The 144179-nt window shown below is 37.8% G+C and overlaps 2 protein-coding genes across 8 annotated transcripts; both read right to left on the bottom strand.

Moving 5' to 3' along the window:
- Nucleotides 1-10670: 10670 nt before the first annotated feature.
- fgf10a (fibroblast growth factor 10a) lies at nt 10671-44570 on the bottom strand. Its single transcript, XM_066712142.1, has 3 exons — nt 43691-44570; nt 16156-16259; nt 10671-14842 (listed from the first exon to the last, which is right to left on the bottom strand). The coding sequence occupies exons 1-3, from the start codon at nt 43977-43979 to the stop codon at nt 14651-14653; spliced, it is 585 nt and encodes a 194-aa protein (XP_066568239.1). The 5' UTR covers nt 43980-44570; the 3' UTR covers nt 10671-14650.
- A 46713-nt stretch (nt 44571-91283) lies between these two features.
- Nucleotides 91284-142542, bottom strand: rai14 (retinoic acid induced 14). Of its 7 annotated transcripts, none has more exons than XM_066712138.1 (18): nt 142341-142542; nt 141506-141576; nt 119689-119819; nt 114052-114140; nt 113655-113719; nt 112917-112977; nt 109276-109346; nt 104900-105006; nt 101034-101200; nt 99979-100010; nt 99356-99442; nt 98397-98495; nt 97792-97911; nt 97141-97242; nt 94527-96131; nt 94164-94313; nt 93798-93863; nt 91284-93582 (listed from the first exon to the last, which is right to left on the bottom strand). In XM_066712138.1, the coding sequence occupies exons 2-18, from the start codon at nt 141539-141541 to the stop codon at nt 93505-93507; spliced, it is 3066 nt and encodes a 1021-aa protein (XP_066568235.1). In that variant the 5' UTR covers nt 141542-141576; nt 142341-142542; the 3' UTR covers nt 91284-93504. The 7 variants fall into 7 exon arrangements, with proteins under 7 accessions (XP_066568235.1, XP_066568231.1, XP_066568234.1 ...); XM_066712134.1 differs by having other exon boundaries at nt 94527-96134; nt 142341-142541; XM_066712137.1 differs by having other exon boundaries at nt 94527-96134; nt 112917-112974; nt 142341-142541.
- Between the last annotated feature and the right edge of the window lie 1637 nt (nt 142543-144179).

Genomic DNA, 144179 nt, shown 5'->3' with positions numbered 1-144179 from the left:
TTTAAGCAACATCTTTGCAGGAGCCTTTGTTTTCAGATGATCTTTAATGTATCGGCTCCACGACTCGCGTAGGTGCTTTTCTGTGTCCCATTTCAATCCACTTTCTTCTAATGTAATGTATTATACTCCACTAGGTGAAACATATGCAGACGGTTTTCAAATACCTAGCTTCTTCACTCTCGCCGTTTCTGTCAATTCTGTACTTTGGACATGTTGTACTTGAAACAATCCCACATTATACTGCATCTTCGGCGTCCCGCTTTTTCTGGTAGCGAGCATATCCACAAGAACTGAACTATTATTTTTAAAACTGAAATGGCGGCCGGTTTATTACATGACTCAGCATTACGTTACGCATGACGTCACCAGAGCGTCCCGCTGGATACGGAAGTGCGTGCCCCTCTAGTGGATTTACAACGAAACGTAAGTTATACTGAGCAAACCAGACGTAATGACGAAATGTTTGTTTATTTATTTATTTATTTATTTATTCGTTTGTTTATTACTATTTCGTTATATATATATATATTTAAAAGTATTAAAGGTTACTATGAACAAATAAGAGTTTTGTTCGATATTTTAGTTATCGTTACAGTTAACAGAAAAACATGTTTACACGAGAGTGCAATTACCATATGTTCATATTTTGAGAGCTACAAACAGTAAAAGTTGTTAGTATATCTTTTGTGGTGGCAGTCTTGTTGGTTAAATGTACACAACTGAAAAGATTGAGTGCTACATCACTTCATCTTGGCAAGCGGAAACAATGCTGAAAAGAGCAATATTGTATGTTTTTTATAATGAGTAACATTTCAACAAAGCCTTCAGACCAATAACTATTGTCTGGAGATATTTGCTGTTAGTCTGAAAAGTTATGTTCTGTCATTTTGTCAGACCACTTGTCATTTAACAAAAACAACTTTTTAGTCAATCAACCAATACATATTACATGATAAATACATGTACAAGGTTAAAAGTGTATTAAAGGATAACATAGGAGTGTTTTTCCCCCCACTATGGAACTCTTAAACTTTGTGTGGGAATTTAATCTGAGAAATTATCTGGGAAATGGGAGATACGAACATGTGGGACTCCAGCAAAAAGCTGTTAGAAGTCCTTAACTGGAGATGAATAGCAATTAAGTGCCAACAATTAATTTCTATATGTAAATGTATAAATTCATTAGTAAATGTGAAAGTTTGTGTTAATAGTTTGGATTTTGCTTTCAAAGCATACAAGCATCATCTCAAATTATTTTGTTTTAAAATACAAGTGGTGGACAAAACAAAAACAGTAAATGACATGCAAAGCTGATTAACAATATTAGGACAGGCTGTTGATATACTCCAGTACAAATCAGTGCTTCCACAGAATTATTCCAGAAAAGCTATCAATTAGAAGCCGATATAGCAATGATTCAACGACAGTATTTTTCCAGTTCTCTGCAATTCTGACAGCACATGTTGTCTCCTGCTGTAGGCTGTTCTTTTTTATTGTCCTGTTTCTGCAATAAAGGCTGGACTGGCAGTTCAAGGATGTAATTTTGTACAGGAAACCACAATAAGGTCTGGGAGCAATTGTAACAAAGACGAAGATTAAAGATAGGATTTAGTGAAAACTCTTTTGACATTTTTATCAAAAGAAATTCACAGTGCAAACAAGTCCACTTTTTCTCTATAGGAAGCCGAAACATAAATCAGTCAAACTCTGCAGTGCTTTAATTGCAAAACACATAAAAGCATTGGCCTCCTGTTGTGCTGTGACCATGGGCTGAGAAACTCTTCGATTTCCGCAACCAAAGATCTTCAGGCACTCAGTAACAATTCCCAACACTCTCTGAAGAAGACAAATTACTAAAGCACTAAAGCTGACGATGTGTGTCCTGGATGCCTAAAGCCAAAATAACAAAATCGTCTTCCTATCAACAGGATTATGGAGCGCTAACCCCAATAAAAAAATTGGTCATATCTCCCAGTATCCAAGTTAAAATGAAATTGCTCTTCTGTAAACAGTGCCAACAAAGTTGCTATTGTCCATACAACATGTGATTTGCAGAAGCCAGAGAGAGGACATTTACTTACATCAGTCTCTGTATGTGTAAAGCAACTTATTCCCTCTGTTCAAAGAAAAGCACATGTCAACTGTCTTCGAAGATTTAAGGTCCAGTGTTGTTTTGTAAGTTTTCACACCCTGAAGCTCAGATTTGGATGATTTATAACTTTGACTAATTTGTGTGTTTGGTGCTGAGGTTTTAAAATATGCTTAGTTTGAGTATTTGAGGTGAGTTAACTGACACTGACCTCAGTCCTGGAGACAATGTGCACCGTCTCCCTCTCCTCTGTCAATGCAGTCTTATACATACACTCACCTAAAGGATTATTAGGAACACCTGTTCAATTTCTCATTAATGCAATTATCTAACCAACCAATCACATGGTAGTTGCTTCAATGCATTTAGGGGTGTGGTCCTGGTCAAGACAATCTCCTGAACTCCAAACTGAATGTCTGAATGGGAAAGAAAGGTGATTTAAGCAATTTTGAGCGTGGCATGGTTGTTGGTGCCAGACGGGCCGGTCTGAGTATTTCACAATCTGCTCAGTTACTGGGATTTTCACGCACAACCATTTCTAGGGTTTACAAAGAATGGTGTGAAAAGGGAAAAACATCCAGTATGTGGCAGTCCTGTGGGCGAAAATGCCTTGTTGATGCTAGAGGTCAGAGGAGAATGGGCCGACTGATTCAAGCTGATAGAAGAGCAACTTTGACTGAAATAACCACTCGTTACAACCGAGGTATGCAGCAAAGCATTTGTGAAGCCACAACACGTACAACAGCAGAAGACCCCACCGGGTACCACTCATCTCCACTACAAATAGGAAAAAGAGGCTACAATTTGCACAAGCTCACCAAAATTGGACAGTTGAAGACTGGAAAAATGTTGCCTGGTCTGATGAGTCTCGATTTCTGTTGAGACATTCAGATGGTAGAGTCAGAATTTGGCGTAAACAGAATGAGAACATGGATCCATCATGCCTTGTTACCACTGTGCAGGCTGGTGGTGGTGGTGTAATGGTGTGGGGGATGTTTTCTTGGCACACTTTAGGCCCCTTAGTGCCAATTGGGCATCGTTTAAATGGCACGGCCTACCTGAGCATTGTTTCTGACCATGTCCATCCCTTTATGACCACCATGTACCCATCCTCTGATGGCTACTTCCAGCAGGATAATGCACCATGTCACAAAGGTCGCATCATTTCAAATTGGTTTCTTGAACATGACAATGAGTTCACTGTACTAAACTGGCCCCCACAGTCACCAGATCTCAACCCAATAGAGCATCTTTGGGATGTGGTGGAACGGGAGCTTCGTGCCCTGGATGTGCATCCCACAAATCTCCATCAACTGCAAGATGCAATCCTATCAATATGGGCCAACATTTCTAAAGAATGCTTTCAGCACCTTGTTGAATCAATGCCACGTAGAATTAAGGCAGTTCTGAAGGCGAAAGGGGGTCAAACACAGTATTAGTATGGTGTTCCTAATAATCCTTTAGGTGAGTGTATATTCTACTATTACTACTGCTAGTAACAATATACATGACTCAGCAAATAATAGTCGCTATGCAGTTTTAATGTCAGAAAAGAGCACTATGATTGCATAACCATACCTGGATTTCAATCATCATGCCCGCGCCACGCTTCATAGGCAACAACACTACACAAAATGGGGAAATGTAAATAATGTGCGCTACATGCCAAATCATGTCAAACAAAAGCAGCGTGAAAAAGCTAATTTGACTTCAACCCTGGCTCCACTTAAGCACTTTCCCCTCAAATCATCCAACAACTTCTCTTGGTCAATGTCGCAATCCAGGAAGAGGAGCAAAGTGACATTGATACTGAACACAACATGACAGGAATGGGACAGACGGATCTAAAGGTGAGGAAAACGACCTTAATGACACAGGAAACTGAGATGGAAGAAATCAGTTTAAACAACGAAGAAGACCTTGCAAGTGCCATTGCAAGTGACCGAGATGATGTAATCACATCAATGGCCCAACGCTGACCACTGACCAATGGCAAAGAGGGTTTAGCACACACCACTGACCAATGGCAATGCATGTTTAGCATACACCACAGACCAATGGCGAATCGTGTTTAGTACACACCGCTAACCAATGGCAATGCGATTTTAGCACACACAGCTGACCAATGTTGAAGCGAGTTTAGCACACACCGTTGACCAATGGCAAGACGTGTTTAACATACACTGCAGACCAATGGTAAAGTGAGTTTAGTACACACTGCGGACCAATGGCAATGTGAGTTTAGCACACACCACTGACCTGACCAATGGCGATGCGATTTTAGCACACACTGCTGACTAATGGCGATGCGAGTTTAGCACACACTGCTGACCAATGTTGAAGCGAGTTCAGCACACACCACTGACCAATGGCGATGCGAGTTTAGCACACACCACTGACCTGACCAATGGTGATGCGAGTTTAGCACACACTGCTGACTAATGGCGATGCGAGTTTAGCACACACTGCTGACCAATGTTGAAGCGAGTTTAGCACACACCGTTGACCAATGGCAAAACGTGTTTAACATACACTGCAGACCAATGGTAAAGTGAGTTTAGTACACACTGCGGACCAATGGCAAAGCGAGTTTTGCACACACTGCTGACCAATGTTGAAGCGAGTTTAGCACACACCGTTGACAAATGGCAAGACGTGTTTAACATACACTGCAGACCAATGGCAATGCGAGTTTAGCACACACCGCTGAGCAATGGCAATGCGAGTTTAGCACACACCATTGACCGGACCAATGGCGATGCGAGTTTAGTACACACCGCTGACCAATGGCGATGCGAGTTTAGCACACACCACTGACCAATGGCAAGACGTGTTTAACATACACTGCAGACCAATGGCAATGCGAGTTTAGCACACACCACTGACCTGACCAATGGCGATGCGAGTTTAGCACACACCGCTGACCAATGTTGAAGCGAGTTTAGCACACACCGTTGACAAATGACAAGACGTGTTTAACATACACTGCAGACCAATGGCAATGCGGTTTAGCACACACCCTTGACCTGACCAATGGCGATGCGAGTTTAGCACACACCGCTGACCAATGGCAAGACGTGTTTAACATACACTGCAGACCAATGGTAAAGTGAGTTTAGTACACACTGCGGACCAATGGCGATGCGAGTTTAGCACACACCACTGACCTGACCAATGGCGATGCGAGTTTAGCACACACTGCTGACCAATGTTGAAGCGAGTTTAGCACACACCGCTGACCAATGTTGAAGCGAGTTTAGCACACACCGTTGACAAATGGCAAGACGTGTTTAACATACACTGCAGACCAATGGTAAAGTTAGTTTAGTACACACTGCGGACCAATGGCAATGCGAGTTTAGCACACACCATTGACCGGACCAATGGCGATGCGAGTTTAGCACACACCGCTGACCAATGGCGATGCGAGTTTAGCACTCACTGCTGACCAATGTTGAAGCGAGTTTAGCACACACCGTTGACAAATGGCAAGACGTGTTTAACATACACTGCAGACCAATGGCAATGCGAGTTTAGCACACACCGCTGAGCAATGGCAATGCGAGTTTAGCACACACCATTGACCGGACCAATGGCGATGCGAGTTTAGCACACACCGCTGACCAATGGCGATGCGAGTTTAGCACACACTGCTGACCAATGTTGAAGCGAGTTTAGCACACACCGTTGACAAATGGCAAGACGTGTTTAACATACACTGCAGACCAATGGTAAAGTGAGTTTAGTACACACTGCGGACCAATGGCGATGCGAGTTTAGCACACACCGCTGACCAATGGCAATGCGAGTTTAGCACACACCATTGACCGGACCAATGGCGATGCGAGTTTAGCACACACCGCTGACCAATGGCGATGCGAGTTTAGCACACACTGCTGACCAATGTTGAAGCGAGTTTAGCACACACCGTTGACAAATGGCAAGACGTGTTTAACATACACTGCAGACCAATGGCAATGCGAGTTTAGCACACACCGCTGAGCAATGGCAATGCGAGTTTAGCACACACCATTGACCGGACCAATGGCGATGCGAGTTTAGCACACACCGCTGACCAATGGCGATGCGAGTTTAGCACACACCACTGACCAATGGCAAGACGTGTTTAACATACACTGCAGACCAATGGCAATGCGAGTTTAGCACACACCACTGACCTGACCAATGGCGATGCGAGTTTAGCACACACCGCTGACCAATGTTGAAGCGAGTTTAGCACACACCGTTGACAAATGACAAGACGTGTTTAACATACACTGCAGACCAATGGCAATGCGGGTTTAGCACACACCACTGACCTGACCAATGGCGATGCGAGTTTAGCACACACCGCTGACCAATGGCAATGCGAGTTTAGCACACACCATTGACCGGACCAATGGCGATGCGAGTTTAGCACACACCGCTGACCAATGGCGATGCGAGTTTAGCACACACCGCTGACCAATGGCGATGCTAGCGTAATGTACTCGTTCGCACTAAACGGGAGGATGACGCTACGGATCCTTTTTCGTCCAAAAATCAGCCGCTCACCCCCGCTACCATGTTCGCTTAACAGACTGATTTTCTGATTTTCCCTACATTCACGACAAGACGCTTAGTCCATTGTTGTACAAGTGCAGAAACAACACAAATATACAACTCAATACTATGATATACAATTGGTTTGTATATAGTTGACATTTTATGAAGTTCCGTCGGACAACGACCTGTTTATTCACCCACTCGTGGGACCTTGAGACCACTTTTGGATATTATCTTCACTTTGCAACATGTTCATGAAGCTGCACTGCAGTCATCTATGGTGAGTAAGATGATGTTTTTATTATGTTGTAGACTAGGCCAATGTTTATTTACTTATGTTTTGGGAGTACATTGTGTGTGTGCGCGCAGGGGGTGCACTAACGAGGCTGGCATCTCCTGGCATTCAAGCCCAGCTCCCCACTGTCCCTGGATATCCCTGAATGAACCGCTTGATTAAAGGCATTCAGCCTGGCATTGTCCCCACCCCAGAACATGATACATATACATATCCATGTTTATAATGTGTATAAAATATATAAACATTTGTACATCTACTTCAATACTAATTTGCTTGACATTTGAAAGACATTTTCAGGTTTTTGCCTTGTCTAATTGAAGAGCGCTTCATGCCAACGAAGGAGTGGTCCAGCTAATTTATGATTCATATTTAAGACATAAATACGAAAATCTGGGAAAACCTAATGTGATTACGATGCCTCACTCTCATGTCATGATGCTCAAATGACACAAACAGTATTGGCAATAAACTGACATAGTTTGCCAGCCTACGGGAATAGGCTCTCTTGCTATACACGTTATTGAATCATAACCCCCTGCTCTTTTTCCATGTGACGCATCACTTGGGATCTGACCAGGAAATTAACGAAATGATGGCATTATTGACCATTGCATTCTAGTCACTGGGAAAGTACAGACGCCAGACTTTTATTGTTTATTTACAGATGGTGCTTAAATAAATCAACATTAGGCTACAATGAATGCAGAAGAAAGCAAACAAAGATGTAATTTGTTAGAAGCCTTGTGCATTTCAGTTATCAACTGCTCTTCTTCAATGAATTAACTTGTGCAAAGCAGTAGTGCCACACCTCCTCCTCCTCTTTCTCTTAGCAGTGATTGTTTCTGAAGACTATGAAAGCAGTGGAATAAAAGCACTCCCTGTAAGCGGTTTTGTTTCGCCCAACATGCAAGACATTCATCTAAAGGTAAAAACATGTTAAAAAAAAACATTTAGATGGCACAGGAAGTGGAAATGGGTTTTAATTGAAATAATCTGAATACTCTGCACAATAAGAAGCCTCTTTGAAATAAATGCTTAAGAAAAAATCTATTGAAGTTCAAACCAGATTCAGCTCTTTTCCCACTGCTATTGTAATGCATGAGTCAAATCAGGCCACATACTTACGTGGAAATTGTATTAACTGTACTGTGGATGCAAGCATGACATGTTTGTTTTGTTTTACAACTGTTTATAATCACTTGGCAGAAGCATAATTAACATTGGACTATGAGAATGGGAATTTCCTATTTTTTTCAGTTTCAGTTTACATTCTCTCTTAGGTTAAGGGCCGGATTAAATAAAAACTTTGACCCACCCGCTAATAGAAAACTACAGAACTGTACTCAGTTGCGGCTTCATTTTTAGTAAGATGAAACTTTCTTCTAATCAGAAATGTAACCGCTATGATGAACAGGTTTGTAGTTTTCTAATGGCGGGTGGGTCAAATTTTTGATTTAATCCAGCCCTAAGTAGAAATGACAGGGGAGATGTACAGATCCTGTGCAGATTAAATAGAATATTATTTACTCACTAATTCATTTAACTGTTTAAATCCATTTCAAAGGGGATGTAAATGGTTTAATTTGAATGTTTTTTCATTTATTTAGTGAACACTTCTGTGCTTTTTGGAATCAAGGCAACTTAAGTTAGCAAAAAAACAAACATTACTAACGAATATTAAATTATTTTTGGTATTTAATATATTACACTTCATTAGTTTACAATCCTGAGTGGTTAATTATATTGCTGTTTAACTGCACCAGCATGAATGAGGGAATGATGGTTTGGCAGCGTTTACTGGGGAGGATGTGGGATGTGAAGCGATGAATGCAAGGGGTGTGTGTCATGGATTGAGAGCATAGGCCTATTTTATTGGGTGGAAGTGAGTGACCTGAATCAGGGTTTTATATTCACTCATTTTTATTTTATATTTGAATTGTAGATAGGACACTCTTCTGAACGTAGGAGACAGTATCTTCAGGTTACAGGCTTGAACAATGGAATGATCCTTGGTTTTGGAGCAGAGAAATACAGGCTCATTTTTTCCCCAGACATGTTTGTCAAATCACGATGCATCTGTAATGTTCTCTAACTCGCACACAGTCTGATCAGTGTTGTCTCAAGATACCCCTAATCTGTTCACTACGTAAGCATGTTGATGTACTTATTGTAGGCAGTTTGAGTCTGGTTCTTTACATTTCCAGCATTCTGAAATTCACAGTCACAATCTATGAATGCATACGGATAACCAACTGTTCAGTGCTTGTTGGTAGTACTCAATACACAGCAGTTGCAAAGTGATTGGTCTCTCCAAGATCTTTATCTCTATTTTTGTCATGTCACAATATGAGTAATCAAAAGGTTTCCTTCCTGCACGCAAAAACAAGTTTCTAGATTTAAATATTTGCAGGTGGCTCTGTGGTTCACTCTCTAGGCAACTCAGAAGCCACAAACTCATGTAGCAAAGCCAAGATAGCCTTAGGAAATGTTCCCAGGAAATTAGCAGACATATAATCTTAGAATGTGAAGCTTTGAGAGTTTACTGAGTCTCCATCTCAATGTCTTTTCCACTAAATATGCCATGTTTGTACAGGTATGAATATAATATTTTGCCTTTTGAAAGGCAACTGAGTGGTCACAAAATAACGTCTTCATTCCTGCCTTCTCTCTTGGGCTAATTTGTGGATATCCCATTTGTGGACATCTCACAGTTTTTGTATTGAAACGGGAAGTTTATTCAGAAACATGAAAGCATAACACAGAAGCAGGAATTGAATACAAACTGGATTGAGCCTCATGCTTTGGCATGCTGGCTTTATATTGTTACCTTTTTCAAAGGACTGGGCCCCTTTAATGCTGGTAAGGTCTTAATCACTTCAAAATTTATATTGAATAAACACGCTTGTGAGACAATTTTCAGCAGTGGAATTCGATTCTGTTGTCTTGAGTCTGTTCTGCTCATTTCTGGGTATAATGAATGTATTGTGACCAGTCTTGTGTGTGTAAGTGTGGTTAACCCCATTTTAGTTTTCAGTGCGTTTCCATTTTATGTTAAGAGACAGAAATCATAGACCTAATATTTCTATCAGATGGTTTTGCTAAATGTAAAACATTTGCTTTAATCCCCATTGTCTCCAGTGTCTTTTTAAATTTTTTGTTTTGTTTAATAGCATAAGAATGGTCTCAAATGAGAACTATTGTTAGTGAGTGCTGGCCTTTCTGATTTTGATTGATGTATTTTAGGCCTCAGTACCCAACATTAGTGATAGTTTTCTTTGATGTGTGTAGTATATCATAATTACTTCAGTACACAAACAGGCTCATATCGCTCAAATGATTACTAGCTTGCCAATCCCTTTTTCTTATATTGTAATTGGCTTAATCATATATACTAAACTTTTTAGTTTAGTTCTTAACAGCAATCTCTTAAATACCACATGAGAGTTTAAATCCTTTACATATTGTACATTTTGAAAGTAGTCTATATAACTTTGAATATTTTTACATACTTGAATAAAATCTCCCTCCTCAATTCAAGTTTTAGTCTGTCTGTGTGGCACAGTCCTTTGGGACCTGTGTGTATGTGTTTTGTCAGGGGTCAACGTAATGCAGGGACACGTGCATCACCTGATGGTCTTGAGGCATCAGCCTGATGCAGCTTGTTGTGTTCTGTGCTGTATTGCTGAACATATGGAGAATAAATGCATTCCTTTAACAAAATAAACAGGAGTTCCTTGATTGTTTTGCAAACTTGAATTTTTATTTAACCAATTTATTTAACATGCAAAATCGGTTAGGCTATACCTTGGGAAGACACAGAGGTTGACTACCATTGAAATAACTGGACAACTCTAAACACATTAATAATTGCATATTATAAAGTATTATAAACCAGATTGTTTACAAACATCATCAGAAGTTAACAAATGAGGGAAATCCATTGAGTTGGAAAATTTTCCCAGTCATTTATGAATGATAATAATAGGGAAACTGCAACATAAAATGCTAGTTTGTTTTATGCCATCCACTTCATCAGTATGTTTTCACTCTTGGTAGTGTGTTAGATATTTGTTTTAGTTGTTTGTTTGCTGCTGAATGAAATTAGAAACTAAATGTGATCAATAAAGCATATTTCATATTTGTTATTCTGGTTTAATAGACAAACACAAGCATCTAAAATATGTCACATTCCCATCTTCAAAAAAGTGAATTACTGCTTCCAAAATATTATTTACATAACTACAAGGTCTCTGTATCTGTTAATTGTGGTCTGTGCTACATGAAGTCAAACCGACTTTTTGTACAATTTCCCTCAAATAATTCCCTGCCCTGTGCAGAGAAACTATAGGGATTTGCTAATATTCACAACCCCTTTTTTTTTACAACTTGCTACATATCTAAAATGGTCTTATTTAAAATATAAATTTCTAAGTGATTACGTACTTCTCTTTAAGGAAGCATTGTACATAGTCCCCTGATCTTCAACTAGTTTGCTTACATTGTTATCCTGTGGTAATGGTCCGAATGTTTAGATGGAGTTAATTCTTTCAATTCCCATCTAGATTTTGAATATCCTAATTTAATTGTTTTTGAATTGCTCCAGGGTACAGAGATTTTTTTTTTTTTTTTCCTGTCTAGATATGATAGCATTCCCTTTCAATTCTGTTCGTATTTGCAGAATACAGCATTACCCCTCTTGTATCAGGGGGACCTGACTTGGACATTATATTCAAATCCATTCCTTTCTGGATTGTATTAAAGCGGAGTTCTTAATTGAATGTAACCAAACTAAACTATTTATTCACTTATCACATTTCTGCCCAGTTTTGAATCTGGTTCAGATCATTCTGGATTTCCTTTGCTACTTCCAGGTTTCCACATTCTCCTCTTGTTTAGTAAAGAAGTGAGATCAGCACTCAATTACACAGATCTTCGATGTACTCCACTGGGTAGAGTATCTCACTGCAGTTTGAATTTACCTTCCTTTAAAATTAAAACGTCTATTTATCTCTGTGTTTTGTTACCAGTACTTTATTCAAAGTCATCGACTAACATGAATTCAGACTGACTTGAATGTAAAGGTCTTCCAGATTTAAATAGGTTCATACATGATGGGATTTCTAGAAATATACAGGTTAATACTGGAATGTTTCCAGGAGGTCACAGACTCTGACAAGCTCTAAAGCTTGGGATCAGTGTCAGTGATGTAATCCTTCTGAGAGGAAGTTTGAAACACTCCAGTTGAAGCAGGCATATTTACATCTTTCCAAACTAACTTGAGTCATTAATTTCTGTACACTGCAGTTCAACCTCCTCTTTAACACTGTATGTACATGATTATGGGACCACTGGCAAATGTGACTGAAAGCCTATCAAGAATGTGAAACAATGCTTAAATTACTTGAAGTCTAATGTTAATTGGAATATTATTATGTAAAAACATTTCATTATATCTTGGTTCCAGCCTTGAAAGTAGTATGCCTAAGAGGATTGTCAGAGGAGGAACCATGGATATGATGTAATCTTCCTGATTCATTGCTCCTGTTAATCTCAGATGTCAGATGGGATTGAATGTAGGTCTCTGAATAGTCCATGGCATTAAATTCTACCTGAACTTCTTTGTTACACTCCCATTATTAATACATATGTAGTGTGTTAACATGTAGTTGCAATGATTGGATTGTGTCTTACCAAAAAAAATAATGAATAAGTTCTATTCCAATGACAAACTATTACATACATTTTTCCAAGACACCATTTAGATCCTTTAGACTAACAAGATATCATTATTTATTTTCAGTTGGGAGGTGTACCAGGTTAAGGCAGAGAAAAAGTAGAAAGCAACAATGTTAAATGAAACAGATGACTTGTCTGGTTTTAATTAAACACAGGGCTACATTACATAATGCTGTATACAGATAAGGTCCCCTCCCCCAACACTCGAAAACAATGAAAACATAAGTATATTCTAGTAACAGGGAGGGCAGAAGGATCTTCAAAATTAAGATGTTGTATATAACTAATTTGCACCATGCTACAATAGTTTTTAGGTGAACATCAGTCTTTATTTCAGAAACCAAATGGATGTTGTATATGTCCTATATGAACTGAAAGAGTACACAGGGAAGTGCTGGCTAGACATAACATCACAATAACTTATAAGGCATCAACCAAAACCAGCAATCCAAGAAGTTCAATTTAAATATATTTGACTCTCCAAAAGAACTCTGTTCTGTACCAAAAACAAACAAACAAAAAAATAGTCTCCAAACAATACAAATAAAATAGACATTCAAAAGGACAATAATGAAGATAGATGACAGGATCAATATAATCTCATAGAATTATCATTTTATGTAATCATAATAAAATAATGTCATATCTACTACGTGAACATTTTGCTCTAATGACACACAGAGTTAAGAGAAGAAAGTCCTGAGTTTTCAAACTTGGTACATATTTCTTAAAGTCCACCAGTTCAATTCAATTTTCCAAATTGTCAAAATGTTTTACCTTTTTGTTTCAGCGTCAATGTGCAGTATGCCTTCGCATACTAATTTTAAAACTTTTTGGTAATTGTCTGCATAGAGAGTTACCAAGTTTTGAAAACCAGGTATTTGATGTGGTAGCTTAATGGAGTACAAAATTAGTATGTATCTCTTAGTTATTTTTTATGAATTCTCTATGATTGACTTGTGAAATGAAATGAACTTGTGATGGGCCTTGATATTCGAAGATCCTCTCTCTGGTTATATGCAGAGTAAGAGAAAAACTCAGTGATTTTGACAATGGAGATGCTGGAGAAATTACAAATAGGGGCCTGGACTCCATCATTTTCCAATAAAGAAGAAATTGTTTTAATGTCTCTTGTGCCTTTGTGCCCATACTGAGCGACATCTTCATATCTTTGTTTTATTTTCAACCACATTATATTATTTCTTTGAAATCAACTTGATTTAGATTTAATATCTGTAACAAATACAAAAAAGTCAGAAATGAAATGAAAATTAGAATTTTCTCAAACTGAAGGGAAGCATCTCCATAGAAGATTTTTTTGTTAATATCACATAAAAATAAATAATTGACAATAGAAAGAAAGGAATGAAAGAACGAAATACATAAGCTTAGCATAGCATTCATTTTGTGAGATTAGTTAACTATCTTGTTTGACTAAATCCTACCCATTCTTTCGTCCTGCCATTTCTCTAGCTTGTCACTCTTGAGTCTGACTCAAGTGCTTCCAGTAAATGTTTGCGTGTCTTGCTGTTCATTGGATCATTAAGCTTGAGTGCGCATTTAAAGTCTTTGATATGAGTTAGTAGGCCATAAATAACTGCTCCCAAAGATCACACAAAAATTACACAATTAGGCAGAAATCTGTCCATGTAGCTCCAATGAAATATGTTCAGAATCTGTGCTGCATGCATCTTCCTTCCCATTTCCCTACGTCCAGACATTGAATAAATGCTTTGGCACAGAAAAATTGAATGTCTCCTCCTGTGCCAGTGACAGTGATATAAGGATTACATGGAGTCTCGTTAACTTAAAAATATATATATATAGATATATATACGACAACAAGCAGAGGGATCGAACTCTTCCCATCTTAGAATAGTGCCTTCCTTGCCATCCTTTTGAAAGCAAATGTTTCAAAGCAAGCTTTTTAGATCCATCTTTTTTCTTCAGTGCAGTAATATCTTTTTGACCGGTCGGTGCCGCTACACCATGATGGGGAGAAAGTGTGTCGCAGTGTTTTTCCTTCGCGTTTTCTTTCCTCGGAGCGGCGTGCCATTAGCGCTCAAACCCACAAACATTTGCTTCTTCTTGTTCTTCCATTCTGACGATGCATAAGTGTTGTAGCCATTCTCCTCTATTCTCTCCTTCAGTTTGCAGTCAACACCAAACTCACTCTAAGGGAAAAAAAACAACAACAATATGTATTTACGCACAGTTTGCAATAAAGAAGTTCTCAAGAAGAGCTTGGTAAGGTTTAAGCCAGGTGTGATAGAAAATGTAAAATATAATTTAGCATTACTAGTTTGAAATATTGTTCAAACTTTTCTTACATCAGTGGTGTTTGATGACATGGTAGCCTATATATTTGAAATAAGCACTAGTGCACTCCCCTCTCTTTGTTAACAGATCAATCATGGTGTCAATGTGATTATTTCTACCTTGTGTTAAACATTACATTGAGGTTATGCTTTAAGATTTCCCGTAGAATGCCATCATCATTAAGAAGCTCATTTTATCCTTCTACTTAACCTTGTAAATGTCAGACAAGAAACACATTTCAGGTGTACCCTGCCTCTGTTCTGCATGTTCTTGAATGGGAAGTGCAGTAGGGTAGGGAAAAAAAAAAGTGTTCGGAATGTTTTATGTCCCAGGCTTTTGAAAGGCCTTCCAGACAAAAGAAAGCAAAAAACTCGCCAATAGACTGACAAACGTATAATGTTTCGTGACTCTAAAAAAATTAACAGTACCAGTACTCTTTAAAGAAGCACAAGAGATATGTATAGTGTTCCCTGATTCTAAAAAGGGAGTACCAGCATGACCTCAACATGGGAATGGCTCTTTTTGTTTCGTACTTATTGGAGACATTCTTTTTAGGGGCGCACTTCCTGAAGACATTGGCCCAGCATTTGAAGCTCATTTTCAGATGGTGGTTTATTCATGTGCGATGGAGTGGAACTGTTCTCTGTAACCTTGCAGTGTTGTTTTATAAGGGCGGACAAAAAACGCAGGAGAAAAAAGAAAAGAAAAGAGAAAAGACCTCTTTGCCAATGTGAAATTAGCCTACCGCTTCAGATCAGTGACTAAATAGATTGGAACTAGAACTGGCTTTTGTCAAAGACATGTATTCTGAAACATTACCACACTTAATTATAGGTGGGAAAATAATCTTCTTCTCACATTATTTATTATGTTGGCAGCATAGTAGTTGTAGGAGTAGTAGTAGCAGCAGTAGAAGTAGTAATAATAATAATTTGAATTTGATTCGAGAGATGGCCCAGTCCTGATATCAACATTGGAAGGTAATGTACTACTTGTGAAATTCATTGTTAGCTTATTCCAAAATAGATCTTGACCAATTCAAAAGCAAAAAGAAAAAGAAAACTGACAAGGCAGACTAACAGAGTGTTTGACAAAACAAAAAAGTGAGATGAGGTGTTATTTTGTGAAATAAAATTAAATCCTGGAATGCCGAAGAATGTATACTTACAGCTCCATATACCTTCCCCTTCTTGCTTATTGCTAAGTAATAGTTGCTGTGTAGTCCCCTGATTGCAACAATCCCAACCTCCACTGATTTGATCTCCAGTATACCTGAAATACATTAAAGAAAGGGAAGGTTAAATACTTTAAAAGCACAAAAAATGGTCTCAGGAATAAAGGTATCATTATCATGATTATTATTGTTACTATTATTAATATTATTGTTATTATTATGACTAGTAGTGGTAGTACCAGTGTCAAATGATAGCAAATGTATTTCTTTCCCTTATTTCTTATAGTCATGAAATAATGCATGTGAGGCATTAAGCATCTTTTGTGGAACTGCAGGCAAACAGATTGTTATGTAGCAAGACAGTGGTTTCTTGTTTCATGCAATCTTGTATAGCCTAAGAACACAGGATTATAGACCTGCATTGTGACAAAATGCAAAGTAACGTGATATCTGTGTTTTTTTTTTCTCTTCTTCTTCTTTTTCCTTTCACGTGTCTAAAATTTCCTTTCTTCGGCATGTCAAATTTGCTTTTGTCCGAGGCTTTAATTATTTAATCAAAGGACTTATGCACTACAATTGCATTATACTATGACATACTGAAAAATAAGCAAAATGCAGCAATACGCAAATGATCAGATGATGACAAGCCATACTGTTTGATATTTAAACCAGGAGCTCTGAGCTCTTTGTGACTCCTGACAAGGTGATCCCTGTACGCCTTGGGCAGGGAATTCTTAGATCTACAAAAAGACAGTGTCAGGGGACATGCATTGTGAGGAGTCATGGGAAACGAAACAAGCTTGTAATTGTGGCTTTGGTCACTTAATCTATAATTCACCGTGCTCCAGGGTCTGGGTAAAAACAATATGCAAGACATTGTTGATTTACAGGGGGGAAAAAAGGCAAAGCACATTATTTGTTGACAGCTGCAACTCTGCTATGAAAACATTACATTTAATCTCAATGGACTGACTGAAGTGCAAAGGCTTGTTTCTCAGTACACCCATTCCTTTCATACTTTTTGTAATGAAAAGCATCCAAACACAATCCTTCTCAATTTACCCACCAAGCACAAGACAAAAATCGAAACATGCTGTTCCTCTTTGGGAAAATGATCATATTCTTAACTGCTGTCAGCCCTTGTGAAAGTCAACCGACTGTCTCTTGATTCCAAGCAATCTTGGTTTTGAGCAAAGTACTAGAGCTGGCAACTGATGCTCCCAATCCACTGTTGGCTGACTTATCTCTTGAACCAATTACAGATTTAAATAGTGGCAACCATTTCCAGTTAATTACATTAACCCATATCAATGGTTAGTGTTCAGGGAAACAGGAGATGAACAAGGCCTTAACAGAAAAAGGAAGTGGTGTGGCTGATGACTAGCTCAGCGTGGTTGCTTTATCTAAGATCATTAAAGATATTGTTTTACAAGCAACATGGCGGCCCGTGACTGCCCTATAACTTTATGGGATGCCATGGCTTTTATTCACTTCAACACTGACGCATTTGGTCCCTTCGTTCTCACGCCTGGGGTATACAGTTGCCACATCCTGCCCGGTGTAATTTTACAGTGCTTGAAGAAAAGGGGGATCTGACACAATTCTTTGATCAGAACTTAATTGCCTGAGGTGTCTGCCTTTAACGTGGTCACAGCTTATTTTGTTGGTCATCTTTGTCTATAGGGCCAAAGGCTCCAGTCCTTTCCTGAACCCTTTTGACAGCGACGTGTTTTACTGGGTTGTATAAAGTGTCTAGGGGGGGAGGTTGAGGGGGGGTGGGATGTGGGGGCAAGGGGGGGTGGGGTGGAAGTGTGGGAGAGTGGCAGCTGCTTCCTGCATGAACATGTGGGTTACATTACCTTGCACACAAACCCTTGGCCTTCAACTTAGGCTTCTGATAAGGTCAAGGCCTTTGGGTCCTATTTTCTAATTAAGACTGACTTCAAAATCACTGGAGTTTGACTAATCCATTTGGGAAATCGAGATCTGTTAGCTGTTGTACCTTTCACCTTGCCACACATCTCGTAAATACTGCAGTCTCAGACACCAAACAAGCTTCCCTGGACAGCATGCACACCTAGCACAGACATGCATGTGTACATGACAAAAAGAACCTTCACAAACACATTTTTTTATCGGAAGTTGGGATTTTAAACAGGGAGACATTGTGAATGACATCACTAAATCACTAAATGATGTTGGCCAAGAAAATTGTGGGGACAGTGTCATAGCAAATGTGTTTTGCTCCAGTTCAAATCTGTGGCCTTTAAATATGTTTTGAAGTGCTTGCAAAAGAGTGACACACGTAAAAGAGGAGTAAGAAAAGTCCCAGCATGACAGCGGATTAGCAGAGGTCTTTTACCAGGAGCTAAGTGAGTTCCTTCTTAAGATATCAAGTTCCTCGAATCACTGGAGATGTAAGCCAATAACCTCCCCCTCCCTTGCCTGCGGTTCAAGAACAAGAGTAAATAAAAGGAGGAGAGTTGAAACGAGACGACTGAAAGATGGTGGGAGATTACAGAGTCCTTAATGATCAAAGATACCAGGACTTGGGCAACAAAAGGAATGCATGAAAAGCACCCACAGGACCACCTGATTGGGCTGAATGTGAGAACAGAACTCTTTCTCTTGCAGTACCAGAGATGAGTTGCCGTTGCTGAAGCCTGTGATTTGACAATAAGATGTGGCGCAGGTCGCAGAAAGCACCTGTTCTAGATGTTTGCTTTTGAAAGCTTTGATGTGGTATTCGAACCAAAACTGAGGGATTTTTTTTTCTTCTTGTTCTTCTTCTTCTACCCCTTTCGCTGTCTGCACTAAGAGAGTTGAAAGGCATTACAGTAACAAAGGTTTAAATTGCAACAAACTTCCATCCGCCTGTGAACTAGAACAAAGGCTATTCTGACACTTTGTCGGCTACGGACACACATCAGAGATGAGGATCTGTGGAGTAATGTCTGTTGGTTTTGTTTCAGCACACAAAAGGGAGATTTTGTCTTGGCATGGCACTTAGTGCTTTGATTTAGGTTTATAGGATTGACTACACTTAACACTTTTGCAGGAATTACCTTAAGCACTAGGAAAGAGCTTGTTCAATGAAAAGGGGGAAAAAACCCTACTTTGGTCAATTAATAAACTATTCTGTGAGACGTTAGACATTTGCATGTATGGGTAAAACAACATTCCCTTTATCCACCAATAATCTGTAAAATCCTGCTGTTCACTTGACTGTCCAACTTTGTACTACTCACCTTTTTAAAGGAACCTTTTAAAGGTACATGTTATAATCTCAAATTCAAACATCTTGTGCACGTTTCAGATTATTCGGATGCTAAGCCAATATTGCCAATGTCAATTAAATCACTCGGTTGTTCCTGTAATGCACCAAATTATATATATTTATAGCACAGTTAATGACTTTGGAAGCTGAGTAAAGTGTTGATGTGGCAATAGTAAGCCGGTCATATCCGTTGCTGTGTCGTTAAAAGTGGGACCCCAGGCTGAAGGTGATCAGACTTCTTTAATGAGTGATTTTATGATAGGTGTGCTGGTGGTCTCTGAACAGCTCATGCTGGACCAATCTGCAGTCTTCTATCAAAACTGACACTAACAGACAGCTTTGTTGGTGGCCTCTCCACAATGAACTTGTGGGTTTTCTTGGCAGGGTGACCGAGCTCACATTATCGCATCTTGTGATAATTAGAAGGCCAGGCTGACACGCATTTGTTGATTCACGCAGCCAGCATCGTGGCAAAACTTGACAGTAGCAAGCAGACAGCTGCAGGTTACTCCCCTATGTTTTTGTAAACTGCCTGCCTCACTCACTCACACAACGCAGTCTATTCTGAACTCATCAGTAAAACATTCCTAATAAAACAAATATGGGACACAGTTTGTGACTAACATGCTCTTTGGCAAGTGACTGCTTTGGGAGTTCCTGAAAAACAGATTTGATTTATTAATCTTTAGTTTTTACTTTATGTAAAGCTGGAAACAGTTTTTATTTCCTTCCAGTAAGCAATACCATTTGTCTTCAGTAGTACTTATTTATTTCCATTACACACTGGGAAGTTCAAGTGCCGTATGAAAAATTATAGATAGTAGCCAAGGCTATGGTCAGTTATGCTGGTATATGTTGTTAATTAGAGTTTAAGGAAACATGCTCTTTTCTTCCAAGGGTGTATTTTATCCGGAAATGCTGTTCACACATATTATGAGCAAAATAGGCACTCAGTGAAATCAAATAGTATTAGTAATGTTAAAATTCTCAATAGAACTGCTACTATTTCTACGACTACTGCTGCTTTATCACAAATGAATCATTGTACTTTCTCTTTCACATTACAGTTTACTCTCTTTGAAAGAGTTCATAAAGACTTGTCTTCAAAATTGTTTCTATCACAGCACAAAATCATATCAAGGATTGCTAAATTGCTTTCCAGTAACCTTGAGACAACAGAAGACTAGGATCCGGGAGCCACACTCTTGTCAGGTATCCACTCACAAAGCAGCTTCCCGCATTTATTTACATATATATCTGTGCTGTATACCATGTTTTGAATGAACTAAATTAGCTGGTGTAGTTTTAAATCAACAACACTCCACTTCCCTGCAATTGCACATAATTGGCCTGGGAACTGGCATTAGCTGTCCTGCTGGCCTGAAAGTCTACTCTTTTGATTGACATGCCTTTTCAATTACTTTACAGACTCCTCGCTAATAAACTGAACAGATTCCCTATTAAAAACTGTCATTTCTGATGACCTGGCCTTGGCTCTTTAATGATAGTGACTGGCACCTTTGATCTGATGTCTGCTGGTCTCTTGCTCGAAGGCTTTTGTTGTTAAGGGATCAGTAGAGGTTTGTCTCTGTTCTCCTCAGGAGCTATGCTCATTATATAACCCCTCTCCTATATTTGGTCAGGGTCACTCAATTAACTAAGAAAGTAAGTAAGGGTTTTTAAATCGTCTCTAAGCTCATGTTTCTTTAGAGAATCGATCACAGGAACCCAGGATTCGATGAAGAAATATAAAAAGTGTTTTTAAATATTTAATTGTCCAACTCAGTCCATGGTATCTGATGGTCAGAATAATGTCAATCTTGATGTTGTGAGCTGTCTCATATTTTTTTGTTTTTAAGACGTATGTTTTTTTTTTTTTTTTTTTTTTCTTGTCTGCAAATCCAAAATCATGTAGGGTTGGATAATGTGGAAACATTTCAACATTTGTCGCACGATTGCATGCCAGTGAAGTGCAACTGAGCACGTTTGTTAAGTGTCTGCGTCTAATTTATTAGCAAGATTTGTCGATTATTTTAAATTATAAATAACTAGCATTCTTTTAACTGTATCACCTCAGACTAATAAAAAGCAGCAGGCCTGTATCAATATATCACTTGGCATCACATAGTCCAAAGCCAATACCTGAGGGTTTCCCATTGGGTAGACACAAGAAGGCCTCAGAAAACAGAAAAGTCCCATCGAGTAAGATATTGACAGTTTTTCAATGGGTGAGTGATTTAATCTTGGGCTAAATATTAAAGACCTTGCCTGGCAAGGGAAGAAAGTGATATGATTTACACATATTTAATAGATGATGGTACAAAGAAAAATATAGTAATCTTGAAACAATTAATCCTTTCTTATACCTGTTTTTGTATTGTTTTGAGGAACTCAAATTAAGTGTTGTCAACACAGAGGATTTTGAACCATTAGAAGTTTAAAGATAAGATAAACTACATGCTATGGCAGTAACTACAATACTGTTCAAAACACACAGGTAACTTCCCAGTGTTATGCAATGAATTGTTAAAGAAAGACCTGATTGTGCATGTTGCAAACTTTGGTGGATCTCTGTAAGATCAGAACATATCTTCTAAGCTACCACTTTTTTAAAGGTAATTGGATTGCCAAAGACATGCATGGGCTCATAACAAATCAATTCAAACACTGTAAGAATAAAGCCCACCAGCTTTACAATAGTGTTGCAAAAGAACTCAGAACATCAAAACAAAAACACTTGAGAATGATTTTATGACGGTTTCTTCCTGAGTTATGAATACATAAGCGTGAGCTAGAGAATGGAATTTCTCAAAGCCACATTATTACTACCAAATGAAAGAACAACTGCTATACATCACTCTGTGTGTTGAAATGTATGTTAATATTCCCAGGTATAAAGCATTTGCAGTGTTTTTGTGTTTCATTTGGGGGTGAAACAGTGAACCAGCTACACAAAGCATGTGTCAAAGAACAAAAAATATATGTTGCATTCAAGGATCTGTGATGATGACAGACAACAGCCTGTGAAAGCAAAACAGCTTCATGAATCAAAGTGTTTCTGTTTTTCTTTTTTTTTCCCCTATGCACATGCATTCGATTTCAGAGGCCGTCAGACCAAATGGAAGTAATGCTTTTCATTTTATAATTGCAAATGATTACAGCCCCACCTCTTGCTTCAAAGAAACCCTGGTCATATTTCCCACTCAAAAAAAGTATCCCTATTCTAAATCCTGACGTACACCTCAATCAAATTATAACCTGGGAACTACTGGGTCAGGAGATTAATATTTGTATGCATTTTAATTTTCTTGACAAGGGCAAATAATCAAATTAACTATTGCACTTTGAGGTTTTCATGTAAATACACATTCCATGGACAAAATAGCAGGCCCTGTTTAAGGTTTCACTCAAGAGCCTGGTGTAATATAAAAGGCATGTGTTCTACTCAGGAGACATTTTGTTTCTGCTGAATAATCACACTTTAATAAGGTGTAACATGGTAAGTCAGTTTTTAAAGGGCTTCAGAGACTTGTTTCCTTATCTTAATTAATAGAATTTCCTCTTACAAAAGCTTTTATCATAGCCTGGTCAGGACTGTGCTAATACACCTTTTTTACACTGCTGGGAAGGAATGCGTAACTCATTTTCTTTTAACCTTATTGGCAACATAGTCATGTTTCAATTTTTCAAATTGCTTATTTCAGATTGTACCAATGTTATATATTGTTGACTCAAACATAGTAATTCATGAACAAACTTGAAAATTCCTTGTGATAATCATCTATATATGTAGACTGTACCTTCAGAAAAACAAGCACAAAATTTATATTTGCTTTACTTTTCATCTGACTGGTTCCTTTATCCTAGAAATTGGGAGCTCTGATTATGATAGATATCACAACGTCTCCCTGCTTCTATTTGGCATCTCCAATCTGGGGAACATCTGTGTCCAAATTTTCAATGGCTGTCAAGACGACTCTGCCCTTCTAGTGAGATTCTGCTTCTCCCCCATGTTTAAAGGCCCATCTGGAAGAGCCACAGGTTTGACCTGAGATAAGTCAACACTGTTTGACAGGCTTACTATCTTAAGTAAGATGGGATTTAACCTTCAAGAAAAAGTGTTTTGATACATATATTATCCAGTTACAGAGTAGTGTCACTAGTTTTGTATTCACGAGGCAGCCTAGATGTCAAAAACATTTGTATTAATGTGATTTAAAAATTGGGCTACCTGTAAACACACACACATATCTATCTATCTAACAATCTATTAGCAAGATCAGCCTGAATTGGTGATCTGTTTTTCAGTGTGTACTGAATAAGACCTGTTAAAGTCTTTGTCACTTACTAGGAGCTTTAATTAAATATTGATATTAACCTCTTCTATAATTCAGTGGCATATGGATATCTCCATAAGAGTAAGAGCCATACTGCATTTCACAATATAGCTGAAATGATAAATGTTAAAAGCCTTTGCTTGAAGTGTAGTTTAAGCCCTATAGTCCACGCTGGGTCTGAATATGACTAGGATTCGACATGGGGCAGTACGACTGGCCTTTCACTGTGGGGGTAATATGGAGCGACTCCAATGGCGTATGAGCATGCAGTGTTATCAGTGAGATGTACACTAGTTCTCACTATGACGCTTTAACTTTGCGCCATGGTTTCGCATTGTGAAAGCGGCTTACATCTCTTTCTTATTAGTGTCATAGTGGTGAGCATATAGTTTGAGTTTTACTAAATAAGAAACATGATAGCGATCTAAACAGGTTTGATGCCGCTTCATAACCCTAGAGTACATTATATATTACAGAAGTCTGAGGTTTGGATTTTTTTTTATTACAAATGAAACAATAGCACGGCTCTATGGAAATGTATTTCTCTGTTTCCATGATCGAAGTGTGTGAGTATTGTTTGGCTTCCCTAAGGGACCCATAAGGAACATAAATATTTCAAACAGTCTGTTTGGCATGATGCTTTAATTTAAATTAAAACTGACTCTTGCTTAAACTTGCTTTAATGTATATGGAAAACAGTTTCCTTTTGTTGGCTGTCACAGATATTTTCTGATTGATACATTGGTAGATTAAATAAGTCTAAACATATTTTGTGATCACATTTCTTGAAAACAGATGCTCAACTTTCCCTCTTTCTTTAAAATAATAAATAAAATAGAATTTTGTCAACTTTGTTGTCAATTTCTACTGTAATTGTAGGACAAACAGTGTGTTGCAGGTCAAAAGGAATCTGTAGAGGGAAAACAACATTCTCGATATGCCTTTAAATTGGCTTTAAACTGGCTAGATATATTTATCACTGTTAAATCAATGGCTTATCTAGGACTGTCCAACATTTTACCTGCACTTTCTAATGTGTAAATTTAGTGAAAGACATGGTTCTTTGTATATGCATACCCTTGGCAACACAGCTCCACAATGTAGCCTAACAACAAATTAACTAGATAAGCCTCTCAGTATCAAATACCTATGTGAATACATCTTAATAAGCACCAACAAATGTGACAAAATGGGGTTACCAATCTACATACAACACTGCCACTCTTATGAATATACAGTATATAATTAGTGATCTGATTCAGTGACTCCACTCAGTTCCATGGCAGCACTTAGGTGTGGAGCATCTTTTGCAAAGGTGATGGGAGTGTAAGTAATGCTTTTACTTTTTACTGTAATTTTTGACATTCACATAATTCTGAATATAACTAAATCGTTATATTGTTCCTGTAATACTATGCAGAGATAGCTGGTTTGGCCCTCTGAGCAGAACTTCAAAAGCAGTTTCTTCATCTGAAGATAAGACTTGCTGATATCAACTGTTTCCTATTGATAAGACAACTGGTTTGCAATGTACATTATCTTTTAGGTATACTAAATAATAGCTTAGTGGATATATAGTTGTCTGTAGATGTTACTCTCAATCCAGTGATTGATTAATCTGTTATTAAGGTTCTTAAAATCTTTCTTCCATCAGCATGTTAATAAGGTCAAACACCTTGCACCTCTATCTTTACTTTATCTGAGATACACTGTAACTCATACCAGTAGTAGAAGCCCCCCATTGATTTAGCATACAGAAGACATGTATGTCAGCGTATGTTGGCTTACAAAGTACTACAGTACTCTAGGCTCTTTAAACCCATAGAGTAAAATGTACTATGACATAAAAGGCAATTGAGTTTATAATACATTATGTATACTTTTTAATATCATCTAATCAAAACAGTAATCCATTTGGACTCTGGGCTGAAAGAAACACACTGAAATGAAAATTGATATGAAAAAGAGTACAGCAGTGGAGCAGTTATGCATTCCCGATTTAATTCAATAAAATACATTATACTAACAATCGGTATACAGTTTCAAAGTTGGCTACAAGTAAGAACTTAGTAAATCAGCTCCAGAGACAAAGGATCAAGCTGCAATAATAATTTCCCAGTACAACTTTAAGCTACACTTCAATTCAGTTGGCATTAAAACAGCCTACTCTCTTGGCAAACAATATCATTTAATTATGCTTAGCATAAATTATTCATTCTACAGAAACTGAGTCTCATTGTAATTTCTCTAGTTATTTTTCTTTTCTTACATGTTGCTAATGCAGCCTCTAATGTAATGGTTTACAGATAATAAGCATCTGTAAGAGTTTGCGAGTTTACTGAATCACTGTACTGGTAATAGTGTAATGATCTCAGTAATTTTTCACAAGAAGATACATTTGCACCCCCCAAAAATGAGAACTAATTAAAACCAACAAATACAAAGCACACTTAACCATGAAGAAAAATAACTGCAAAGACTATGCTTAAACGCATAATCATCATAATAGCCCTTTGCATGGGACATTATGAAGGATTAGTCTTGTGGCACATAAGCCTCACTAATGCCATAAAACCACTTTGTAATCTATGTTAATGCCTTATGGGCTAAATATTATTGCTTAAACATACAATTTCTATAAAAAGAAAAAGAGAAAAAAACTCCCCTTTGATGTAACTGAGCAAGTGCTGTGCAGTTTTTAATAGTAGATCTTGTTGTACGAAGGGCAACCTAATATTTGAAACAACTTCAAAGAAATGGTAATCAAATAACATCCTACCCCACCCACCCCCCAAAAAATGAAGCAACAGAAAACAAACATCTTAATTACTTATGTCTTTGTTTCCTCATCTGTTTTCATATACCATGTCACAAAGTATTGTGTTCTGGGGAGCAGTTTCGAATGGTCTACCAATAAGCAAATGTGGCGGTCTCTAAAATGTCTTATTGAGCTGGATTATAACAGACATGTTGGCAATACTTACAATTGCTTCTGCACCAGCACGCACACAATGTAGAGTCCCATATACTTCTTGAAAGTTTTTTTTTTTTGCAGGGGATATAAATGCATATGTTCATTTTAAATGTATGTATGTTTGTGTGGTCATGCATTTCCATGAGGAGCAAATACAGGCAAGTACACAGCATGAGAAAATACACCAATGTGTAACAGGGAGACAGGCACAGGTTCTATAACTAAAGAACTACGACCGTTTTTTTCTTTTCCTTTGACACCTCCACGCATGCTGACTACAAAAAGCAGCACTTCCAAATATAGACTCAAAACTCGTTCCATTGTGGGAAACAAGGGCATTTTCTCCTCTTAAATGTCAGTGCAGGCACCCAGCGACATCGACGGTCATCCAGGCCTGCAGGTTTTGCATGGGAATGTGTTGCATTAGAAAGCCATAAAGCAGTGGGAGGTAGAATATAGAATCTGTGATGGATGATATCCAGGGCTACTGGATAAGCCACTGCCTGCCTTAAGTCACACCATCTCCCCTTCTCAACACATGCAACATATTAACAGCACAATAATTAGTACACATTCCTGCCAGCTCCTTAAAGGTTTTAGTCCCAGATGCAGCTTTTGGTCTGATCTTGTTTTTATTACCTTTGATGATTCACTGCACTTTGTTTTTACCAGTCCCTTGTTTCTATTCATTAGACTTACCAGCAGTGCAGCTTGGGAATGGCCTAAAGTAAGATTTTTAGCAGAAATACCCCTGCCTCATCTGGTCCAGAGCTATAAATTTTCATAAGCTTTTATTAGACACACAATTTGACACATGCACACACACTCACACACACACACACACACACACACACACACACACACACACACACACTCATTGAGCTCAGGCAGGGGACAAGGTGAGTTCTCTAACAAAGACATCAACACAGTTTGTATGGATCCACCTTTAACTAAGACTACAGCTATCTTGACACCATTCTATTTGTATCTGCCTGGAAATTAAAACACTATTTTCAAATATATCTGAAACCTATTCAGAATATCCAAAGCTACATTTATTTTTGAGAACTGTTAGTATAACTGATGTAAGTATTGAAAGATAGATTACACTCTAAATTAGTACATTTACCTTTAATGCCAGATACTATTATTGGCTGTTTTAAAGGTAGCTTTCAGCGGGAGATTGTTTAACTAAATTCCTTGCTTATGTTATAATTCAGAAGGCGTTGACTTATTTATACCATCAACAGTTTAGAATATTCCCAGCAGAATGACTGTAATTATTCTTTCTGCCTGGCTTTGGAATCGGATGAGGAGGAGGAAATTGAATGTGCAACAACTCTGACTAAACCGAATAAATTATATAAAGTTCAAATCTCAATGTATCAGTAAGACACATTGGGTGCTTTATTGCATTGTGGTAAACAGAAACACGTTTACAAAGTCATGCTTGCACTTCTGTTCCTATTTCGATAAATATTTAGGGGATTGATCTTATACAAACATCTTGGCAAACTCCTGTCTCCAAATTTAGCCTCGTACAATGAGGAGTCTTGTGGAAAAAAAAACATTGCTAGTTTCCATAACAAATATTCTTATTCCTGCTCTTCTGGGACATAAATAATAACACACCCTGCAAGTTTCCAAAGAGTTATGAGTTATGTCAGATTGTCTTGTTAAAAAATATACAGCCTTTTTTATTGTGCAGGTGACAATGCTGCATAAAGCTACTCATTGAAGAACAATACCATCTCCTTTAGTTAATGTCTGTCTAAATCTTTTTCCAGAATGTAGATCAATAAAGGATCGTGCACTGCGCCAGTGTTGTTTCAGAAGTCTTGTGCGGATTAGCACAGGTGTGCAAACTTCTATACGCCTGTGAAGTGTAATTGTTGTTGATGTTTCTATATCTTAAATTTGACTCAAAAAAATGGGATCAAGAGGTTGTATCCAACACCTTTCCAGTCACATGCTCTGACTATCTGGATCAGGAGGAAGATGTGGATGAACATGCACTTGAATCGATGGAAAGTAAAGCGAGAGTCCATTGAGCATGCCAACATGCAAAAGATTCATTTTTACCTTTTTGTGGCTTTGAATCACAGTACCATATATAATGGCCATTTGGATTCCAGTTAACAATTCAGAAAAGACAAGAGTGCTCATCCCTTAGCAGTGATATGGTATATTGTGACTACATTTCAAGACAGCAGAGAACGGTTTGAAGATGGGTGGTAACCAATAGACATGGGACAATTCAGTACTGTGGAGGCAAATAGGCACATACTGCAGGACCTACATAACTCCAGGGCATGCACTCCAGACAGCCCATTTACTGTCTTAATTACAGTGTTGCTCTCTGGGTTGTGTGTAGAGTGTGTTGTCTCACTTGATGTGGACAGTACTGGTATCTTGTAATTGTAATTAAGTTCTGTACCCAGTTTTTCAATGATTCATTACAAAACCACATTTACATGTTTCTTTGGCAGCAAAGGACTAAAAACATTACATTAAACTGTCATTGATAAAAAACAGAAGAAGTTAAGCTGTTTTGACAACAAGCATTTAAATGCATTTACTTTAACATTTTCCTTTTTTATTACATCACAGTTCACAATACAGAACCATATGTAATTAGGAATATGATTTATTTTAGAAATGTGCAATTAAGACGAGATGGGGAAGGGAGGGCAGTTACATCGAATAGACTCTTGTAGAAGCTGGGTGGGGAGAATTATTTTTGACATGAGAATAATCATTATCATCATATCTGAATGTATTAACTGCTCATACAGTGGAAATTGTCAATTAAGCTGTTTTTACATCATAACCTGTTTATAATGCAAGACCCATAAGGAAAATATAAACAAAGTTTGGTACAGGACACACAAAAAGTGTCATATGTGACCAAACAATTTCACCGTACGGGACCCCAACATTTCATGTGCAAGCAACAAATACCATGGGGGACTAACAAGTGTTACATGCTACAAAACAAATGTCATTTGGGAATACATCTTTTATACTTAACTAGTTATTTAGTATTGTACATTGATTGAATATTGGAATCTCAGTATGAACCAGTTGATTACTTGATCCTGAATTTGAGTCTTGCATTTAAAAACTCCCTCTTTAAAAAAAAAATCCATACCATACAGAACCTACAGACTGAAATCTGTTTTTAACTGCTGCTGTTGAAAAGCATTTTTTTAATTTGATCTAATAACATTTCTTTAAATCATTCTTCAGATACAGTTGTCACAATGCAGCCTATATGTCAGGATACAGGAAATCTATAGATGTTGATCTGTTTATAATTAAAAGCTGTAAAGCAGCTGTACACTGTGAGGGAGAGGTAATGCGTGACAAACTGGTACAAGACAAACAGTTGTGGGATATGGAGTGTGATTACCGCACAGCCCCAAGATCAGCTTCCAAGAAACACATATCAAACAAGGTAATTGTATAGTTTCCTATATTCACAAAGAAGCAATGATATCACATTCAGAATTAGGCCTACTAATTGTAAAACAATAGGCTATCTTGCATACAACTCATGCAAACTGTGGTGGAATAGATCAGACATACACACAGACACATGCTAGTACTTACATTTAAAATTGGATCTTTTTGTTTTTGTTTTTAAACATTGATTATGTGTATTTGCTCCAGATTGCTGTATCACAACTATTGTTAATTGTGATTGTATGTGGCTAAAATCAGGTCTACTTTTAAGTGTTTTGCCTATTGGAGAAATAGCACATTTTAGTATTGCAAGCAGAATACTACAGGGGTATTGGGGTTCTTGAAAATGTCACTCATGTATCAAATATGTTTATTAAATGTTGTCAGTACTAAACCAGTAGCAATGGCACAGAAGACCTACATACCAAGTGAAGGATATAATTTATCATTTAAGGTATGAGCTCTGTCCCATTTTATGCATGTGATTAAAACTAGTCAAATAATATGAAATGAAAGGAGACAATATGAAACTTACTTTGCAGAAAATGTTCTTGTGGGAACAGTCTAATTGTAGACATACAATTTTTTATTTTTAGTTTTAATGGTGCTAAACAATTCCTTTTTCTTGTGCCACTTGCATTAAAGAAGTCCACATTTTAATAAAGTGATTTGAAAAGCACCTGCATTGGCCAGTAGAATATTTTCAAGCATATGTGTCTGTAATTAAACATGATACTATTTTTAGCAGTGTGTGACCAAAGACTCATTATGAATCATGAAAATAAATTCCAATGTATTTCATTCCATTCTAATGAAACTATATAATAATAATATAATAACATAGTTTCTTAATTTCATTTAATGATTAATTTTAAGTAGTAACAGTTACAGTACCAAACCTCAGTTGCTGGCACAAAACACTCTTTCTACTTGGTTTCCAACACAATTCTGTATATCCCAGACCTCTCACAGTACAGAATAGAGATTGGGGAAATGGTTAGTGAAACTGGAATGCTGGCATATGGTATGTTTTAGTGCAGCACATCACATTCCAAGAGAACCCAGATACACTAATGATTGACAGCCTAGTTAATTGATTTGTCAATATCACGGCAGACCTTCCTGTTTGCACGGTGCCAGTGCAATGCCAAAAAAAGCAGCGTGACACTTCGAAAGGCTGGTGCCCCTCTGGTGACTGGTTAAATCATCGTCACGGAACAAATTCAAGTAGACAGTTGTGCAACTGGACTCACACCAGAAAAAGAGGCTTTAATACATGAACTCGACTAAATGCAGTACTTTTTTGTTACTTTGCCACATGCCAAAATGAGAAGGCCTGTTGGAAATTGGTAAATGTGACAAAAGGGCAAATGCAAAATGGAGGGGACACAAGCGCATGTGTCTGTGGTAGCTTGGCCTTGTGTTTTATGGAGGGCCAGATGGCAGATGGTCATGCTGATATTTATAGCACAGGAGTGGGTGTGTTGAGGGAACCTCTCATCTGGGTGGCTCATTTTAATATAACTGAATTCTGCTCTGTCTTTTTAGCTGTCTCTGTCTTTTTAGGTGCCATCATCCAGGTCTCTAGTATTATGCTAAATAGACATATGGAGTCCCTATGTAAGGTAGGGAGGATGGTGACATGGAGGGTTTTGCCAAACCGATGTATTTCATATTTTATTTGTGATGGAGTTTTGGGTTTCTCTGTGATTAGAATTAAAATGTAATAGATGACAAGTATCGTTTAAAAAATCAAAATTCACATGCAAAAATATGAAAAACAAAACAAAAACAAAACTGCTTGACCATGTTCTTTCTTTTTCAGTGTACCAAACAGTCTCAAAAGGAAGCCAATTAAAATAATGAGGGCAAAAGGTTATGCACACATCTGGTCTCTCACACTTCTAACACTTGGGTTGAACTTTTAAACTTAGGCATGGAGGGCAGAACCATTAACCATAGCAATATAGTTATATATATATATATATATATGTATATATTTGCGTGTGTGTATGTGTGTGTGTGTGTGTTTGCTAATGGAATCATGAGAAAATAACTAATTTCCTCCTGTACTGTTGTTTAAAGGTGCTCACCAAAGCCAGCCTGTAGGTTCATTATAGCCTGCTGGCAGTGCAACGCAAGGAGGTGCAGAAATAAGGCAGGGCTGCCCTGCAAAGGTCAACCATCTCTCTTGGGCACTCCAGCTGAGATCATGCCTGGCTTTCATTACTTTTCAGTAGATTAGACTGTTTCCTTTATAGACAGGGGATAATAACAATTCAACTCCAGGCCTGCTGTGGGACTCTGACATTTTTAGTGCTGTGTGACATACGAGCTGTAGGTGCCAGCTCTTCTTCAAAAGGAGGGGATGGGGGGACTGGGGGTTGGAGAAAAACGCATACTCTGAGGTCAGTGAGAAGGCTGGCACAATCAGTACAGAGGGGTGCTTCGTTTGTTCACCTTCCCTGGCAGCGCACCAAGATCACTGACAAGAAAGATCTTTTCCCAGTGATGAGAAGAAAGTGCCAAAGGTGGCCTCTTCAGCAAAATGAAAGGGCCTCCACTTGGGATCTGACCTGCCATTGTGACACACCAAGCATTTAAGATATTTCAGTCAAAAAGCAACAATCCTCTCCTCAAACACACATACACACACACACACCCTATCCCGTATCTGATTAAAAGAGATGAATGAAGAGTTTAAATTCTCATGCATGCAAACAAGCAAGCAAAATCATTCTGTTCCCCCCCCCCCCACATAAAATGAGTGTGAAAAAGATACTGACTGATATATCTTTAGAGGTGATTGATCTTGTTTCTCTTGTAGAGCTGTCAGTATGTTTCCTGCCACGTTTGGGTGGTTAGTAGAATAAATCGATCAAATACATTTGTAAAACTGTACTTTTGATAGATGCCCAGTTTTAAAAATGTAAACATTGACTAAATGACTTATTTTTATTAATGTTAATATTGGCGCCATGTGTTTATGAATGGGTTTCCAAATACTTGTTGTCATGCCATGGACACAGTTGACTGAGCCTAGTCTCAGATTGACTGTAACTTTCATCTCACTGCAGTGCTTGAAATGACTTGTTGCATAATATTGGTCATTTTGCTGTGACCAACTAACCAGCGAAACAAAACAACACAAATGGAAAACAAACAAGCAAAAGCATTAGCTAGAGAATTGTGGAGATTCCTCAGAAGTCATAATTGCTAAACATGTGACTCTTATTTATGTTTCCAAATAAACAAGCAAAAAACAACCTGTCAGTTGTATACAATGAAGTGCACTCTCGCACTACCAGGCTTTCCAAGCATGACTCACAGATGTACTTTCTGTTGAGTGTGTTTAAGGTAGGGAAAGTGTATAAAGACATCAAGGTCAAACTCCAAAGGAGTTCTATTGATGGTAACCTTTCCTCTTCCTCACTGCTCTTCATAAGTCACTTTTACAATTTACAGAGTGGAACTGTAAACAAGGACAATGTAGAAGGTGGTTAAAGTGAGAAACATAATATATTCCCTCATAAATATACTTTCAACTTGAAAATGTAAAGTGGAATATCCTTGGGAAGCCACTGATTTATTAATATATTAACACATGAAAAAGCCTAGACTAATATTTTTGCGACACCATTAACCACAAACAATATACAATAAAATACACCAAATTTGTTTTTGAATCTACAGTGGGTGACAGAAGCCAGAGCTGCCATATATTTGATCAGTCTCCCTTCTAAAGCAGTAGGGAAGGGTGTTCTCAATGGAGGAAACCCCACACACACTCACACACTCACACACACACACCACAGACAAGGGCCAGCTGCCAGGTGCAGGCAGGGGTGGCAGGGTGAAATGAAAGCAAGAGCAAAGACAGATGAAATGTGTCTGGTGTGGTAAGACTTGCTGCAAAGAAGGTCGGTTTAGGTTCCTTCAATCAATAATAGTAAAAGAAATGTAGTTAGCGCTCTTTTTATACTGAGCTGTATCTTGACAGGCAGGGTGTGAAAGCAGCTTAATTTATAGAGCTGGCCTAACTTAATCAGTGAGCAGAGTGGCTTTAGGGAAAAGCATATCCTCTTCTCCCGTTCCCTTGAAATGTGTGACAGCCATGATCCGCGGGGAAGGCTAATTTGGATTAGTGTGGTTTCTTTACAGTTTCCTCCCCTGGTTAACTTACACTAATGGAGAAGGGAAACCCAGTGTCATGATATGAATTGTTGGGAGGTTGCCTCCTCTGAGTCAGGCCTTGCCATAAGTTGCTTGGCAGTCCTCCACCCAACTTGGGAAAGAATCCTCAGATGTGTGAAGGCCCTGTCAATTTCACTGGGTTTTACAGGATTAGTTTATAGGGTCAGCACATTTGTGATCAACTTATTTCTGACTTTGCTGTCTAGCCTATTATATCTGCTCTGAATTATTTTCTGAGGCTGACCCCTGCTAAGAATACCGTTTGTCAAGCATACTTTGACTCACCCAATAAAAATACCTGCCAAAAAGACTTCCTACGGCTAATGGCCAGACGGGGCACACAGGATGAGAAGAAAGCTAAGTAGTCCACATGCGAGGGTTCAGATCTCACCCAGTTTTACATGATTTGTGCCGTTTTGGGTAGTCTTTGTGGAAACTATTTTTTAAATGGTATTTCCTGATTAAAAGGGGAAATAATGTAAGATGAAACCACAACAGAAAAACCAAGAGGACACATATGCAGTAATGGCATGTGCAGTAGAGTAAAAACTGAAACTGAAGCATAAGATGTAAATACGATTAGCAAAATCTAATTCTGGATAATATAATTGTCTTTTCATTTAGTCTTTTTCTTAACAGTACTTTTATTTTTTAATTGTGTTTCTCAGACATAAAAAGGTAGGCTATGTGTTGAAGGTTTCAAAATTAGGATTGTGCAAGAAACTGAATAACTGTTAAAACATACTGCTATTGAAATAATTACATAAAAAGGCACCAAACCTAATAAAAGGCACTCATGTGTTCTAAATGTCAGGACTAATTAAATGTTTTTCAAAACAAGCCATTAAAATCTATGACCATGCAGGCTTTTAGCATTGCATACAATGCAGATTAAACTGAAGCCCCATGCTTGTAATTTATCAAATGCAAACAACATATAATTAAAAACTTTAAATACCACTGTAAAAGTAATCTTCTTTTATCTTTGATGTACAAAGAAAACATACTCTCTAATCCTGGATACAAATCAGTTTAAATTGTCATCTTATGGCTGATAAAAAAATATAGGCCTACATCTTGTTACAGGAATCTCTATATAGCGAAAAAGAAAGAAAATAACCGAACAAATGTTATCTTATTTTTACATACTACCTTTAAAAATATCAATATATTAATAATTAATTATGTATTGTATAATGTATCAATATGACATTATTGCAGAACCAGTGAGGTACCATTCACGTCCCTACCTTTAAAAAATCAAACTGGGAACAGTTGGTAGATTTTTCTGTTGACTTGCCAATGTCACAGGAGAACTATGTGCACCCTAAGCTTTTCTTGCCAGGTTGCTGAATTTAATTCAGAATTTGATGCAGAACAGATACAACAGAACTGGAGGATAAATCAGAAAGCAGTCAAACCTGCAGTGGCTAAGGATCACCTATCTACCTCAGCACCACCCTTTGGAATTGTTCAACAAATTCAAAGTGTTGCCCGGACTGGATCTGTAGAGGCAGTCTCATTGTGGTCCTACAGGTTGCTTTCAAAGGTAACTATATTTCGGTAACATGGATGAAGCACCTGGATCAAACGCATCTCTGGATGTTAAATTCATGTCTTTTACAGTCTGCTCTCCTTGTTTTTGCGACCTCTTCCTCCATAGATCAAAAAACAGTGGGGTAACAGGACTGGTAACAGCAATGCCCAGCTGCTGTTACTCGAGGTCCCGAGCTTTGTTTTCTCGCTGACATGCACTTGGTAGAAAACAAAACTAAACAAAACAAAGCTTAGGATTCCGGGATCAGCCACTGGGATAACAGAAGGAACATATGAAAGGGCTGATGATCTGTGAACATATATTCAGCTTCTCAGGCCACCCAACAGGCTCGAGCCGTGAATTCTGGGAATGACTGTGTTCTGAGTCATTCAATGGACCTTATTTTCAACTGTGGATGCAAAAGTCCTTTTAGGGCAGTGCTCACTGACTCTGGTCCTTGAGGGCCACAGATCAGTAGGTTATATAGGCCTCTTTGACTCATTAGCTGCTTTCAGGCTGGGAAAGAGCTAAAGTGGCCAGTCAAGGAAGTTATGGTTACCTTCTGAACAGTTGCAGTAGAGTGAATGCCAGATTACACTTGGGATTGTTAAGGTTTTGTACCACTGTAGTGTTATATAATATAATGTAGTGTAATGTACTGTAGTGTAGTACTGTAATGTTATGTTGCAGGGTTTCTGTCATACTGATGCTTCTGCCTCAATTATAGGAACATCTCTTGAAAAGGATTGTAATAGGAAAAGATAGCAACAAGCATTATTTTATGTGGAGCACATGAATTTGACTACAGTTGAATCTTGGAATTGGAAGTACTTTCAATTAAAAGTGTATGGTGCTTTTAGTGCATATCTCTGATACTTATTATACTTAAGATGTTACCACAAAGCATTTAGATGCTCTTAACTCTGAATAGCAGTACTGTATTCTCTAGTTGTTGTTTTATCCCCTTGATTCAAAATTATCAGCAAGTTAAGTGGGTCTAAAAGGGGCTCTTGTGATCTCCATGTGTTCACTAAATCATATTTGGAAACGCTTCTTCGCAGGGAAGAAATATAACTCATGACGGTAATAGAACAGAAATATTTGTTTTATTCCTGTCACCAGACACATTGGAGCTGTTTGAAGTTATTTTTTACAGCTGAAATGTCCAAATGCAGCCGTTTGGTTTTAGAGGGAAATAAAACTAATATTAAGATGGGCAAAACTTCAAAAGAAAACCTTCCAACTTTTTTTCTATTGCTATTATTATTATTATTATTATTATTATTATTATTATTATTATTATTATTATTATTATTATTATTATTATTGTTATTATTCATTTTTTATATATTCTTTTAAGTTGATAAATATATTCGCAGTCTGGGAAGTTCAACCATCTGCACACAAAAGTCAGAAGCCAAAGTGAAGTGGCATTTCAAGTGATAACCTCCCTTTTAGTTTCTTTTTTTTCTGTAGTATGGATCCAAATTCCATTGTAAACATTTTGCACATTGACGTCTGTGTGGAGCAGAACACGGTAAGCTTTTAAAAACAAAATGACAAAGCCTGCCGTGATTCTGAGCAGATGGATTCTCAAAAGGAATCGGACAATGTGAGCAGTATTAGGTTTCAAACGGAACATAGACAGCTCTTTCAGAAATTCAGACACTCCACATTGGAAGACTGAACTGTAAAAGTTGAACTGGAGAGAATCAAAGCAGACAATGAAGCATTTGGGTGTCCTTTGCTCTAACTTTCTACCTGATCTATTCAGAGATTTACAGAAGTGCTTTGTTTCACATTTACAGTTTCTGCAAAACTAGCAAACTGTCAAATGGGAGTAATTGTCTCAGTAAATGAAAAGACCATTTAAGGCAGAATTAAAAAGGAGAAAAAAATAATCTTCTTTGATGCCATTGTAATCATATATATAAAATTCATAAACCTTCTATGAAATGTATGTACTTAGTTCATTTATTGTTCAAACACAGCATCATGTTTGAGGGCCAGTAAATTCAGCTTTCTCTTTTCGAATACATGACAAGCTGAATGTATTTTTAAAAAGAAAAATCTTAATCCTATATGTTTGTTACATGTAGTGTGGAGTTCTAAAAGCATTCAGTAAAAGCAAGCAAGGGATATAGGCAGGCTTTAAAGATACCTGGCAAGTCTTGGGATAACCTATAACTTCAGGATGCAATAGAGCTATAGTTGCCAGTAGGGGATTAAGGGTTATACTTTGATTGAACATTTAAGCTTTCAGAGCTAATGTAGCATTGAGAGGCATTCAGCCCATCAGAATTAAAATCATCAATCAGCCAGAACATTTATATAGCAGGACTTTTTGAACCTGTGAAATGTTGAAACGTAATTGATATGAATCCAATAGTGAAATCATTGAAATGTGTTATTAATTTTGCAAGGACATTATGGGTGATTAAACAACAACACCACTACCACTATTTTTACTACAAATACTAATACCCATGCTGTATATAACAAAACAAACATAAAGGTTTAGGGTGTTCAATATAGAAAGTGTCCCTTAAGGCAGAAATCAAACAGTAACTAAATATCTGACAGATTATTCTTTCCTAATCTCTTCCATCCCAATATTACCACACCTCCCTTTCTTTGGTATGCATTAACCTTAGATAATCTCTTTCAAATCCACACTGAGGTATCCCTAGATTACTGGTAATTTACCAGTAGAGCCAACCTTCGATGCTATGATGGTACCAATGTCCACTGTTGGTTTTCAGAAACAAAAACATATATATAATGCCCTATTAAAATAAGAAAGATGACGTCAACCGTGACCAATAAAGAAAGATCAAAATTCTGTGACTTTAAACTATACGTCCAAAATCCAAATTGACTAGAGATTAAGAAATGGATGGGATGTCTGCAGTGTGTCCTCAGCTTCAAAACTGCGAATACGTTTTGAAAGTTCACCATGGCATAAGACCATGCAATTCAGGCTTGGAGTTTACAAAGCAATTGAAGAGTCTAAACAGTTTGTAAATGATATAAATCTTTGAATGCTGTTTATGTAGCTGGCCTCAGGATTTAGTAAGAAGCAAAAATCGCAAGCATCCAGAGTTGACCGAGTAGAAATAAACAACAATACTAAATTTGCTCACAAATGCCATGCATTTTCTCCACAAGACAACAGTAATTCACTGCCTAAGGTCTGGGAGTTTTCTTTTCTAGTAAATGCCCTTAAACAGATTGCAGGATGTACCCCATGAAATGGAAATCATTGCTGCAGTTATCTGTGGCACAGAAGGTTAGTTGATGTCACTCAATAGAGCATGCTGCTGTTACTGTGCCATACTACAGCTGAAGTGAAACTGAGCCAACACCAGAATGGAAATTTATACTTACTCAAAACCATGAATAACAAACTCAAATTAAAAGTTTTTTTTTTATTTTTTAAATGGTGTAAATATATTTTGGTGCATTGCAAATATTTGTAAATGTTTTCAAAATCTGTCCTACTCAGTAACCACTTTGGAAGTTGGACATGAGGCCCGAATTGTGAAGAGAGGCAGTAGCCGTATTTAACTACATTATGTCGTCATGAGCTACTGTTGGTCCACTCTAGATGAAGATTTTGATAGCCGGTAAATGAGAGGAAATTATTCTGCATGTCTGAGTGAAAAAAGACTGATAGTGTTTGTTGCTGAGCAAAAACATCAGGAAAAAAATAATTAATTATAAAACCAAAACCTATCCAAAATTACTAAGGAACAAATTTAACAGATTCTGCCTAGTCATCATTTATGGTCAATTGACTGAGCTTTTATTTTTGCTGAGCACTAATCAAGGTTATAATCAATATACATCCTGGTGTACTCATGAATTCCAGCAATGTTAGAAAATAAAAAATGTTATACACAAGGGCTGAAATATTGTAGAATTACATCCAAAAAAGAAAGAGACAGGATACTTCAGTAATGCTATTAAGAGACCAATTATCATGTCACAATTGGCAGTGGAAATACATCACAAATGTCTTTGCACTCTCTGTAAGATTAGTAATTTTCTTAAAATTATGTAATTTAAACCAAGAATTTAGTTCACTTATGTACCCTTTTTGGTTAGCAATTGGCTATCAGAATCCCTTCACCTACCCACGCACTCCCACCTCAGACATACTGCTCCCATACAGAGGTATTATGGAAGTTCAGAGGTTAAAGACCATAATAGTTAACAATTTGGTGGGCAGGCTACCCCGTGGCAATGTGAGTGGCTTGTTCCCATGTAATTGCCTAGCATTAAGACAATATCTTAATGACACCACATATGAGGACTAAGTTAACATAGTTTGCAATTATAGCTATTTTCTGATTGCTCACACACACACACACACCAGCCCCTACCCACACACATACGCTCAAAGGTTTGAACAAAGTCTATACTTTTCTCTTGCAATGTTTTAAAATGCAAAAATAAAAAAACAAAAACCTAACTGACTGGAAACATCAAAGATGATTTAGTCATTGTTCAAAGAAAATGTGTAACTTGTAACTGGAATATGTTACTAAAAATACACCACTGTAGTGGAAGATGTGTTTTAAATTTTGCCATAGAACGCAAAGATGCTGTTTTTATTTAACTTGCAAAAGCTTGGTCCATGCTATAATGAGTACAATTTATGTTTAAAAAATATCTAAAGGATTAGGATATGGATTTGATATTATCACCTTGTTTCAAAAACATGCTTTGAGTTAAAACATTTCTATCTACTTATTCTACATTATAGCAGAAGCAGCTGACAAAATCCATTTTATATCGTATGACTGTGTATTTCATTAAACTTGGATGGGCTGGATACCTACAGGATAAATAATACAATTGTAATGAATAATTATGCCATTGAAAATAAGGTAAATAACCAATACAGACAGGAAAACAAGATGTCTGTAAAATACAACTCACGGATGTATAAATATTTATTCTTGCATTCCGTTCTGATAAGTGGTATGAGTGTAAAAGCAGAAATGTATGATGGAAAAAGTAAGCAAACTGTGGATCATGAAATATCACATTCACTTCAAAATTGTTCCTCCTCTTCAGTTACAGCTAGTCTTATCTCAACTCCTCTCCTCTGTCATTCGTAATACTGGCGAGATAAACATCAGTAGACGTCCCAAGTTTAATATTACCCAATCTGAAATTATGTTTCCAAAGAGGAGACTGCTATCTTCCCTCATAGTTTCTGACCAGATATTCTGGTACTTTTTACCAGGAATTTTACACCTCATCTACTCTCACAGTCTTTACAACAAAATAACATTTGGTTACCTGGGAGGTAACTTTCCCATTGAAATATTTTGCAAAGTTTCAGAAAGGTTATAACTATCTCTCCTAGTATACAATGCCTTGTTAACAGTAAGAGGAAGCTGTTAGCGACTAGCAGTAGTCTTTCCCCTTTTTGTTACGCACCATTTGTAATCAGGAATATTGTGTCAAAACAGAACCCTGACCATTCCAGGCTTTCAATCTTGAATTGTCCATCTAGTTTCTCTAACATATCATGATATCAGCATTATTGAGCAATTGATATTAGTATCAGTTCTCCAGGAATAGTCGGTGAAGACGTGGAAAGGGGTTACAATGAGTAGTACTGTTAATTTGTTTTATATTTAATTTCTTTGCCTTGAGGTCATTGCGGGAGCTAATGATTCCTGTATGGTGCTGCTAAGCTGGTGTGGAGCACAATCAGTGGGAAGTGGTGATGGCATTTTTCGATTTCACACTATTATACCGTGAACAAGCTGCTCGTGCCTACAGAAATAACCATGCAAAATACTTTATAAACAGCTAGTATACGATCTTATATATAGAACGTATTTAAAAATATCAGATATAAGTTAAAGCTGCCTATGCTTTTTTCAAGAATAACATTATTGGATTATAAAGTAAAAAATGCACACCATCTAGCGGGCACTATCAGCTCTAAGCAGTTTTTATACCAACCTGTGCTGGGAGCTGCAGTTTCCCAGTCTTGCCCGCATGGACACATGCATACAAGAAGGATGATATGCAATGTATATAAAACCACAGTACAGGGCTATTATTTCAGGTGCACTTCAGTTTTTCTAAACCGCTATGTTATGAATCCCTGAGCTTTTTAAGTCTAATGAAACTGTTATATCATGTATGTTTATTACTTATTGCCGGGTTTATATAATTGAGTGATATTTTTTCTTCATAAAAACATAGATATTGTGGGGATTTTTCTCCAAAAATGCATTGCTTTGATTTAGTGCTATGCATCACCTGTTATTTGCCATTTTAATTTATGATTACTTATTTATTGTATGTTAATTGATAATAAATCCTAAACTTGACTGCTTTATTGTTTATTTGTGAATGTGATATTTCATGATCCACAGTTTGCTTACTTTTTCCATCATACATTTCTGCTTTTACACTCATACCACTTATCATATATGATACATTTGAACTGTATTTTTGCACTTTGTTTTGCACTTATGTTGTAAGTTGCCCTGGATAAGGGCATCTGCCAAGAAATAAAAATAATAATAATAATAATAATAATAATAATAATAATAATAATAATAATGTGTGTGTGTGTCTATATATATATAAATCACTATGAACAGCTAAGTAATGATAATATCACAGGGATAATTCTTAGCTTATATTACTCTTTGGGAATAAAAGTACAGTAGGTATATATTCTGTAAACATATATCAGTACATATTCTGGAGAACAATATAAAGTTTTATGGGCTCATGCTTAAGAGTGCCAATCAATAAAGAAGAGAAAATAACCTGCTGTAAGTTCCTAAAGCTGTATCTGTTGGGTTTTCAGTGCTTCCTTCTCTCATTTTAAGGGAAGTCTCTCCCACATGTAGCCCACATGGGAAAGCCTTTTTTATTAGCTGAAATGTGTGTGCGATATGCTGCAGAAGAGAGACTAGATGCTATGAGTGCTAGCCAGGTGGGTTTCTGCATGGTAATGGATGTTTTCTAACCTTTAGGTTCAGTTACTTTGTAGTGCCAGGAAAGTGCAATATTTGTACATAATCAATAAGTCTATATTTCATCAGCAGATGATAAAAAAAAAAAACATTACAAAGCACTCCACACGTGTTACTGACAGCACCGACAGTAATGTAAAGTTACTACAGAGATAGGAAGCTAAAGACAAAAAGGGGTCATGCTGCATTCAAACATAACTTATTAAGCTCTCTGATCAGTCAAACCAACATGCGGTTTTAGAAAAGAACAAAAAAAATTTACCAGAAGAGACCTTCCGTTTTACAGAAATTAATCTTTTAAAGTTTGTTTGAAACCTCTTTAATGGCAGAGTGTAATTGTTTTCAGATTCCATCATTCTTCTGTGAACAGCCAGATTCAAAAATACAAATAGAATACCCGGAAAACAAAAATAAAAGGAGATTTGGTATTTTACAAGTCAAGTCTCTACAACTTCAGAGGCTGTTGCTGTTAAGAGAAGAAAGACAGGAGAAGAAACGATAAACCGTGAAAGAGAGCTTCTGAGATGATAAATGACTGGGCTGTCTTTTTTTCCTCCTCTATTGTAAACTCAGGATAGCAAGTATAAAAGGCAAAGGGGGATTAGCTGTATATACAAACAGTTGTTTTTTAGTGTTAAAATATTCTACTTAATCATTTTCTGGGACTTTTGGATGTAAATATTTAGTCCCCCAACATCTGGAAAAGATTTTTGAGGATCAGTTACTTACTGAAGGGATCATCCTTGCTCTTCGTGCCATTGACTTTGCCATTTTTATCAATCCTGAGAAAGAACTTCTGAAAGGAAAAGAGTTTCCTCGTCCTCACATCTCCTTGGAGGTGACTGTAGCTACGCACGTGTCTCCCGACAACCAAGGAAGAATTGGTGACCCCTGTTGAACGCATGTCTCTGCCAATGTCATTGCAGGTGACAGACAAAGAGCAGATCAAGACCAGCAGGGAGAAATAGGACAGGTGTGAAAAGGCTGAGGCACCCTTTGTCAGTATCCATTTCCACATTGTAGTGAAGCTCTCGGGACTGGAAAAAGTCTCATAGAAAGAAACATACTGGAACTGTGGGGAGAAGTGAAAGGAGGCAAGTGGAGGTCCCGTCTCTGGTTATCCCCTTGCTAGCTCCTCTTGCTACTGAAAGGAATGCACCAACATCCATAACTCAAACCACCTCCAGAGTGCTGCCCGAATGATTCCCCCCACTCCTCAAAAATAAGTTTTCACAATAAATATTATTTTTTCTTTTTAGAAGAAAAAAAAAAGAAGGAAAAAAGCAGCAAAAAGGGACAGAAAAATCCGTGAAGAGTAATCCCTCTGAAGTCTGTGAGTTTATATTGTCTGGAGTTCCCTCTGTGAATGAAGCGTCTTTTTCCCCTTCAACGTCTCTTTCTCAGCTGAAGCACTGAGTTAGGGCTTCTTGAAGGCAGCAGATCCCCTCCGAAGTGTCTGAGTTGTGTCACTCTTCTCACCTTATTTATTCAGCACAGGGGCCAGATGTAATCTCTTTAGCTAATTGGCAGTCTATGAAAAACAGTTGGCTTTGAAGATGTGTATGTGTGTGTGTGTGTGTGTGTGTGTGTGCGTGTGTGTGTGTGTGTGTGTGTGCATGTGTGCCTGTGTGCGTGTGTGTGTGTGTGTGTGTGTGTGTGTGTGTGTGTGTGCGTGTGTGTGTTGAGTGAGAGTGTGTTTTTTTTTCTCCTCTCTCGCCCCCCCCCCCTCCCCCCCAACCCCACTCCCTCCACCCTCCCCCCCCCCACCCCCACCCCCCCACCCAAACTTGCTGAGCAGTAAACAGGTCAGAGGCTGGTGAGTAAATGTCAGGGCTTACACTGGAGAAGTGGGATGTGCCTACAGTGTTAGTGTGAGGTGGTAGTCAGCCAGTCCCTTGGGTCAGCGCAACAGAAGACATCTGAAACCGGCCAGCCGAGATGCAGGATTCCTTTAGGGAGGGAGTTCAGAAGTTTCCCGTCTACTGCTGCCCCTTTCTGTGGCACTTCAGCCCCTGCTAATTGCTCTCAGTGTGCCTTTTTCTTCTCTAAAGACTGGCCCTCAGAATGGGCTGTATACTCATGCTTTACTAATCTCGCTGTCTTCCGCACCGTATCCAGCTCCCTCCGGGGAGTCTCTTTGTTGGAATGGCTTCCCAGTTGCCGCTTTTTTGGCATTGAACTGTTTTTAGAGCCACCTGGAGCCCATTGCTTGCTTCCTTATTTAGTGGCGTTTTTTTTTTTCTTCTCCCTTTTTTTTCCTCTCTTTATTGCTTTCTTCACTCCTTTCTTTTGGACTGAGAGGGCGTGCGCACTATCTACACCCCCTGCATGTAAAATGCAGAACCGTAGAAGAGGCAAACACAAAATAAATTAAACTCTGTAGAAAAATAGAAAGAAAGAAAAACAAAACATTAGTCTTTTTTTGTTTTACTTAGTTGTTTTTTTTCACCTTATCAGTCAGTTTCAAAGATGAACAAATAAGGGACTCCAGAAATACAACCAGTATATTGCACAGATTCGCTTTCTTTTCCCCCCAAAAAAGGATGTATCGCCACCCAGAAGCCTCCCACCCCACCCCCCCAGACCCCAACTCCACCAGGAAAACCCTCCCCAACCCCCACAGCTTTCTATAAAAAAACAGTGACCTCCACAAACAATTTGTAATTGCTAACATGAGTCATTTACTTACTGAATCCCTTTGACATGAAAGGAAAGAGACCTTTCGTGTTAAGAAGGACTTTGCCATAAAACGTGGGTACTGGGTCTGGTGTCTGAATGGTTTAATTTCCTTTTCACATTTCAGACTTCAGCCATATCTCCGCTCTTTTTCCTAGCTACCTGTTTCTAACCATCTTGTTGGGAAAATTAAGATTTTTGCGTTTTAACTGATGCTCTGCCAAAGTTGTGGATTGCATTTCATGGTATGAGCCTTCTGCCCTTCACCCCCTAACCTGACCATTTCTGTGGCTTAAAATGCATTGATCTGCAAGTTGGAACAGTATGAGTTTGTATTTATTTTTGGCTTATATAATGGTCATCCAACTAGACTTGCTTTGATTTTTCTGTTTGTTTAAGAATTGAAACGGAAACGATCCGGAAAATGGTACGAGCTGCCAAGGGCTATTACACTGTGTATGTATACAGCTGAAAGAAAACATCTCAGTATCTTAAAATGCAATTTCCTCTTCTAGGTACTTTTTGACTGAAAACAATCAGAATCAGTAGTTCAATAATCAAGGTAAAAAAATTAGATGTAATTCTTTGATGATCCCTCGGAGATCTGACATCTTACCACTGTTATCTTTACACACTACCAGATAAACAAGAGGTATTATTTGATTAATTTAATCTCACAAAGTGGAAAGAAAAACAATCGTCCATAGATTTCCGTCATGAAAATATACTTCTATGATGACAATGATGTGCGTAGAAAATCAGCTATCATGAACATGTTTACTAAATCTTTGCATTCTCTCTGTGACAGACATAAAATTTAAGTAATCTACTATTACTTTATAAAATACCATTTTAGCAGCATTGCATAACCAAAATTAAATAGAGCTACTACTGCATAAGTACGCCAGTGGAGAGAATATTAAATCAATGCAAATAAACCAGGCTCCTTCTAAATATCTCATATCTATTTGATAGTTACTTCTGTTTACCAATAAACCTTCCAAATTGCCATTTATCAAATGCACTTAATAGATTATGCTGTTGAAATCTAATAAATAATTTGTGTGACATTCTACACATACTTTTTCTGCCGTATTCTGCCAGAATACCTCTTAAGTATATATTAACTGTTTCAGAGAGTCCGAACTAGATTCCATATAATCAACAGATTATCAGTAACTGTGCCAAAAGTTAATCAGACATCGCTCCATAAGTTATTTGCTTTCTCTTTCTGCTCTGTTCTTCTTAGACTATGCTATATTCGAGCATTGTTGTCTAAAGTTTCAATCACTCTACTTTGATCTACTTCAGAGACACACATCTGGTGTTGATTCTGCAATATCCAACAACCAACAAGCATCTATTTGTATGATGATTGCTGGAATCTTTATGGCTGGCGACAGAGTCCTTTTTCTTCACGAGGCACATGTTACAGTGGGTAAATTTAAAAACAAAAAACAAAAAATTAGGGAAAGTAGAGGGGAAGAAGAAAGTGAACATCTAGTTTCCTCTGGAGCTCAAGTGACACTAAGAGACACAGAGAAACAGACCATGATATTTACTAATTTTGTAGCAAAGATAACTCTTATAGCTATATATGTTCTCACAATTAAATTAACAATATATATTATAAGAGAATTTTGTGGTGCAATTTCTTTTATATAATAATTTTATATTGATATAATAATAATAATAATAATAATAATAATAATAATAATAATAATAATAATAATAATGTATTTATCAGTACAATTTGTAACAGGCACAGACTTATTTTATTGAATTAATGTAATATTCCACAATTGAAAGAAATTTACATTTATAATGGTAAAGGAAAATAACTGATATCCAAAATGAATAAAATGCACAGTACCACACAGACATTTGGTGTTTGGTTAACTTCACTGGAAACATATAGGCACTATTTTACTTAATCATTTGATTGCATCTGTGAGCATTCATTATTTAAACAGTGTTCTTAAGTTCAAATGAGTTGGATGATTTTTGGAGCAATATTATATGCAATATTCTGTAGAAAATGTGTATTGTTCTTGCATGCAAAGTTCAACCTAATTTTGAGGTATTATAATTTGTCTGTATGCAACTATTTACAAAAGCCTAACTGGTTCTGTAACTGACAAATCAGAATTGGTTTCTACCTCAGGTAAGACAACACTACAGAAAGATGTATCACTTTCCTGAAAAATCATATTAAAAAAAAAACATCTAAAAAGAAAGAGTAAAACAAATTTCTATCATAAGGTCTGATTGAGCCCTTGATCAGTTTTTCAATGGTCTTGTTTTCCCCAAGAAAGAGATAAAAAAATTAACAGATAAGAAATCGAAGGACAGAAGCATTTCCTAAACTTCACTAGGTCCCTCTAGTGAGGCAAGTCTTTATAACAAGGACAAAAATATATATTTTTAATAGACAGAAAAATATGCTTTTGTTTAATATGCTTCCAGTTTTCTTTTGCATTTCAATGTCCTTTAATTTTCAATTAAAGTCCACTTACTGTCTTTGCGGTTGTCAGTGGCTGTCCTGCCTATCTGTCTCCTCTCTTCTCCACCCCCTGTCCTTGAGTCTAGCCTGTTCTGTTGGCTTAGTGTATAATCTTCAGCCTCACAAATGCAATGATCTTATCATTAGCTTCCTTTTGTTGCATTTCCCAGCACATTGCAGTCAAAGGGATTTGACTTGGACCAAAGCTGACAAAAGAAACAGCTGATTATGTTAGGTTTTGCATCTTTGCAGAGTGATCTCAGAACATTGTTTCAAGCTTTTTTTGTTCTTGATTTTTTTTTTTTTTTACTATTTTATCCTGCCTCTCCCCTCTCCCACATATTTAATAAGGAAACAACCTGCTATTTGGTCTTGTAGCTTTCACTAAGTATTTCAAACAGCTTTATTTATTTTAATGGAATTCAGATGTGTGGAAGAAACTAGTTTTCGTCACACAAGAACACAATTTGTTGGACATTTCGATGCCTTGGCTATCCTATTACTCTGCAAAACTACTCAGAGAACCAATATTTAGCTTCAACGGGTCATTGCAATATAATATCTGTCATCAAACCTAAACCTTTTCACATCTTCCCTTTCATCGGCTCAGGCTGAGACTTACTGCTGGGTAACCCCTGTTGAAGTGAATGTTTGAAAAGGAGTTAACACTGTATTTGCCAGTTCTTTACTTTGATTATGTATGTCTCACATCTCCATCCCTTAGGCCCACCAGGGCTCACCAAGGAGCTCGGAGAGAGAGAGCAAAGACACTACACACACTTCACTATAACCAAGGGTGTTTTGTGTTTTCAGTTTAAATTTACTAGTACATTACATCAGTTATGATTTATCATATAAGAAATTGCATAACAATAATTATTAAGCTAATAAAGGAAATGTGTATTCTGAGGGCCAGACAAGGATACTTTACCTGTAAATGACACCAGAGGTATCTGTTTTATCAAATACAGTTTGTGGCCTAAATGTATATACTGGTACACAGAGAGAATACACAGTGACTGGGTCTAAGAAACATACATTATAATTAAATCGGCCAGCACAAATAATAGGACTGAATACTCAAATTTGTAAAGATTTGTCAATGATTCTTACTACTTGGGAGAGTTACCCTTTATTTAAATTTGTCTACAGAGATAAGATTATATCTTAGAAAATAGATCAGTTCACAAATATAGTAACACTTGACAATATATGTCAATATAAAGGCCTACAGATAAGGGACTATTATTTATTTATAAAAGCCTAAGGAATAAGTTTTACTAAAGGCTTCTTATAATTTTGACTTCCTGAAACTTATACAGCTCCACATTTCTATTCATTTCTGATTCTTTCAGTGTATATTCACGTTGCTGAGAAATGTATTCCAAAGGCAGCAAGATATTACAATATTAACAAAAGCTCTTGCAGTTTGCGATCAAGTCTCCATCAAGGCTGATACCCTCACCCTAATTTATTCTAATGTTGTTTCTGCATTTATTTAATGTAAAATACTTTTTATTGAATTGCAGTGCTCAGTGCCGGTCTTTTCTTTAAAGAGCCAGTGCATTATTTTCCTGCTAAAGCTAGCTTGTGAATGTCCTCCAGTGTTTTCTATTGTTCACTTGCCTATTGGAATAGCCTGAGAAACGTCTCCCGGTAAGGAAGCACTATTTAACGGAATTCAATCTGTCCCAATAGATTTGAATCACTAACATACATGTATGAATGTAGATTATATCTCTGTAATGAGGGCTGAAACATTCTCAGTTACTTCAAAGGCAGTGAAACTCTACCTGGCTTTTTAGTAGCAATATTCAGACCTTAATAGACTCCTTTATTAGTTGTTCCCAGTTTCAGGCTAAAAACTCAGACTAGAATCTTCCTTTATTTTCTCTTTGACATTGACATTTTTCATGAGCTACAATTGTAATTTACAAGATTACTTGAAATCGGAAGTCATTAAAGTCATGAATGATTAATTATGCCAGAATTTCCTCCAGATCTCCAGTCATGGTTGTTGGGTTTAATCCTCTCAGACACTATTCTGACCGCACTTGTGTACAACTATGTCCTCTCCCTTGTGGGGTAGTAACCATCTGTAACTGTAGCTTTAAATGTCTTTATGATGGATCCTAAAGACAAACCAAGAACACACATCTATTTCATTTTTTAATAGCTGTCACCAAATTTTGCACCTTGGATAAAGCTTCTTGCCAACTTCAGAAAATTCTCTGACTTTCCAAAAAAATATTTTTACTGCAAGAGGTTTCCTGAGACTGCCAGAAGAATATGAACTCATGCTGTATAACTGGATTTGGTTTTGATATATTTGCTGAAGAATAATAAACAAAAACATTTGTATGTATTTATTTACTAAAATCAGCCTATCAAGGGCTCATCATGAGTTTTGATATCTATAAAAAGTTCATCTGTCATAGTTTGGACAAATGTCTTTTCGTAGATGAGCTGAACTGTTTAAATGTGGTCCAGCTTTACACAACCACTCTTTCTCTTCCCGGCAAAATGGGACTTCCAAGAATTCTCTTTCTTAGCTAAGGAGGGCTTGTTTAATGATGGGATGTTTTTTATCTGGTACAGAATAAATCCAACAGAGCACTTAAACTATGAACAGAAGTTTTACTTGAATGACCCTAGGGAATATCTGTGGATTCAAATGGGCTACATAATACACTAGTCATTTTGAACAGGCATTTTGAAACTGGAGCAAATCCAGTCAGAGCTGGCCACTCCATCATTGTTTTGAACTTCTTGCTCTATTAAATTATACAAATTGGTTATCTGTTACTTTGAGATTAATTCTGAGTCAGTAGGATGCTCTTCAAAAACATCTCATTGGCTCTCTGAAGACTTCCCTTTCCAATACTTTTGTTATACAGACATAGAGCTCTGAGGAATGAAGGCTTGGGTAAGCACTCGAAGAGTTTGTGGTGGAAATTGCTACATGCGGTTACTAACTAGCTCTCACAGGTTTTAAGGGAAAACCTACAATGTCACGGCCTGGGAATGTTTTATAAAACCACAAATTTGAAGTTATGTTACGTCTGGGATGCACATTCCTTGCAAAGCACTTCATGAAAAACTATTTTTGAGGACACTGAGAATTGTGTGGAATAGGGAGAAAGAAAGAGTGTGTAATGGGCTCTTCAGTTATACATAATGATGAATATTTGTTTTGCGTTTTGCATATTTGTGTATTTGGTAGTATCTCCCATCTATAGACACAACTGAGTCATTAACATAAAACTTTAGACAAATACACATTATAAGGCAAACATATTGGGCATTTGCCAAAGAAGCATGTCTGAGCATGTCTGTGTAACTATTTACAAGACTTTTCAAAGGAGTACTAAAAAACTGTAAAATGGTATTTATGTCTGGATTTTCAACCATGAAGAATCATTATCAATTGAAGCCAGAGTCTACATACTATTGGGGGAACAAAACAACAACACAAAAAACACACTTTGATACATTGCTTAGAAGTGTCTTCTTTGTAATGCCAGCAAACACTGGTAATTCTACATTGACAAATGTTGGCTTTTGTATAAGGAGGCTTTAATTGCAAACAACAGCCATTATTTATTTTCCTTACAGTAAATGTCTGTAAATGTGCTCTGTAAGTGACTAAAATGACAGGGGAGTGAATAATGGTTTAGCTTCTTAGGAGAATGTCACATGCATTTTGTCATCGACTGTTTAATGTGTCAGACTATTTCCGATTGTTTCCTGATGTGCTGATGATGATTTACATCATATGAACTGCTTGCTTAGAGAATTTACTCACCCATATTGCAAGTTTAATAATTATGGAAATGTTAAGTGATCTTATTCTTAAATATGACAATATATTATTTCACACAGAGAGTATATAAATATAAAATACAAAATACAATTGTCTAGCATATTATTGTTATTAATAATAGGAATCTTTTTTTTTCCACTGACTGCATAGCAAATGTTATTCAGCATCACCCTCATGGTAGGGGTTAGGAGGATTAATCTAAAGCATTTTGTTTCCATAAATTGGCAAGGAATGTATACACAAACCAGTCCTTGTATCTGTAGAATGTGAAAGGGTTTTACACAAATATTCAATTGTCATGTTAGGTTTCTCCAGAAAACTCCCATGCTTAAGCTACGCATATGGGTATGTTGGAATATGTATTGTAGGGTTCGGCTTAAGGTTAGGGTAGGAGTCTTTGAATATACTTAAATGAACCTGGTTACAGTGAGGGAAAAAATTATTTGATCCCCTGCTGATTTTGTACGTTTGCCCACTGACAAAGAAATGATCAGTCTATAATTTCAATGGTAGGTGTATTTTAACAGTGAGAGACAGAATAACAACAAACAAATCCAGAAAAACGCATTTCAAAAAAGTTATAAATTGATTTGCATGTTAATGAGGGAAATAAGTATTTGACCCCTTCGACTTAGTACTTGGTGGCAAAACCCTTGTTGGCAATCACAGAGGTCAGACGTTTCTTGTAGTTGGCCACCAGGTTTGCACACATCTCAGGAGGGATTTTGTCCCACTCCTCTTTGCAGATCCTCTCCAAGTCATTAAGGTTTCGAGGCTGACGTTTGGCAACTCGAACCTTCAGCTCCCTCCACAGATTTTCTATGGGATTAAGGTCTGGAGACTGGCTAGGCCACTCCAGGACCTTAATGTGCTTCTTCTTGAGCCACTCCTTTGTTGCCTTGGCTGTGTGTTTTGGGTTATTGTCATGCTGGAATACCCATCCACGACCCATTTTCAATGCCCTGGCTGAGGGAAGGAGGTTCTCACCCAAGATTTGAATGTACATGGCCCCGTCCATCGTCCCTTTGATGCGGTGCAGTTGTCCTGTCCCCTTAGCATAAAAACAGCCCCAAAGCATAATGTTTCCACCTCCATGTTTGACGGTGGGGATGGTGTTCTTGGGGTCATTCCTCCTCCTCCAAACACGGCGAGTTGAGTTGATGCCAAAGAGCTCGATTTTGGTCTCATCTGAGCACAACACTTTCACCCAGTTCTCCTCTGAATCATTCAGATGTTCATTGGCAAACTTCAGACGGGCCTGTACATGTGCTTTCTTGAGCAGGGGAACCTTGCGGGCGCTGCAGGATTTCAGTCCTTCACGGCGTAGTGTGTTACCAATTGTTTTCTTGGTGACTATGGTCCCAGCTGCCTTGAGATCATTAACAAGATCCTCCCGTGTAGTTCTGGGCTGATTCCTCACCGTTCTCATGATCATTGAAACTCCACGAGGTGAGATCTTGCATGGAGCCCCAGACCGAGGGAGACTGACAGTTATTTTGTGTTTCTTCCATTTGCGAATAATCGCACCAACTGTTGTCACCTTCTCACCAGCTGCTTGGCGATGGTCTTGTAGCCCATTCCAGCCTTGTGTAGGTCTACAATCTTGTCCCTGACATCCTTGGACAGCTCTTTGGTCTTGGCCATGGTGGAGAGTTTGGAATCTGATTGATTGATTGCTTCTGTGGACAGGTGTCTTTTATACAGGTAACGAGCTGAGATTAGGAGCTCTCCCTTTAAGAGAGTGCTCCTAATCTCAGCTCGTTACCTGTATAAACGACACCTGGGAGACAGAAATCTTGCTGATTGATAGGGGATCAAATACTTATTTCCCTCATTAACATGCAAATCAATTATAACTTTTTTGAAATGCGTATTTCTGGATTTTTTTGCTGTTATTCTGTCTCTCACTGTTAAAATACACCTACCATTAAAATTATAGACTGATCATTTCTTTGTCAGTGGGCAAACGTACAAAATCAGCAGGGGATCAAATACTTTTTTCCCTCACTGTCCATAGGAGCAGTCCCTGTGCTGACAACAACCCCACAGGGCCAGATTCACACAATATAAAAGAGTCTTGTTAGACTAACTGAGTTACTGGTTTGGAAGAGGTGAGGGGTGGGTTGTGGATGGAATTGGGTACAATGCCCAATACTCTGGCAATGAGGAAGTGGTGCACTCCTCTCCTTACAGTTGCATTCAATAACATTAATTGATCTAAACCTTTATAACAACAACACTGATCATCCGACTATGAATTATTGAATATGGAAGTGGGCAATATTGGTTAATAATGCATGTCTGGATTAGTTCATGTTTCAGAGAAAGCTGAGTGAATCAATTAATCATTGCTCCATCTATTTATTATTTATTCTTCTTAGTTTAGGAGGGCAACATGTAGGCTTCGTGACACACATTTAAATTGTTTGTAAATTTCATAATGAAATAATATGAGCACATTTAACACTGAAATAACTTAAATTCAATATGCAATGAATACTGTTTAAAATGATTATAACATTGTTAATAATAATAATCATCATAACAGTAGTAGTAGCATCCTATCTAGGTCATGCATTTACTTATTTACTTTGCTGATTTATATATACAGCATAATAAGTAAATAGTAACTTAATTGTATCTGTTTTCCAATAGATATCAAAGCAATACAGAGTGTGCATTTTAGTAAATGCCCAGTTGCGAACTTAATTAAGTAACTTAATTTAGACTGAGGAAAGCTTTAAGATAACTAATATGGATATATTTCTCAGATCACTATATGTAGCTGAATCATATAAGAAATCTTGAAATGAACTATAATAGGAAATACCTAATTATGTTGCAGTTTTATGTTCCTCCATTCCCTTTAACATAAGAAGCTGGTCTGATCGTATGTAGTGTCTTCTGCCTCCAGTCAGAAAATTGACATTAAAGGGAATACTTAAAATTATACTTATTAATTATGGCTAAGCATTAGCCATACATTAGTATTATAAAATGTAGGCCTAAGCATGGAATGCGCATGTGGTAAATGTATGTAATGTACAGTTAAGGCTCATGAGTTTGGTTATAAGAGATATGAGATTGAATTTTTGTATACATATGTATATGTAATTTAAGCACTCATTAATTGATTTTAGTTTTTTTTATATATATATATATATATATACAATTTGCTGGAGTTTAGTTAGAGAAGAAAAAGTGATGAAAACTTTAAACCAGAGCACGAAGCTTTGAAAGTTTGGTCCGTTCGCAGACCAGCAATATAAAAGTGTGGTCTAAACCAAATGAGGAGCCTGACCACTAAAAGTTAAATCTGTCTTTAGATTTGTGTGCCAAGCATTTTTGTTTTTTGAAAAGGCTCTAACTTAATTTTGAGCAATTTCATGTGACTCTTAAAATGACTTAAGCATCCTGCTACCAGACCAAAAGAAACGTGCGAAACTTATAAAGATATTTTGCCAGTTAATTTGGAAAACAATAAACAAGACTGCTTTCTAGCATCTAAAAATGTCAAATCTGTTTTCACAAAAAAATCCTTTAAGTTTTACCCCTTTGACAACATTACCTTTTCCTAATAATTTAATGTATATTATGGTAAGCAAATTAAAATAAATTACCTGTTTTATGGTAAATTGTATTATTATTATTACAATCCTTAGCAGATAATTATACAAATAATAATACATATTGCCTTCTTTGGAATTAAGTCATGTTTCTGATGGCTACCGATAAGGTTTTCATAATCCACCAGCTCTGTTGGAACCATTTTGCCTCGATGAAAGCCGTGAGTTAATAGTGTCTTGGGAGTTCACATGCAAAACTGCGGATGTCAGATTACATTTTATAACAGTTCTCTTCCTCGGCACGCCTTGCAGCTTATTAAGGCAGAGTGTGTCCTGAATTCAGCTAAAGTCATTATCCTCTTTTCTTTCTTTCTACCCAGTCACCTCATGTATACTTTCACCCCTTTTATCAGCAGTTAAAAGGGTATGTTTTATTGTTAAAGATATGAAGTGCGAGCAATGGAAGTGCATAAAGGGAATCCAGGTGGCACGGAGCGGGGAGAGATTGGAGGTGTTTGCGACAAGTGTCCCGGGCCCCATACAGATAGATTTTTGACATGTTAAATACAGCAGGGCTGCTTGAAAACGTATGGTCCCTTTATGTTTCCTGATGGAACCCTTTAATGTTAAGACATTTCTCTTCATTTTCACATCGGTGGAATGGAACGAGCATGTGTCATGAGGCCAAATGGTCTTTTAACCACCTTATAGCCTTTCTTGTGTTGTTATGTTCACCATGGTGCCATTGTAACCCTGCCGTATCAGGGAAGTAGCCGGCTCTGTCATCACCTTTCTACAATTACTGCTTACCTGCTGTTCAGAAGACTTACTCAAAACAGTTTTAGTGTGTCTGGAAGAGTGTGTCGTTACCCCTATTAGTTTATTAGCATTCAGGCTCGCTAAAACAAACAAAAGGATTCCGAGGTCATTCTCAGTAGTGTCACCTCTTAACCTCCTGGATCAGGTTTCCGAATGAATCCTTCAGTAGTTTATTTGGGGCTTTTTTTCCATGCGGCTAATGCAGCTTACATTGCTCTAGCAAAACACACAAACGTTAACCAATATTTATACAGGGAGATTCAGCAAAGACTTCAGTATAATTATATAAGAAGTGACCCATGATTTTTGTATTAGTTACACTTAGACTGCCTCTGAAGTAAACGTATATGTATGCTTCATTAAGTCATATTATAATCACCATCCATTAATCATAATCAAACACTTATTATAAGGTATTCAGTTTTTTTTACTGTGTGGTCCAGTGGTTAATAAAAACAAAACCGCACACTTAGCTTGCTGCATATAAACTGCAGGCACGCAGTATATTACCATAATGCTACTTTATTCTTCTCAGGCTTTGAGTTATTAAAGTTCTTTAAGATTAAAGAGATCCTAAGATCCTAAAATGGACAGGCATGCCCAATCTAGTGAGCTACTTATGTAATGAAGCTTTATAGCCTATATCTGAGGGTCTTGTAGTATCTGGACGGCAGTTTATTTTCTTGCCAAATCCTATAATGACATACAGCAATAAACCGAGAGATAGATGTACTGTGGGATATTTATTCATGGATGACAAATGATTTACAATCCTTGTATGTTAAAGCCGTCCTTCCCAATACACAGTTTAATTACACGTTGAAGCACTGTGTTTAATCGGAAGACATAGATGACTCAGTCGACTTTTTCAAAGGTTGCAGGGAATGTCCAAGGAGACGATATAAATTTGGTCAATTAAATCAATTTAACAGAAAATACATCAAACAGGGCTTAATGAGTCATTTAATGCTTGACTACCTTTCATGTGGAGAGAGCCAAGTGAGAATAAAGCTGCTCAGACAAACTCTTTACAGCAAAAACAGTTCGACAAAAGACACCACCAGCCCCCACACAAAGTCATGGAATTAGATAAACTGCTGCCATCGTCCAAAGACACAGCCCTGCTCATTAATGTCTACCATCTGAAACCACTAACCTATCTGTTCTCTTACATGGCTCCTACACAAAGGTACTAAATTACAGGGATCAAATTTAAGCAGGGGCAATTCAGACTCAGCTGCCTGAATGCTTACTGGAGGAATACTTGCACATCTACCATTGAGTAGCTTGTCAAGAGCAGAAAATAAGAGTACAAAGACAAATACTAGCGCTGTTGTCACCCAGTCACAGTTAACAATATGCTGTTTTAGAAGCAAAGGAAAAAAAAGAAAAAATTAAAGCACAGTGTAAATGTAAATGTAACTTTACAGCTGCATTTGCTCCTGTTTTTTTATGTTTTGTTGTTGTTGATGGTAAATTGGGTGTCCAAAGGTTGCGTTTGGGTTGGAGTATTTAAATACATTCAGATGCACCAGGGGAACCGTTGTACCAGGAACAACCTCCCAATCCTAAGGCATGAAATGATAAAACAGATCAGATAATATAAAGTGCACCTTTAAACTATACAACTAAGCGTATTGGGCGAATACAAAAGGCAGATGGTCAATTACTTAATGCATTGCAGGCCCACCCTTGGGCTTAAAGGCTGCTGCAAACCATTTTGATAGCTGGCTGTAGCATTACTGTCTCTCTCTATCTCTCTCTGTCTCAGGTCAAGACCCCCAGAAAAGGCCATGACATGTTTTCAACACTTTTCTCCTTTGACTGCTGTCTAATACTTGCTGACAAGGTTCATTTCCATGCTGGTAGATGTCATGTCCGGGCCCTCACCGTAAAATCCCATCTCTGGTCCTGTCCTTATTTGCCTTAATAGATACTGACAGCCATGGTTTCTTCCATAGTACCCAACCCCTACAGAGCATCTGACCTCTGGTACAAACCAGTGGTGGGAAGTTAATCTCATTACTTTTAGTAATATGATGAAGCTCCCTCCAGTTAACCCATTACAGTGTGGGCAGAGGTACTGGCAGACCATGATGGGATGCTCACAGCAGAACACAAACTATAAAAATACAAATAAATCACAAGCCATTCTCTTTCTGATTACTGTAAATTGTGATGTGCCAAAAAGATCACAATAAATTAGCTTTGTGGTAACCCTTTTACCTACCCAGTACATCAGATTTCCTAACAATAACAACATGGAAACCTGTCTGAGTGGAATTTGCATGTTCTCCCCATGTCTGCATGGGTTTTCTCCGGGCATGTCCAAAGACATGCGGGTTAGGTTAATTGGTCTCGCTAAATTGCTCTGTATGTGTGTTTGTGTGTGTTACCCAGCGATGGACTGGCATCCCGTCCTGGGTGTATTCCTGCCTTGCGCCCTATGCCTGCCAAGATCGGCTACGGCTTCCCCGCGACCCTCACCAGGATAAGCGGTTTCAAAAATGGATGGATGGAACAACAATAAAACTACATTGCAAATACTTACATTATACATGAATACATTACCCATGGAAAGGTTTTCAGACTCTAAGATAGTACTCAGTGTGACATCCTTTGGCTTGCTGCATGTCTTTGTAGCTTTGGATGAACTATTAGAAAGTTTAACCCACTCTTCTGCGCAATTTACTCAGAAAAAGGAAAGCTTCAAATGCATTCAGATTGGTGGATGTCCTGGACAGCTTTCTTTAGATCTACCCATAGGATTTCAATGGGTGGCAGGTTAGGTGATTGTGACTGCCTGTCCAGCTACTCTATCTGTCTCCACTTTACAGATTCTCTGCTTGCCATGGTGGTATGGTTTGGGTTGTTATTAGGCTGAAGTGCAAAGCTATATCCAATGAGTGGAACAACTCTAGGTGTCATTTTAGTCAGTGCTTTGGTGTGTTGCTATACATTTTCTTCAATCACATAGAGGTTTCTGGAGATAAGCAGAATCTGAATGTGAAGGAATCACCTTAAAAGAAGACACCATTAACTCTGTGGTTCTTGTGGTGCTCCACCTTCAATATGTTTTAATATTGTTCAAGACCTTTCCAGGTCAACAATATATTTACACAGTTTACAAGTTTTTGTATTTTCCTGAGTCCAACTAGCTCTGTTAATCCATGTTTTAATGGAGTTCTCTGATCAAGTCTTTGTCTCAAGCATTTGTATAATGTCCTGGTGGTGTTTGAATGTTTGCCAAACAAATAGTCCATCTGCGATCTTCGAATAACTGTGTGCTTGCTTGTGTACCTTTGTAACTTGCTTTTTAAGCTTCATATTGCTTTAAAGATTTTTCCCAATATTGCTTGATGTCTACAAAATGTTCTTGACTTGGAAATCAAACACAGAATAATGTGTGCACTGTAGGTCAATTAACTGATTTATTAATATGATTAATATGATGTATGCTATAAATGTGATTTATAGTTATATGCAATTTAAGACAATGTTCTGACAAAGATTGCATATTCTTTATTTTGAATATTTTCAGAAAGAGGACAGGTGTTTTTAACTTTGAATAAAACAACAGTGTGTTTGGACTACATCGCCTTTCAAAAGAAAAAATAATATTCCTTTTTCTTTCCCCGCTATTAATATAAAAATATATGCACACACAATGAAAACAGTCCTCATATTGTTTGTTAAATATTTTCTTTCTTTTATATGACTGATCTCTGAAGTTGTTACAAAGCAATTATTTTATAAATATTTACACCCTAATAAGGTCAGACCCAAACATCTATAAAGTGATGAAAACCATCTGTACTTCCTAGAACCAAAAGTTTATCCAATTTAACCTTTGAGACATGAAAAGAAAAAAAAAAACGAAAAAAAAAACATGCTATTCAAATTTACTATTTTATATACAGTACATCCAACGCCCTGATTCTCCACCCTAAATGGCTAGAGTTTTTACATCAACAGTTTCTTCGTGGAAATGAAGGTAAATCTAAAATGTTGGTAAACATTTCAATGCCTTTAATGCTCATGGAACAAGTTTCTTTCAGTCTACTTCTCATCATTAGCACAGTCCAAACAGCTAGAAAAAACATTTTATTATGACTTAAAAAATCCACTTTCCTTGATTTTGAAGATACATGAGTGGAATAACAATTTTATTTATATGAACTCCATACCCTGAACCAGTCACCTTACATTTTTCATGGTTGTTTGAAAAGACATTCACGCAGAGAAATGAGGACAGTGCCGGAGAATTATTACTCTTCTAATCTTATGTCAAGTTAAAAGATTTCTCTTTACAAATAAGGCATTTAAAATAATCCCTATGTCTTTTGCAGCATGCCAGTGTCAAAAACTGCATAAATTCAAAGCTACAAAAATTCTGGAAAATTCTACTTGTATTGTTACTGAAGCTTCATCAGTTAAGATGGAAACTATATTTGAATCTATTGTAAATTGTATCTTAAACAACCTGATAACTGTTCTGCTAAGCTGTACTTGAGTAACTAAAACATGCAAGACCAGAAGGCAATGTATTCAGAATTTAATTCTCAGAATCAATATAATAATTTTACTATCTCAGTACGGGCCTTATCGTTAAACATGTTGAAAGCAGCTATGGGACAATCACTCAGTTTTATTTGATTAATCGTTGCTTTGTGTTTAATGGAATTATGCTGATCTACAAAAAAAATATGAACAGGGCCATTGTTGAAAGACATCACTCAATGATGCAACAAAATGAAAGCAACAAACATGACTTCCATTGAAATGAAGATGCAGTTTCCATATAGAATAATCTATTGCCATTTTAGTTGTTTTTCTAATGTATGTTTTACATTAACTCCTACTTATGTATATAGTAAAGAATACAGCATAGGCTGAGATGCAGAATCGTCTCTGCTTTGTCTTGTGATGCTCGTTTCCCAGGCAATCAGCCTTTCTTCTCCAGGGCCAGAGTGGGATGCAGGAGGGAGTGGAATTGTAGCAGCCAATTAAAATGCATTCAATGCACAATGTTATTTACCAGAGGAAATGTATTTTAAACTACTTCTTCCCAATAATGTACACATAATTCTACCTATGGACATAAGAAACCCACTGAAGCAATGTGGCAACACTACAGAACTGCATTACCCACAAAGCTCAGAGCCAAAGACCGTGTTCGTCTCCTCGCTAAACAGAGGTTCATGCTGTAATACTATCCTGCAGTATTACAGTCTCCATCCCTTTAGAACCTTTCTTGCAATCCTGTTATATTTAGGCTCTTGTCCTCTGTAGTGTGTGTATCGAATGGGCAGCAAAAAGTCTTTCCTTTACTGTCCCAGCAATTGGAGAATCACCCCTTTAATTCATTGTATAATTAGAACCAGTTCAGTATTTACACAGTACCTTCGCTGGTTTGAAACTTCAATAACTTACACAACTGTCGAATATCCCATCCTGTTGCAACCCAAAAAAATTTACCTTTTTGTTTGGATTACAGACTTTATTTACAAACATCATTGTACATTTTGTGGAGTGAATACATTGCCTAATGTGTAATGTACAGTATATTATATTTAGATAATGGTTTGTGAGTCTTTTATTTTATTTGTAAATTTCCATCATCACTGATGAATGATCAAAATAACATCTAAGTTTTAATTCTTACAAGTGGAAGTCAAACCATTAATTAACTACTGCGCTAGCAAAATGCTACTCTGTGGTATTTTATACTTGTATTTGTACAGGCTCTAGACTTTTGTCAACTATTTTGTACCCATCCCCCAAAATAAATACTGGAACTAGACGGTGGCACTCATTTTGAATTAGGGTAGAGCTTACAAATTCTCTTGCAAAGTGCGAAATATTGAAATACACTGAGATGAACACTTCCTTATTTGTTTTTTTGGAAACCTTAAGTTTCACTAACATTTTGAAAGTGAACAAAAGCTTAGCGAATACGAGCCTGGGTTCAAGGCATGCTATTGAACCTAAATGTCCCAGAGGGTAAAGGGATTGCCACTCTAGTGATTGTAACTTATGCCCTATGCATGCCAGAATGGTCCGGGTGAAGTAGCTCCAGTTTCTATTCACTGAGATCAAAACGAATGAAATGAAACTTGCGAGCAAACAAAGCCTTTGTTATCAAGGAGATTTCAAGCCCTAATATTCAGTTTCAGCTCTGTATTTCCCTTAAACACATCATTCACAAAACACCTGTGTGTTCCTTTGATGCTCTTAAAATATTTAGCCACAATGATTATGGGGAGAGAAAAAAAGGAATTGGTAAAAAAAATAAAAAATTGAAAGTTCTTTTCAGCCAGTTCACCTGTTTAAGCAAATGTTTTATTCTTAGGGTTAAAACAAAATGGATCAAAGGTGCACTTCAATAATTATGTTCAGTAAGATTCAAAAAGGCCTTTGAACGCTCTGATGTGGTCAGCACATTAGTGGAACAGACAATACCGCTTAAGATAACGCATGCATCAAATGTGGTTCTTATAAAAAAAAAAACGAATAACCGGTTCAGAGAATGTGTCTCTGAGAGGCATCTTGAGTGCCTACTTTTATATATTAGACCCTCTTTGGCACTACAGTAAAGTTTGTGGAGAAATGCAATTATAAAAAAATGTGCTGTTGTGGATAAATCTGGAAAATATGTATTAAGTGCACAAATTACTCTGATGATGGGTGACCACAGCAATTAGGATTTTACATAAAGAAATGAAGCTTCACAGACAGAAAGTTACAAAAAAACAGGATTGCGACAAACCATTTTGTTGGCTTAAGTGGGGTTTGTTGGCAGCTTTTATTAGAAAAAAAAAAAAACTATTATTATTTTGCTATAGAAACCGAACCACATCAGAGACCAGATGCACCACCCCCCCTCCCCTACTCTTATGCCACAAGCCACAACAGACCTATAATTAGAGCACTCATTAAATACTCAATAAAGTTTTTTTGTTGTTGTTGTTTTGTTTTGTGTCAGCTACCCGAAACATGAAGCTCCAGCACCCAATAATTGATTTTCAGTCCAAATTTCACACCCGATAAAGACAACATGCCTGGATGGCTTGACTAATACGGATATTTTGCAGATGTCTGATCGGTGCCCTTGTGTTGCACCTTGCGAGCAGCACATCCCCTCCCAGGCTGCGCGTTTGCCCTTCATGTGATGAAACAATGTAAAATACTCACCCTGCGGCCCTGTGGATCAGGAGGATCAGAGCGCTCTCACCTCCAGATCTGGATCTCATTACTGTCAGAGGGCAGAGAATCCTCTTTGGCAGCAGGTTGGATTGTCTCCCTACCATTTGCAACCCTCAAAAGAAATAAATTGAGCCACCCCCCCAGCCTCCCCACCCCCCTGCGTCTCCTCCTTTCCCCACACCCTGAATTGTGAGCTCTCTTAATATAGTGTGCTGAAGAAACAAAAAAGCAATACAATACAAAACTACAGACACTTTTTTTTTTTTTTCTGAGCACAGGAGTGGATCAGGAGGGTAGTGTGAGCCACACGACCCCGAGGAATTGTTTGAAATACTATCTGGTGTTACAGTATTTCATTGGGAAAGTGTGTGTGAAGGGATGTGTGTTTGTGTGTGTGCGTGTGTGTGTGTGTGTGTGTGTGTCTGAGTTTATGAGTGTATGTTAGAGAGAGAGAGAGATTGTAAAGCAGAATGGGTGGGGGATTCAATGTAGACTTCTCCATGCCGTTACTGATTAATTAATTAACTTTGTTGTGTGGCCTGCTCGAATGCAGATAGGTCTTTCCTCCAGTCACATGGCCAAGCAGTAGCGAGTGTGTCTTAAAGTCCTGGTGACTGGGAGAGCCTCAATAAAGGCTGAGTTTGTGTTGCCGTGCAAATCTTGCCTCATTCTAGACTTGATCATTATCGTCTTTATGACGGAGAAATGCAATTACATACTTTTTAATTGATTTATCGGGTACTTTTGACCTGAATTACATAGGAAAGGAGCCTTTGTTATAACCAGATATGTTATAACCAGTATTAAACTGCAATAAGCAGCATTATTACAATTAACAATCAATGCACAGACTCAAAGTGCCTTAATGCTCTGTTTAAAGTGTTGATCTGGAATGTTCCAGTAAAGAATCAGCCCTCTCCAACGTTTATTGCAAGGACAGAATCAGCACCAGTGCCGACCACATGAATACATAATAATGGAGTTCAACTGACATATCTGATTTAATTGTATTGTTTTTTCTGCATCTTTGTTTGTTTGTTTTGGCCCATGCTCTGATCACTTCACAAGGCTCTCTCCGGCATCTTCAGCCTAGGGAATAAACACAGAGTAACCGCAGACAAGTTCTGCCAGAAACCCCCACCCAAAAAAAACACAAAGAAAGGAAGAAAGAACATCTTAAAAAGCGCTTAGCGTAGAAATACCAAATACTGTCCTGACTGCTGATTTTATTATAATGGCAATATGGAAGACAGGGGTAGGGGACCAGGAAAGATACCTTGCACACTTAGCATGTTTGTTTGTCAGACCTCACAACAGTAACTAGGGTCTCAGCAAGGGGGTGGAGGCCAAAAAGGTGCATTGTTTCCAGGTCGTTTCCTTGTTGATGATTTAGAAAGCTATTAAAAGCCACAGGATTGTGTCTCTTCAGGAGCAGAGTTTTCCATCTCGGCAATAAATGCATCTCACGGAGCTAAGGCAAAATGTGGACCAAGCTTCAACTGAAAAACATATCCATTCTATGAAGTCTAGGCATGGCCTTCAGCTCAATGAGCATGTACTCAATGAACTTAAACTTAAATACATGTTATCTGCATACTGTCTATTAATCTCTAATATCAGACCTTGAAACTGTGCAGGTGTTCTCAAAATAAACATACAAAAAACAGGTCAAGTCTGCACACGGAGTATAAGTAAGTGCTCATAACCCACGAAGCAAAAACTTCACGCTGACACTAAATGTGATGTAACAAAGACAAGGACACTTGGTGAAAGATTAAACGACAAACAAGTATCTCACCTCTCTGGAAACATCAGAGGTATCATCGCAGGAACTGAACACCACTGAACTACCAACGTGTGACGGCTACATTAAGTATTTAAACTAACTGGCTGCTGAGGACCAAAGCAGGGGAAAAAATGCTCAGTAGTATCACTTCCTTAATGCAAGGGCACGAGGTTCACTATGAAACAACTGACCAAAACAATGGGCTAATTTCAACATCTACTCCCTCCCTCAGGATCCCACTGGCATCTGATCAGGGAAAATGTTGAGCCAGAGACTCATAGCTGAATAGCAATCAATGCCATGTTTCATATATCACCATTGTCAGGTCAAGGGAGAATGCCTTTCCTTTCTTGTGCAGCGCTTAATTCATGTCTAGAGTGTGGCACAGTAGGAAACGCAGGTTGGAAGTCATTAGGGTGTTCACAGTCCATTCGCCACCAATACACTTCAACAGAGCCTTCTCCTGACAGGAAGCACCGATTTCCAACTCACATCTGGTCAACGAGAGCAGGTTTTCTTTTCAAACCGCAAAGGCCTAGACTAAATCAAAACCTTGATCTACCCGTGAATCACAGATTACAAACTTGCACCCAATTGTGGTGTAATAGAAGCCAGTTTTGGCTGTGTATAACTAAAAATGCAATAGGGCACGACCTTTAATTTGTCATCCACAGGTAGGTTAGCTTTGATTTGGTCCAGACTCCAGAGTCCACAGCTAGGGTTTACAATCGCAGAAAAGAAGAGCATGAAGCAATTAGAAAAGAATTAATAGAAGCCCTTAATGGGGTGTATAAAAGCCACTTTGACCAAGTGGAACATAATAAGCACTTGTAATTGTGAGCACCCGTCAATAATGGTATTACAGATGCTAAGGGAGACAGAAGAATATTGCTGTGAAGCCATTCCTTAACACTAAACATCCTTTTCCGGTCAAAGAAGCATTAAAATGTTCAAATGTACTAGTTGGAGAAAGCAAAAGGCAAATGTACCTACCATTACTAGGAGTGCTCAAAACAAACAGATTGCCAGGACTTGAAGGTATTAGTCCAAACTTACTCAAGTAAATGGAGGATGTTATTCATTAGCTATGAGTCTCTGTACACACTTCCTGGAAAATTGCTAATGTAATACTCATGCACACATAGGAGCCAAAGGACAAACAGAGCCAGATTGCTTGACTAATTATTCTTACCTCTATTACATTTACGATAGAGGATAATCTGGAAGGTACAAGTGTGTGTGCATTACTGAAAGGACACTGCTTCCACGAAGACAATTAGAAGAAGAGTGACTGTATTCAGACAGATGAAATTAACTGAATCACTGAAATCTTGAACAGAGCAGATTAACAGGGGATCTGATTTAGCCAACCCTAAGACTATTTCAAGCTTGGTAATGAAACCAGATCACAAGAGGAGATACAGATTAGGGTTTCCCATCCATGTAGTGGTAGCTGAATCTCCTGAATTCTTTCATAAAACAATCATATGATATCTTGTATAGGATATCATTGCCTCGTGGGCTGAATTCCCTGAAGTCTGCCCTTCTCATTTTAACTGAACCAGCGGGAAACTGTTTTAAAACCCTTCTGGAGGCACAATTCCACAGAGTTGTAGCCACTAAAAAGGGGGAACAATTACATTGGTTCTTATAGCACCCTCATATTCCTGCAAGGTCACCCATTTTATATCCCTAGGAGTGGTATAACCCAACTGATTCACTCCTAATATACCCAGAGCAATGCATGATGACAGTTAAGCCAGACTCCATTTCCATTTGTTTGTCATTAGCTTTTCCACCGATGATCACTCTTACAAAATAAAACTGAATGGCAGCGGCTGTGGCATCCATGTCATTCATTAAACCTGATTTTCAACACCTTGCCTTTAAAGCAAAGTAACACAATCAACACTGAAGATCAAAATGTCTCCCAGAGCTGCAAAGTGGGTTCCTGCTACGCTAAACCTGCTGAGTAGATAAACAAAGCCAAGATTCTTGGCTCTACAGAAGAAAACCTGACACTTTTTGAAAGGTAATAAAACTGCTCCCTTATGGGTCATCACCAGATAAGCCTGCCAGACGTGTGACTCAGAGGTCCAGGGGATACAGACCTGGGAAAGACTCAATGGACGCAAAATAGTTTTTGTTTTTTGTTTTCTAAGGAAATTAAAGATATTATATATGAATATATATGATAGGGCTAGTCTTAGGTAAGCATTTCCTATTAAATTGCTGGCTGCAGTCATATGCAAAACTCAATAAAGGAAGGAAATACAATTAAATGGGGGTGATTCTTGATGTATAGGCAATCTATTACTAGAATAAAGGAAGACACATTTTTTAGGTAATAAATGCATATATTTGATGCCACTTTTAAATGAAAGGTAGACCCTTTCTACTTTAATTTGGATAAGGAGCGTGCATAACAATTATCCTCTATTTTGTTATTTACAACCTCTCCTGGTTGTGCTCTCTGTGACTTGCACTTGATGTTTCTGAATGTATTTGCCATGCTAGTTAACTTAGCTCTTGGCAGACGAGTCAGAGGAAACTAAACGAGGTAGTGAATTTGTTCTGCAAAAGTGAGATGATCAAGGTTAACCTGACTGACAGTAAATCACTCTACAGCAGATAAATTAAAAATATGTCGTCATCCCCCCTGACACATTATTTGCCTGTAAACCTCAAATGTTTGTACAAGAACAATTCAATTAAAGTATGGTCTCAATCAAATATTAATTTCCTATAATTTATCTCTGGACAAGGACACAAGCATCACACCAACGTCAAAGGATGATGACGGTTTCAATTAGATGACATGATACACTGCTTCTGAAAATTACTGGAATGTCCCCACTCATTCCTATTTCATTTTATGCCTAGGTATTTGTACAACTGTTTATAAACTGTACTTTTTACAATTTGCAAGTTTTACTGTACTGTCATTTGAACCATTGCGTTCAAGCACATAAATCAACATGCAATGTATTCTTTACACAGACCACACACACATCTCTCTTTTAGCTCAGTTGCATCAGTTACAGTATAGGAAACATAAAACATCTTTCTAAAGAGGATGCTTACAGCGGAAATGTATTAAAAACCATGTACTGTACAGTGATCAACAGGAAGGTGTTGCATATTGCCCACTAAAATGATATAAAGCACAAAACTAAGGAAAACTCCCTGCTAGAAATACCTGAGAATTATTCATAGAGACATTATGACTTTGATTTGTTTCCTCACCAGTGGCATATTTGTTGAAACACATTGTACAGAGATCCAAAAGTAGGCCTCCTCCAGATTGCGCACAGCCATCACATATACTGAAAATCAAGCGGAAAAAGCATAGAAGCCATGCAGCCAGCGGACATCATTGTAAGCACATTTCAACACAAGATGAAAGTCCGCCTGCTACAGGCACGTTCCAAATTGGCAAGTAAATGAGTCTGGAATCAAATGCATTTGTAAGGCAGTCATGAAAATATTCAAGGTCAAATTGAGGCTGTGGACCCATCCAGCACAGTCCAGGCCTATGCTGTCCTTTCTAATATTTGTCTGTATAATCATATTTTTCTGTCAAAAAGCCTGGTTCAAATTTGTGGATTCTTAAAGGCTTACTTACTGCGTGACAGAAGTATGACAGTGAAGTACTTCAGGCAGAGCACAACAGACACAGGAGAATAACTGAAAGTTACTATAGAAACAATATTGTATATGTGATTTGTTGCCATAACTACATAAAAAATGGTTAACACTTTATAATAATGGGCACCAATTCTTAATTAACCAAAACACCAATTTTTCATATGACTCTCACAGGAAAAACATATGTATTCCATTCCATTCCATTCCATTACTGATGCATATGACCATTTTCTTTAACGGTTCTTAGCTCTCAAACACACAAAAAGATATTCACAGCTGATCCATTACCTAGATCTTTGTAAGAAATAATGTTTACTTTAATAAGCATGCTTACCACATGTCACTGTGTGCAGGGAACACATTATAAATGGTTTATATAAAATAGATTTAAAAAGCTCCTCTGACATCAGATGTAGACTTGACATTAAACAGATATTCTACAAAGCAACAAAATTGCTTTTAAAATGTATTTTACACTATGGGAATATAATTAACTGTAAAAGGCCCTTGAAGAGGCTCAATACATGGTGTTTAGCTTCTAGGATGACAACTGCAAAGTGCATTCAATCGTATGTGATCAGCTATAATACAGAAAGAGACTGAAAGAAGCTTGTAAAGGCCAACATTGCACAGTAAACCAGAATATATACAAGGTTTGGGTGTTTGTTGTGATTGCATATGTTTATACATAGCAGCTTCAGAGGTTTATAATTAGAGCAGTGATAAGAAACATTCGGTATAGATTAGGTTATTTTTCAACACTAACAGTCCTTTTTTAAGGGCAAAAGTGAAAATTTGCTATTTTAGTTATTTGATTTACCTTTTTTTATTAACCTAATACAAGGTGGGAAGTCCCATCTTAATGAAGTAAATTTGTTCAACAGAGTAAAATCCCAAGAATGGGTTAATAGGCCTTAAATCAAACCATATGGCAAAATGGTTGGCTACAAATTTGTGAATTCAATATTTTTTTAAATGACATCCTCCCAATTTGTAAGTTAAAATAGTAGTGATGAGTAAAGAGATCAGTTACATTTTCTTCCCAGAGGGTCACGTGGACATGGACTGTGCAGCTCAACAAAGATGCAGTAGTATCTACACTGTGTGCAGTTCTTTATCCAATCAGTGTTAATAATTAAGCCCAATTTCAGCACTTTGACTTAAAAACTTTAAAAGGTTACAGGAGTTTAGGGCCAACATCTTCATGGACCCTTACAAGTGACCTGCAGGAATCCTTCAGGCGGCCTACAGGCGACATTTTCCAGAACTTCAAGAGAAAGAACTCCATGGGTGTGTCTCTGTCTACCCGGCTAACCTAATAACATTGTGGCAACATTGCAAACACAAAACAATATGACACATGTGGCAACAGAAATGTAAAGACCCAGGGGATGTTATCAAAACATTTATATAACTACATTAAATTAGTAAAAAGTTGGAATAAAATGTAAAAATATACATCTTATATAGGCTTGCAATATAAAATAATTGCCTTTGATATGTAATGAAAGGAGGCCAGCTTGGTTCAAGACCCAGCTTTGCCACTCTGTTACCCCAAGCAAGTACCTGTCTTTCCTTCAACTGAGAACATGAAGCACTTTTCTGATGTACTGTAGGTTGCTTTCAATAAATATTTAAAAATATATGTTCTTACTCTTGGTGGCAGCTGTGATTTCACAGAATCCTTTAAAGAGATACATTTGTACATTGTCATACCCTATATAGACTCAAATTTGTGTTACATTCTTTGTAGGATATCTCTGTATCATATATATATATATATATATATATATATATATATCATATATGACCACCTGCCTAATATTGTGTAGGTCCCCCTTTTGCCGCCAAAAAACAGCTCTGACCCGTCGAGGCATGGACTCCACTAGACCTCTGAAGGTGTGCTGTGGTATCTGGCACCAAGACGTTAGCAGCAGATCCTTTAAGTCCTGTAAGTTGCGAGGTGGGGCCTCCACGGATCGGACTTGTTTGTCCAGCACATCCCACAGATGCTCGATTGGATTGAGATCTGGGGAATTTGGAGGCCAAGTCAACACCTTGAACTCGTGATTCATCAGACCAGGCCACCTTCTTCCATTGCTCTGTGGTCCAGTTCTGATGCTCACGTGCCCATTGTAGGCGCTTTCGGCAGTGGACAGGGGTCAGCATGGGCACCCTGAGTGGTCTGCGGCTACGCAGCCCCATACGCAACAAACTGCGATGCACTGTGTGTTCTGACACCTTTCTATCAGAACCAGCATTAACTTTTTCAGCAATTTGAGCTACAGTAGCTCGTCTGTTGGATCGGACCACACGGGCCAGCCTTCGCTCCCCACGTACATCAATGAGCCTTGGCCGTCCATGACCCTGTTGCCGGTTCACCGCTTTTCCTTCCTTGGACCACTTTTGATAGGTACTGACCACTGCAGACCGGGAACAGCCCACAAGAGTGCAGTTTTGGAGATGCTCTGACCCAGTCGTCTAGCCATCACAATTTGGCCCTTGTCAAAGTCGCTCAGATCCTTACGCTTGCCCATTTTTCCTGCTTCTAACACATCAACTTTGAGGACAAAATGTTCACTTGCTGCCTAATATATCCCACCCACTGACAGGTGCCATGATAACGAGATTATCAGTGTTATTCACTTCACCTGTCAGTGGTCATAATGTTATGGCGTATGTATATATATATACGGGAGTATTTCACAATCTGCTCAGTTACTGGGATTTTCACGCACAACCATTTCTAGGGTTTACAAAGAATGGTGTGAAAAGGGAAAAACATCCAGTATGCGGCAGTCCTGTGGGCGAAAATGCCTTGTTGATGCTAGAGGTCAGAGGAGAATGGGCCGACTGATTCAAGCTGATAGAAGAGCAACTTTGACTGAAATAACCACTCGTTACAACCGAGGTATGCAGCAAAGCATTTGTGAAGCCACAACACGTACAACCTTGAGGCGGATGGGCTACAACAGCAGAAGACCCCACCGGGTACCACTCATCTCCACTACAAATAGGAAAAAGAGGCTACAATTTGCACAAGCTCACCAAAATTGGACAGTTGAAGACTGGAAAAATGTTGCCTGGTCTGATGAGTCTCGATTTCTGTTGAGACATTCAGATGGTAGAGTCAGAATTTGGCGTAAACAGAATGAGAACATGGATCCATCATGCCTGGTGGTGGTGTAATGGTGTGGGGGATGTTTTCTTGGCACACTTTAGGCCCCTTAGTGCCAATTGGGCATCGTTTAAATGCCACGGCCTACCTGAGCATTGTTTCTGACCATGTCCATCCCTTTATGACCACCATGTACCCATCCTCTGATGGCTACTTCCAGCAGGATAATGCACCATGTCACAAAGGTCGAATCATTTCAAATTGGTTTCTTGAACATGACAATGAGTTCACTGTACTAAACTGGCCCCCACAGTCTCCAGATCTCAACCCAATAGAGCATCTTTGGGATGTGGTGGAACGGGAGCTTCGTGCCCTGGATGTGCATCCCACAAATCTCCATCAACTGCAAGATGCTATCCTATCAATATGGGCCAACATTTCTAAAGAATGCTTTCAGCACCTTGTTGAATCAATGCCACGTAGAATTAAGGCAGTTCTGAAGGCGAAAGGGGGTCAAACACAGTATTAGTATGGTGTTCCTAATAATCCTTTAGATGAGTGCATACCTCGGTTGTAACGAGTGGTTATTTCAGTCAAAGTTGCTCTTCTATCAGCTTGAATCAGTCGGCCCATTCTCCTCTGACCTCTAGCATCAACAAGGCATTTTCGCCCACAGGACTGCCGCATACTGGATGTTTTTCCCTTTTCACACCATTCTTTGTAAACCCTAGAAATGGTTGTGCGTGAAAATCCCAGTAACTGAGCAGATTGTGAAATACTCAGACCGGCCCGTCTGGCACCAACAACCATGCCACGCTCAAAATTGCTTAAATCACCTTTCTTTCCCATTCAGACATTCAGTTTGGAGTTCAGGAGATTGTCTTGACCAGGACCACACCCCTAAATGCATTGAAGCAACTGCCATGTGATTGGTTGGTTAGATAATTGCATTAATGAGAAATTGAACAGGTGTTCCTAATAATCCTTTAGGTGAGTGTATATATATATATATATATATATATATATATATATATATTAATATTTGTATAGGGTAAAAAGTAAACATATTAATTATATGAATATATTCATCATAATTAGGAATATATTCAGACTGTCTAACAGTGAATGCTGAACCGGTTTCTTTTATTTTTCTTGCTATGCATGAAAACTACATGTCTGCCAAACCATTTTAATGTTGCTGATCATTTCTCTTATATATTTCTACTACACTGAGGTCTGTTCAATAAACAAGACCCCAATTGGCAAGCAGAACAAGTCTGATTAATGATGGTGATGCACAAAAAGAAAACTAAAGCCAAAAATTATTAGCACCAATGTAACACAATACCATATAGAAATTACATCAAACATGAAGCATATGGATTTTGCAATTTGCAATGACATAGAGGCATGGACTATGTTAGATATATTTAAAAACAATGTCTACTTTTTAATTTCTCAAAATTATATATATAGTGGAAAACAAAGAGCCACTGAAAAAGTGTCCCAGATACAAAAATTAAATCCAGGGAGCAGTAATGAGACTGTTTAATCTTCTTTAATCCCTCGTAACGTGAAAGAATTACGCTCAGGGCAGTGTGTAACATGCTGAGGTACTAATCCGATGCACTGAAGGATTCGTTTAAAATAATGAATGTAGCAGCCGTGATGCAAGTGTAGCACCGTGGAAGCAGATATGAAACGTAAGAGTCCTTTTGTGGATTGTTTTCAGTTGTACTGCATGCAAAGATGCAGAGAATATAAAGCTGAGAACATGTACTGGAGCAGTAGTTACAATGGGGTCTGTCCATGTGATACAACATGCTCGATATTGGCAGTGGTATAGGCAGGTCAGCATAAACACGAGATGCAAATAGATATAATACAGCGACCAGGAAAGAAATAGACCCAGTCATTATTTTATCTCTGGTTTACTTTTTGGTTTTGTGTAAAAACAAACAAACAAAAAAAAATACAGTATATAACTCCAGAAATTGCACCCATTTTAAAAACAGGGTCCTGCAACTACATACAAACAAACTGTAACCAATCCTTTACTTAGACTGAATAATAACCTGCATCAGATGAGCACCTAATTTAATCTAATACATTCCTTGGCCATCTTGTCATTATATATAATTTTTTATTAATGTTACTTGAAATAATAAACACAAACAATATGTTTTATTATTACTCGTATTAGTATTACTACTACTACTATTAATAATAATAATAATAATAATAATATTAATCATAATAAATTATTATTATTATTATTATTATTATTATTATTATTATTATTATTATTATTATTATTTCTATGCAGACACCCTTACTTGGGGCGACTAGCGGTCACAGAAAACATTTTTCAAAGCAATGCAGTAAATACAATAAATGCTCAATTCAATAAGGAAAGCAAGCGTCCTATTATGCAAAAGTTTAAAACAACTACAAAATACAGTGGCATTCAATCTCTGAGGGGTAGAGCAGGCATCAGTGTCATTACAGTGACAGATACAGTGAGATGATTAAAAGTGTTAAAATGTACTCACCTTTCTCCAGAAGCAATTCCATTTCCAGCATGCAAGTCTCCGTGCTGAAATGCTTTATGTTGGGAAGAAAACTATTCCAAAACTGCACAGATTTCCTGCTTTTATTTAGTTTTGTGTGACTCAAGGAGTCCATTGTGGGAAGCCACAAGAAAAGGTTGCGCTAAACAGAAAAACATGTTTCTGACATACAAACAGTATACATTTAAGTATTTTAAGTGTAAAAGATTAAGATTTGTATTTTTATTTGTATTTACTATTGAGCTGTTTGATTTGTCTGAGCATCGCAAACCAAATGGAATAACTTGTCTGCGCTATTCATCCACACCAAGGAACCAACCACAGACATATATTTTCAGGCAACATTTTTTTGCCAAATGTTAGGCAACGCATCACAGAATAAAGTCATTTGGATGTTTCCAATTTCAGAGGCAATATTTTCATTTTTATATCCATTTCAGTCTCCTCGTACTGCATCTGTCTAATATTCCAAAATGCAAAGCTTTGTAACGTATTCGGTTTTACCATCCTAAAGCTACATACTACATCAAATAATAGAGCTGGATGATTTTTTCCAGGGATTTCAAATTAAATTCCTTTTGCCTGGTCTTTAAGCAACAACAAATGGGTATTAATGGAATGCTTCAAACAGTCCAGTCAGCCCTGAACACTGTCAATGGAGGAACTATAGTGCTGAAGAGCATTTCACAGAGCAAAGTATAATTTTGGAAAGACTTCAACCCAACACAAAGAGATGCGCCAAAACCCCCAAACCACAATGGGATGAGGGTAGAAATTTATTTATGATGCAACTAAAACTAAACATTATGTTGCAACAGACAGAATGTCCCAGCACTTTGTTTATATGTAGCTTTCACTTAGGTTTATATCAATTTATCACTGCCTTCGCTGCTCTGCTTTGGTATCTTTACTTTAGAATAGAAGTAAATAAGAGAGAAAAAGGTGAGCAACAAAAATAAGCTGGATGGAGCAGGCTCAAACAGTTAAAGCCAAAGCAGGTTGAACGCTATATTCCAGACACTGGATGTATAACCTAGGATGTGACTAGGGTAACATATTAGGTAGTACACAGAACCTTGGTGGCCAGGACTTCCTCCACATGATGCACAACAGCGACCCCTGTGGCTGTGTTATTAATGAGCGATGTATTAGAACATAAGAAAGTTTGCAAACAGGAGGAGGCCATTCGATCCATCGTGCCCATTTGGTGTCCATTAATAACTAAGTGATCCAAGGATCCTATCCAGTCTATTTTTGAATGTTCCCAAATTTTCAGCTTCGACCACATTGCTGGGGAGTTTGTTCCAGACGACTCTGTGTGAAGACGTGTCTCTTGTTTTCTGTCTTGAATGTATTTAAGTCCACTTTCCAATTGTGTCCCCGGGTCCGTGTGTCCCTGCAGATCTGGAAAAGCTCCTCTGGTTTGACGTGGTCATTAGTCCTCCATATGTTGCTATAGCTCTACTGTTTTGCAGGGGACTGACAGTGTGAAAAGAAGTAGGCCGCTTGACTGCTCACAATTCGGACAAGACGTGTACATCTCTCTTCATCTCTCCCGTGTTAGAAGGAGGGTCTTAACAATGTGGCGAGTTCATTGACAAATGCGAAAAACATAATTGCAGATTCACAAAGTGCATGAAGGACTATGATCCTTATTTTGAGTGATGACATAACAGAAGGCATCAAATGAAATTTTGTTTCTAATGAAATTATAAGGATTTGCTCTTTAGCAGTTATGGACTGTTCTCCAAGAAACCACAAGGGAACAGACCATCCTGACACATGCCAGGAAGTCGTTAGGAAACTTCACAGACAATGGATTTAAGAAGAATTACTCACTCTTAATGCTCTAATGTCATTAGAAACGGGATTAAGGAATTATGTAATTACACTAGTCCTGGAGTCCAGAACAAATTAATCCAGGTACAGATTGTAAAACAAGATTATACATGTTTGAGGAAGCATAATTGTATTTTATTTAATTTTTTAATAGGGACAATGTAATTTGTAAGAATTGTCAGTCAGTGTCAGCACAACATGGCAGAACAAATGTAATCCTAAACCTGTATGTGGTATGTAGTAATTTAAAGTAAATTCTTTTAAAAATATACACTGATATGAGGTTCTTAAAAAATCTTCTTTCTTTCTCAACTTCTTTTAAAAAGCTTTAAGAAGATTTGTGCTGTTGTAAATGCTATACATTCATAGCATTTTGTCAAGTCCTGTAAATACAAGTTATTACCTTGGGAATTATGCATCGAAAGCATTGTTACTTTTTTAATGTTTGTTCTGGTGGCTTTGCGTTTGAAATTCAACTTGTCAAGAGCTTTGAGATGGTGCTCAGTGTTAAATGCTGCTCTGTAAAATTGTACTTGGTTGATTTGATTTCGTGGGTACAGAAGATGCTCCTATTTTGAGATCTGAATAATGGTCTGAATACAGTGAGATTTCAATTTATGTTATCGGGTCCTGGATTTGGTGTCAACTTTTTTTACTTGTTTATACTGACTTTGTCGATCTGCTCCAGCAGGAATTCTGTGTACCGAGCTGAAGAGTCAAAGTGAAAAATGTATCGGGATAATGCTATGATACACCTCCAGCATTTACAATGTGGCGTAGAACAACAGTGTACATGGGTTTACATTCACTGCAATCATTGTAAAGTATCGCTTCCTATTATCTGAAAGTGGCTCTAAAATATCAATATATCAACTGAAGGGACTATTTCAGGCCACTTTAGGATTCTGAAGACCACAGTGCATTACAGCCTATTCTTTTATCACAGTACTCAACTTAATCCTGCAATAAAGTGGGAAAAACAACTGTTTATCTTAATGGTTCTTTCTCCCAGCAAGTCTTATCCAGTATTATCCCAAAGCAGCCTTTCCTGTAATTTTCCTTTTGACCACCCTGTCAAAGGCTATTATGGAGTTGATATGATACAATGGGCAGAGCCTTACAAAGACAATATATATGATTTCATCCTTCGATTTGTTATCTTTATTTTTGGTGTTATCTGTCCTGTTTGCCTGTTTTCTGCAGTTACTTTGTGTGGTGGCATGTTGCAGAGGTGAGTTTCATTTAGCTTTGATCTGTTTTATACACCACTTTCCCACAGCTTTTTCTATAACTCAAATAATGACTCTTTAATGTCCCATCCCTGAGACTTCTATGTGTCAGATGTTACAAGAGAACAAGAGGTAAATTCATCTCTAGAACTTGTTGACTGTCAAATACAATTGGCAAATAAAACATTTCCAGTAATAATAATAATATAATTGGGGGTCTTCCCTGGCCTATTCTCTTTTTTGACCAACCTGAGTGAATAAAATCTGGTCAGAATGATGGGAACCTTGTATATCTGGTTACCTTCCAATAAGATAAGAGGGTCTGCAATGGGTTAATATGGCAAACAGACAAGACAGCATTCCAGTGGTTTTGCAGATGTCAACAAGAGGGGAGGAACTGGAGTCTCCTGATTCTCAGGGGAACGATCATTAGGGTCTTCAGTAAACAAATGGGGTGAGATGATGAGGTTGAGTACTTCCTTCTCTCAATGATTGCTGTGGAATCAAGGAAATGCAGGAGGTCCTGGGCAACTTCTCTTTGATTACCCCACCAAAAAAAAAAAAAAAGCCTGGGAACCACACAATAAATAATTAAATAAATAAGGTTCTTTCAGTAAAACAGAGCTGGTGCAAATTCAATATTGTACTGTTCTGATTCTCCCGATTCACACTGAAATCAAGTCACTGTGAATATAGCTGGAGCTGATTGACTATGGAAAGCAATCACAGAATCAGACTTGCGTTGAAGGCCATGTGTGTGGTTTGAACTGGGACCGTGGTGCATCATGCTGTGTAGGTAACAGAGCCAAGGCTCCAGCAGTCAGGCTACACACATACTAATTTATTGCTCAGCTGCCGTGGGAGTCTGTTACACTGTGGGTCCTAATGACAGTCCCTCCGGCCAAGTTGCTTCAAAGGGCTGAGATTTACTGTTATGATCCTTTATAAGACTGACTTTACCGTTTGGAGCTCTGTCATACGTTAGTGCAACGGTTAAAGGTTGGCTAAATGCCATTAAACCGAACCCTTGGAGACACCTTGACATGGTAATTGACATGGACACCTTGACATGGTCAATTCCAATCACATTCAACATCTAACAAGGTGAAGAGAAAAATAAATGTAATTTTGCTTCACAAACTTCCAGAAAATGTAAAAATGTAAGCGAGAAAGTAAGTAAATAAAAACACATAGCATTTCCAAGTGGTATTTGATGAAGCAGAACAGGGATGGGGCCGAGGTGGTCCACCTTGGTCCCGAAGATTCACAATCCAGCAGTGTACCTCAAAATGAAGGTCAAAGCTAAGTGTCATCACAACAAATATAAGACAGAAAGAAAGAAAAAGAATGAAGCTCCAGTAACTTTGTTAAATAGGTTTTCAATTATCTAAATGTTTTATGGGTTAGCCACTATCACCCGTCATTAAAATTGCTCTGGCGCCAATGTACTTCTATTGTCTATGAACACATTGGACCCAAAACACCAATCACTGCTCAGAGTCAATATACTCAGTATAACAACAGCTGGGTTTGTGGGTTTTTTCCTTCTTCTTTTATGCATATTTTCAAGCTCACAATATATTTGTTGTACTTTTATATTAGAGGGAAAAACATATACTATATATCAGATCACACTTGTGTGGTGCTGCTTTTTTATTTATCTGTTTATGTATTTTATTTTTAAATGTAACATTTCCATTGCTTATCCACAGTTTAGCATTAGTACACTCCTGCTGTGCTGAAAACAAGTGATCCTTGTCAATATGACTTGACACGAGTCCTCATCTGGAAGCCAATACAAACATAGCTTTCTGGTGCACTTAGAGACGCTCCACATTTGGTTTGTAAAATATAGCTGTGACAAAACTTATAATGTGAACACATTTACATTAAAAAACTATTACCAACTGCTTGTATAGTTAAGACTACACCAGTGTTTGCAGTCACAGAGAAACAGCTTGTAGAAAACCATGGAAGACCATAGTATAGCACAGTCTGGGCCAGCATTAAGGACATTATTATTATTATTATTATTATTATTATTATTATTATTATTATTATTATTATTATTATTATTATTTTTATTTCTTGGCAGACGCCCTTATCCAGGGCGACTTACAACATAAGTGCAAACAAACTGCAAAAATACAGTTAAGTACATGGCATCAATCATTACAAATTCAATTTAGCTAAAACATAGCAATTCAAAATACATTTTACAAATTCCAGTTGAATGGTGCATTCTTTAAAACATGTGAATGGCAAATGAAGTGTGAAAATCTGTAAAAGCCATAACACATGTATGAGTGTTTAAGTTACCATAATGAACCAGGAAGTAAAATAAATCAGACATTAATGGGCTGTAACTATTTCTGAAGTGCAATTCAATATATATAATTAGTAAAAGTAAAAACGATTGTACTTTGAGGACTATAAAATGGATGCACTCTCAAATGTGGCAATGGTAGGTGCCCCATATGCAGGAGATGGAAGGGCACTGGAGTTTCTCAAAGTGGAAAGAAAATAGGCCCTGACAGATTAAGGGGTGTTTGCTCGAACAAGGCCTTCCTTAAACAGCCTCTTATCTGATGGATGAATGTAGTCTTACCATTTGCCTCAACAAGCTGCTGCCAACAAGGCTCACACAATTTGCATGCTGCATCTGGTTTGGAAGCAAGGATTAAAAAAATAAATAAATGTATATCTACCCTCTCTTCATGCATTCTTTTTCTGCCTACATGCCAATAGGAGGAAGAAAACGAAAACGCAACAGAGACTGGTTTGCGGCATTGTTGCTTATCTTTAATGACCTTCATTAGTTTAACCAGCAACTACAAAAGGAGTGTCTGGGAAAACATTAGACCTTTGATGCCAATTCAAAGGGTATGACTTTAAAAGCTGAAGTTCAGCAATTAAGAGGTTCATACTGTCTGCCTTGCTCTGCTATTCCGAACTTCCCTTACTTACAAGCTATTAGACACGTATGGCATGAGTCTCAGTGGGTTTTGAGACAATTGCAATTTGGCCTGCTAAGTATCTACTCTGACAAACACATATGAATCTGAAGGGACTATTTAGAATTTAATACAAGGCAAATATGAAGAGAAATGTACAACGGCTGACGCAAACAATATTTCACAACAAGGGTTTCAGAGTTCTGTGCGGTGTGAATACATGGAACGAAAACATTTATTTAACATTAAATGTATTGTATTGTATTTCTGAAATGTGACTATTTTTAATAACAGGTCTTTATAGCATAAAGTCAGATGATTGGATAGAAGAATAGTGAGAGTTGCAAGTTAAGAAATGCAATAGGATTAAAAATGTGACAAATATAAGGAACAATTTGCCCACCTGTGGTTTTCTTGTGTGCTGATCTCTCCTTAAATAACTTACATTTGGGGGGTGGGGGGGGCGGGAAATGGTTGGTTGTAGCCTTTTACCTCACAACACTGTAAATATTACTGAAATGATAAAAACAAATTGTCATCTTACTTTCATACATAACTTTTTGAAAGTATAAAAGGCATTTTTTTAAGCACAAGCCTTTGGAGTAAAACTTACTTTTATGAAATCTGTATTTGGAACCAGGACCATAGCCCTCTGATTTTTGGATAACATGCTATAGTCCAGAGGTATCAGAATAGCAGGGCTATTTAGAAGAAAATTAAAAATGCAATGTGGTTACCATAGAGATGCAAAACATCATGGCTCATAATCTTAGGGGAAATTGCTCCAAGCCAGAATAAGCACACATGTGCTTGGTGGTCTTGCATGGAGAATATTTATTACTCAGTTAGCTTATCACTGGAACAGCAAACATAAAATAAAGTAAAAAATAAAATACCATTTAAGCAATTGAACTGAACATTCTGGGAGTCCTTTGGTTTCTTTACAAATGTATGTAGGCTATTATTATTATTATTATTATTATTATTATTATTATTATTATTATTATTACTACTACTACTACTTCTACTACTACTACTACTACTTCTACCACCACTAGTAAAACTTCAGTTTCTCTTTGCCTTCACAATTCCGACATTTCAATTAAAGTTTGGAGGAAGCTCAGCACTTGTGCCAAGGGTGCCATTAATTAGTGTTTAATTATTTTCAGATTGCAGTACAAGTCACAGGCAACCATTAATAACAGTAAAGGGCCATCCTACCGATGAATACAAATAAATACATTAAAAAGGAAAACTCAGTCTCTGGGTCAGAGTGAAAACCAAACAGATTAATCACAAGCAGATGAAGTGTGGAGAAATGTTAAAGTTGTCAGAGGGACAAACCACTAACATTAGCTTAAAGAGCAATGGCAGGATTGAAATCGGCTCCTGTCTTTTATTAAAATATTTGAGGAAGGAACTGCTTTATTTTGCAGAGAGCCCACAGCAAGCCAGAAAAGGTTAATTCACATTGGTCTTCTCTTAACCTCTCCACCACAAAACCTACTCAAGAAAATTCTAATATACAGCTTTATATATACATACACACCCATTCAATAAGACAATATTGATGTGCTTGACATCAAATAGCCTTAAATTAAGTAAAGCAGAAAAACGTAATTGGTTATTATGGTTCTGGGAAGCATCTATGGTGATTTGGGACAAAAATCAAAGGATCACAAATTTAGGACTCCCACGAGGCCAGAGTTTCCAGTTTGTGTTATAGTTTCATGATCTGTTGATCTTTAAAATAAAAACTGTCGGTGTTGAAATCTAGATTTGAATGAATTTATGAACTTAGCTTTTTCTTCTTTCTCTTTGCCTTGTCTTAAATGCAGAGAATCCATTTGAAGAGTATGAATGAATATTTATTTCCCTTCATGGGATATGCCCCCAGCTGTTTGCAATGGTTGAGAAAACGATTACAAAATTTCAAATTCTAAATTAAGTTACAGTGGGTTAAAAAAAAAAAGCATATGTAGCTCAGATCTTTTAATCTTTTCCTCAATAAGTGACAAAAAATGAATACAATTTCATCAGCTTTGATTACTTTCTGGTTAAAAATGTTCCAAAGTAATTGTGGAGCCTGACCTCAAAAACACCAATCATCCGGTTCTTGAATCATTTCTGCATTACAAATATATTTTTCTGGCCTTTTCAGTTTTAATAAAAGTGAAGTTATTGCTGTTGAGGACTTCATTTCTTTAATGGTTTTCAAATGTCGCTGGATTCTGTTTTAATCCTGTACAATCCGATAATACTGCACTAGTGCTTCGACTGTTAGAAAGGGCAGAGGTGCATGCAAAAATAGGATTCAAAGTTAGGATTAATCCTCCTTTTTGGAAAGAACATCTCCCTATTTGTGAGCCCAAATACTCTTAAGATTTGTGTAGATTTTGACACAGTGGTATTCTTTGCTGGGGGAAAGGGAGCTCATTTTTTCCTTATCTGTAAACACAAAATTGTGTACTTTGACTTTGTTATAGTAGTGCACTAAGCATGACTTTTCTCTGGTTCTTGTATGTATACCTTGTTTAGCAGTGTTTATCTAATGATTCATTGACAGATGGGGCAAAAATGTCAGAAGAAACATGAACATGCAGTTGAACCTGACAGCAGCTTCAAAAACAAATCAGAAAGAAAGCATGCATCAAAATTATTTCAAACTATGATAGGCCGCCAGACAGGACTATAACTGTCAGAGCACAAATGCTTACATAGATCTTTGATGAGAAAAAGGAACTGAAAAATGAAGACAGATATGGGACAGTTAAAACAACACAGATACAGTCAAATCTAAACTGACAAGGGGCAACAATCCCACTCCCATCAGCAGCCGGTTTGTACTGTGGAACAGGTGTTATTCCACAATGTGACTTTTAAAACTTCATGAACTCCTGTTTGAAAATACGATCAACTGAAATTCACAAATTGCTTCACAGTGGTCTGTTGGTTAAACAAAAATGATGACCATCTATCCTTCTATATATTTAACAACAGCAGCAAAAATTGACTAATATGAATACAGTTGTCCTGAATTAATGTATTCGCCAAAATATTTACTCAGATCTAAAGTATGGGTCACAAGATAGCTACAGTCATCTGGGTTCCATCAGAAGAGTCTTAAGGCTATAAAACTGGCATTGACATGTTGTTCCTTATCCTATCCAAGTATTTTTATTAAACGCAGGTCGTGCACAGTATTTATTATTGAACTTCAGTGAGAGTGGCCTCAAGGGGGTTTTACCAACATATAGTAAAGGGTCTTTCTGAGGTGTGTAGAATGAACAGTTTACTGAGATATGAACCAGAGGACACCTTTAAGGGTAAATAAATATATTAAAAATGAAATGTTTGTGATGAATTGTCTTAATTTCATTTTAAAACAAAACTCCCTTTTACTTGCGTTTGCTAAATTTGGTGATATACCTTAAACTAAAAATATGTAACTAAGAACGTGTTGTACCATTCAACACATTTCCTCCCCTTATAACATAAGCATGTTTTACAACCTTTTTTTTATTTTTATGAACAAAATATATTATAGCCAATCCCTGAAGACCCAACAATAGCACTAAAGACCCTCTCACAGTTTTCACATTTTGTAGCTTTAAAGCTTGCAGTCATGGCACTGAAGTAGGAATTATTATGCGTTACACACACAACCTACTCCACATATTCAAAGCAAAAACAAGTAAATAGAGAATTGATATGTAATAAAAACGGTAAAGTTATGATTGCATTAGTATTCAAAGCCTTTGGCATGGTAAAGCAAAATTAATTCAGGTGCACAAAATGACCTTAACAAGCAACATAATTAGGTGAATGGGCTCTGTCTGTGTGCAATAATAGCGGTTCTCATGGTTTCAGAATAAAAACACATGTCTCTGTGAGGTTCCTCGGTCAGGTAGTGAATTTGAAGCAAAGACTTAACCATAAAAAATTGCACCAAGCCAGTGTGCAAAGTTGATAAAGACTTACCCCAAAAGACTTGGGGTTGTAATTGCTCAATATTGACTTGAGGGATCTGAATACTTATGCAATCAACGTATTTCTTTTTTTTTTCTTTAGTTTTTGCAGACATTTACTGAAACTTAGCTTAGCCTTAAAAGTCTTCAGTCTGAGCATTCAAGTTTTTTAATAAAATATGAAGTTAAACAAAAATGCGTATGCATCATTTTGTAACTTCACAAAATGGGACACCATAAGAAGGGTCTGAATACTTTTTCAAGGCACCATAGGTATCTATCCAAAAAGATTAGTAATGCAGACATGAAGTATCATAAAATGTGTACTCAGCTCCTTTTAATACAGTATGTGTTTAGTCTGCAGTCAGCTACCATATGGGTAGCAGCTGCCCATTTCATCATACAGCTACACAAAGCAGCTTCAAATACAGTACATTGATTACATTCGGAAATCAATTGTAACCAGATATCAAGAGAATAGATTGCAATCTTAACAGCAGATCTCACAAAGAACGTTTTTGCCTACCCATTTCCCCCCTCTCAATTTCATTCATTCTCTTTAAGTTGTTGCAGTTTCCTTTATACTTTTCTGGGAGCCCTTTTAAAGCCATCAGTCTCAAATAGGACCACCTTAATTTATACATATAGTGATTAGGAATCATGATAGAAAAATAAATGCTCTATAACAGGGGCTTCGCTAGACCCTATTTATTGTCCCTGAGGATCGCCTGAGATTCCCCACTGCTTTGTCACTGTCCTAAAACATTTTCCTCCCTGGACACAGAATCTACCCAAACCGAGCAACTCCATGTATATGAAACTTGAACTCCAACTTTTCATATATTTAATTCACCTCTTTCATATCCATAGTCTCTGTTTTCAAAAGGCACTCAACAGCACCACACTGAATTATGGCTTATTACCCAGCAGCTATTGCCGACTGCACTTTCACAGTTTCATCTGTTTAGCTTTCATTGAACGTTCAGCACAGAGGTTTCGATCTCACAACAATCAGCTAACTTTATGCTCCTTTCAAATCTGTATCTGAGGATTTTGAACTCTGTTGTATCCCTGAAATAAATATTTGAAATATATTTTTGTTTGGTAACAAGTGTAATTAAAAACTACAGCTGCCTGATGCCATCCAGAGCCAGCTGGGTATTTCTACTTTACTTACAATTCTTTTGAGTTCACTTGAGTAAGTAGAAATGATCTGTATGGCTAATTAACTGTTATGTCCTTTGGACCACATGAAAAACCATGAGGACTGTATTACCCTGACGTCTCAGCTGTAAATAAATAAGCAGAGAACAGCTGATCCTTTACAGCACTCCCTTATGGGTTTTGAACATTTTGTCATCATCCTGGCCCACATATGAGTCAGATGGCACTGCAACACAGAAACCAAATGACTAAAGAATCCGAACACAAATGGACAATAACACCCAGCACACCAAAGACTACTGGCACAAAGATATCCCGAGTTGTTGTTTTTGACCTCATGGAACAGAAAGGATGCTGGGTATTCCAAGCAACCTGATCACCTGGGTTAGTGACAGATCTGCTGCAGTTTTCTTAAGTGTGATCAGTGCTTGATTGTGCAGTACTGGTCTGTTTTTTACTTTCCATCTTTAAAAGGTGCAGCTACACTTGAAAGGAGACCCTAGCTTGTTGTCATGTTGCTGTTTAATGTGTGGAGCTGGATTTGGAATTGAGACAATTGAGATTGTGATGAGCCGAGATTGAAGCATATTTTGTTCCTTTCTTCTGATTGTTGTGCATCCATTGGCATAAGCTGATTAAGCTTTTTGATTGCCTCTTCATCTTAAATAGCCCTTATAATCAAGTTTAAACACAGGTTTCAGCAACAGTCATTTCAGCTGGTGGAGACTTGAGAATGGAGTGAAGTATGGGAGATCAAGTCAAGTCAGTCTGCTGCAACACTGACTCACCCAAGGGAAAGGCCATCTTTAAGCCCTCTTGGCTTTGTTTCATTGTCAGTGTGTGAAATGCAACATACATTTAGATAGTATTACCAAATCCTTACTAAATGCTTTACAAGCTTACACACCTCTTATACTACAGCTGTCCAAAGCTAAGAAACACCCTGCCCCACCAAGTTTTGAATTTCTGATTCTACAACAGCTTTCAGAAACTCCGCAAAAGAATAGATTTCCAGGCATATATTTAAAATTAAAATCAGTTACTGTATATATCTATTTTGAAAAGCATAGTATATAAATGACGGTTGATATGAAATACACTTAACGAATCAAATGATTGCTTGACAAAATTGCTGGACACTAGGTTTATACAACTCAACAGATAACCCATTCTGTGTTCTTCCACAGGAGTTTGTTGCACTGCGAGTTTTGTAATCCTGGTCTTAAGGGAAAGGGTTTCCCAGCTAAGTATTATGTCATTAATATTGTGATTCCATCTGTTTTGAAATGCAATTTATGCATCTGTTTTGGGTTACACTCATAGGAACCTCATGTCTAATCTTTGGTGAAATGTTCAAAGAATAATAGCAGCATGTCCAGTAATCGTTCGTCCTGACAAACTGTGTGTGTGTGTGTGTGTGTGTGTGTATATATATATGTATATATATATATATATATATATATATATATATATATATATATATATATATATATATGTGTATTAGAAGAGGTGAAATTGAATGCAGAAAGCTAGCAGTTGTCTTCATTTAAAGGAAAGGGTCACATAGACGTAAGTAATGGATATCTGCCGAACTGTTCCAGTTTCCACAGTGCTTTATTTGAGTGCACTTCAGCCTGCTAAAGTTTAACCATAATTTATACAAAATAAAGTTCACTCTTCATCATTTCATTTTTTGCTGGGTAAAATTAGTCCCATATGGGACCTTCTTCACCACCTGTGAAACAACAGAATCCACTGCAATGTGACCAACAGGCTACACTTACAATGGGCCAATGGAATCTAATACTGCCTGAGGTTTCAAACTAAATACCAATTGGATGCATTTAACCAGCATCAGTAAGTATGACTAAGTACATCTTGTAATGATTTAACACATGTGCTGTATACAGTACATGTATTAATTAGTTATGGTTTCAGGGATACAACTTTGGGGGGTGAAATATAATAGACAGAAGCAAACATACTCTTTTGGTTTGGTTTTCTTGCAATGTGGCGACAGAATTGCTTGGGAGTTAAATGTATTCAATACTTGAAGAATACTTACATTCTACATATACCTGCTGGTCTATTGTTCTGCAAAGGACAAGGAAGTCAGTGCCATTACCATTAACGCTACACGGACCATGATTCTGAGACTGGAAAGGGTCCATTGACTTTTAGCGTTTAACTTTAGCTGCCTTGGTTTACGCATTTACTATTAGTACATTCAGTTCTGGTTCCATTGCATTGCTTTTTCAAGTGTCTATGTGGAATGCGTGTACTGTACACCTTGTCTTAAAACAAACACTAATGTCACGGAAGAAATGCTTTCCACATGTGCATGCCTTTCGGGCTTTAAAGTGTTGTTGTTTTTTTAGATTTGTATTATTTACTACATTCTCTTTTTCTGGGAAGAATTAGTGAGTACAATAATGCAGTAAGTATTCTATATTGAAAACTGCTTTTTCATGAAGAACAAATACCGATGCTCAGAAAATATTGTTTACAAACCTATACTGCCATCTAGCCTCTGGTACAGGCATGTGCCTAATTTCTCCTGTAATCACAGATCTTCACTCGGCACAGGGAAGTGACAGGGCAGGATGAGAGCATGGCTCAACAAAGCTCAAGAGCTCCAACATATTAAGTGGGTTGACTTAATAAAAACTTTGAAATGTTAAAGGTCTAAATTGACGTGGGGCATTATATGGGGGTGCCTATTGTTCCATGCCCTTTCACTCCACTGTTAAAAACATGATGTCAAATGGCGTTTTCTTCCATTTCTCAGCTAAAACCAACACAATAAAACAGTAATAGGTTTGAAAATAGGGGTGGTTTATTACAGGGCAGATGGCTGGTTGTCAGCGATCTTAAATAAGACTTTCATGAAAGTTGATCAGGAAGTAGTTATTAACCAGCAAGGGCAGATAGCGCAGATGATAAGTAGCAATTGTAGCAACCAAATATTTATTTTTCTGCCTACAACCAGAGACTATAAATAGGTGACACTTAAACTACCTCACCCAAGAAATATACTGCACATATTCCTGTATAACTGAGGAAATCCCCAGTGATATGTAAAGTGAATTTATCAGCGTCATTCAAGGTGACCAATGGAAATACAATCTCATGTGAGTGTTAAAGTTTTGTTAAACACAAACTTTTGAAATATTTAGTAGATGTTTGACTAAACCGCCACTCAGTTTCATCTGTGAGAGGAAAATATCCAGTCAAACAGGGGTACCAGACATTTCCTTTGGACTTACTCTTAAAGTTTGCCACACCGCAATCGCACAGGCAAACGTAAAACCTTCAATTCGCAGCTTATCATTCAGATCAGGGCAAGGAACTGCCACAACCATTTTCTTCTACAACACATGGTTGCAACATTTACATTCAGACTGACCAAGTTACCTTACTGACTTACTGCAGACTGGATTTCCGTTGCTCCCCAATTTAATGACTTCCACCTGTCCTGAAAGAAAGGATGGGGGAGCTATAGTTGTAATTAGATCCGTATAATTCCTTATGATCTGGCAGAGCTTTCCCTGTCACACTAATTGACCTTTATTTATTAGGGGCCCGAGGCCCTGGAATGTCCTTGTTTGGAATTAATCCTTTTTCATTTATAGTTTGATAAAATAGATTGCTATCTTCTCCCATGAAACCTGGATATGAGAGCCTTATGCCAGTAACATCTGCTGTTTCGAGGGAATCCATCAATTTAATGAAAAAGAGAAAAATGGCCATTATAAGGAAATTAATAATACATTATTTACAGTAAATGTCCAGGTTAGCAACCTGTGTCATTAGTCTTTCATGTACTTACAATATGAAAGGAAACCTATTTCTTGTATAATATATGTAAGGTTATTTCATCAGCAAACCAAAATGTTATAAGACTAAATTTCTTAATTTTTTTTATTTGAAACAGATGACAGATTACACTATCCACAACTCACTGGAGCAAAGTAACTGCCAACTGCGAGGTAGGGATCTGCGTAGCTGGACATGGTAAATTTAACCACTTTAGACTGCAATGGACTGATTACAATAATGGAAATGAAACATGTTCAGTTAATTGGCCATCAAAGCTATCTACAATTAGAAAGTCTTGATTACATCCAACTGAATTCTCAAGTTCCCAAGCTGTTTTCAAAAAAAGGTGAAGCTCTAAGACCAAAGCAGAGGCAGAAGTCTTTCCTGTTTGGAAGAGCAGACAGGATTTCATAAAGATGCATTTTGAGAAAACACAAAACCAAACCTGTATGCCTAACTTACGCTGTTTTTTTGGAGAGATCAGTTGGGTTTGCACAAAATGATGAATGAATACAGAAACTAGTTATCTTATTTACATTTGATAAACAGGAAAAAGTAAAATGTTTAGGTAAGATTGTAACAGGACAAATCAACATGCAATTATAGATTATTTCTCACAATGAAATAGAATGTATTGATCGGAATCAAAATGGATTCTCAAAGTTGGGCAGGCAATAGCTTGTTGCCCTTTACTTTGGCGCCTTTAACAACCCTGCCAATCAAACCCAATAGCAGACAGCACCCTAGCCTTGCTACTTATTAAAGACAAGGTAGCCTTCCTTCCAAGGTTACAGGATTTTCAAGGACTTACTACTGGGCATTTTTATAAAGAACAGCAAATAATTATATGCATTTAATGTGTGTTAGCTCTAGTTTAGGAAAGCAAAAGCTTGAATAACCGAGTTGAAACAATCATATGTTCCATATGGCAGCAACAAGTTTAACTGGGACCCAACAGGAAGCATGTCTAATTTGTACTGACCACAGGATAGGAAAAAGAAAAAAGCTACTGCTTGTTGTATCAGGCAAAATTCCAACAACTATTCTCAAATGCCATATTTATAATATTAGTGCAGGACAGACATTGATATTTTGCAGCACTGTTCATTAACTATAAAAAATAATTCTGGAAAAGACAAAATTCCAGACATGGACAGCAAAGCCTTTGTTCCCTTGATGTGTTTAAGGCTGCACTGACTAGAAAACCACCAGCATTTCCTTAATTGCCATTTCATTCCTGTTGTCCATTAACTACCTGGATTGATCTGGTATGGCCCTTCAATCTACACAGTAGCCCAATGATGGGCTTCTCATAAGAAAAGCTTCCAGCCAAGAAGCATCTGTTCGGCCAATCATCATTCGAAGGTGGACAGCTTGTGAACCTTAGTTAGTGCTTTGTGTGTTTTGGATCTGGGGCAAAAAGCAATGCCTTGTTTAAAGTACTCTAGGCCTTCAGGGAGGTAGGTCTGTAGAGCAGCAGGCTGTGCGTGTCTGGCAAAGTTACTGGTCCCTCCACCAAAAGCATCTGCTCAGCGACAGAAGGGATATTTCTAAAAGAACAGTAGGGCGTTGAGGAAAAATAGGTTTCACTGTGATCTGCATTACCTTTAATCCAAAAACCAAACAAAACAAAATCCAAGTTCCAATGTTTTATTTAACTGGAAATCTGTCACAATTAAGAAAAGTGATTGACAAAAATATCAAATTCCTCTTCTTTCTATTACAATGTCATAAAAAACAAGAAATATTGAAAAGAATATCCCTTCTTTCAAAAATACCAACACAACACAGATTTATACTTCATACCCATGAAGTTAAAGAGCGCCTTTGTCCATGGCAAACACTTGTAAACGAACTTAAAGCCATGAGCACCTCTCCTGCTCTGTCCGTCGGGCTGCTGCAGCATTGTCAGTCATATGAGCACCTGAATCAGAAGACAGTCTGAGGATGGGACGCACGCATACGTTTAAGGCAAAAATACTGAACGTTTGCTTTCACTCTAAAAGCTTCACACGCAAGACCCTGCCGAGATGCTCTGTAGATGAGTGCCTAAAGGAACCAGTGAGTGAGACAGACAGGAGTTCATCATTCTGTTTGCAATTCTTGTCGTACCAGAAAGACTGGTTACATCTCAGGAAATGTAAGAGCAAGCTTTGGCATTATTAAAGAATATAAAGCCAATCAATTCTTTAAAACACACAATACAAACTTCACTCCATTTCCAAACCGACCCAAGACCTTCGCCTACTGTACTAGTGACTAAATCAAGTGCTGTGTAATATTAAAATTAATCCCAGAAGCAGCATTCAAACAAACTGCCTTACGCAACTGTGAAGCGATCGTGGCAAACCTCCATGGGACTCCATTGTTATGCCTTTTATAATTGTTTATACATTTAATTTTTTATCCTCGAACACTTTAATTCCTGCAGTACATATGTATTGATTATTATTATTATTTTTTTTTAAAGGAATTACAAAATTAGGGCCAATAAAAAGCAACGAATTGAAAAACAAATGCACAAGGACATTGTTCTTCAGCTCCTTTTAAATACTTTATAAATGTAACGAAGCTAAAAACATTGTTGAGAAATGTACGACATCCTCACGCTATCTGATCTGTGTAATGTTACACTTTTCCTGTGTTGTGATAGATGGCACTAAAATTGGATGGCCGTGTGAAAATCCCAACCCATGCTTCCCAACTGTAACAGTATTTGTAAAATAAAAAAATCCATTATGAATGTTCCCCCATTGAGGCTGGAGATTTGGTGTTCTATAATCATTCATGTTTTGTAGATCTGAACATGCACAAAAAAAAAAAACATCCAAGCAGTGGGGAGAAAGACAACATCACTTTTCAGGGTGGTGAACAAAAACCTGTGAGAAAACCAATACCAGAACATTTCCTTTAAAATGCCACATTTTTCCTACAACGATTACAATGTGCTTTGCAATTAGGTAGTTATTCAAGTACAAGACACTTAATAAATAGTTAATGCTTTGATCGTTGTATAAAAAAAAAAAAAGTTTTACATTTGCTGCAAAAAGGCTTTATAAAATAATGTGACATGAAAGGGTCACAAATCCAAAATCCTTTGTTCAAAGCATGCGATGTGACACAGCAGGGCCAACAAAGTGCCCGGTATAGATTGCTGTGTGTTTTTATTACAAATGAAAATAAATGTTTTTTTGTAAAAATATTACAAATGTTTTCCTTGTTTGCATTTAATAAAAGCAGAATAGCTTTACAACATGCATATTTCCAGGAAATATTGTTTTATAAATACACATGCTCAAGAAACAAGGTTCATTAAGAAGAAAATAACAAATTTTGCTGAGAACAGTTTTTCATCTTAGCGGAAACATATTAATGTGCTTGTCTTTTGGAAGCCATGACTGCACCTTTGAATTGCTCAAAAATAAATTATTTAATTCATAATTAAAATATTTATTATAATATAAAAGGTGTAGTTTTTATAATTTACCTGATAAACACTGTAGATTAAAGAAAAACTGCTGTTTCAGCTGAGGGATGCTGCCTGTCAGGTGACAAATTGCGATATGTTTGGCGGAACGATCGACTCGGGGGCGGAATGTTCTGCGTTTCTTACGATATCATTTATTTCTGTGAGAGAGACTTACTTTTAATTACAGCACTGGCTCTCACCAAAATGACCAAAATTCACATCTTCTGTTCCATGTCAAGATGTGTGTTGTGCAAGAATCACAGATGATATTGGCAATATGCATTGTAGTGGACGGACTTGGACCAAAAAAGGAAAGGGCAGTCCAGTTTAATCGGTCTTTGAAATGCTGAGTAGGTGTTGCAGTCCCAGTTGCAGTCCTCTTCTCCTCACTTGGCTTGAGAGGGCATCTTGCACATCATGAGAATCTGCTTCAGGGCTTTCTGCACATCTTCATCCATCTGCCCCTGTGCACAAGTAAACAAAGTGTTAATAATGATTATATTGCTAAGGGTGTGGGCAATTGTCAGAACATTATATTAATAAATGACTCAATTTTATATACATTTCTTGATCAAATAAATAATGGAAGAGCTTCATGGACAAAAATGACACGGAAAGTAATCAAAACCTCATATCTTTAGTTTAATCAATTGTACAAACACCCTGAGGTGCTCCTGACCTGGACAGCATACAGAAGATGCATCCTGTAAACTGACACAATCTCCTGGTGTTGCTTTTTGGACTCCTGCAGAGAAAAAACAAAAACATACAAAACTAATTACATAACTGTTTTTTTTAGGCCTTGACACAAGATATTAATTAGCATTTCAGCTGACAGGTGAATGTTTTTGACAGGAGTGAACTTAACAAATGGTAATTTTTTTGCTGGGTTGTATTCACTAAATGACCTCCCCACGTTTCCCCACTCAAGCCCTTCATGTGGTCTGTAGTAAATGCTCCCCCTCCTGAGACAGGTATATGTGCTGGCATGTTTAAATGACAGGGAGTGCAGGTTCCTGTCCTTCACTCATGGCACGGCACTCACTGAGAGCTGGAACTGCAGCTGCTTCACTTGTTGCTGAAGCGAGTCCACCTGCTGGTTCTGCCTCTTTGGAGTGCCGGTTGTGTAGGACAACTGGGAGAGACTGTTCAGCGCATCCTTCAGCTTGCTCACTTCCTTCGTCAGATCCTCAATCTGTGTCATACAGAAAACCTCTGAATAATGCAAGGCAGTAAATGAAGTGTCTGTTTGTGTGCATCTAGAGAATGCTGTCAAACAGATATGCAGATGTGACTGTGTATAATAAATGTATGACGGAATGTATTTAACAATTCCTTGTTCAATATTTAAGAATGGCACTTGACACACTAAGAAATAACTGGAGGGGTGATGTTGGGGGGGGTGTACCTTCTTATCTTTGTCTTCTTCGATGTCGGAGAAACTCTCCACTTGTTTCTTCAAATGACTGACAAGTTCTTTAGCCTCCTTGTATCTGGCCTGCAGCTCATTGTTTTCTTGATCTTTAGATGTCGCTATTCCCTGAATGGTTTGCTTTTCATTTTTTACTTCCTTTACTTCCTGCCATGCTTGGGCAACTTCTAAGGACAACTCATCCTGCTTCCTTAAGGCTTGCTGTAAGTTAACGGTCAGCTGTCTTATCTCGCTTTCCAGGGCATCCTTCAGTTCCTCGTGTGCCCTCCTGGGTATCGAGTCCTCCCGTAAGGTGCTCTTCTCTGCAGACAACTGCTGCTTTAATGAGTCGACCTCCAGCATCTTCTGAGAAAGTTCCTCTTTGAGCTTGCCCACTTGGGCTTCCAACTCCTTGATTGCACTTCCTAGAGATGACACTACCTGCATGTGGTCGCTGATGGTCACGGAGCTCTGCTTTTGACTTTCAGCTTCTTCCTTTAGCAGAACGATTTCCTTCAGCGCTTCCCGATATCTGGCATCCGTTTCTGTGATGCCCTCCTTCATCTCCTCTATTCTGCGGGCAAAATCTTGTGTGACTTGATCATGATGCTCCTTGGTCACGTATTCCTTGAGCCTCTGTTCCTCCAGTGGAGAGGTAGACAGACTGTTTCGGGCCGCGCTCAGCTCACTCTTGGCTTCGCTGTATGAATGCGAGAGTTCGAGCAGCCGCCTCTGCAGCCCGTCGATGGTCTGGCCCATTTCCGCTTTCATTTCTTCAAAGTCTTTAGCGGCGGCTTCCACTGGCACTGTGCCTTTCAAGGCTTCTTGTAACATTTTGATGTCTTCTTGCGCCTCTTTGTATTTATCAATGAGCAGGGCCTTCTCTTGGTTAATGTTATCTACCAGCATGCTGTACGATTGTTTCATCTCCTCACACTGTTCTGCTGATACCCTGTTGTCCATGGTCTCTAGCTTGCTTTCTAATTGCTTTATCAAGTTAGCATCTCTTTCCTGCTCTTCCAATGCCCTTGACAGTTTTTCCTTCAGATCTTTAATTTCATCCTCATACATAACTTGTAATCCTTGTAGGTTGGGAATTGTGTTATTTTCATCTGAGGCGACTGGTTCCAAACATCTTTCAGCCTTAAGGGCTAGCACTTGCTGCATGGCCTCCTCATATTTGCACTGCGTCTCTTTGATCTTCTCCTTCAGTTCAGAGACATTTTCAACCAAGTCCTCTGAACTGGGCTGGAGAGCATCTGCAGAGCCCGCCGGCAGAAGTTTGGCTTGTAGACTCTGATTCTCTAACTGGGACTCTTGCAGCTTTATTTGGAGACTTTGCAAAGCATCCCGCAGTAGTTTGACCTCCTCTTCGCTCTCCTTTTCTCCCTCTTTTTGTCTCACAGAGGCGTTGCTGGTGTCCAATGTAGACTCTTCCAAAACACTTTCTTCACTTTCTTGTGCCAGGACATCGTGGGAATCTGTGGACTGGTCAAAGTCGGCTTTTGTGGAGTGGAAGGATGCATTTGAATCGAAGCTGTTAGGCCGAGATTCATCTCGTCCAAAGCGCAAACTGTCCTCCTCAGTCTGATGGGCCGATCTCTTCTAGCAAAGACAAATACATTATGGTTATAATCTTTTCAGATTAGGTGACATTATACAGAAGACATGAACAATTCATTACACTACCGGTGAAAAGTTTTAGAACACCTCAATTTTTCCAGTTTTATTGAAGTTTACACAGTTTAATGTCTCAATGTATTCCTTCTGCAATGGAAATCAAATATTGTTCAGACAGTTCTTCCCAACACTGTTGCAGAAGTTCCCACAACTGTGTTGCACTTGTAGCTTGCTTTTTCTTTCACCCTTCTGTACAGTTCATCACATGTTTTGGGTAATTATCTTGCTGTAGGATGAACCCCTGACCAACTAGGCATATACTAGGCAAAAACCCTGCGTAATGAACCGAACATTTCAAATTCTAATTCATTGGTCCATAAGACCTTCTTCCAGTCTTCAGCAGTCCACTGCCGGTGCTTCATGGCCCAGGCAAGCAATTTTTCTTATTTTGCCAGCTTAACAATGGCTTTCTTACTGCCACTCGACCTGTCAAACCTACAGCTCCAAGTCTTCTCCTCACAGTTGACACTGAGACTTCTTTACTTCGACCAGTGTTAAGCTGTGCTTGAAGCTGTTGTCCTGTGATCACCTGAAAATCTGGTTAATTTTCTGTTTTTTTAATAACTATCAGGTGAATAAATGGAATCAAATAAAATTCGATTTGGATAAGTTTGGTGGGTGAACTGAAGTCAGAGAATGCAGGTTCCATCCAGTTTGACATCTCCGATTCATTCACCACACTTATTTATTTTTGGTTGGTTTTGTTTTTGATTAAACAAAAACACAGTCCTTTGCTGTGGCTTCTAATGACCCAAGTCAAACACCCAGTGGGCATTTAAGCACATGGAGTTTGGAAGCATACATATTTATTTTATACAATGACTGAAAATATGTGGAACATTAAATGTGAAATTTATTTACTGTGAATTTACCCTTCAAAAAATACAATTTATATTACTTAGTTTTTACAGCCTTCCCACTATAAACCAACCTTTAAAATCTGAGCCAACTGCTGGTTTTCCAGGGAAAGAGAAGCAATCTTCGCTTGTAATGTAATTATTACGCTTTCCTCTTCATTCCCATTATGTGCCATCTATGAGAAGAAATTAATATAATTATTAATTATAAGTAAATAAGGAAGTTTGGATGTAAATGCAGAACCTTTATCTCAGTCCTGTTTAAATCAGATAAAATGTCCTTTGTGTTCAACTTCCAACATAAATATACTTTCAAACATAATGTGACTAAGTTTAAAAAGAAATGGACTCAAAGGAAAGTTCTTTATCAATAACTTTTTTTAATAGAACTGTTCCTGTGTTTAATTATAACGTCATATTGTCAAATTATTAATTAAAGCAAAAAAAGGGAAAGTTAACAATCTTTATAACCATTTATACTGATTATTAAAAACTAAGACGCCTTCGCTGGGGATGTTGAAAACCAAACAAACCAAAAAGAAAAAAACAAACATGAACAGAATTGTTCTTAAAGAATAATCTGAGCCCTAAATGCAGTTCCTAATGAGGCTTTCAGGGCTCAGTAGTGTTTTTCTTTGACAGTTTATTTTGATGGCATTCATTTCACATAATTATCCCTATAGCAGTTTCTGAAAAATTTAAATACACATGAAATAGGCACTTGCATCAGGCTGTGTGTGTTTAAGAAGCTGTTTCAAATCTTGAATCGTATCCACCAGCGTATTCCTCTCTTCTACAAGCTTTTCAATTTCTTCTTTCAGTGCAATACTTTTCAATTCATCCCCCTTTAACATAAAACACATGTTATTGTAATGTATTTCTTAGCAGATGCCCTTACCCAGGGCGACTTACAGTTTTCACAAGAAACATTTTCAAAACATGACAAAGTGCAGTCAATAATACAATCCATGCAAAAGACAATACGCACAAATCATAGTACACATGCGCTAACAAGTGTAATAGAGCTGTGTCCCCGGTGTGTGCCAAGGGATGGGGTAGGCATAGGAACAGGAGAACTTGCACTAAAGTGCTAAAAGATACACAAGGAGCAAGGTTTATTAAGAAAGTGCCTAAAAGCAAGAGAGCTGAGCTGACCAGGAGATTAGTGTTACAGGTACAGTCTGAACAGGTGTGTCTCGAGCAGATGCTCGGAGGAGGTCAGGGACAGTGGGGCCTCTAAAGACACGCAACAACTGCAACCACATCACTTTTAAACATCTGCTTTCAATTATAATTGAATTAAAAGTGAAAGGAATTAATTAAAAATGACCTTAAGAGAGAATTCCATGAACGAATCATCTTTAGTGGACAGTGGAGTCTGAGTTGGGGTCATATATGGTGGAGAAGAAAAATCACTTGACTGGTAGTTCTGTAAAGAATTAAAAATAAAAATATATACATACATTTGCTATCCATTACTACTATATCACTATATACTCAATAACACAGCATTTACATTGAGTGGTAATAGCTGGGTGGACAATCTATTCAACACTGGCTTTAATGAGAGATCTGAGATCATCAATTGTGGGAAACTTAAGCTTAAATATTAGGATAGTTTTGATACCTTTCTAACTTTTGGGCTGTAAGTTCAAAGCCCGTCTGAAGACGACTGCAACAAAAAATACCATACAGGCAGTGCGGTCGGTGATGAATACCAGACTAAGCCCTGTGCAAATGAAGTCAATGCCAGAAACACCATATATACACAAACACAGACACTATGTAGACATTTCTCTGGGGAGATAAACTTTACATCTCAAACTTGCTTAATGGATTCAACAAATCCTAAAAGATTTACAAAGCAGTTGAAGATAAAAAGGAAATACTAATATAGTGAAGGTTGGAGAATATTTGGAATATTTTGTTAACAGAATGAGAATTATTATTAAAAAAATCCTAATCAAATTGTTATTTGTGATGGAGTTAGCCAATCTTTGTCTGGGACTGTATGTTGACATGCAATGGATATTTTATACACTGTTATTCTACAACAATACTTATATTAAATTATGTTTAGAATTACTTTACCCAAATAAAATGTATAAAAACAATGAATGTTACTGAAGGTTATTTAAATGTATTTATTTCCTACTTGCATGAAAAGAAAACCAAACAGCTCTTAGGTGTCGATCCCTGGACTACATTCTGGTAACGCTGAGACTGAAAGTAGAGATTAATTCCAGAGAGGGACAGAGCATATCACTGGACAGACAGACATGCATTTACCTGAGGAGGGCTAAGAGGCGGAGGTGGTGCTTTTCGCTTTTTGGGAGTTGTGCTTCTCTCCTCATTTAACTTAGTGACTTGATCATGCTAAAATTTTAAGAGTCAGAGTAAATAAAAATAAAAGATCCAGGAATGTTTAGTCAGGTTAGTAATTAGATGAAAATCAAGAACCATTTTTGTTTTTGCAAAGACTCTGAAAGGTGTGTCTTGGCATTCAGGAGCGCATGCTCAATGTGACATGCTCTTGGAGATATAAAAGCAAGATCAGAGCTGGAAGAGAAAGGCAGCCTCAGACACCCTGAACTGTTCTTCCTTGTAAAAACAAAACAAAACAAAATCTTGAAAGATCTATAAATCATTCACTAGATTCCCACAGCCCATCAAAAAACCTGTATTGCTAAAGCAAACACTTACAACACATACAATGAAACATTGCAAATGCAGGAATTGGCCACTAAGGGTCTTTAATAAAACATACTGATAAAGGATTTCCTTTTGGGGCATGACTTTTTAAGAGGTTTTTTTTTTTATTATTATTATGCACATGATAAAATGCTCCTTTCAATATGAACAAGGACCAATGAAGCCCGTAGAACAGAACTGTATACTGAAATTAATATTACCTGGATTTGTTTGGGTGTCGTCTTTTCTGTTCCTGAAACATTTGTAAATAAAGAAAAAAAAATTACCAGTGATACAAAATGATCCTTGGAAGTTATTCATTGATAACCACAAATATAAATTGTGTGAAATTATTAATAGGTAGAGGCTTTCAATCCAGATCTCCCTTGTTTCTCCTCAGCTAAATTTGCTTGGGGATGGAAAATGAAAATGAGAAATGAAATTAATATTAATTTTCACAAGTGTAGGTCAGGAATATTAACAATTTGTCTTGGAGACAGAGAGGAAATTTTGTCCTGTACAGAAATAAGATTTAAAAGTCACCAAGTTCTTAAACCTTGGATGGAGTCAACAGTGGATGTTGGACATTTAAATCCATTGAAAAGCCTTTGTTTTCTAGCATATAGATGGATTCCTGGAGAGTGCAATGTCTCACTTCAAACCAGCAGATGTCAGTGTTTATTAAGAGAAAGTGCTGTGCTGAGAGGGAAAGGCAGTTTGCGGTGCGATTACAACACTGGCCACAAGGTGAAAGCAAACGCCTTGTTTAGACAAACTATCACAGAAATTAACAAAGCACATTACATTTACATTATGCGTGTTATTTTTTTCCTGTGTAACACAAACACAGCTGTTAAGCATGTGTATTGTGTGTGTTAAATGTATATGCCAGTTGACCCATAATGTGTTTTGTTTTTTTGGGGGATATGTTTTCCTGCTTTTTCATGTACTTAATGAACAAACAATACCTCTCATTGATCAAAGCAAATGTATATTTGAACAAAATAAAGATTAAATTACCAGTTGTGACTTCTACTCCATGATTAAATACACACAAAAAAGCAGGGAGGGTGCTGGGGGATTTATTCCAGTCAATCGTGGAAAAGTCATCCTCAGTAACTCAAACCCTAGCTTTTACTTGAAAAAGAAAATGGGGTCTCATGTTCAGGTGAAATAAAACATGCTCCCTGCTGGAAGTACACCTGAAAACACAGATGAACTAATACTGTCCAGAGTATTATATTATATTAAATACCGGAATCGGGGCACGGCTTACCCAGTGTGACCTGCAGCAGGCTCTTGACCTCTGGGTTCCCGGAGAGCTTGGCGTAGTGCAGCACGTCATGGCCGAGCGAGTCCGTCAGGGTTAGGTCAGCCCCCTTCTCAATGAGGACCTGCACTGTGGGCACACTGCTGCTCTCGCTGGCCAGCATCACCGCTGTCCTGCAGAAACAAGGACACACATACATCAATGACCTCTGCCTGCTGTCCACCGGATAGTCTTCGCTTTTTTTCATTCAACAAAGTGTAAAGACCCAACAGTGCCTGATTGTTGGAGCACTGCATGTAAGTTTAATTTACCATTAAAACATGTTAATGGTGTACATATCTGAGTAGGTGGTTATAAATGAGTGGCTGGACAACTATACTAAACCAGTATTTCTAACAAGATAATGAATGTAAGTCACTTGGCACTGAGAAATGAGATGCGGAAATACAATGGAAACATTACTGGACAGTTTTGGGTCTGTTGGACTGAACACAGCTCTACTGAGCAGTTTAATAATTAACATGACCAATACCTCAAATTCATAATAACTATAGAACTTATTCATTAACATGCCTGTAACGCCACCTTATCCCATCACTGTTGAAAGGCATAGCTGTTCATGGGCAATTTGTAACTAATAATGGCTGTTCAACTATTTTGGTCATATAGACATGGCACAACATTCAACAAGGAAGTAAAAAATATAACCCACACAGTTAGTGCTGAGGTTGCATATTGCAGTGTGGCATAACAGACAAAAAATACATCACAAGATGCAATGAGCTGCAGAACTAAAATACATTTCAATAGCGAACACGTAGAACAAAATAAAGGCACTGGTCTCCTGGCCTTCAGATTGAATTCAGATGGATAGCTGTACAAACAAAGTAATTGTAAATAAAATTAATTCACCTCAAGTGGAATTTATCTCACTATTTACTTCACACAGGTTTGGGTCCTATGCTGGGATTAAAATAACCTCTGACTCACCACCTAATTGCAGATAGGATGGGACTTTACGGCAGGTCTATGTTTGTGTGTAAAACAAAGAAGCCTTTGACAGAAACAGAAGAGTGAAAATCTGAGATCTGATTAATCTCAGACTTAAAAAAAAAAAAAAAAAAAAGATACATCTAAAAAAACCTGCTATATATACAGAGCCTATAGGAAGTCTACGCCCCCTTTCAAAATTGTCACTTTTTGTGGTCTTATAGCCTGGAATTAAAATACACACCTACAACTTCTGAGTGAAAAAAATATTCTAGACATTTGTAGATTTATAAATTAAAAACTGAAATACCTTGGTTGAATAAGTGTCCATCCCTTTGTAATAGCAATCTTAAATTAGATCAGGTGTGAGCAATGAACTTCAAAATCACACTATGTTAAGTGGCCTCCACCTGTGTAAAATTCTAGTAATTCACATGAGTTTAGCATTACATTACATTATTTGTCATTTAGCAGATGCTCTTATCCAGGGCAAATTACATTTGTACCCATTTGTACAGCTGGGTATTTTACTGGAGCAATCTAATTGAAGTACCTTGCTCAAGGATACAACAAGCACTGCCCACCTGGGATTTGAATTCACAACCTTCCAGTTATGAGTCCAGAGCCCTAACCACTACTCAACAGTGCTGCCTAATTCAGCAGTTCCTGTAGGTTCCCTCTGCTGGGTATTGTATTTGAAAGCAAAGACAACCATGAGCACCAAGGAGTTTCAAAAGGACTCTGGGACAAAGTTGTGTGTGGCACCACCAAGACCCTGCCTAGGTCAGACCGTCACTCCAAACTGGATGACCGAGCCAGACAGAGACCGATCAGAGAGGCTACCATGAAGCCTATTGCAACTTTGCAAGAACTACAGGCTTTTATGGCCCAGACTGGTTAAAGGGTGCATATCTATCCATCTCTCTATATACATACAGTGAGGGAAAAAAGTACTTGATCCCCTGCTGATTTTGTACGTTTGCCCACTGACAAAGAAATGATCAGTCTATAATTGTAATGGTAGGTGTATTTTAACAGTGAGAGACAGAATAACAACAACAAAAATCCAGAAAAACGCATTTCAAAAAAGTTATAAATTGATTTGCATGTCAATGAGGGAAATAAGTATTTGATCCCCTATCAATCAGCAAGATTTCTGGCTCCCAGGTGTCTTTTATACAGGTAACGAGCTGAGATTAGGAGCACTCTCTTAAAGGGACTCTCCTAATCTCAGCTCGTTACCTGTATGAAAGACACCTGTCCACAGAAGCGATCAATCAGATTCCAAACTCTCCACCATGGCCAAGAGCAAAGAGCTGTCCAAGGATGTCAGGGACAAGATTGTAGACCTACACAAGGCTGGAATGGGCTACAAGACCATCGCCAAGCAGCTTGGTGAGAAGGTGCCAACAGTTGGTGCGATTATTTGCAAATGGAAGAAACACAAAATAACTGTCAGTCTCCCTCGGTCTGGGGCTCCATGCAAGATCTCACCTCGTGGAGTTTCAATGATCATGAGAACGGTGAGGAATCAGCCCAGAACTACACGGGAGGATCTTGTTAATGATCTCAAGGCAGCTGGGACCATAGTCACCAAGAAAACAATTGGTAACACACTACGCCATGAAGGACTGAAATCCTGCAGCGCCCGCAAGGTCCCCCTGCTCAAGAAAGCACATGTACAGGCCCGTCTGAAGTTTGCCAATGAACATCTGAATGATTCAGAGGAGAACTGGGTCAACTACAAGAAACGTCTGACCTCTGTGATTGCCAACAAGGGTTTTACCACCAAGTACTAAGTCGAAGGGATCAAATACTTATTTCCCTCATTAACATGTAAAACAATTTATAACTTTTTTGAAATGCGTTTTTCTGGATTTTTTTGTTGTTATTCTGTCTCTCACTGTTAAAATACACCTACCATCAAAATTATAGACTGATCATTTCTGTCAGTGGGCAAACGTACAAAATCCGCAAGGGATCAAATTCTTTTTTCCCTCACTGTACATGTATAGAAGTGTTTTTCCTTCACATAATGTGAAATGGACCATAAAAACAATGTCATGTCACAGTGAAGAGAATTTGAGTCTAAGCTAAAAAAAAAAAAAAAAAAAAAAATGAGATTATGTCCGTCCAGTAAAAGAGCACCCTCCCTGCTATGCGTCTGAAATGAAATATTGGAGGAATGAGATTAATAGCCTAAACCACAAACCCAGTGTACAGCATGGGGAATATATTCGATCCTTTCTATGATCTTTTGATCCTTTTTTTTTCCATGAATTATACATAGAAACCCCAGATGATTTTAAAGTGCTGCATTAAAAACATTCTTTTCACACCACTATTTAAATCATCCATTATACATATTATATGTTACAAATGACGGTGTCAGCCTCCTGCCAGTCAATGTGTGCCATCTGCCAGCCAGACAGCTTTATGGCTAAAAGGAAAACTGATATCAGCTTCCTCAACATGTGAGAGGTTTTGATAAAGAATATGTTTTGACACTTTTTGCCAGACCAGACCATTATTTAAATTGTCTTGCAAAGCTGACAAAATAATTCTACATCATGTGTCTATGTTGAATGTAGTTCTATACTAATCCTTCACTGTTAGTGTTTAAAGGTGTGGGCTAACCGGGGTTTCTGTGAACTTGCAACACAGGAGAAGTGAAGGCTAGAGCAATTTGCCATACACATCTTGTTCTCGTTTAGTATATAGTCTGGGTGGTTATTTTATGTGTCATGTGAAACCTTCAGCTGTGTTATACATGATTACTAAGCCAGGTTACCTTAGCATGTTCAGAGTGAAGCGTCTGGAATGATGTTGTATTACCACATAACACTTAAATAATGGTCTATGAAGCAGGCAAGGGTAACTACCTTCCATTCTTGTCGCAGGCGTTGATGTCTGCCCCGTGCTCGACCAGGCTCCTGCACGCATCTGCTTGGGCATGCCTGGCCGACAGCAGGAGAGGAGTGTTTCCATCCTGAAGAAAGACAAACATCTGAGCAACTGCATGTTCAATCCATTCATTGGCATTCATTTATTTCCTACGTTGGCAGGGGTGCAAGTGCATCTCAGTACAGAGGTGAATATGTCTCCATATGCAATCTACTATTTCTGTATTGGATGCAACACCAGTTAGGAGCAACTGTGAGCTCAGCATAAACCCATTATAAACTGAACCAGGTCAAAGTTCAGAGGAGTGAAAGCCTTCAAAGGTTAGTGACCCAAAGGAAGGAAATAAGTACATATTTAATGTCTCTGTGTCCTTGTTTGTTTATGAATCCTATATCTCAAGTGTACTTTTCACTATGAAAAGCGATTCTGAAGGATTCTGAGCTATTCTCACAGGTCTGGTCAGAAGTTGCCTTCAAGCAGCAATCTCTACCTTCAAACACAAATTAAAAAAAAAAAAATTAAAAAAAAATAAACCTATTCGCAAGCTATGGCAACACATCTGTTCACCTTCCTGGGAGAGAAAAAACATATGGAAGCTGGAAGCTTAGAAGTGAAATTAGTTTCAAGAAGCCAAGTCACTTGCATATACCCTTTGGCGTGTTTTAGCATTATCCCCATGATTGACCAGATAATCAGTGTAAAACCACTGTGCATACGAAGGACGTATGCAGAGCAGACAGGGTTACTTAGCCAATGGCAATGTTTCTGAAGTCCTCATGCTGTTTGAACTGCCACTTGAAAAGTGAAAAGGTCACACCAAGCCACCACAGATGGCAGAGTCAGTTATTCACTGTGATAATGTAGCATTTATCCTCGTACCAGAAATGTATGCCACTTATATATTCTTTAAAATATTAAAATCTAACAATCATGAAACCTAAAGACCAAGTTGTTATCTAAAAAAATGCACAACCATCTCTACATGACCCTTTTGTAATAGCAACATTGCTTCTTTTATCTTTTTAAGATACCACAGTAACCTTCAAACAGCAATGCAGTGAGTGATAATACTGTCCTCCTGTCACAGGTTTAGCATTTAGCAGTTGTTTTGTTTCTCCCTTTTGCTACATTGGTTCAAGAAACCAGCTTATCTCAACAGATCTGTCCCCCATGTCAAATGAAAGTGAGAAATGTTTTCAATTTTATTTTTTTGTCCAGCTGGTGTAAATGTCATAGTTTATAAAAAGAAAAAAGGAAATTTAAGGCACCAATGTGGTGCCTCTTCTCCGGCCCATGTGGCATGAACATGACTCAAAATAATAACCTGCCATTTATAATGTTAGGTATGTATGTGCCAGAGACTGTTATTCTAATAAATACCCTGTATTTGTAGAGGGCATACAGTTGTCAATGCAGTTGCCGGTTCATTACATGGAAAATCTTTTCTGCGGTTTAGGAGGGCGGAAAACAAAAAAGGACTTCTTTCCAAGATGTTCCAGATGCTCAGAAACACAGTACAGAGTGTAGGAGCGCTATGCACATGGCTGCAGCCCCTGGAGAAACAAGAGTTACTAGCTGTGCAGAATACAAAGAATGCATATTGGCATGTTTACATCAACACAGGGATCAAAAATAAGAACCTTTAAACAATACGAGAGGCAAATTAGGGTGTACACATGCTTATCAGTATGTTTATCCAAGCCAGAGGCAATCAAACACATGGCTCTTGTACAGGACACAGAGAGACAAGAGACTACTTTTATATCATCAGGCAACATTTTTTTTTTTTTTCCCCAATATATAAAGAAAACATTACTCAAAACTCAAATGTGGAGATTAATTTTTCATTTTTTGTAATACATTATTTGAATCATAAAGTGTGTTCAATAATAAAACGCAAGAATGTATAAAATATGGATTAATTCAGTTATTCCTTAGATGTGTGCAGCTAGGCTGAGGTCTGAGCTATCTGAAAAAAAGATCTCCAAATATAGCACATATTTCAACAGATAAAAATAGCAGAGTAATGGCTGTTGCCAAACTACAAATCACTCAAGTATTTGGACACATTTAATGCAGGTTTCTGTGCCTCACTGCAAATAGGAGACTGCCAAGTTTCTAGCTTTATTATTTTAAAATTTGTCATTGAAGGAACACTTTATTAACATTTTTGTCTATATCTCTAGATCTATCGATCTATAAAATACCAAATGTCATGTCAAGTGCTGTCATTTGTTAAGTTTCTGAATCTGCACTTCAATACTTTCCAGATGTGGTCTCTTCAAATGTCATGATAAACTGATAAGTGTTAAAGTCACCAGAAAGTGTTTAAGTGAACTATTCAAAGTGTTCGCAGGGAACTATATTTGAAACCGCGTATAAAGTCAGTTCATAATAGTAATTTCATTGTGAGGGCTGACAGGGGAATAGCTTTAAAGACCTAGATAATGGACTGCTAAGGAGTTCCTGGGTCTAACAGCTCCCCACCACGTTAATAGCTGCCATTCATCTTTCTTGTGTGGAAATTGCTGCCAGAAAACCTTTAATAAAAATCAGGAGTGACAAAGAACATCTTGGGAAAACTTCTTAGAAAGAAAATGGCAAATATACTGGAGATGCCGACGAAACATCTTCTTTAGCACGAGCTTGAAGAGAGATCCAGGCAGTGAACAATCATGGCATTATTTGTTCCATTGTTTTAATCATTCTCATACTACCATATCAATACACAACTGCACAGTGTCTGACAGCAAACACCAGCAGCGAGAGCTTTTGTGTAGCAGTTTGTATTAAAATACACAGCAACCCGGCATTTCCATCAAGGAATGCAATGTTTAGAATGGTACAGAAATATCTTTAAATACTCTCCCTAAAACACCTTACATTTCAGTTTCACATTCAGATTTGAATGACTGTGCCCATTGTTTTTTTTTTTTTTTAAATAGATTTATGGAATGTTTTGTGTGTGCTGCCAAGGCTGGGATTAAGAGGCTTTGTAGAGCTAGTTAGAAACTTTGGTTGTACTTGGATGTTATCAGCTGTGCTTTGCCGTTCTGTAAGGGGACTCGAATGGAAGACTATGCATCTTTACAGAATTCCACCTTCTTGATTCAGTTCCATCACATCTCCAGATATCCCAGAAGGCCAAGCTTCACACCTGTGCCAAGCATGAACTGCTCAGACACAAGTCATGTTCCTTTCTAAATGTTATAATCCTTTTCGAGCTAGGTTGCCTTAATCCTGCACAGACCTACACCACTATTCCCATAAAACCCTCATCAAGACCCCGGAAAAGATGCCCCGTTTAACAGCCTCTCTCCTGCCAGGTTGAAAACAGGATTATCAGCCCAGGCAGCGAAGGCCTTCTTTGCCATCTGGACAGCAGCTGATTGGACAGGGTGTCTGCCAGTAACACAACCACAATCTACAGCATCACCCACTGTGAGGGAGGTACAGACTGGAAGAAAAATGTTCCACTGCCGCTAAGCTTGTTCTGGCGATTCATACCCTAGTGATACCAGGATGTGTACAGGACACAGCGAGAACACAGCTCATAAAAAGTATATAATGCAAAGATGCCACTATTAACAAACAAACAAAAACAGTAAATCAAGTAAATTAACTAGATTAGTGTGTACATTAACAAGCCAGACACATATATTCTGTCCTGCTACAAATATTAGGAATACAAAACGGGAGTTGGGGTAGAGTTGTGACTAACCCTTAAATATTAAAAAGCCTATAATACACACATAAAAGATGGGAAGATTAAATAATAAACTCTGCAGGCGTGACATGAGAAATATATATATATATCAAAGCAGGCATCTTGGGGATGCCTTCATTAATAAGGGATTGATAAAGGCTGAGGATGATGATATCATATATTATATTAAAAACTTAGTTCTGGCAAAGGACAGGAGTGATCCAAGAAAGAAAAAAGTTCCAGCAAGTCAGTAGTATCAAATCTTGTATTACTGAAATCTTTGATCAGCCTTTAAACCTGTGATCACCCATCATTAATCCATTTAAACTTCCTATCTGGTATAGCCATGCCTATAAATAGCAAAAGGAGTTGAAGTATTCTTGCAATGTAACTTTATCAAGCAGTGATTTCCTCTGTGCAGCCAACTGAATACATTGCAGTAGATTCAACCAGTAGAATTTAATTAAACACATGTAGAATTATAAGGGTCTCGTGTAAATCAACCAATTTATTCTACAATGTACAAGACACAAAATCTGCTTCTTCCCCAACCTGTAGAAACAAGCTTTGTAAAGGTTTTTTTCTCTCCTTAGGATTATGAACATACTCTCAGAAATACTACTGTCCTCCACATAGAGGCATACATACCACATCTTTGACATTGACTGGACACTTATGTTCACAGAGGAGCCGAATAAACTGTACACTGCCGATCACCGCTGAAACAGAAGAACAAAGAAAAAGAAAACATTTAGACAACAAGGTAAGTACTTAAATATTTGTCATTTGTCTTCTCCACTGCTAGAGGCTTGCCATAAGGAATCAATATAAGTTTGTTAGGAAAAAAAGCAAAAAAAAAAGAACCCAAGAGGCCGGCAGTGTAATCAGTCCAATCATAATGTCCTACTGACCCACATAGGAATTGCCACGCTTTATGGTATGCAGCTGTTTTCCCTTTGTGATTTATTAGTGCCATGGCATTTGAAACATTGCCCTAGATTCCCCCCCATTGTTTTGGGTTCTCTCTCTGTTGGCAATAACTGCCTGAGCAACTAAACAAAAAGCAGTTTGAATGGGATCACTTGTTCAATTCACCTTGTAATTTTTTCCATTCTCACCCCCAAGGTTCTCCTTAAGACTGCAACGATCCCAAAGGAGACCGGGCCATGTTACTGTATGATGAAATACAAATGCAGCCCATTTAGGATCAATAATAAATCTATTTCTATTAAGGAACATATGAGGCTGAAGGAAGTACAGTCCAGGTCCTGCTGTTCAACAGCACATGTTGGGAGAGGTGTATACATATTCCTCTTCCTGTTCACAGACCTGAAGGCAGTAATTATTCTACAGAATAAGAATAAGACATGCGTGTATCGAATTACTGAAACTTATTACACTGGCCAAGCGCTGTTTGGAGTGCAACTCAAAGGACCATCTGCTTTGCCTTTTGATTTTCATAGACATGCAGTGTTATAAAGTAGATAAGTTAAAAAGCCATCTTCCTATAATGTTTATACTACATGGGAGGTGAAGGGGGTATTCAGTTTGTTCAGGAAAGAGCAGTTCAAGGGAATACTGGGCCACTTAGATCTTTTGGGTTGTTAATTTAGTTCTCAGAAAGACAGATAATCATCATTATACAAGATAGAACAATAGAACAAGATCAATGTTGGATAACCTGAGCTAGCATAAGGTTCTAGTTCTAGTTCTTTATATACATTTATATATCCAAGCTCATGTTCTCCCCTCTTGGTTAAAATTCATCTCATTGCATCTACTGGTTAATTCTAAAATCGTTTGGACAGAGCAGTCAAGCGTTGCTTCCACTGGCTACTCCTCTTGGGTTAACCTCATAAGCCCAATTACCACAAGACAATCTCTCCTCAGCCTACAGGAACGCCAAGGCCAATGGCATGCTTTCTGAATACTATGAGCAATTCAAGAGAGCTGAAAATCCTGCCTGAATCAGCCCTGCTGCATGGGCCTTTTACACAAACATGCAATTTGCAATGCTAAATAAATGGAAAGGGGGTCAGAAATCAATGCAGAGGCAGGCAATGTTTACACCCCCTGTTTTAACTACATTCAAATCAACTGGAATCTTTACATTTTTTCTGAGAGCTGCACTAGTGTTCAACAAACTGTATTAGTAAGATACATCTGAAAAAGGTGTGAATTAATGAACAGTATTTATTAAACTGAACAAACCACTGAATAACTCTGGTTACAGATGAAGGGTGTGAATACTGTATATACTCTTGCTTCTAATTATATATTTGTTATTCTTGAGGTTCTCTGTTAAAACTAGGCTACAGGGAATTATGAGGTTTCCAGTAGGTGATACTGAGGTATTGAGAAAATAATTGAGGTAATTTTTGAGCATTCAATTGGTAAGCAGTTTTACCCCATTTAAGTAATTTAAGAGGCCTAATTCCACCATCAGCTCCTCGCTACATCCACGTGTGCTGATCAGAGACTAAAGGCAGATGAGCCTCCTATGAACCGATTGCTGATTGTCTAATCCTGTGAGGCTCCTACTTTGATTCTCTGGTGCATTAACAGGAGGGGTCTCTGTGGTATAATATGGTATATCCAAGCAAGCCAATTTTCCCCATCCAACACCCATATATGCCAATCATTTGTCTCCAGCAGGGCCTGAGCCATCCTCAGCAACTCTTACCCTTGGGAGTAACAATGTCTGAAACATCTGAAAACATGCAAGAAAAAGTAATCCAAAATTAAAACGTTTTTATTTCAAGAAAACCAAAAATGAATTCAGCACTTTTGGCAGTTAAAAGAGTATATCCAAGTTTAAATAAGCAAATAAAATCAACCCAAGAAATCTAATTATCAGTTCCATTACATCACGAGGGAACACAATCTAAAATACAATGTGACTAGATGGTTCACACATTCACCCAAGTTTAATTACACTACACCCTAGATATAATACATCTGGACAAAAACAATATACAAGGCAGATATAAAATGGCTTCCCTCATATAAAAACACTCTCATATCTATACACAGCTAGTTCAATTTACATTTAAAGTGCTCGAGTGAAACCACATGAGTGCTGATACCCAGTGTGCATCCAGCTGTACACTACAACAGGAAAGTCTGCCAAAGAAAGAGCGAACATCAGAACTTAGACCTGATCGTTTCTAATTAACAAAGTTAGCCAAAGATCAGGTATATGGGTCATATACAAAATGTCTAGTAATGCTTAGCAATGATGTGTGCAAATGTAACCCTGTAACACTTGACATAATGATACAAAGGATTCTGCATTTTTACACAATTAGTAGTTCATAATATGAGTTACAATTTAATGCAGTGTTTGAAAGGTGGATCATCGAAATGAAAAAGTCTTCTTAAATGCACAAGTTGCAATGATTTGCCGTGGATGGCATGCCCTCTTGATTTTCCTCGAAATTATGTAAACCATGTGTTCCAAGACATTACAGCTACGCCTAAATTGGGCAGCAGAAATGTGCTTATCCATCAAAAATAAGAAAATAAAAACGCAACATGTAATCAAAATAAAAATGACTGAAACAGATTTTATTTTCATTGTGTGTTTTTCTTCTATAATTATACCTCTTTGAGTAGTCCAATGCTATGTTTTCCAGCTGGCTAGAACCTTGATTCCCTCAAACAAACGAACACTAATCCATGTGGGATTTGCCCGGCTCCTTGGTGCTCAGCGTGTGTATTCACAGACAGGCAAGGTTCTGACACACTTCAAAACGCAAGTTAAAAACTCAAGTTGCTTCAGCCTTAGAGCTTCATGTATCTAAGAAACTCTGCGTCAACTATTTAGAAAGGAAAAGCATCTGAGAGAGGAAAAAAAATGATATGGATGGAAGCTCATAATTTACCATTGTTACACATTCACACATTTATACTAACACTTTAAATCCAAGCACTGAGCTTTCAGGTTTTTCATAGCCACCTTGTGCTTCCTGTAAGGCACATTTGAACAATACTTGAATTAAGCATCTGAAAATCAACTAGCTGAACCAAACTATAGAACTCCATTACTGGTTCATTAACTGCCTTAAAGATTCGATCTGACAAAACAGAGCATAAGGTAAATCCTTTAGTATGGCATGACAGACCGTCTCCTGACCTGTCCTTTAGAAAGAGGAGTAAACTGGGTCACACAGCTCAGGGGTAAAGTGTTTAATCTTGCTTTAAAAACCCCACGACTGCTTTTCACACCAAGTGGGTTCGACTGTGTCTCAAACTCGACTTTTGGAGAAATCGTTTAAACCTGAAATTACCTGTATGATGAAGTGCTGTCTTTCCAGTGTTGTCCAGGGCCTCGATCGCACATTTGCTCTGCTTAAGAAATACAGTAAGGGTTCTTAATGAACAGTCATGGACTTAGCACCACACAGTTAAACACAAGATGCCATTTAGTTTCAGGCATTCAAGTCCAAATGAAAGGCTTTATGAAAAACTTTTATATTACAGTCCTATTTTGGATTCCTTTTGTTTAGATTTTTTTTAGGAGGAAGACATTGAGTATCACGAGTTGAGAGCTTTTAAGATCACATTCAGTTATGAAGAACAAATACATGCCAGCCTTATTTTAACTTATCTTCCAAAGTACCTTTCAAAAGCAAAATAAAACCAACGATTCCTGCATTACACTTTCCAAAATTTACAAATTCATGATGGTTTTCCTCCATAGTATTTAGGGTGCAGTCAAGAACAACATTTAGCAAATTATAGGGGAAAAAATAACTATATAAAATTACAATTTATAGCCAACAATAATAAGGTTAGATTTATTTTTCTCTGGAAAGGATGTGTATAAAATACATAATTCCCCAGTGGGAATATTCTATAATATAATTTACTGATAAAAAATAAAATTAACTACTCTACAATAAATAAGCAAGAAAACACATGTTTCTTACTCTCTGTATGGGTACACCAATCTCTTTAGACCTCTCTACCTTTAAAGGTCTATGACACCCACCAACTTGATACCACCTAAATCTGATATTGCTCACCTGAATCAGTTTCTTGGCACATTCCTGGTGGTTGTTTTTGGCTGCCAGGTGTAACGCACTAGAACCTGCAAAACAAACAAATATCAACCAAAAAAATGACTGATGATTTATAAAACACAAACCTCCTCTGCCAGAACACATTTTTGATTACAGGGCTATAGAACATGAACTTGTTACAGCGAGACTTGCCCCCACTAGAGGGAGAGAGAATTTCTCCTCAGTGGCTATTCATTTGCCATTGTAAATATTCTGGCTTTTCTAAGGATGCTGTTCTAAAGCACAATCAAGACAGCTTGTGGTAAACTATGGTTAAAAAAAATGAACAAACAAACTTTGGGAAGGTTTGCAAGTGAAAAGATGCCATGCATGTCAGACAGGAGGAGAGGTGGAAACGCACCTGAAGCATCCAGAACAGAGGCATCGGCTCCATGTGCCAGAATCAGCCCCAGGCACTCGGCTTGTCCCTTTGCTGCTGCCAAGTGGAGGCTGAGAGAAATAGACCCGCAAATATCCCTGCATTAATTCACACTACACAGAGGAACTCAAAATGAAAATATGACCAAACTAAATTAAATGATGACTTTTGCAAAATATACGTTCAATGGTGGCCAGCAAGTAGCTCTGCTTGAAGACTGACAGGCCACCTAGATCCCCAGGCTCGTTTGTTCCTCTGTGCCGTACTCAGCAGAGCCTTCAGCTAGATCAGTGTCAGCAGTCACCTTTAGATAACCACAGCTGTGGAGTTCATAGATCTCTGCAGAAACTGGCAATATCTAAAGAGATGGGTTCAAATAATGAAACATGTTCTGACCCATCCCTTTAGACCTCTATTTAATCCAATCCAACACTGTGCAATTCATAGCATCACTCAAAGCCCTGTGTGAGAGTGTAAAACAGACTCGTTTCAGAAGGTGCCATTTGGGCATTTCATAGGGAATCAATATGTGACATTGGCCCTTTGAAACTATATTATCCATTACTCTCCCTGCATCTAGGGACCGTCTATTGCACAATCACCCATCAGCTGCTTTAGATGAGGTCATCCCTTTGCGTTTCACTCGCTGTGACATGAGCTATCTAGCAATATCTAAAGTAGAGAGTGCCCGTGTGTGACTTTGTGTAGCAAACAGCACTAAAAGTGTGAAGGACTAACGACATCCAAACACATTAAAACCATTGCAGTGTAACACAAGGCAGTAAGAGAAAAGGATGATCTACTCAGGAAAATAAATTATTGCATGTATGCTGTCTACAGCTTGACCTCCTTCCCTGCACAGGAAAATCCATAGATCGATTATTTTCCACATCACTGTATATCTGTCCTATGTGAAGGTCACACCTATAGGGTTAAGTTTAAATCTTTCTCCCCTAAGCTATAAAAAGGTTTCTCAGATTAGATTATATGTCAGTACACAAAATCTTCTATGCAGTATCATCTCTCAAACGTAGTAACTGAAGGGGGTTAATCTGTATACAGATTGATTTCTGACGATTCCTGAATAAACTGGATATTAAGTTAACTAGGTGGATTATTCTATGAGGAATTAAAAAGCAAATTAACAACGGTTTGAAATTCACATGTTTGTTGTTTATTCTATCAACAATTTTCACCTTGCTGTTCATCATGGTTAGTGTATTACAAATATTAAATTGAATTAAAACTACTACTTTGTATTAAACAAACAAAACCCAATAAAATACCCAGAACTTAAATGCTGAGTAAGTCCAAAGATTATCATCCTGTTTTTGTCTGGTGAATTCACTTTTTTAAATGTTATTCCCGAAGGTGCTAATTAGTATTTATACAAAGGTGGTTTGTAGTTCAAAGAGTTAAGCCACCCTTCCAGGAAACTTTGTAAAGATCATATCTCTTGTAATTATCATGCCATGGTGGATTTAAAAGCTGCTTGATGTATGCATTAGCCCGTTTTCTTCTTGTTATTTCATTATTTTATGTCACAGATCTCCTAGAGAAAGAGTTTCACAAAGCAGGAGCACCAACCCACAAGACAAGAGAACCACAATCCATAGACCAATGAGTTCAAGTATTCACATAACTATTCTGTAACAGAAATTGAGTCATTCACATGCCTCAAACATCCAAAATATAGGATAATACCCAAGAGGCCTCAAACTTCTGTCCTTTAGAAGTAATTTTGTTTTTAATGTATACATGAAATCCAACACAAGGGGATATTGAATTAGCTGAATAGTAAAGAACAAGTTGACATGTTTTAAAGGCATATCAGAATAGGAAACCAGAGGTATAAATACACACTGGAGCAGAAGGGCTAACCATGCGTCCAGCATCCCTGATGAAATGCACACACAGCACTTGGCTCTTAGCATCTGCTTTATGGGCACATTAAGTTGGAAGCCAACCCTTGAAACATGAGACCCACAGCACCTGGTGTCAGGGAGGTATGAAATATTTTACAGCATCTGCACTTTGTGATTTGGTGGTTGAGCTGGAGGAGTAAACAAGAGTTATCAGAGGAATACAATTATGGGGGTGGAATGATATAGGATTTTATTCTTCCATAACTTCAGCATAACATCTTTCTCATGCATATGTGAATCTCCCATTGAAACAGTCTAGCCTTGTTTACATGGAAAATTACAAGAATATAATCTAGTTCAATACATTAAAATGCACAACCCGCTCGCTCCATTGTTAGGAAAGGGTCAATAAGATCCATCTTCTTGTGTTTAATCCTTGTATGTGAAACCTTACACTTGAGAAAGAAAGTGACCCACATTCATTTTCTTTGCAGGCATTTGGGGGTGGGGGGGTGGCTGGATTTGTTCTCCATGTTTGTTCCACTAGCTGATGAATACCTGACTCTGACGAGTCTCACACAGTGTGTACACAGCCAGCTTGGAGGATGCGCAGTTTTTTCGACTATGAGGATTCAACCACCAAGCATAGTTTAAAAGTGAGCTCGCAAAGCAGCCAAAAACATGATTGTAATACTACACCATCTAAACTGGCAGCAGGTCCTTACAATGAATGTGTGCTGCATGAACATAAAATTGCTTATATTACACAAACACAGAATAATAAGCAATGGGTTTACTTTTGGCCCCACACCCTGTGTTTAGAATCAGTCAGCCTACATATGAGCTTGTGTCTAGTCAGTGTATATACAAATCATATTTCAAAACAAATTAAATGTGTTACTTACAGCACTTACAAACACTTACAGCCATATTAATAAAATGTTCATCAACATGTTGAGGATATTTATGTTAAATACACAGTTAAAGTGTACAGTCCCTACAGCCAGATTAAAAACTTTTCATTTATAACAAGTTATTTTTTCCCTTTAAAAAGTGTGGTAAGCTGAACATGGCAGGCAGATCGGTGTTAATTTGGCTATTAAAATGCTCATACCCTAATCATTGGTAGTTCATAGGCAGATTATATCATGCAGGGCTGTTCATTACACTGTGTGGTGAAAAGGGTGTTTCCACACATCAATAGTGAAGACAGATCATTATTTTTTCATTCATATCTTTTCATGCTTTAATGCAGGTGAAACCATCAAGAAAGTTAAAAAAGCGGGTTTGTTTTCTTTTATCGTCGCCTCAATCTGCATCCTGTTTGAACAGGCTTTGGAAATTCAATAATCATCTTGTCTTTCATGGAAGACAATCTGTCACCCAGACATGGAGTTCAACTTTTAGTAGGAAGCAAAGAAACTCGTCCGTTTGGGTTAATTCAATATAAATAAGTAACACTGCTTAAACATTAAACAGAACCTTTATTTACTGCAACGGGCTTTCATTTATCTCTCATCATCATACAGTAACCTATATGTAGACAGCAATGCTAAAGGCACTCTTGTTATTAAACATCATGTGCATCACAATTACTGTGGCTCCTGGCTTCTAGGAGCTTTAATTTAGAATCAGTATCCGAAAGCGATACGATTTAAATTCACATTTCATGGTATGCAGGTGACACCCTGTAAAGCACTAAAGGCTTCAGTAAATAAGTTGTGTAAGCTATCTGTTACTCACTAATCACATAGTGATTTCTTATATTGTTTAGAAGAACAAAAATGCTGCCAGGGTTTTGACATGCTGTAAGGCAAATAAGGCAAATTCAGGGTAGAACTCTGGTTTAGCAGTAAGACATCTTAAAGATTCAGTGTGGTGTTTTGCAACAATAAAAACAACACACAGATGAACACCATGATCGCCCAGTTAGCTGTCCATCAGTCAACTTGGTGAGATTCCAATAGCTTGTTGAAAACATACTGCATGGTCAGGCTTTTACAGGCCCCATTTAAAATTCAACCAACTTAGCAAGTTGTGGGTCATATAACAAAGCCATTGCAACGCCCAGTGAAAATGTTATATAGGCGATACCCCCGAACTCAGTAAACACACACTCACACAACGGGTCAGTCCAGGGATCGAAGTGGGGAGGCAGAGAACCACTCCCCCAGTTGTGGGCCGGTTTGCTATGGGGATGATGACAAAGAAGCGTTTTCAAAGCTATAAAATAAAGACCTAGCCCTGGTCACAGCACTAAATACATGTTCTTCTTGGTCCCTGACTGAGTTCGGGACACTACTCGGTTTCCTGTAGCAGGCAAGGTGCAGACAATACAGTTCAATAGCAGGGTCATTAGGCCGGTTCCCTGTCGGGGTTCGAAGCCAGTTCGGTTCACAAATCACAGTAATCTTTGAAAGTAGGGTCAAAGCCGCATGTCTGTCAAGCTCACAGTTTTCTCTTAAGTCTTTCTCTGTGTTTCTGCGCTAACAAGCCATGCTCTTGCCATCCTCACATTTCCCCTCAGGGACTTTGGCCTGAAGGCAGTATGCAGCTCTGCAGATGAGCTGCAGGTGTGCTCACCTGGCTTAGGCTGACAGGTGACCGATCAGCAGGTAATTTTCCATGACAGGCGGGCTCTGAAAAGGGAAGGTGGGGAGGTACTTCTGTACTAGATAGCACCCTTCCCATACAACACACCACAGAGTGTCACATATATATATATATATATATATATATATATATAAAAACATTTGCTTGTTCAAAGCCTTTAAGACACCCCCCCACCGATACCCATTGATAGCCTTTTCTAAGCTGCAAACAAACTAATCAGAAAAAAGTCTCAGTGCAAATCTGCTGAATAAAAACAACAAAGAAACAGTACAGTACCCCTAGGGATTCATAACCCAACCCCCCTCCTAAAGGGATTTTAAGCTTGGCTGTAATGGACACACATTTATTCAACGTTTCTCATCTCCAAATATCTTTCCTATGTGCTGGTGACTGCAGGTCATAATTGAGGACTGCGAGCCAAAACCCAAACCTGCTTGCTGCATATGGAGATCCATCTAACTGAAGGCTTTGACAACCTGGAATGGTCTTTGTTCCCGTTTATAGCCAATTTTCAGTGCATGTAATGCTCACAGACAGTAAGATGAATTCTCCATTTCTAGTGTGTGAGCGTACCTTACACAACCCGGCCACGTAACTCCTTGGAAGAAAAGAAGCCATATCTTTGACAACACATAATAAGTTTTTGAAGATTATCCCTTTTACATGCACGGTATATAAAAGCACATCTGGAACTGGACAACAGATCCTAACATTAACATTGAATATTGTGCTTTATACTACATAGTTATTGTGAGATGTGTTTAACTGGATGATTTTGTGATAAAATGAATCCAAATATCAGACCTCTGTCTAGAGACGGGCTTCATAAGCATGATCTTCAGGGCCCCAGAGTTTATTTCGTTCCGAGTTGGCAGTTCCACACTGATCCCAAAGCTAAACTAATAAATGTGCTTTTTTAAACCATTTAATGCAGTTGGAGAATCCAAGTTACATTTGATCCACTTAAAGAGGGTCTAATTAAATAGGTAATTAATTTAATGATGGTATGAATTCCAGAACTCAGTTGAAACAGTTGCCAAGAAACACTGGGGGCAGAGAATCGGGTTTCACTTTCTGAAATACTCCATTAAGGACTGCATTCTACTCAGTAAAAACTGCCCCAGAGTAGGAGTGCACTTACGCTGACTTTCCCTCGCTGTCCAGTTTAACAGCATTGACTCCCTTTTTGGCGAGCAGTGAGGTGACCTTGTCCGTCTCCCCGTGCTCCACAGCGCCCAGCAGGCGGTCGTCGTTCTTGTTCCACTCGTGGCCCTGAGGGGAGAAGCACAGAGCACAATCCATCAGCATCACCCACTTCCAAGACAGTACGACTCTTTAACAGTGAAGGATGGGAGATTGGTGGAATGTGGTAAAGCAGCATTCACTACATCATCGATGTAGACAGGGAGGCATCCGACGCAAGGACAGGTCAAACAAAAAACTAAGAAACATGCAGGGATGGATTCTGTACACAACCAATACATAAAAAAGTGAATTTTACAATTACAGCAGAAATGTAATTGAATTTAATTAAGGTGACCAAGTTAATTTCATTTTAACTAACTATCCTATTAAATCTACTTATTGAAGATGCATGCAAGTTAGAAAATGTCCAGGGAAATTAAAGTGGAATCACAATAGCACACTATAGTAGAATCAAAACATGCACCACATGCAGCTCTTTGAGACTTTCAATTCATAGCATTCTGTACCCATTACGTTAAAGCTACTATATCTCAGAAATGTAGGAATAATACAACCCAATAACCAAGCAGAGCAGATCTTCAAATTAATTGTGCAGATTTCACAGGAGGGTATTTCAGGTATAAACAAACTGTGTGTGAGAACATGATGGATACAGAGGAAGCTTTCTATTGTGTTTGGCTAATGACTTTCTTAAAACATGCTCAGGCAAAGTACACATTTGTCAGATACAGCTGACTCTATGAGTGTTTAGCTAGCTTCATAAGTGAAGACTATGAGTTTTCCATTAGGTCATAATGTAAGCATTGTTTTATTTATTTAAGCGCAATCGGTCTGTAATGGTGGTGTTGTGTGAAATTAGCAGGGTAAGATCAGTCAAGCTTACAATGCTGACATGTTGCGACATAACATTCTAGTCAGTTTAAAATATATAGCACCAGAGATTTAAGTGTACTGTAATGCGATTCTCATTGCTTGCTTTAAAAATAAAGAAACATATATACATACACATATACATATATATACACACATATACATATATACACACACATACAGACACACACACATATATATATATATACACATATATATACATATATACACACACATACAGACACCTACATATATATATATATATATATATATATATATACACACATACACATATATACATATACATATATATACACATATACATATATATATATATATATATATATATATATATATATATATACACACATATACACACACACACACACACACATACATATACACACACACACACACATATAAGTGAAATAAAATTGATCCGAAAATTTCGCATCAGGTGAACTGAGCTGTAAATGTAAAATATATAGACTCAGATTATAGACCGGTGACTTAAAATGTCACTTTAACACCTTGGCAGAAATGCCCTTACTTGCCTATGACACGCACACACACACGCATAAAGAAGCTCCAAGAGTCAAACTGAATAGAATACTGAAAGCAATCCTGTGCTAGATAGTCATCATATATTTACACCTCAGAAGCAACAACACTGAACACTAGGTGACTTTTGGACAAGGCTAGTCCAGTTTAATCTTACATAAGAAGCTGTTGTGACGATCAACTTAATTATGTTCTTAAACATAACGTAAGTAATGCGCATTTGAATGGATATGTGTGTGTAATACAGGGGAGAATTGTGTTCATTAGCCATACCACAACAGCAAGAAGTTTAGGCAATACTTGCAATTGTCTTAAACGAGAGATGACATCGCTACAGGATGTTAGATGTAGAATTGCACTGGCTTTTCTCCATACATCATGGACAAACAGTTTGTGTAACAAAATAAAAATAAAAAGGCTCCTTTTTGTTCTCACAGCAGTACCATTTCACAGATAATAGCAGTCATTAATAACCATGCATCACTATCAAAATACATTTCCTAAACTACCTCATAATGGTGTTTACATACACTGGTATGTCACTTATTTTTGCATTCCTCCAGATCTTTTTACAGTTGTCCTCTTACACTAAAGAAACATACTGGAGCCATAACAGCCTCTTAGGCTCAGCACCCACAGTGAGTTATAAGATCAAGATAGCATATACAAACTGCTGATGAAGCCAGGGAACACAAATGATTGAGGAGCTTTCAATGACTACACAGTGAAACGCACCATCTATCAACAGGACAGCGCCCCAGCCTGCCCCATCCCTTCTGGGCTGAAGAACCCTCCCACAGCATGGACGACAGATTCACGAGGTGCCCCCCCCCAACACACACACACTGCACATGTAGGTCATACAGTGGAAAGCTGCCAACCCCTTCCATGGTTTGGATTATTAGAGGGACACTGAGCACTGAAGCCAAAGAAACTAGTAGTGTGTTTGATTGTACTACTACCACACATATCAAGTAAACAAAGGTGATGTCATTCTCTTTTCTTTTTATGAAGCGTTTATGAAAGGTGAGGGACTCATTTTTTAACGTGAAGTAAGAGCCAAAACCGGAGAAGAAAAATCTTTCAATGAACAGCACTTAAAAGGCACCAACTAAAATAAATGATTGGTGTATGAAGTTAACCAGCAATGGGAATGGTAGTTTTTAGTCTGTGAAGTTACATGGCAAGTCAAATGAAAGTAAAGATAAAAACCTCCAGACCTTCAGTAGGTGTAATTATAAAGTAGTGGGACGACTAATGGAGACTACAGAAAGGTTTTATTGAAACATTAATAAAACAATACACAAGTTTGGTTTAAAATGTTTTTCCTCATTGTTATGCTGGAAAAGTCCCGGCAGATCAGTGTACTTATCACAAGGATTTCAAAAGAATGGCCCAAGATGTGTTTTGGAGCAAGTCATATTAGCTATTTATACCATTCTGAATTTATACAACAATGATATAACAAAACACTGTTTTACAAAGGCATACGACCTTCTATGTAGAAGGAACAGTCATAAGCTTTAACTCACCCTGACATGCTGAGGATCAAAATTTGCCAAAAAGAGAAATGATACTATCACAAGCAATCATGTAATTAGTAAAATAAGTCTATTTTCACTAAATGTATTTGCAAATCATACTAAACTCATGCAGCAAGGAGAAAGATTTTGCTCACTCTGCCAGATGATCATGAAAACAGACACTTTCAGCAGATAAAACATTCAGCCTAGTGGATCATATCTGCCAAGATTGGTACAAAGCATACTGCACTAGGCAAAGCAAAGATTTGGCATCTTAAAAAATAAATTAAAAAATTATAAATAAACAAAATTGTGCCAACTAAAATATCATTCATTATTTTGAATCTGATTCATGTTTCGGCTTTCATGTTTTAGCAACAAACTATTCAAAACATAGCAATGGTGAAGTCATCTCATGAACCCCTTTGGAAAAATAGAACATCTCTAGATCCAAAAGGGATGGGGGCTGGAAGATTCATGCTGTATGAAATCAAACAACCCTCTTTAAGCGTAATTCAAATCAATGGAGAATTAAGACTATCACAGAGAGGTGCCCCCCGGGGTCAGGCAGTTTGTCACTATTTCTGGAGTGGAGCTGGAGATCACTCCCAGGTGGCATTTAAGGAAAACCTATTTCTGTAAGCTGCCAGTTCTGACTACAGCAATCTGCTAGCCAGGCAAAACTCAAGTCATAAAACACACGCTATCCACTACACGTGCAGGCGCTCTCTGCAGAGGCCAAACTGTCAACCTCTCCTCCTGGATTGACAGAATAAACTGGGGGATTAGAGATAAGCAACTGAGATGTTCAGCAGCAGATAATGTAAAGGTTTCATAATTCTCCTTAAGAAAATAAAATACTGATCAGCCTACCCGAGACAAAACAAAATCACTTAATCTGTCATCTAGATATTTTTCTACTGCTGGTGGTTATATGCTACTGCTGTCCATTTTACGGTTGCCTGTTAAGTCATACTGGGAGGAGCAGTGTTTCACCCTACTGTAGTACTCACATGCAATGCCCCTGCAGCCCACAGCAGACAGGCCTTCAGTTACTGTACATGATGATTTGTCTCTCAGACCCACGGACTCAGGACTCCCATTCGAAACTGCTGCGTAATCAGGAGATGCAGGCGCTCAATGCAGAAAATGCAAGGGAAAGCACTGTGAAGGATCTATACCACTGAGATCTATACGACACCTATATGTTGCAGTTTTTGTTTTGTTTTTGTTTTATAAAGATGGATAATGTTAGATGGTAACAAAGCATATAAACCCAGAGATTTAAAACTCATAACAATAAAACCTTCCCTGTTTTAAACTCCTCATCTTTACCAGCGACACCATTCCACTCGGGGCTCTGTGTAAGTGCTGCTCAGTCAGATGTACTGGTTTTGAAAGATACCAGACAGAAGCATAGCTCCAAACTGACAATCTTTTTAAAATCCAGCATATGATACAAACACACAAGCTCAAAATCTAGGCTAGTTGTTGCTCAAATTAAGAATATTTGAGCTATTCTTACTTTATTACTATTACTTATTTTGTTTCTGAAAATCTAACTTTAAAAGACTAAACTCTGACACTTTCCATGACTGTTGCTTATTCAACCTCACACATGATGGTAATTGGCGAGTGCCATACTGAAAACATCACTTGTAAATGCCTTGTAAGCAACTGACCTCAGTTCTGAATGGTCTCATGAATGCCATAGACAAAGCATTATGAACATTTCCTGCAAACCATGTATTAACATAAATCAATTTGCTAGTTTTTCATTCCTTATTAACAATAGCTCCAGTACTGAAACCAGACAAAAATAGTTTCAAGTTTAATCTGAATTAAGAAATCAAATCCAAAGTAATCTACATTTAAACTGTAGTAAATTTAATTGTCAATGGAGATTAAGTGAAAGAAGATAAAAACAGTATTATCTGTGTGAAGTGAAATAAAAAGCTCCAATTGACTGTTACATGGATTTTATATAAACTCTACTTATGGAAAATGCTAGTATAAGGATTTGCACTGAATAAAAAAACAACAGCACAAGTTAATCCTCAGCTTAAAAGATGATCATGCTTCACCCGTTTGGAAACCAAATATATCAGCATGGTCTACCATCAAATACTGCACTGAGAACCATTTTCAATACAGTAATATACATTTCCTCAGAGAGCATGCAGTGACATGCAGGATAGGGAGATGGAAGAAACCAATATAGGAGAATTGTTTTTGCCTGCTTTCAATTGTACGATTAAAAACAAGAGTATCGTTTTCAGGAAATTCTCCACAAAATACCAACAAACGAATGAACAAACTAAAAAGCTCATGTAGGTCACTGCCAGTATAATGTACAGGAAGGACAATAGCTATTTCTTGTTTATGAACCATTCAGAAGTAACAGGAAGGTTATGTTTATGGATTTCCAACAGGAAATCACTGAAATTTCTGCACAGAAGAGTAATGGTAAAATCTGTCCTAGTTCTATCTACATGAAATATCATTAACCTTTTTTGTTTTGCTGTAACTTGGGTCTGTGCCAGCATCGTGAAGAACAAAGGTTCATACAGACTTTGAAGACAGATTTGTGTGAAGACCTGTTCCTTTTCTCTTATTTTTAAATCTTATTTCGTGCCGTTTGAGTTAGAGAGTCATTCATTCCCCGTCCTGATAATGGGAACTAGGGAGGAAGCAGTGCCAACAATCTGGAAGTCATTTCCCCCTTACATGTTACACAGCAGCGTCCTGGAAGGTGAGCCATGGATGCAGACAACAGAATGAAATAATACAAGATATTTAAAGGCTGTAGTTCTGAAGGATGATGAACAAGTAGGACGTGAAATTATAACAAGAACGTCACACCAACCAATAAAAAAAAAGTAGCACCTCATGGCACTTTTTACGATGATACTTTGCTACACAAAACTACCCTTTGTAACGTCAATGCATGTTGAATGATTTAGAAAAACTCAACAGTTGGCACCTACAGGTAGTGACACGAGGATTTTGTTTGTTCTTTTTTTTTTTTTAATAAGCCTACATACAGTACATATTTGTGTGTAGGTAATGTATGTTTCATTAGCTTATGGAGCCTGCTACCCCATACAATAAAAATAAATAAAGCAGCTCATTGGGTAGCATACGTCTAAACACTCATACAGTAAATTACATGCAGAAAGTCCCTGGGATAAAACTTCAAAAGACATTAAAAGACATCAGTAATATAGTACACAAGTCAACCACAGTCCTTGTAAAAACAGGAAACACTTAGTATTATCTGGGGGGGAGCTTGTTCAGCTAAATAACTGTCAGGCAAAGCAAACATCTAGCATATAACCACCACCCATTTTTAAGTAAACACTGACCCCTTATCAGATTAAGATTTGACAATAAAATGTCAAATGGTTGTAGGAGTAACCACTAAAAGACACTTGTTTTAAAGGCACCCTTGTCACTATTTGGGTGGACTGGTCAGTTTGTTGTAAGACGAATTACAATAGGATGCATCTAAAGTGATTTCCAGACGTCCCCACTGCTAAACTGCTCCTGCTTTCCCCCCCAACCATAAGAAATCACAGTAGGGCTTTTCTTTAACATGTACGGAAATGTACCACAAAATATAGTATAGGTCTTCACAGACAATAGATTGTCAGGCCTCATTCTAGTCTGGTAACCATCTACAATGGTCTACACAGAGCATACCATACTGTATCTCAGATGACAACACATTCAAGCAATTCTTCTCATTGGTAGGGTACATAGTATGAAATACTATGAATATTCTCTAAGAACATACTGTTCTTTCTATCCATAAGCACTGCACTTAAATGTAAAACAGGGCCTAATTAAGGTTTCTCTCATCATATCTCGACATATTTGTAGTAAAATACTAAGTAGTTATAAAAATGTTAATTTTACTCAGTCCTTGGAATTGAAGTGCTAGCAATTAATTGTAATTTGCAGCAAAATTAAAGTATTTGGTTTGGTATCCAAATCTATCTAAAACAAGTAATTAACAAAAGAATGCAGAACAAAAAAGTTATCCCAGCTATGCCTTCCTGTTGTCTTTGGGAGTCTCACTGTTATTTTTATACAATTACCCTGACGATTGAAAAATGTGGCCCTGCAAGCTCATGCTTATTTAAAAAATAGGCAGTAACCTTATCAGTTTCCTGCAATTGAAAACTATGCACTTCTTGGTGGCAGAATGCAATCAATTTGCCCCAACCTTGTGGTCACTGCCAGATATAGTTAAACATTAAGCAAAGGGCTTAAAACAGAAAAGAAATATAAAAGAAACAGTGTCAGGCACTGATAGCATCAGCAATTAAGAAAGGATATGGAGTGAAAGTGAAGCACAATACAAAGGAAATGTTTGGACTAGAGATTTTAAACTGATACCACCAGAACTGGATATAAAACAGATATGTATGTTGTCCGAAATACAACAACAGTTTAAGCGCAAAGTTTCAGCAAAGTGTATTGTTAACCCAATACAAGAGAACTGCACACAATCATCAATGTTTAATATCACATATTAAAATACATCTGTAAAGTGTGTGTGAAATATAATAATTTATCTGAGACTCGTAACTTTTAAAATTAGAAATATGTGAAGTGTGTTGCTTCACACAAGACACACCACTCAGATGATGCATTATAGCAACTGTCATAGTGGGCTGTGAAATAACTGTACAGATTAGTTCTTTCGGTAGTCTACACACATAAAAGTTAATTAGTATATTTTTAAACTGCACCTACAACAACATCAGTATCATTGCCCCTGGCTATGTTGCACCTTCAACTCAGATCTGCATGTAAACCAAGTCCTGTTATCCCAAAGTCTCCTGGTCTACGTCTATGAACTTAAACAAGGTAACTACTTACATTTTGCTAAATAACCATTTTAAAAACAGCTAATCCCAGGCCGTCTGGTTGCTGTGAGGCGTTGGACCCCTAATCATCTTAATTTTAGACGTCTGGCTGGCAGCCAGAGAAGACACAGGAATGTATGTGTAATTCTACAATCAGACATCCCAGTCAAGCACAGCTGAATACAGGATACAGGGCTGTATTCTGCTATGGCATTATTCAACAAATGTTTCAGTTTTTCTTAAAACTTGCGGCATCTTTTCAGTGCTTGTAGTGTGTTACATCACTATGCTCTTAGGTAAATGAACCTCCCTCCCTTCCCAATGGATTACTAGGAGGTGTAGCAAACACTCATTCCCAGGAGTGGATCAGGTCACTGGAAGATCAGCAGGACAGCCAGTAAAAGCCTGCTAAACACTTCTGGGAGATAAATCAAACCACAAAAGGAAACTGCCTTTGTTTTGAAAACACCAAAACCAGGATCCACAGAGACGTTTGGATAAAACAGGCTAAAACAAGACAAGATCCATGTAAAAATGATAAAAGGCTGTGATCATGTACTAACAAGTGCAAAGAAGTACAATAAAAATAAAATCAAGATGGGAAGACAACTTGGCTTCCTTGGCCAGTGTGAATAAAAAGCAGCTAGAGGAAGAGGTGCTACTGTAACTTTTCCACTGTCCATGCTGAGGTGCACCTAGGTCTGTCTGTGCCGTGCCGTACCGTAAGTAATGTGGTTATAGAAATTAAAGTAAGGTCCTTCTTTGCAAGGCCTTACTTTCTATCCCAGCTCTTACACTGCGTTTCATGATTATACACACCTGACTCTTGGCACCCTGCACTGTAATTTAACAAAACTGAGAAAGCAGTCTAGCACCTGTCCCACGCAGATGATAAGACTTGTCATAAATGCATGACCTCCTTTGCCTTTACATACCGATCATAAAAAAGGCTTCAGAAAAAAAATCCTTAATCCATTTGATTTAAAAACAAAACCTTCATAATAATTCTAATAAGTTGATACTGACAAATGTGTTTGTAGAGTTGCAGGTCACCTTCAAAGTGCATTAACATGAAACTGCCATCTCCTTCAACAGGCTAATTGTGTTCTTGTTTCCTGCGAGTATGGTTAATGAATATCCCGCTATGGAAGCACAACATTTACATACTTGTGTGTAGATGGGGAGGTTACCTGTTCAGTTGTACTCAAATATTTTAAATGTTAAACTTCATGACAATATTAATCTCATCCACAGGTTCCTATTCCAAATGTGTTGTTCTTAAATGTTCCCCTCTGTCCATTAAAATAAAGTGGACATGATTTGGGGGTTTCAAAATACTGCTTGATGAGATTCTTGGTATGTGGTGTGTGGATGTATAGTGTTTAGAATTGAAGACTGCAATAGAACAGACATACAATAACAAAGGGAATTTGCTGCTTCAGTCTGCTGATCCAATAGGTGACCATGACGTTTCCTCCAAACCCCACAGACCTGGAGATATGCCCTGCAATGAACCTATGAAGAGCAGACGAGGTTTAACACATTTACCAGGTGCAGCCTTTAGAGCTGTGATTAGCGACCCGTGCAAGAGGTGCTGGTAATGACTGGAGTTAGACGTGCAGTCACCGTTTCGTGCCCTGCTTCAGGACAAGCAATACGTTTAACACATAATGGCATAAATACATTTCACATTAAAAGAAGAGAATCACCCTTTATACCAGTGTCTGAAAGGAATCTGAAACAAAGGGACGACAGACTTCAGACCAGACTGTCCAGGATATCACTGTACACAGAGACATCGCAGCCCCCGCAGTGAGGCAGCAGCTTTTAAAGGGCGAAAGTAAGTTAAAGTCTTAAGCCTCTAATCCACTTAATAGATTTGCACCAGAGTAATAAATCACAGCACTCCTGTGTGCATAAGAAAAAACAAACAAACATCAAGGGGTTGAGAAATAGTCATGTATATTATACTGTTTTATTATGGTTGTCTTTTTAAAGAAGGGTTTCTATGTGCAATAAACCCCCACCTCCTGAAGACTGGAGGGAGGTTTAACTTCATGGCTGAGGCCAGACACGCTCTGTCCAGATTTATGTGAAAAACCCACAACTGGAGAGGCAACTGGCAGAGGCGAGTAACAGCTGTTAAAAGGACTTCTGTCCCCCGAGTCCGAGATCCTCGCCCTGTGTGCACTCTGCAGATGTGTAGCATGCAAGAGAAGATCTACTGAAAGGGCTTCTCTCTCTGACAGTCTGATTCATCCCTATAGTTTGGCATCTGCTAGAAACAAGATCTGTTGTGCACATACACAGGCCTGCAAAGACTGAGTTTTCTTCAGATGGGTTTTAATTTTACCCTGGTTAATCTCTACCAGTTGGAATGTAAACCAGATCTGACACCCGAAGATCAAACCAATGGAGGAGAACAAAGCCATGTATGCCATGTTCACTTGACACTACAAATGTGTGCCAGTGACACCCCAGACATATACCTAAATGTGCTAATGCAACTGTAGAATGACAGCCATGGAGAATGAAAGCAAACACACTACTGAAGTCATGCTGCAGTAACACAGTACAGAGCCGACTCTTGCCTTCAGAGCATTCTGTAAAATTAGCTTCTGTAGAACAACTTCCTGGAACAGAAATAGCCTTTCCTGTTCCAAAAATAAGTATCTTTGGACTAAGAATGTTATCCAAGTCTTAAGAAATTACATATGCATGGTGGGGCTGGCCAGAAGGGGTGGGGACGAACAAAAGAACAAATTAAAAAATGAAGTAGAAATTCTGAAAAGGTTTAGAAAACCTGTGTAGAGATTGTTTTATATTTTATGTATTACTTTTAATGCAATTCAGTGACTATAGGGTTCATGTTGCATTTCTCATTTCAAAAATAAAATATCAACAAATGTGGGGTAGACAATATAGTAGGATTTCATAGCCTCTGTTTTGCTTAAACTGTAAATGGGTTATTTACAAAAAAAATGCATTCCTCCCCTGCACTACAAGTCTATAGAGGCTTGTGCTCAAAGGGAAATAGAAATCAGGTGTGTGGTTAAAAATAAAAAACAAAGAACATGAAACACAACTGGTTCCTAAATGTTTACATTGCTGCGAGCTCCTAACAACAGTCCTCTTCTCGGAAGAAATCCTAAACCATAAAAATCAGCGTTAAAAAACAAATCCCACATGTTCTTTTCAGACAGCGTTCCTGACCAAGAATTACAATGCCACAAGAAAGCGGTGTGCAGCAGAATGTGGTTGTTAAAAAATAAGTCACGGCAAAGCAAAGGTAACCTCCTGGTTCTAATAAAACCAGCATTGCTGTACACAATGTAAGACTCACAATGAAGTATAATTATATTTTTTTAGTTGGAATATACTTGGTTGCCAAAAGGTCTGGAGGAGAGTTTTTTTTTTTTTTTTTTTTTAAACTAACAGTAAAGTAGCAGCATTCATTCGAAATAAAAGCAGTGTTCTTGTACCAAAGTTGCTCTTTATGAAGATCGATTTCTTAAAATTGCATTATGAAAACCTTTTAACACCATTTATGTACTGCTTCTGAAAAGCGTACCCACTTGTTCTTGTCAAGTCATTCTTCATGACTGCTTCAGCACCCTTGATCACGCATTAATTAAAGCCAAATCACAATAATTAAATAAGTATTGAAATAAACAAATGTAGCAACCTGTATTAATTTAGAATTTAATTGTATACAAATGGAGGGTCTGTCTTGGTAGTTTGGGATTGCCCATTTAATACATCAAGCAGCTGGTCCCTCACAATACAGTAGCTTTCTCCTGTAGGCTGGGAGGCACACTGGGCCCAGCACTCAACCTCTTTGTCCCATGGATGTGAACAGGCCCCAGACTGGCTCCAGCACAAATACAATGAGGTCTACCCAATAAATTCACTGGCAGCATGCCAAAGGATTGTCTATGGGGCATCACTTCAATCTTCCGTTTGTTTAACCTATTAAGCTTTGTTTTGTTGTTAGTTTGGTTTTATGAGGGTTTTTTTTCACCTTTCGTTGCGTTATATCCTGGAATTAAAATGCAGTAAAATATATTTGTAATTATCTACACATTATACCTCACAACTTCCAAGTGAAACAAATATTCTAGAAAGTCGTAGAAAATATATTACTGAAATAGATTGGTTGGATAAGTGTCCACCCCCTTGTAATAGCAATTCTAAATCCTAAAATGACCTTCAAAAACACAGACCAAGTTAAGTGGTCTCCACCTGTGTTACATTGTAGTGTTTCACATCCACAAACTCAACACAGGACATTACCCAAAGAACACAATCCCTATTTTGAAGCATTGTGGTGACAGCATCATGTTATGGGGATTATTCTCATTGGCAGAGACTGGGTCACGATATAAGGGACAATTAATGGAGCAAAGTATAGAAAAGTAATTGAGGAAAACCTGCTGCCCTCTGCAAGAAAGCTGAAACTGGGATGGAAGTGCACCTTTCAGCATGACAATGACCCGAAGCACACAGCCAAAGCTACACCTAAGCAAAGTGCCTAAGGAACAAAAACATAAATGTCCTTGAGTGGCCCAGACAGAGCCCTGACCTAAATCCAAATCAACAATTTGTGGCATGACTTGAAGATTGTGGTCAATGTTCCCCAAGGAACTTGAAAGAGCTTGAACAGTTTTATAAAGAAGGATCAAATACTTGCAAATGTGTTAAGAGACCTATCCCAACAGACTCACAGCTGTAATTGCTGACAAAGATGCTTCCACCAAATAACTCATTTCAGTTTTGCATTTTTAATATATTTTTTTCTCACACTACAAATGGTTTTCCCTCTTAACAGTGTGGAGTATGGCATGTAGATAAGTGGAAAAACAATCTTCAATTAAATACATGAAACTCAAAAATGTGAAAAAAATAAAAGTTCAAGGGGTTCTGTACTTTCCATAGGCACTGCAGTGTATGCATCTTGTTTGTTTTTCCCCCATCTCTTTACTTGAAGGAGGCATTTTCTCTTTTTTAAAAGGCTATACAATTTGATTATCAGACAATATTGCAAAAAAAACTGCAGTTTCCTAAAAATAAAGCCTCTGTTACACCCAATACCAACTCAACTCTACATTCCTCTCTTTTAATTTAATCCATTAAGTCCTTTTGTTTGTTATTCATTTGTAATCTAACACTGACATGCAGCACAGTGTGTTAAATAAGGGGGAAACAAAGATATAAAAGAGTTATTGTCAAGTTAAACTGTAGCAGATGCACCAGGCCAGGCTCACTCACTCACTCTCCGTTAAAGTGGTTTCAAAATGGGGAAATAAGAAGTACTGGAAAACCTTGATCGCTAGCCATAATGACCAATTCTGTAATCAAAATTCAAACTCACAAGCATCCTGCACTATTATTACCTCTAAAACTTAGACCGAACTACGGTATGCACTGTGCGAGTTTAACCCTAGGCAGAAACAGCCACTACTTACCGTGACTATGCAATGAGAGATCTGCACATTTTCTTCCAGGGCATCTTGTTCAAGGGAGTAAAACCTCTGACGTTCATTTGCATTTCTTGTACACATGATGGATCGTCTTAATTTCTATATACAAGGGATCCTTAAACAAATTAATAGTTTAACCAAAACACTTGATAAACACACATCAGATGATACCTTGGAGCTCTTTGCCAACTGACTTGATCTGATTTCTTAGATTTGCTCTGACGTTTCATAACCTGGGAGCTAGAGCTCAGTCAGATTTCCAAGTTAATCTCTCATGAAGAGAAGCACAGAACAGAACGAAATGAAACCGTAAAGCATGCAATCCTTAACTGAAGCTCAGAGAAAATGTTTGGCAAAAAGGCTTCTTGAGGACAAGGCATACTACGATTTGTCTCGATTAAAACAAAAAACAAAAACAAAAAACTAAGTGGTGTCACACTAATCATTTATTTATAAAAAAAACAATGGAAATAGTCAAATGTCAATTTTGTTAATGAATTTTTACACCCCAAAAATATGTAAAAAATGTATGATTGGAAGGAGTCAGGAAAGTTTTCTTTCATACCCTCCCAAGTTGGAATCACTATCAGCAATTGTTAGGTAACTTGGCTCATTGCTACATTCCTCATAACAAGAGGGGGTGGGGGGGCATACAAGCAACCTCTGAAACCTGCACCACAGCTAAGGATCATGGGAGGATGAGAATGGTGATAACACTGCAGGGTTACAGTTACACAGAAAGATGCAAAACACATTCCTTGTCCAAGTATCATTTTCTTCTGAAGTTTTTTAATATTCAGTAGCCTAAGTGAGCATTGCATCACCTTTCTCCTTTTCAAACATTTCTTGCTTGAACTAAAACACAAGGAGCCAGATACAGAAGTATATTTTAATCTGTAAACAGCCATAAGATTAAAAAAAAAAAAAAAAAGATTGTATTAATGTATTGGTGGGTATTTCTTCTAGGCAGGTAAATACTAGTTTCTTATTCATTAAATATATATATTCAGATATTAGCATGAACAATAAATAAAAGTTTTACTAAACACAGCAGAGTATAATTCCCATAATCAGAGAGGTTAATTATTTTGTGGACACAAATGGACCACCCCGATTGATTTGTGTTTGGGGGGAGAACTCTATAGGATACTTTAACCTTGTTTTATTTTAACTGTGTATTTTATTTTACACTTGTGTATTTTAACACTGAATCATGTGAAAGGATGTAGTCATCTGAAAAACAACATGGAAATTAAATAGAACATACCCTGTCAAAACATCTTTGATTCAAATTACCCTTAAATTGCCACATGATCCTTTACAAACAAACCACTGATACAAATCCACTGAATGTTAGTTTAGATGTAGAGCTTGAACAGTGATTAAAGAAAGTTTTGGGTTGTGTTAGACGAGCAAATTTCACATGCAAGCATGAAGAAGAAAGCATAATCATGATATAGGCTACAACATTTTATGAAATTAAGAAAAAATACAATTTTACATGGGTTTAAAGCAAACTGGACATGTAGAACTAATTCTGCTACTTTTTAATAGGATGTCCTCTCTCTCGGTTTACATTATTGGGTTTGTATCTGGAAAGACTCCCATTAAATGATTTCAATGAAAAGCAAAGCCTAACTGCATTCATCCCTTTTGATACATATACAAAATAATCTGAGGTGCTATCACAGATTCACAGATCTCAATTTTAAATTCCTGCAATAATTTTCATTCATACTTACTAATAAAAAATATTTTTTTAATTATTTTTCTGAGGGGAACGGGCTAAAAACAATCCTCCCATGTACTGTATGCAATGGGCCCAAATCTCATGACTGTAAAGTACAAAGACATACAGTGAAGATGTTCTCATTAACCTTACGACCTGCTCTACTTTTATGGAGCAACAATGCAGACATTCAAGGGACTGAGGAATCTTATGTGATGAGGGTACTAAGGAATCCCATAAAAAACAAGTTTGAGTGGGGGCAAGCACAGATTTAAATGATCTTGTTAGAACCGTGATCAATGTTTGTTATAAGGGGCACTCAGTGGTAAACCCTAATCGTCAAACAATTAGTCAAATGATATGTCAGGGCTGTCCTGTATGGAGAGATCTGTGATTCATATACTTGCTGATTTCAGGTGAGGACCCACATAGGGGACAGAAAGAAAAAAAAATGTATAGTGACAAGGTGTGCAGAATATCCCCACCCTCATACACTCAGCAGCTAGAAGCTATTGTGGAGTTTAATCCAGCTTGCCAATAAAATCAGTGCTTCTCAATCGCAGATGGACTGACAGGGTGACATTGGAGCTCAAATTAGGGAGAAACATTGGGGTGGAAGGGGCCAAGAGGGTAACAACAAATTTAAGGTTTTTTTTTTTTTTTTTTTTTTTAAATTACAGTGAAAATATTTAATAACTGGATATACTGTAACCTTTCAGTAAATGCATCTTAACACTGTAGACATCATGTGCTAATAGACTGGCTTCATATAACTATTTTCACTGGCATTCCTGATAATCCGTTTTACGAAGGTATGAGACTTTGGCATTTTGAAAAATTCCAGTGCAAATTTAGGCTGACTCCTCCCTCACAGAAAAAAGTCCTAAAATAGAAACAAGATGTTTTTTTTATTTATTATTATTACATCTATTTAAAAGCAGTCCTGGTATGGCAAAAAACAGAAGTATGCCCACAATGTTACATAAGCTACAAACACTGCATATTTGAAATATGAGTCTGGCACAAAAACATGCAAAAGAAAAGACGAGGGGAAAAATCAATAAATAAAACTGAAGAAATGTTGGCACTGTATCAGACAGTTTTCTCTTTAAAACCTTGGGACAGCTGGAGTCTTAAAACACATCTAACCACCCTTTCATATAATAACAGAATCTGATGCAGAGACATTATGAGTACAATTAAAACGCATGTCAGTATGAATTTTTATGAAGTGAAACTGAGGCTGTGCTTGCCCAATATTTCCTTTCTGACTCACTCATAAGGCCTGTTCTGTATTTCTTATAAAATTCTTTTATGAATGATCGGTTTCCCTTTGGGAAAGAGGTCACAGACAAGGCCACTTCCTGTCTGCACCAAGCTACCATAGTGTCTGGTGAGAGTGTCCTCCACAGAATGAACACTTCACGATCTTCAAGTGAAGAGGGCTGGCGAGGTGGCTCTGACAGGGTCCATCAACTTAATTTACACAATGTTTTCTAACACTTTCTTTATACTCATATCCTTGAGCACCACAAAACATATTTAAGTGATGTTTGAATTCACTAGTCCAAGCTAAAACATGTTCTATTCATTCATGAGCAAGAGAGAATTTTGAATCTGGTTCTCTCTTCCCAGACCCACAGAATAGCATAGGCCCTAATAATTAGATTGGGATGTATGTCATTGTTGATCAGGCTACATTCCAGAGATAATTGTGGAAAATAACATGACAAAGGACACAAGGCAGACGATTGTTCTTTGTAAGTTGTCTTTCTAACTAGGAATATTGAAATCATTGAATCATTTTCCACTGAAAAGCTGATTTGCTCCATACAGAAAACAATGTGTACATTAGTCACAAGCATCTTTAGTAGCAAAAGATGTCTAAGACCATCCCCTGAAAAACGACTAAATGTTTTCCCCTGGAATCAATTTCTCTTTCTTTCTTGGTGTTATAAACATCATAAAGCCTTCGTTTTCACACCCCCAGCAAACCAGTTGCTTGTATGTGTGTGTGTGTGTGTGTGTGTGTGTGTGTGTGTGGACTGATTACACTTTTAAACAGCCTTCCCTAGGACTGAGGATACAGAGAATATTTCCAGATACAATAGCTGCCATTCTGATCAAAAATACTGCAACTGACCATTCAAGAAAGATTCAACCAGGGACATTTGTTTTTTATTTCCTGATACACTACAAAAGAACAAAACAAAATAATTTACACAGCCTAAACATGTGTATCCAAATATTAAGTTATGTTGTATATCGAGGCAGATTCCTGGTCTCTGGTTTAGCTTAAATGTATCTCTGTGTGGTTCATCAGAATTTATTTTTCAAACTGAAATTGTTTGGGTCATGCATCATGTCCTTCAAGGAACTCTCCCACAAAGTCCTTCTCAAAGATTAACTCTGGATTTGGTTGTGAAAGCAAGAATAACACTGAAAATCCGACCCTGTGGTAAGTATTTACTGGTAATTCCCGTAGAATGATACAGTCACAATTCAATTTAATTCATTGTCCCCCCAAACAAACACACACACACTGACCCTTGTGCAATGGACAACCAAGAAACAATTCTCTAGAGGGTGGATTTGCAGTTTCACAACTGTCTTTTCTAATTAATCTAAACATTTACAGATAGTTTAGAGTCCCAAAAGAGGAATGGTTTCCCACAATCAAACGCACATGAAGCAGCCTCCTGTTTCAACAGGTAAAGAACACAGGGATCTATTCTGACATTTAATTGGTAGTTTTTATATAGAGGATCACATAATGTATTGTGTGTTTAGGGAGTTCTGTTCTATATCAATCTGTTTAATAAGCTTTTTATTTATGATTGACAATGAAACAAGAATAGGATAGGAGGCGTGAACTGCTTTTAAAAACAGAAAATAAAAACGGAATCTGAGTTTCTACTTGCTTAACTATTTTTACTTTCATTTGGTCAAAATGGGACTGAATCCAGCCAAGAAAAAAATAAATTTAAAAAATCCGATCTTGCAGCCTCTCCAGACAGCAGCCAAGGACCAAAATGTCAATGAGTCTCCAGTGAGAGATTATCTTGCTCCATCGAGTTTTAATGCTCCATAATTTTAATTTTAACCCTGTGTCAGATCACTGATTGTCTGACTTTAAATGTACACAACACTTGAAGCATGATGTATGACGAGTTCTAATGTAAACCACAGCAGAAGAAAAAAAAAGATACACTGGCTCTATGAGACACAGTCTCCGAGCTCTGTGGACACCACATTTATGTGCCATGAGCCGGGAAAGCCCGAGAGAACAACACATCCAACACACTGGCTAAAGGACAGAAAACCTTCTTACTTCAGGTGATTCCCTCACCACAGCCACAAAGTCCTGCACTATTTAAGGCAATGATATGCTAACGACAGATTTCTAGAAAACTTCAATAATAAAATGAGAAATTTGAAGAGACATACATTTGTTTTAATCATTTTAATGATTATTCAAAAAACAGATGCCAAGGAAATTTGAACAGACGGGTATTCATTCAGCAGTTCTGTTTAGCACTAATGGGATAGCACCTTTAGGTTAGATCTGAATGTGATCAACAAGAATCATATTCATACTAAGGGACTTTCTGTACTTTCTAATTTCTGTACATCAAGTGTTTCAGTACTTTGTGGAGGCACTGTATACACCTCAGTTAGATGCTGCAGCATTTCCATATGCCACATTTGCTTATATGAAGCTGTACAGTCTTCCTTAACTTGTGACTTTGACTGTTTAGCATGAAGAGTCATGTCACTGGAAACGAGTCACTTCCTCAGAGTTTCTGGAAACTCCCAATGTGGAAGGCAAGAGTGGAAAACTGTTGCCAGGAATAAATAACAATACCTTTATGCCCTTAGGAAGGAAAGCAAGGAGATTATTCACCACTTTTTATATCTTCAAGTCAGGGAGAAAAGGCTCTGTCCTCCCTTGAGAAAGTTTTCAAGACCAGGGACATAATTATGTACCTTGAAGATGCTCCTCCAAGGGCAGGACAATTCACAATACTGTCCCCAGACAGACAACTAAAGATTACAGGCTGCATCATCATCCATGAGCAACTGTTTTCCACGCAAGGCAGTAATGATGACATCAACACACCGCATTAACGCGGCACTGCAGTGATTAGCTTCACCCTGTAACACTCTGCGATTGGTTCTGTTTCAGTCAATATAAACATCAGTTATGCATTCCTCAAAGTTCTTCAGAATACAGAAACAAAATGTAAGGAGAGATTTTTGAAACATTTAAACACTTGGATTTTACTAGGGTTCAACAATGTCACTTTTTAATATTTTTTTCTAGTTTAATAAAAGTTGGTTTTATTCCTGTTAAAAAAAAAAAAAAGTTACAGCTCAACTCTAGCTTGATTTGAAAATTCTTACTTGTAATATAAATAAACCAGTTTTAAATCAATGGATTCAATCTAGCACACTTCATTTAGGATAGGATGATATCATAATCATACTCCACAGGTGATGGAATAAAATGTAAGAGTAGCAACAATCCATAAATGTACACTTTTAGATAATACAGCAAGTTAATTCTCCAATCTATTTAAATCTAATCCTCCCGGAGCAAACAAAGTGCATTATGGTTTATCCTACTTCTAGCTTTGGCTGACCACATAAATTCTCTGTTTTTCCATGTGTCCCAGTTATAGGATAATTTAATCTCATAATCTAAGTGGAATGAAAAACTCTCACATACACATTACAGCATTTCCCTTACAGGCTAAAATCAATAAGGGGCCTTGCACACATTAACCCAACTTTGATTTGTACTGCTGGTGAGCAAACAGTCAAGATATAGAGACTGTGCTGGCTCTGTGAGCAGAACTGTCCAGAGGGGCTGTACAGACAAGCAAGCCCCGCCCACATCCCTATCTGTCCTATTTCACGCTGTGCTTCTTTTCTCTACCTCCTTGTATTATACCAATCCTCTAGTTAGGCTGCAGGATTCACAGGATCTGGGCACAGTTCCGGCAACAATTCGTTCTAAAGCCCAGGTCTGTGTGTTCCCCCATCAATCAAATCACTTTTTTCCGCCCTCATTAGAAGATTCTGTTACCTGGTGAATGTGTTATTTTTCCACAAAGGACAGAATCAAACAAAAAGGGATACGTGTTTGGTGGCCTGGGGGTTCATTAGCAATTCCCTAAATGGTATAAGCCTGGGTGCTACTGTCTTAGTTAAGATCTGAAACTCGGTGACATCCTGTGTCATAATGACTCAAATGTCTAAATGGGAAAGGGAAACTGTAATAATAATGCATTTATGTATTAGACTTAAGCCACAGAGTGACTAAACATACAGTAACCTCTAGTAGGTTAATCTGCAAGTACTGGCGTTTGTTTATTTAAAAAATAATCATCATAGAGTGAAAAAGAAAATATCTGTTTGTTTGTTTTGGTTTGACCTGATAGCATTACATGTCCCAACATATGGAGGAATCAGAGAGAAAAATAAAACAACAGGGCAAACAAATGTGTTGTATTCCTACCTATTCTGAGTAGTATAGTAGTACATGAAGCAATAGATTATTTTCTCTTTATTGTGACATACTAGGACTCCCTAGACTAGGTGTAGCTCCCAAGTTGTGATCAGAAGTACAACATACAGCAGTTTAGTATTTTTAATTAAGGGAAATAAATGCATAACAAATTACCCAAACATACACTGTAAAATACCAACTACTTACATTAAACAGTAAAAAGTCAGAGGTAGAGGTGGCCAATTTCTGGACTCTCTTCCAGATTGGTATTGAAGCTCTACAACTACTTTAAGAATGTATAAATGTACTTATCTAGTCCTAATCAATGTTTCTTTGATGTATAAACTAATCTTTAAAGACTATGGAATTCTAAGGCTACAGTTTACTATATAAAGAGGTGTAGTAAATATTCTGCAGTTAGCACTTCAATTAGCTTTATTAAATTGAATTGTCTCACTCAAGAAAACACTATTAGTTTTCAATGAAACACTTATTTGGTTGTCATTGTTGTTGCTCTTTGCTTCCCCCCCTCTACTCCTCATGGTGCATTTCCTTGTGCCAGAAAGGTCAATTCGTCCACATAATAAAAGGTACACTTCTTTCCACACCCACTTTAACAGTGTTGCAATCCGATGCATGAAGTAGAGTTTTATAAAACACAAATCTCATCAACAGAAGAACTTCAGTTCAGCACCTCACATGACCCGTGTCATCACCCGTCCCCAACAAGCTGCCAATTATGCGTGCCAACACTGTGGCTTTACCCCCTTATGAGACATAATCTCGATTGTCTTTCATGTTCAGGTCTTACCAAAGGTGAAATAAATGGCTCACTCATGCAATAATTTTAAGCCTAGCTATTTAAAAAGGGGGGGGGGGGGGGAGAGGAAAAAAAAAAGAGGGCAGCTTGCGATTACTGAATCGGCTAGACTTAACACCATCAGCCCTTCTTCTGTAGGGTCAAGTGATGACATGACACATAAGCCTTGAAATTAAGAAGCTCTGTTTTTACATTATGTGGCTGGAGTTGGCAGGCAGTGCGCACCGTTTCCTCAGCACTGACCTGCAGGAGTCAAGGCCAGTTTCCACAGCCGTGTTGGACATCACTGTTCACAGCTGCCAATTACAGTGAGTACACCATTTACCATAAAATAAAATAAAAATGGACACACACACAAACTAAAAAAAGAAAACACTACTTACATCACTCTTCCTGAACTTTGCTTTAAGGCTCTTCATTTTTGTCCATGCAGTTTCCTAGACGTCAATAGTGCCTGTGTGAGAGAACAACTGTAAATACCAGAAGGCCCTAGTTTATATCCCCCTCCACCCTAATAAATGAAGCAAAAGTTGATTAAAATGTAGATCTGTATTATCATTATTATGCATATTAGGTGAACCACACATGCATCCACAACACATACCGCTATGTGTTTATGTTGCTTATGCTTGACAATAATCACAAATCATTCACTACACAATACAGTCCAATACTGAGAAATAAACTGTGTGTTGCGGTGTTTTTCCCTCCCTCTCATTTCAATTAAAAAAAAGTTTAACTTAGTTACACACTCTCACTTTTTCACATGTCAGCTTTCGGATTGAAGTGATGAGTAGTCCACATTCAATAAAATCAATTACACAATACAAAAGCTGAACTGATCACAAACTCCACCTCTCTGTGCTTTCGTCCGTCTTAGATGTCTAATAATAAAGATGTCTGGTGCAGGTCAGCACATTTCACATTACACTAACACCACACAGAAAATGCGCATGTTATATGTTATATACACACACTGGAATTGGAAATCTACCCATCTGCCGACCAAACTAAACTTTAGCCACTGTAAAAAGACACTACAACAGCAATGGCGTGAAAGCTTCCCCTGGCTTTGCCTTGCCCGTCTGTCCAGCAGTGTCCGGCACCGCGAAAACAAGCCCCCTATTCATCCCCGCCGCGCTCTCTCTCTCTCTCTCTCTCTCTCTCTCTCTCTCTCTCATTCTTTGCCCAACTCCGCGCAACGTCCCGCACACTCACCGCACACCAAGTCGGACCAAAAAGTAGCGCGGCGTTGCGGCCGGACCTGTTGAACAACTCCGCCAAGTTTCTCCGAAGTCCCGCAAACACGAATGCAGACGAGAGCAGCAGCCCCGCCGACGAGCCAGCCCTCCCGCACACACGCAGTCCGCGCAGCCAGGCACCCCGCCGGCCTGCGCAGCGCTCGAGCCGAGATTGCGTCCCTGCGCCGAGGGGCTGACGTCACCGCGCGCTGCTCCGGTGCGGTGACACATGCGCTGTGCGTGCGGGACGGGGATCTGTGGGGCCGTGCAATAACCCTACACGGCCTTACTTTCAATGAGTCACGGTTAGGACGGGAATCGCAGAAGTGTTTTCCAAAGCTGTCTGAAGGCAGTGGGAGCAGCCTAGAATACCCCCCCCCCTTCATTTGCAAGTCTAGCAGTGCCAGATCATCTAATTAGACTACTCCCATATGAATCAATACAGCTGTGGTAAAGGATGCCCTATATTGGGTTGGGTTGCATTTTGTGCTTGTCGTCTGGGAGCAGGTCTGCGGGACGTGCAAGAGTTTAATCACGGTTCTGAGTGGGTGAATTGTAGTATTGTTCAAATGGCCGGCTTTTATTGCTTCTGTTTCACAGGCAGTAATGTTAAGGAACTTTAAGCTTCTTTTGATCTGGGTAAAGCAAACACGAGAAGTAGGTCACACATGCAAAATTAAGTCTTGAATCATTAATGTCCCCTATGTATCTTATGAAACATATTCACAGTGATGTTTCAAGTATTTGTTTTTTTAAATAATGTGATGGTGGTGAAATTCTTTTAAATACTTTACAATTTATCCATTGCTTGTATTGGGCACAAGTGACTGAGCTGAACTATCCATGGAGCACCTACCCACACTACCCCAGGCCTTGGGGCAATACTTACACTCAGTGCACAGGCCCATGCTACTCACTTGCTCAGCACTCCTGTCTATTTATATCCCATCCTCACAGCTGACAGTGCCAATATTTAACTCTGTCTGACAGTTCCTTCTTATATCAGTGGTTTACTTTAGTAATTTAGCAAGAGAAGACCACCCACAGAGTTTCTATTTCCAATGCAAAATGAGATCTACCACTGAAAAAGACGAATCATGGTTATCATGTTCACTTGACTTCCTCGTTATATTACTAAAAATGTGAAAATAAGACTGGTCAAAAGCCCCTCACCTTATCATTTGATTAATGTATTGGTGATAAAACATTTTTTAAATAAAGTATTTGGTTTCTGACCTTTGACTTTTGAATTCTAACAAAATTCTAAAACTGTTTCACAATCAGAAAACATAGCTTGTTAATGGCTGGTGTTATACCAATATGTAATACATATACAGTCATACAGAATAGACTATATGGTGTCACAGATATGTATTCAAAAATAAGTACTGATACATGTTCTTGCACTTCAAGTTGTACATTAAATGAATACATAACTTGTCATCTTGTTAGCTGCCACAGTACCATGTGGTGGTAGATCACTCACGTGCTACTGTGGTTTAGTTAGGGGCTGCAACATTATATACAAAATACAGAAGCTTTCTATTCACATTTGCATTATGGAAAATAGAGTGTGTATCACCTTACTTGAAAACTGAATAGCAGCAGTACAGTAGTAGATGCAGTATTGCAGTATTACAGTCAGATATATACAATATCTCCCCCTACATAAATCCTAGGTTTAGAATGAATTGCTGCCCCTTCCAAACATGCTCCATTGCCTTCAAATTAAATTGGCCCTTTATTGAAATCTAAGAACAGTTGATGAAAATGTATAATGACATGCTTTCTCCCCATATTTACACATGCATCCTCA

The sequence above is a fragment of the Amia ocellicauda genome, chromosome 8 (assembly GCF_036373705.1).
Source record: "Amia ocellicauda isolate fAmiCal2 chromosome 8, fAmiCal2.hap1, whole genome shotgun sequence".
Lineage (NCBI taxonomy): Eukaryota > Metazoa > Chordata > Actinopteri > Amiiformes > Amiidae > Amia > Amia ocellicauda.
The sequence above is the reverse complement of the archived record's forward strand: the minus strand, read 5'-3'. Positions and strand labels throughout refer to the sequence as shown.

What these genes read in the sequence shown, in the direction of transcription:
- fgf10a (XM_066712142.1), bottom strand. Translation starts at nt 43,979, where the DNA reads ATGTGGAAATGGATACTGACAAAGGGTGCCTCAGCCTTTTCACACCTG. An exon ending in GAGCAAGGATGATCCCTTCA is followed by an intron (nt 16,260 to 43,690) that starts GTAAGTAACTGA and finishes AATGTATTTCAG; the next exon opens with GTATACTGGAGATCAAATCA. An exon ending in AGGGGAAGGTATATGGAGCT is followed by an intron (nt 14,843 to 16,155) that starts GTAAGTATACAT and finishes TTTTTCCCTTAG; the next exon opens with AGTGAGTTTGGTGTTGACTG.
- rai14 (XM_066712134.1), bottom strand. Translation starts at nt 141,541, where the DNA reads ATGAAGAGCCTTAAAGCAAAGTTCAGGAAGAGTGAT. An exon ending in CCTGCTGCAGGTCACACTGG is followed by an intron (nt 100,011 to 101,033) that starts GTAAGCCGTGCC and finishes CAAATGTTTCAG; the next exon opens with GAACAGAAAAGACGACACCC. An exon ending in CGCCTCTTAGCCCTCCTCAG is followed by an intron (nt 98,496 to 99,355) that starts GTAAATGCATGT and finishes AATTCTTTACAG; the next exon opens with AACTACCAGTCAAGTGATTT.